Source organism: Agelaius phoeniceus, chromosome 15, assembly GCF_051311805.1.
Source record: "Agelaius phoeniceus isolate bAgePho1 chromosome 15, bAgePho1.hap1, whole genome shotgun sequence".
In the NCBI taxonomy this organism is placed as follows: Eukaryota; Metazoa; Chordata; class Aves; order Passeriformes; family Icteridae; genus Agelaius; species Agelaius phoeniceus.
Genome location: NC_135279.1, coordinates 11,032,742 through 11,172,736, shown reverse-complemented (window position 1 = coordinate 11,172,736; position 139,995 = coordinate 11,032,742). Strand labels below are relative to the sequence as shown.

Genomic DNA, 139,995 nt, shown 5'->3' with positions numbered 1-139,995 from the left:
TAGAGCACTAGTTACATCCCCATACCAACACATGGTATGAAGTTTGGTATTTAGAGCATTAGTTACATCCCCATACCAACACATGGCAGCTTTTTCCCCACCTCAACTCATGCAGTAGAAGGCAAGATGGCCAGAAACGCAGAGCATCTTCATTTTACAGCACTGTGACCCCACACTGCTCCACACAGTTTTTTTCTGACCCTTTACCATCAGAAGACAAAATCAAGACTTGAACTCTCAATAGCAGTAACTGGAGGTTTTGGGGGAAGATCTACAGGGATTATGGAAATAAAACCCTGTGCAGTGCTTGTATGTAATTACTGCTCATCCATTACTCACTGTGACCTCTGCAGCAAGGGCACTGAGTTACCTCTGACCGGAGCCCTGGAAAGTCTCAGCTGCAAGAGACTTCTGCACCTTGGCAACGCCTCCGTGCCGGGAGACTTCTTATGTAAACGACGGCAGGTTGTGTGAGTGGGGGGAATGCAAAGAATGAAGAAGTTCCCTGGTACCTGACCCTCCAGGAGAGCAGGCAGGAAATCCCCGCCACCGCCCAGCCTTGGGAGTCTCCCGCTGCTGCCTGCCAGCCTGATCCTTTCCCAGGTAACGCATAATGTGAGCCCAGCTCCATGGAGAATTGTAATCGGAGCCCTGCGGGGAGCTGTCTCCATGAATTAATGACAGCTGCAGCCAGGAGAGTGCAGAACAGCGGGGCTGAGGAGAAGGAAGAGCTGAAAGAGGCAAAACGCAAGCGCCCGGATCTCCCCGGGGTGTGCGGCGTGGGAGGCTGTGGGATTCCAGGAGCGATCTCTGCATCTCGCTTGGCCACCCACACACGAGTGCCGTGGGGGAGACTCTGCAACAGCTCCTGTCGTGCTGGGCAGAGCAGGTGGGCCGGATTTTGGGCTAAGAAGATGGCTGGTACTGCCCGAGGCACAGCATGAGCCAGTGGGGCCGCTGCAGCTGACAGCAGCAGTGCAACCTGCCCAGGTGACAGCAGCAGCAGTGCAACCTGCCCAGGTGACAGCAGCAGCAGTGCATCCTGCCCGGCTGGGAGCAGCAGCAGCAGTGCATCCTGCCCGGCTGACAGCAGCAGCACTGCATCCTGCCCGGCTGACAGCAGCAGCAGTGCATCCTGCCCAGGTGACAGCAGCAGCAGTGCAACCTGCCCAGGTGACAGCAGCAGCAGTGCACCCTGCCCGGCTGACAGCAGCAGCAGTGCATCCTGCCCATCTGGGAGCAGCAGCAGTGCATCCTGCCCGGCTGACAGCAGCAGCACTGCATCCTGCCCAGCTGACAGCAGCAGCACCAGTGCATCCTGCCCAGCTGACAGCAGCAGTGCATCCTGCCCGGCTGACAGCAGCAGCAGTGCATCCTGCCCGGCTGACAGCAGCAGCACTGCATCCTGCCCGGGTGACAGCAGCAGCAGTGCATCCTGCCCAGCTGACAGCAGCAGTGCATCCTGCCCGGCTGACAGCAGCAGTGCATCCTGCCCAGGTGACAGCAGCAGCAGTGCATCCTGCCCGGCTGGGAGCAGCAGCAGTGCATCCTGCCCAGGTGACAGCAGCAGTGCATCCTGCCCAGCTGACAGCAGCAGCAGTGCACCCTGCCCAGCTGACAGCAGCAGCAGTGCATCCTGCCCGGCTGGGAGCAGTGACTGAGACATGTTAGACACAGTCGCTCCTTTAGAACTGCATTTAACATCCACTGCAATGTGTGGGAGTCACTGCTGGACCAGAAGCTGCTGTTTCAGCCTTTTGGGCACTAAATGGAAGGATTTTCATTATATTGTTCTAAATCCCAGCCTCATTTTCTTCACTGGAGCATTTTGCATATAGAACTAATTAAAGAACAGAGAACTGCAGGAGTTCTCTGTTAGATAGATGTACTCTGCAAAAAGATCTGGTTTGTGCTTGTGAGAGCTGTATTTAATAAGTAGAAGGATGTTCTCTCTGCTTTGAGAATTCATGGCAACCATCTGAATAAATTTTTTAAAATAAACTCAGAGCAGCATTGCAAAGCTAATGTTCTGTGCCTGGAGGGAGCCCACATAGACATTAAAGAATAATCAGCCTGTAGGAATCATGCAACCTCTGGGGTTCACAAAAGGCTCTCAAGAAGCAGCACTTGAATTTCACTGCTAAATGAGAGAGGCATTAAAGGTTATCAGAGACTCTAAAATACCACATGAGCCTCAAAGCTGAGTCATCTCATAGATAAATCCACAGAGAGACAATGTGGGCTGCACTGATAGTCTTTATTTAGAGAATAAGAGACATTTCTAAAAATGTGAATAAAGACCCAGAGGTCTTTCTAATGGGCTCAGCCCATGGTGGAAGAGTAAGAACATCCCAAACTACCTCAAAAGGGAACCACTTGTGAAACAATCTCTCCAGAGACCCCTGCCCTGTGACAGCTCCTGATGGCATGGCTGGACCCCCATTGGGGTTTCAGCTGCTCCCTGCTGAGCCCAGGGTCAGTGTCACCTGATGTCACAGTGGCTGTTGGAGAGGTCTGGTCTGGAGCTGATCCCAGCCTGGAGTGAAGCTGCAGCTCTTTGTTGCAAAGGGGAAAGTTACCATGGGAGAGTGGTGGAAGAAAAAAACAACACAAAAATCATGGTGAGAAAGCCTGTCTGTACCACTGCAGTTTGTTATTGTCACCATATTGGTGAATCTTAGTGGTGTGAATATCTGCCTCATGCAGGAGCCTGTGGGTGAGGACACCAGGGAAGGCCTGGCACCCCAATACCTCCCACCAAAGGCTTTTGTGTTTGGGTATCAGGTTCTGCTCAGTGGAAATGAACATTATTTGGTTTGTGTCAGCTGTGACTCCACAATGCTTGCTGTGCTTCTCAGCTGGAGTCTCTCTCCTTGTCTGGAGGGTCTCAAGGGATGGGGATGGATGATTTTCCTCTTGGGAAATGGTGGTTTGTGTTTGGCTAAGAACTCGTGCTTTCAGGTGAACAAAAGTAATGCCCTACCTGGGACAAACACAGAGCAGAAGTTCTACCAAGAAAGTGAAAGCTGAACTCTGCCAGCATAATTTTTATTGTGCACATCTCTATTTTCTCTTCACAGAAAAGGAAGAAGATGTACTAAAGCTGTGCTAATATTAACAATATGGATCTATTTTGCGTGGTTCCAAGTTACACACACAGTATAAAGGCTCAATGTGCTTAATGACTTGCTTTGTCTTATAAATTACTGAAATAAACCTTGAAGCTGGAATAGAAATATTCTTCATTAGGATACAGAGTTTTTGATCTGTCTGTCCTGCTCTGCCCCTGCTGTCCCCCTTCAGCAAACAAACACCACACTGTTTGTGCCCGTGCTACATGCTGGCCAAGTCCTGTTAACAACCTCTTAATTTGGGGAGTCCCACAATAGTACAAACAACTGGAAAGGGCAAAAACTGCCATGCTGCTATTTTATTCAGATTAATATGCAAATCAGGAGGCAAGTACATCCAAGGAAAGTAGGTCATGGTGGAAACATGAAGAGAGGGAGCAAGAGATGAGCAATGGGCAATCAGGGGACTGTCTAGAAATGCTTCCTCTAACTCCAGCTGGTGGCTGCAGCTCCCATTGGTCTTTTGGAATTACTGTGACTCTTCCACTGGACCGTGGGTTTGTGATGAAGCTGAAATCTCATTAAGACTCCTCTGCAGTGCAGGAACGGGGTCTCCTGGGTTTTTATAGTCCACGTTTCTGTGCAGCACTCACAAGAGAATGGAGACAGCCAAAAATCTCTGTGAGCCTGACCACAACCACACTGTCTCACACTGCTCAAACAGCCACAGCCAGGAGGACAAAGTCTGTCCCTTTGTGCAGAATTGTGGTTTGGGGTTTGTTTGCAGAGCTCTTCAGAGCAGGTTTTGAGCTGATACTCCTCAGAACAAAATGTGCCAAGGAACAGACAAACCAAGTTATCCTGAGCAGGCAGACTGAGCCAGGGTCAGGCACACAGTAGCTTTCCTGATCCCTAGTGCTGCTGAACTAAAATCAGAGCTAGTTTTCATTTGTGTAGGCGCTCCACTGTATGCACATTCGCAGGGTGGTGGAATGACATTGCTCATGCTGCCCACAGGCCTAAAAACATTATCTTGATTTCAATTTACATATCAGTACTGACTGTGTACTTTAAAGAAGTGACCAAGGTGATTATCTACATTTTACAGCAGGAAAACTGAGGCATGCTGAGAGGGCAGGCTAATAACCAAGCCAAAATACCACCAAGCTGCTGAGCCCTGCCCCTGTGCCTGATCTGTGCCTTCTACCTCCAGCCTTCCCCACCACTCAGCCCTCTCCAGGGGCAGGAGCAGAGCCAGGGGGTGCTCAAGTTTTTTGTTTTTTATCTTTCCTGCTTTTAGCTTTGATGGTGCCTTGGGCAGCTCAGGGCTGGACTGGGGATTCAAAGGCTGCATGCCCAGCCTGTGGCACAGCCCCCGTCCCAGTGTGCTGAGGGAACCCAGTTCTCCTCTCAGCTGTTCCTGTGAAAACATCCTGCATAAACTTCACAGCTCTCATTTGTTCAGGTGAAAATCCCTCTGCCTTCAGCCAGACAGATTTGGGCTTGAAAATGAGAATTAGGGAGAATCAGTCAAGATTCATAGAACAGTCCTGCCTTTTGCAGGAAAACACTCTCATGATCACTCATCACCCTACAGTGTCCCTTCCCACAGTTTAAAGGGTGACATTGGAACCCAAAACACAGCCAGGCTGATGCACTGTTTTTACTTCAAACTGAAGGCACTACACATACGTGTGAGATGACACAGTGTGTTCTCAATACCTCTCAGTACTCATCTGCACCTGAAGCTGTACTGCACTTCATGTACTCATCCCAGCCTCCCTAAATACCATCTTTGCCTTCATCAGCTCAACAAGGAGGAGGAATGAGCTGAGTCACTGCACAAACTTGCTGGCAGAGGCTGGCCCAGCCTACCCCACCCACAGCACCTGGCCTTGTGAGCAGCTCTGTGACATCAGCCTCCTGCCAAGCCTCCAGCACTCCCTGGGGTGGGGAATGCTGTTAGAGGGCTCTTGCTGCTGGCCATTTTCTATCACAACAGCTCATGGCTTCCATGCCTCTGAGGAAGGAGTAATGCAGAATTTTCTTGGTGATATGTATTGTGTTGCAATAAAGTCTTATCTCAAGTGTGACTTTGATAAAACAATAGAGAAGCAATGAAACCTTCTCCCTACTTTCCCAGGGGTGAAATCACAACCATGCTCTCCAGATTAGTCAGGTGGGGTTTTTAAACACAAAACACTCCATCCTTGAACCCTGCCTCTGGCTCATGCAGGCTTGACTCCGAATGAGCACTAAAGTTCAGCAGTGTTGTCTGAACAGGTATCAAGCCTATACTCATAACTATTGAACAAACTTCTCAATAATGCCAAGCCAAACTGGAGTGTTTGCAATTCCCACAGAAACAGAACGTGTTCACCAGGCAGTGTCAGTGCCTCAGAGGTAACTTGAATGTATACACACACTTCTGTGGCTTCAGAGGAGAAAAAGAAAAATGTTCTGTGTCTGTACACTTGGAAAGACTCTTTAGAACAGAGCCCTGTTTTTCCCAGAACTCTGCAAGCTGGCAGAGTGCAGCACAAATCACAGCTTCAAAGGACCACGCTGGTCAATGGTTACCAACAGCTAGAGAGCAAATTGGATTTTATTTTTTTAAACCCTATTCCAGATATAGAAGTCATGAGGTGCTTGATCATTAACCTCTGCTTAACAACTTAATTAGTTCAATCCAGAAGCAGACCGGTGCAGAATAATCCAGTCCCTTCCTTGAACAGGTGCATCAGAGCTGCTGCAACCTCTGATCACACTCCCAACGAATGTCACCAACTCCAGGAACTTCAGGGAGAGTGTTCTGAAGGAAAGAGGGCAGTGCCTCCATCTTCAGTCCTGCAGCATTCCTTGTGAGTGTTTAGGACAAGCCAATTAGAACCAATTACAAGTACTGGGTTTAATGCAAGGCAGAAAAAAACCAAAACATTCCTGAAGTCACTGACCTGGAAGGAAAGGAAAGCATGCAAACTAGTGTTTCAGTGCAGAAACCCAAAGAGAGCCAGTGCAGCACTGCTCTCACCTTCAGCACCTCTCAATGATACAGGTTTCTATCACAGTTTTAGAGAAAACATGCTGGTTTTGCAGACTTGCTCCAGAAGTCAGACAGATTCTGTTCACAGCTCTGCCTCTTTGCGTTAACTTTAACCAAGCAGTAATTAAAATAATAATAATCTTACTGCAAACCTAACATGCACTTAGCATGCTTTTTGAGCTATGTGTAGTTCTATATATAGAACAATTATGTTTATCATTTAAAAGAAGAAGAGTTCATTTTAGGTCAATGATCTGTTGAGATAAACACTGCTTCAAGAGGTCATGCAGAGGTTCTATCATGAAACACCTAACATTACATATAGCCCCATGTTTATAAATATTTATTGTAAATAGGTCAAAATGGGCCAAGTTTTAAACAAAAATAATCAGACATACAAGCCTTTGTTTCCAGCTGGCTACTCAGAAACTCTGACAGATGCAATTCCATTTTTCAGTTCAATTTCAAACTATCAATAAAGCTCTTTATTCAGCTAAAGTCGATTGAACAACAGTGAAGTTTAAATGTTCACAGTATCATCAAGACATGTGGTAAGAACCACCTGGTCTTTCAGGAGAGTCTTTCAAGAAGAGAGAAAATCTTCAACCACTAGCCAAGCTTTCAAACTGAGGTAGACAAGTCATGGTGACATGAGTGCTGAAGGTCAGGGTCTATTTTTTAAGTAATTTATCTAATAAAATGCATCAGGCAACAATTGAGATTGTTATGTTAGTATTTCTGATATGAAATACTGAGTGAGAAGCTCTCAAAGTGAGAAACTTTGTTTTGAAAAAGTATACAATTTTTGTAAATAGAAATATCCTTCTTCTGCTACCAAAATAATCAGAAACATCATAGAAAACTATGCATCTTTCCTCTGATAATTTAATCCCATTAGATAACAAGCCTTGTTAAAGTAGCCAGCTACCAGCTTGCTGTTCACAGTGTAAAATATGCAATCCTTCATCTTGCTTCTGCTCTTCAGCTGAAGAACACAGATCAAGAAGGCTGTACCTCAGGCATTTTGACCTGTCCACACACACATAAACTGTTTCAGTTTTTCAACCATTAAGTATAAAGTTTGTGGTCTCCACCAACAGATCAGCACAATGGTACATACAGCATGGATAGCACTTCCTGGCAGCTCCTTTCCACAGGCACCTGGGCTGGGTTTCATGCTGTGGGCTTTGGATGCAGACCCTATCACTGATTCATTTAAAAATCCAAAAAGACAGACAGAGAGAAAAAATCCAAACTGCTTCTGCAAGAGAAAGCTGAGACAGCAGCCGCGCTATTAAACCATTCTGATCACAGTAAGGCAGAGGCTAGTGGCCAAAGAACAGCTCAGAAACGGGTCTGCGTTTCACAACCACCTCTTCCTCCTCCTCCGCTACCTCAGAGAGGGAGGAATATGAAGGGAAGCCCCCTCTGATCTTTGGCTTCCTCCTTGGGCCCGTAGTGGCAGTCAGAAGCTTGTTTAAAGTTGAGGGCTTCCTTAAACCTTTGGTGAGATCATAGAAAGCCATGTCATCGGATATGACTCCCAGGAAAGTGCTAGTGGAGCTCAAGATTGAAGCCGCAAGCTTTGTAGATTTCTTGATGGGCACGGAGTGTTCCATGTTTTGGGAAAGGCTGGGGTCCCCCAGCAAACGCCTAATTGTAAGGGATGTCCCTTCCTTTAAGTACTGGTGTGGCTTCTTCCCGCTGTAGTCCCTCAGGTCAATCTTGGCATGGTAGCTGTAGACGAGCATGTTGATGATCTTCTCCTGGCCGTGAATCGCAGCCAGGTGCAGCGCCGTGTAGCCACCATGAGACCTGGCATCCACGTTGACACGGGAGCCGCCCTTCTCGGCCGCTCGGATGATGTTGGTCACCATGTCGCAGTTGCCGTTCTTGGCGGCCCAGTGCAGGGCGGTGAAGCCGGAGATGAAGTCCCTGCGAGCCGCCAGGCTGGCGTCGCCCAGCAGCAGCCCGTGGAGCTGCTGCGTCCACTGCCCGTCGGCCGCCAGCACCAGCCACTGGTGCTCCGCCTGCTCCAGGGGCACCACGGTCTCCTCGCTGGCCCGGTGGTTCTTGGGCCCCCTCCGCAGCCCGGGCGAGCGGGACCCGGCCTCCTCGTCCAGCGGCGGCGGGGACAGCGGGCTGGCCGCCGGCTCGGGCGGGCCCGGGGCGGCGGGGGCCGCCACGCAGCGCACGGGCAGCATGCAGGGCTTGGGCGGCGGCTCCCGCCGGGCCCCCGCCGCGCCCCCGGGCAGGGGCACCCCGCCGCCGCCGCCCTGGAACAGGCCCCGCAGCTCGGCCACGGCCCGCGGCCCCGGCGGCTCCTCGGGGGACGTCCCGGCGGGGTCCGGGTCAGGGACGGGAACCGGGTCGGGGCCGGCAACGGGAACAGGGGGGCCGGCATCGCCCCCCGCCGGCGGGGCAGCGCGGAGCTGCCGCTTCAGCACCACGAACTTGACACCGTCGATCTCCTTCACCGTGGCCACGGCGTTCACCGCCGCCTTGAACCGCTCCCGCCGCTCCGCCCGCCCCTCCACCTCCCCGGCCCCGGCCCCGGCGGCCTCCAGCAGCGGCCGGAAGGCGCTCACCAGCTCGGTGTTGCGCACCCGCCCGCCGCGCTCCCTCAGGAAGCCCATCACTGCCTCCGCGCTGATGTCGAGCTCCGCCATCCCGCCGCCACAGGTGGTGGTGGCGGAGCCGCCTCCGCTCCCGCCGCCTCCGCGCGGTTCGGATGCCGGGAGCCCGCGGGGGTGGCCGGACTGGCGGGCCGGCGGCACCTGCTGCGGGCAGCGCGTCCCGCGGCCGCTCCCACGGAGGTGCTCCGGCTCCCGCCCCGCCCCGCACACGGAGCGCAGCGGCCGCGGGCCCGGGCCCGCCCCGCCCGCGGGGCGGCGCTGCCGGGAGGGCCCGGCCGGGCGGGCGGTGGGAGCGGCGGCACCGCGGGGGGGCACGGGCGGGCGGCGGCGGAGGCGACCCCGACCCCAGTCCCGACCCCAGCCCCGGCCCCAACCCGAGAGTGGGTGCGGGCACGAGGGTAACGGAGACTCCTCGGGCGGGACCGAACGCTTCATCATTTACTCGTCTTCTAGCTTCCTAAAACGATTTTTTTGGTTGGTTGGTTGGTTTGGTTTTGGGGTTTTTTTCGGTAGCAAATAGGTGGAGCAGCATTGGTTAGAAATCACTCTGCAGAGTTTGGTCTCCATTCCTAGAAGAGCCTCAGGTGTTCTGTTGGGACCTGTGATCCTGCTGGGCAAGAGGCTGATGCCTCAAAATTTGCCAGAAGATGGGTGGATGGGTCAGTCTTTGGAAATATACTCACCTCTATGTGGTACTATATATTATCATATATACATACATAATCATGTATTATTATCTGTGTCTTTTACCTATATTGCATCTACAATGTGGATGGATGTATGTGTCTTTTTAAACAATGAAATATTTACAGCATTTACTGCATCTGTTTATGTCCACCAGGAGAAGAGAGAGCTTCTCTTTTTATAGAGAAGCTGCCTCTGCTGTCTTATCAATTACTTGTGCCTAAGCATTTAACATTACTGTTCTCTGCTCTACAGGAGAAAATAAATCCCAGAAAATGCTTTTCTCCAGGCAAAGTAGGAGGACTGAGGACCTCTTGGAGAGATGTTCAGCCTGCAAACTTGTTTTCTCCTCTGAATGCTGCAGTTAAGATCACTAAATCAATGCCTGAACAGTTTGTTTGAGAGAAGAGCAGGAGAAACTGAGAACAGAATGAACAGTCAGTGTGGTTTGAAGTAAAAGTAACTGTATGAGGATGGGTAAGAAAATGCAAATAGATCTGGAGTTGTTTTTAGTCTGAGAACTTAAGAAAATTACTTAATAAAATGACCAAATGTAAATGTCCTTTTATGACCAAGTGACTGCCTAGTAGGGAAGTCTCTGCATCTAGTCTCCCTGGACTTCAGCAAAGCCTTCAATACTGCCTCCCACAGCATTCTCCTGGAGATGCTGGCAGCCTATGGCTTGGAGCCCATTCTTCTCTAAAGGGTTAAAAACGGCCAGGATGGCTGAGCCCAGAGAGTGGTGGTGAGTGGTGCCACATTAAGTTGGTGACTGGTCACTAGTGGGGCTCCCCAGGGCTCAGTATTGAGCTCAGTCCTGTTTAATATCTTTATTAATCATCTGGACGAGGGGCTGGAGAGCACCCTCAGAAAACTCACAGGTGACGCCAAGCTGGGTGGGGGTGTTGATGTGCTGGAGGGCACAAAGGCTCTGCAGAGGGATCTGGACAGGCTGGATCAGTGGGCTGAGGCAGTGTGAGGGTCAGCAAGGTGAAATGCCAGATCCTACACTTCAGCCCTGCAGAGCTACAGGCTGGGGCAGAGTGGCTGGAAAGCCTCCCAGTGGAAGAGAACCTGGAGGTGCTGGCTGACAGTGGCTGAGCATGACACCAGATGGGCAGGAGGGCCAATGGTGTCCTGTCTGTGTCAGCAATAGTGTGGCCAGCAGGACCAGGGCAGGTCTGGTACCCTGGCACCAGGGCAGGTGCCCAGCACTGGTGAGGCCACACCTCGAGTGCTGTTCTGGGCCCCTCGATTCAGGAAGGACATTGAGCTGCTGGAGGTTTTTATCCTGGGGAGACCTTATCACTCTACAAGTACCTGAAATGAGGCTGTACAAAGGTGGGGTTTGGCCTTTTCCCCCAGGCAAGCAGTGACAGGACAAGAGGAAATGGCCTCAAGCTGCAGCAGGGGAGGGTCAGGTTGGGCATCAGAAGGAATTTCTTTACAGTAAAGATTTCAAACTCTGGAATGGTCTGCCCAGGGAGGTGGTGGGGTGTCCATCCCTGAAGTGTTCAAGGAATGACTGGACATAGCACTTAGTGCTATGCTTTAGTAGACAAGGTGGTGTTTAGTCAAAGACTGGACTTGATGGTCTTGGAGGTCTTTTCCAACTTTAATGATTCTCTGATCAGTTTGTGTCAAAGTCTCCATTTTGAAGGCAATGTGAGGTGTGTCCTTCTTGCTGATGCTGACTTCCCTTCTGGCTCTTTCTTACCTTTACTGAGGGTAAAGAGCCTTTTCCCACAGATTGCATTTGGCATTCTTTCCCCTTCCCTCTCCATCATCTTTGTGCAAATGTCTGTAAAACTATTTCATGTTTTGCTAACGACCTGGCACTGAACCAGTTCCTCAAAATAATTTTGCTGCTCTAATGCTCTTTCACATAATAATAGTGTGCAATCTTGTATTAGTTCTGTATTTCTATGTGAATTGCACACCTCCTATTACTGCCTTTCACATGGCCTGAACAGCAGCCTTGCCCTTGCTGAGGCAGCCACTTGAGCAGTGCTCTGCAATGCTCTATAGCTCATGGCATTGCCGGCCCTATGTAGAGAGCTAAAAATGACCCTGCATCCAAATACTAATTGCTGTGCCTTGTTTTCACTGTTTAGATCCTTACCAGAATCCCTTGCAGGCGTAAGAAAATCTCAGCAGTCTGTGATTTTTGCATTGCAAACTTTCAGCTGTACCCTGGGATTATAGTTCATATCTGCAAATGAGAGCGAGGAGGAGGGAAAATGATTCAGAAGAACAGGCTCTTATAAAAAACATTTTATGTTACAAATGTTAAAGGGAGAAGTTGCTCCAGTTGCTGAATTGGTTCAAGCACGGGGGTGGGGGAGAGAGGAGAATCTCAAGCTCACTGCAGTCTGTCTCTGTGTGCACAGCATCACACCCCTGCCCCCCTGTATCCTTTGAGACCCACGAGGCTGCTGTGACATCCCACCTGTGTTATCCCCAGCCCAGCACCATTCCTGCAGAGGGATCTCCCTGCACCAGGCTCCCAGGACACCTCACTGCTCCACACCCACACAGCCAAGCCTCTCTGAGCACTTGCAATGGGTCAAGGTCCAAAAAAAGGGGAGTTACTGAGGCTGTTCCCCTCTGCAGATCCGGGCATTCCCCATTGCTGCAGAGCAGAAGAACACATAGCCAGGAGGTCACAGAAGAGGAGACAGGATGTTTACACATGCACCTCGTGCCAAGCAAGTCTGAACTGGTTGCTCTGGTTTAACACAACGACCTCTTTGCCCAGGTAATGCCTCCAGCCACCTGTTCCACACACGGTCTCTTCATGGGCAACCCATGGAATGTGGTTGTGCTCCTTTTCACAATCTCTCCGTGGGTTTTAGTAACCTAGCACATTAACACATTTTTAGTAACCTAACACATTCATGTGGTTGTGCTCCTTTTCACCATTTGTCAGTGGGTTTTAGTAACCTAACACATTAACCTCCTATATTATTTGTAATAAAGAAGAAAATAACACTTCTGGCTAATCACCCATACCAGTTCAGACCACACACATCCTGTTTGCCAGTCTTTCCCTTTATCTGTTGATGCCTTTTGGTTGCCCACCATTCAGGATGAGTGCTAAAGACCAGGGCACCAGCTCCCAGTGAGCCCCCTTTAATCTGCTGAGTGCTGGTCACACTGATCAGATTGTGGAGCAGAAATTAAACCCTTTGAATGAATTTTATAATTATAGATAATAAAATCCTGGAATATTATGGGTGTTATATTCATCAGTAATCCAAAATTTCCAGCCTTAAAAAAACATGAGAAGTTTTGCCTCTTTCTGTGTCACCAAAAACCTACAAAGCAAGTATTTCTTGTTGGGCTATTTACAGAATACTGTGGGCTGCTTCGTAGGAGATCTCAAGCCAACTGTCTTGATATTTTTCATTTATTGGCTGAGACAAAAACAATATACATAAGCCCATGATTAGATTAATTTACTACTACTTTTTTAAATACAAATATTGCAGTTTGTTATTCCTGCATCATAGCTTCTAGAGAGCTGGCCTCTCTAACCACTGTACTGATGAGAGTTAGTTACCTTTCCTGGAAGAAGTCTCCTAAACTCTATTATTATTATTATTATTATTATTATTATTATTATTATTATTATTATTATTATTATTATTACAGTGAAGTAAACTGCACAGTGAACCTGGGAGCTTTTCCCACTTCTTCAGAGGAGGAAGGTGAAGGTTGTATGACTGCAATTATCCACACCACATAAACCAGGAAATAAAGTGGGAGATCAAGCACAGTATCTAGTCAAAGCAAAGAAGTTTCTACTGCCCAAAACTGAAGGAAATGGTACCCTAGGTCTTGCTCTTTGATATTCTCAGAGCCACAGGGAAAATGAGATGCCAGGCTGGGAGGAAAAGGTGAAGAAAAGGGAATGTGAAGGATAGTCCCAGTCAGACAGGATGCTGCTGCTTTGTAGAAAGGCAAAGCTTAGCTGCTAATGACTACAGATGGGACTTTTACCTCAAGGAAAACTTCTTTTCCTCCAAAATGAAATCAGGGTTCCCAGAATAAATAGGATGACAAAGCCAACGATTTCCTACTTTTCTTGTTAATATATTCATGTGAAACAAAGAGGGCACATTGTGAGGGAAAATAGCTCTTTCTTTGTTCCATGGAGAAATGCAGTAACCTTCCACAGATAAACAATTGAGCAAAAGTCTGTGAAGGGGGGGGGGAAGATGGAAGGGGGGGAAGGGGAGAGGAGATTATTTACAGATAAAAGGGATTTTCTCATAAATGAGAAGGATTCAGCTCTAACTCAAGGACCTCAGGAACCAGTTCAGAAGATGTTTCTTAACAGCAGCCATTCAAACAGAGTTTTCTGTTTATCTCAGACTCTGTATTTATTAAACACTGCTTGTTCACACAGATGGGGCAAGGATTCATCCCAAGCATCCTCTGGTTTTCAGATGATGCCTGTGAACTTGATGGGATTTTAGCAGGATAATGCAAACCTGGTGTGAGGTTCAGTGTGGTGAAAGAATCATCAGCTCACAGAATGCTTTGGGTTGGAAGGGACCTTAAGGCTCCCAGCCTCCCTGTCATGGGCAGGGACACCTTCCACTATCCCAGGTTGTTCCAAGGCCCATCCAACCTGGCCTTGAACACTTCCAGGGACGGGGCAGCCACAGTTTCTGTGGACAGCCTGTGCCAGGGCCTCTCCACCCTAATGGGGAGGAGTTTTCTTCTAACAGCTAATCTAAATCTGCCCTCTGCTGCACTTTAGCACTAGGCAGCAGGGAAATTTGGGGTCTCTTTCTGTACAGAAATGGACCTACAGCTCCTATTGATGTCCAGCTTAGAAAGACAGCACTTCTGTAGAAATGCCTTATAAGCTCCATATATTGTCAGTATAACCAATGAAAGTTCAATAAAGTGCTTGGTGGTGTTGAGGCTAAAAGAGCAGCTATAAAACATTTGATTTCTAGTAATCCCCAGGACACATAGTGAAAAATGTACAGTTATCCAAAAGCTGCTTTGTCTGGCCTGTGTTGAAAACCCTGAAGGAGATCTGTTTATCTGCACCACCTGGATTTAAAAATCAAGGATTTTATTTGGCCCTGAAAAGTTGGAGCCACCCTCAAAAGGCCTTGGTCTTGTTTCTATACTCATGTGGCAGGTGGGATGATCTCTTGCTCTCTGTGTCTGCCTAGGAAGTCAAAGGGGCTGTGTGATAGCATTTATTTCCACTTTTATTGCCTCTACCTGTGCTCACAATGTGAAGAAGTAAAGCACCTCCTGCTGATCTCCCCAGCCATCAGAACTGTGCTGCTGCAATGCTCACCCATGCAGAGAGGGGCTTTTCCCCTGCTCTCCCCAGGACAAAGAGATTCCAGGGACACATTTGTGCCTCTCCAGTCCTTCGTGCTCTCTGCCCCAGGTCTTCACCTGTAAAAAACCCACAGCTCATCTTAAATTCGCTGTGGTTTTAGCAGGTACTAATATTCCATGAAATTTAAAGTCCTTGCAGGAGCATCTAGCAGTATAATATAAATTTAATTACGGAGCTATAAGGAATAATTTGCATAATAATTAGCAATTAAAGTAGTCACCAAATCTAAGTCACTTCTCTTGAAGCAGTTTTTATGCAACTGAACCTTTTGAAAACAGCAGGGTTTCTCTTGATGTGCCATTAGAAACAGTGTGCTTTTTGAAATAACAAGGTGATTAAAAATAACTGTAAGCTTTTGTACAGTGCTCTGCTGTCACAGAGACCTGCCCCATGCAGGTGGCAGCGCTGCTGGACAGAGGGACAGAGGACTCCAGCTCCAGGAGGTCTGAGCAGCACAGCTCAGAGCCAGGAGGCAGCAGCACTGCTCTTGATCTGTTCCAATGTCTCACGATTTCCTTTGTGCTGCGAATCTTTGCAGCTGACCTGCAGCTCACAGAAACCAGCAGCTGTTTGGGAATGAAAGGAACGAGAAGGGGGTGTCTTAACAAACAAACTGTGGGCCTGATGGGACATAAGGCCAGATACAGAGAGGTAAAAGAAGCGATGGGAGAACCATAAATTCCGTAGGAATTCCACTAATTGGCACAGACTGTTACTCACTCAAGACTGTGCTACATCTCTGGATTTAGAGAAAAAGAACAGAGATACGAGGAAAAAGAAAAATGGGGGATATACATTAGAAGGGGGTATCAGGCATTTTGGGAAGTTTGTACCTCTCAGTACAAACTGTACCTCAGCCAATGGGGAAAGAGAGAGGGAAATGTAGCCGGGAAATTAGGATAAAAAGGAGGCTGTGTCCTCTAAAAATTTTGAGAGATCCCAGGGGAAATGCCCCATGGCCTCTCCTTTTTTCAAATAAAGTTACAGGACTCTGTCTCCTTTTTGACATAAACTTTTGGTGTTTGTAGATTAATTTTCCTGACAGGAATCAGCTTTTGTTACCCTTGTCTTGTTACACTGTGCACTTTATTGTAACAGAATAGAGCTCTTAATGAATCAAAACCAAGTGCTTATCCAAAAGTACCTGGCATTGTGGCATTCAGGTGTGTGTTAAGCAAGAGTTTTACATTGTCTTAAATAAGGACTCACAAAGCTGATTGTAAAGTAAAACAAACAAACAAACAAACAAACAAAGTTTGTGCCTTCAAGACTGGCTCTGAAGAGTGAAAGGTTTGTTTTGGTTTTGCTATCAGCCGCTCCCCCACGGCTGGCGGGACACAGAGACGGGGCAGTACATGGTGCTGCTTTTGCTTTTTGCTGGGCTTTTCATTTTGCTCTTGCTCTTGCTTCTGCTTTGCTCTTGCTTTTTGCTTCTGCTCATTAGTTAGTAGCTAAGCAGTCCAAATTTTTCCTGGACTGTTTCTCCTTTCCCTTTTTTTGCACCTACTTGAACCTGCTCCGGAATGGGACCTGGGAAACACCGAGAGTTTGCACCTTGTGGCTGCAGCAGCTGCCCCAGCACCGGAGGGACTGATAACAGAGTGACCACCCCCAAGAGAGACTTTATGAATTTTTCATCTTTTTCAGAGCGGTGACAGAGTGGTGTCACCCAGTATTGTTCATTTTGTGTGCTGGGGGTGCTGTGCCTGTTAAATAAACAGGTTCTTTCCACTTCTCTCCGAGGAATCCTTCCCGACCCTGTTGTGGGGAGGGGCCGTGTGGGTTTGCTTTCTGGAGGGGCCTCCTTTCGGAAGTTTTCTCCCAGATTTGCCCTAAACCAGAACAACTGTTTGACTTGCATCTGTACACCAGAAATACCAAAATTTAGCTTCCACTTTTTTGCTGAGAGAGCCAGGGAGCTGCCCGGGCACAGCCCCCAGCCCAGCCCGCAGCCCGAGCCCACCCGTACCGAACCGCGACCCCACCGGCCTCTGCCGTAGCACCGGCCCGCAGGGACCGACCTGTCACCGCCCCCGCGCCCCTGCCCCGCGAACCTGCAGGCGTTCGGGAGTGTGCCCGTGGCCCCGGCAGCCCATTCCCCGCCCATGGAGGGACACGCAGCCTGCCGCTGCTCGGGAGTGTGCCCGTGGCCAGGGCAGCCCGTTCCCCGCCCATGGAGGGACACGCAGCCTGCCGCTGCTCGGGAGTGTGCCCGTGGCCAGGGCAGCCCGTTCCCCGCCCATGGAGGGACACGCAGCCTGCCGCTGCTCGGGAGTGTGCCCGTGGCCCCGAGAGCCCGTTCCCCGCCCATGGAGGGACACGCAGCCTGCCGCTGCTCGGGAGTGTGCCCGTGGCCAGGGCAGCCCGTTCCCCGCCCATGGAGGGACACGCAGCCTGCCGCTGCTCGGGAGTGTGCCCGTGGCCAGGGCAGCCCGTTCCCCGCCTGCTGCTGGGGAATCGCGCCCAGCCCGCCGCGGGAGCCACGCACACGCCCCGCGGCTGCAGGACGCACCTTCCACCTGCCGGGTTGATGCTGACAGACGACCGGGGTTCTTGTGGTAACGTTGTCCCTGTCTTCTGTTTCCTTCTCCTCTCTTTTTCCCCTCTCTGCTCCTTTTCCTGTCCCCCTTTAGTAAAAACACCCTTTTAAATCAATAAACGGTTCTCAGATATAATATTGTTGGGTTTGCGCTATCAAAAGATAGATTTTATCTCTCCCCGAGTCCTCCTTTATAGTGGAACGGGACAAGTGGTAGAAGGAATTATTTTCTTGGGGGGTTAAAAATGATCCTCGTGAGTCCCTTCGTCGCAAAAAGCATTGTAGGCAGAAGTATTTGGTCTCTTTGACCGAATTCAGCTCTCCAAATGTTCAGAGTGGATTGCTTCAAGAGAGAGGGTGAGGAGGAAAGGTGAGGACATAAGCAGTGACAGAGGGGAAAGCCTCAGACGAAACCAGGGCAACAGAGAGATGAGCGGGGCAGGTCTGGTCTAGTGACCCAGCAGCACCGGGAGCGCACATGGCTCTGGTGAGCTGCTCCTGGGAAGCTGCACTGCAGCAGAGGGCACCAGAAAGCAACAGAACCCGCTCTGTGCTAGCAGCTCCTGAAATACCAATGTCTGCGTTATAGAGACTGGCGGTGGCCTTGGCTCTGTGCCCTTAGGTGGGAAGGAACGACGAAGAAAGACTCCACAGCTCTCTGTTGCATACTTTAAATCAGCATAAATGCGGGCAGCGTTAATGGCCGTGCGCGCTGCGTGTCCCGGCTCAAACCCACGCCGTGGCTGCCACTTCGGTGTGGCTGCCGCGTCTTACAGAGGCACCGCTGCCCTGCGGGATGCCATGTCCCGGTCTGTGCGACCCCTGCGGGATGCCATGTCCAGGGTCTGTGAGACCCCTGCGGGATGCCATGTCCCGGTCTGTGAGACCCCTGCGGGATGCCATGTCCAGGGTCTGTGAGACCCCTGCGGGATGCCATGTCCCGGTCTGTGAGACCCCTGCGGGATGCCATGTCCAGGGTCTGTGAGACCCCTGCGGGATGCCATGTCCCGGGTCTGTGCGACCCCTGCGGAGGATGCTCCCGGCCCTTCCGCAGCCACACTGTCGCTTCTCCTGCCAGGGCCACCCGTACCATGTGCTCGCCCCCAGACCGGCACCTGGCCCCCGGCAGGGAGCCCTCCGGGGCAACCCGACCGCTCCTCCTCGGTTCCACTCCCCTCCGCGCTGGGAGCGGCGGGCCCGCCCCGCCGGCCGAGGGGAGGCTGTCCCGGTCCTGCCCCGGCCCGGCGGGGCCCGTCCCCTCGGTTCCCCGGTCCGGCGGGCGGGCGGTGCCTGCGGCGGGCGGAGGGCGGTTCCAGGAAGTGGCCATATTGGATCCATTCAGCCGCAGCCACTCGCGGCGGGCAGCGGCAGCAGCGCTCCCGCCGCCGGAGCCGCGCCAGCCCCGGCCATGGCCGCCACCGACCTGGAGCGCTTCTCGGTGAGCACCGCCCCGCTCTCGGCCGCGCCACTTGCGGTCTCTTTGCCGCTCGGGTGCCGGGGAATAACCCAGCGGGTGGCGGGTCCGGGGCACGGCGGGGGATGCGCGGCCGCTGCCCCGCCGGCGGCGCGGGGGAGCTGGGGCGGGAGCGGGCGATGCCGGTGCCGGCGCTCAGCCGCGGCGGGCGCGGGGAAAGTCCTTGCGGGAAGGATCCTGCCCGCGCCGTGGGCGGAGGGAGCAGCCCGTGAAGGGTTCCGGGGCCTCGCAGCCGCCTCTGGTGCTGGCACCGGCCCCGGCACGCTCGGGGAGTCCTGCCGGGATGGCCGGGATGCTCCTACAGGGTACCCGACCCTGTGTCTGCGGGCACGCATCACCCCGCAAAGACAGGCGGCAGGAAATGGGGTCAGACCTTCCCAAACAGCGATTGTTTACATACCGCTGCTATCCAAACACTCCGCAGTAGTAACTTAGCGGTGTGTATATAACACAGGGAGAGGCACGCTGGTTGAAACACGGGTAAAGCAAACCCTTGAGGCTGGCTGCTCTCTGAGCCAATGTATGAGGAATGCTGTACAGCAAATATGGAGCGTGACCCGTGCACTGCCGCCTCTCTGCAGCTCACATGTTGTATAACTGCTATCGGAAGTCAATCTGGCTAAAATCTGTCGGCCCAAAACTATTCTTTGTCTACAGATTGAATTTTTTGTTGCTGTTGGAAGGGCTCCTCTCGTTAAATAGCTCGGTGTTGTGTCTTGCACTGTCTTAGAGCTAAAAAACATTTTTACCGCATTAAATAGCATAGCTCTCCAAAGTCAAAATAGTCTGGTGTGATATTACTAAATAAATGGGACCAGCAGAGGTGGCTGTCTGAATTATAGGCATGCCCTTTGAGCACAAACAAGTCCCTGCTACTGTTTTCTCTGTAAGCTACTTTTTGCCAAGGATCTCAAACCCTGCTTCATTTCCTTGAGTCCTGGCCCAAAAGTTTCCAGCTCAGGAATGACTTTTCAAGACTGTAACTTACTTAAAACTTGCATAAAGGAAAATTGAACTGGGGCTCTTATTTAAGAAAGCTAATGTTTCTAGGCTCTGGGAGGAGTAGATTAAGGTAATGACAGTGACAGAGAATGAAAACACCAAGACTCTTTCATTGCATTTCTTTCCGCATTTGTATCATATAAAATACTTCGAATGTTAATTTGGTGTGCCTGCTGTTGCCTGTGCAGGTTTTCATAGGCATTACAGGAATCTAAAATATTGCCTAGTTCTGGAGAAAAATTAATTAATTTGCTTTTTTGTGTACTTACATCAATACTCTGTCACTTTGATTTTAAAAGAAGAAAGGGTAAAAAAAATCCTCCTGACGGTGTTTGGCTCTCATTTGGGCACCAAAGGGAAGTGGCTGGGCTCCAGCATGGCTTGAGTGCCCAATTCCATTAGCAAGAAACCTGCTTGTTTTGTGCAGTGAGCAGGGATGGGTTTATAGGGATTTTGAGGGTGGGAGAGCACCCTCTTCATTTCTATTTGATGTGGGGCAGACATCTGTCCCAGCTGCTGTTTCCTTTACCCCTAGCTTCCATCTCAGCTGTTGTTCCTCCAGCATCATGGAAACCTCGTGATTCAGGTGTTCTGAGTTGTTCTTTCTGCAGGGCTTACAGGTTTCTTGTTGCCATTTTATATTACCATACCTCAGCTCCCTGAGCATGAAGTCCATGTGGGAGTAGCTTGTCACTGCCAAGCAAAGGTGCTGATAAATTCACTTATTTTTACCAGCTGTTTGTATTTGCAGTAGGAAGTAATGCTGAAAAAGCCTCTGAAGTGGGGTTTTGATACACAATGGGTCATGATTGGTGAAGCTATTTATAGGTGTCCAGCTGACAATGATATCCTGGAATGTAGTGACCCTAAGGTTTGGATAATGTGTTTTGAAAACTCCCCAGATGCACACTTCCCTTGTGCAGTCCTCCAGATTGCCTCTGTCTCCAGCACAATAAAGTTCCCTTCAAGTGCTGCTGTTGGAAATGACCAACAAAAACAAACGAAAGGAAGCTCACCCATGGAAAGCTGCCTCTGAGGCAGCAGGATCAGATCAGTGGTGCTCAACATGACCTTTGTTTTTGTGGCTGTATTGTTGTGAGAGAAATTTGCTTCAACCCCTGGAGACTGAAGTTTTCTGCTCATCTGCTCTGGTAGCCACAGCTGTGTTCAGGGCTTGGGCTGCAGGCATCACTTCTGGAGCTGCTCACCACCAGGGTGGAAGGAGAACAGATAAAGTTTGGTTCATTTATGAAATACTTTTATTTTGTCATTAAAGCTTCTCCATTGCCTGGGCTGGCCAGTGCTGAGTTAGCACATGTGGTGACTGCACTGGAGCAGACACTAGCAGTATTAGCAAGGATGTTGGGATGTTGAGTGGGAAACAGCCCAACCACCTCGTGCAAGTGGAAGCCAGAAGGTGCTTGAAATGCAGGAGCTCTGAAGGAGCTTGGAAAAGCTGGAATAAGAAAAAGTGACAGCGAAATGACTGGAGATGCATTGGAGAATAAATGGGATGAGATGTGAGACTGAGACTGTAAGACTTCTGCTTTCCCAAATCTGTTGCTTTCTCTTTTTTAAAATAAAGCACACTGAGCTCACAAAACTGTCTGCACTAACTCATAGCCTGACATGGTGGTGCAGAGGCAGTGGGCTCCAAACTGAGCAGTTCTGGGAGAAGCAGCAGGTGTCCTCAGTCTCAGGGTTGGGCTCAGATAAGAGTGCAGCATGAAAAGCTAACTTTGGCTGATTGCTCTGTGTGGACACTGTGACTGCCTTCGTGGACAGGGATGTGTGAGCATTGATGCCCAGGGCAGAGAGCACTGGACACTTCACATGTACCTGGCAGTGAGTGAGCTGTGGCTGGGGACAGCTGTCCATGTGCAATCCTGAGATTTCCCTTCATGTAAGTGATTGACAGCTGGGCTGGTACTGGCAGCTTTACAATGAATTAATGTCCCTTAGAAGATCTTGGAGAGAAAACACCACTTTATACAGAGGAAAGCTGAAGAGCAATTTGTTTGCTGGAAGTAGATGATGGGATTTGCTTTGTCTCAGAGAGTTGCTGAGCTTGGGGAGGATCTGGCAAGTTTGTCAGCTGTGTGTGAGTGTTACCTGTTTACACACCACTGCCTTCTTGTCACCTGCTCCCAGCTCTGAACGGGCACCTTTGGATGGTGCCTGTTCCTGCCACAACTGCCATTGTGATAAACTTCATGTGCTGCTGCTGCTTTCTGTAAGCTCAGGTTCACTTAATGACTGCACAGCCTAAACCCACTCTTCCTGTAAGGGGCCAGTGTGATGCCTTAGTCTATGAGAGATGGGCTTGGGGAGTGAGCTGAGAACCGCTCTGTGTTTCATGACCAGAAGTCTTATCTCACTGCAGGTCCTAAGCACAGGCTTACATTTTCTTCGAAACAAACTCTAAAGGAAACCTTTCCATGGCTCAATTCCAGTGGAAAATGGGGTTGATTTGAATTCAGACATTCCCTCTGCTCTCTTTTTCACCCAGGCAGTTGGCACCGTTTGGGAGTTCCAGTATTAAATATCTTTGTCTGTTTCTGCTATTCAGTTATTTTACCTTTTGCCTGGATAAACTCAAGTGGTCCCCCATGCAGCGTGGAGCACAAGTGACAGATTTTTCTCCAAGCTGGTAGCAGGCACCAGAAAGCCAACCCAGCAGGAGCAGCCCTTCTCCTCCTGTGCTGGCCAACTCTTCTGCCTGTAGTGTATGCTTTTTTGGGAGGGAACGATGCAGAAAATGGCCTTCCACTGGAGGGGACAAATTGCTGGTTGCATCTCCAAGCCTGTGATCCCTCCCCTGGAATTTCGCCTGTCCTCACGCAGGAAGCCAGCTCTGACTGCCTCAACCACAGAATCAATTACCTCAACCACAGCCCATGGCAGTTCAACACTTACTTTCAATGTATGCACTGGGTACAAACATTGCCCAGAATAAGATGTTTTTTTGGGTTTTTTTTCCCTCTTCCCCGCTGTGGTGCTGTCAGTGCTGGTGAATCCGGGGTGTCTCTTCCTCCTGCAGCATGTTGTTGTGCGTGGGAGCTGCCGAGCTCTCCGGAGCTCTCCTGCCTGCAGTGGGTGCAGGCCGTGGGTGGAGGGACGTGAGCTGGCGGAGCCTGAGGCCGCGTGTGCCCTCAGCACCGGCAAAACAAACGCGGGCCTGAAGAATGGCTCCCTTTCAGGAGCCGGCACGGTGTCAGGCCTTGTCAAGAATGGCTCCCTTTCAGGAGCCGGCACGGTGTCAGGCCTTGTCGTCTGTGCTGGGGTGGCAGCTGTCAGCCAGTCCCCAGCGTTGCTGGAGGGCCAGAAGCTCCCTAAATATTATCTTGTGTGGCAGAACAGCAGGGCTGTCTCCAGCTGTGGGGAGAGGCACAGCCCTGGCTCTGAGTGCCCCGCTGTGCCCAGTCCTGTCGTCTCAAGGCACCACTGTGCAAACCAGGGCCCATCACTGGGCTGTTTTTCTGTCTGCAGGAGCAGTAGTCACGCTCAGCTCCTCTCCTTCCCTTTGGCTCCGAGCTTGGGAGGGGGAGAAGTTGGCATGATGCTGAATTGGCTTTTCCTGGGTTGTGCAATGAAGAGGAGGAATTTGGGAGGTGATGGGACTGAGGGAGACGGGCGGGGTGTGGGCAGGCTGCACGCTTCACCCCACCTGTGTAGGGTAAGGGCACGTTTGTGGGATTAGTTTTGATTATTCAGAATGTTTTGAACACACTTCAGGCTGTGTTGGGAGCAGCTGCCCTGTTTGTTTCAGATGCCCTGTTTGTGCAGCCTTTAGAAGTAGCATTGTCCTGTCCCATACTTGTTTTGTTGAGATGGGCCTTGTGTTTATGCCGAATCTGCTCGTTTCTCTTCTTCCCCACATCTGCATAGCTGCAGCAAGCTCTGGGTTTATACCTGAAGCTTTGCATTTATATTCACTTATCATGAAAGTGTCAGACAGCTAAGAGAGCCAACCTCTTCTCCTAGAGCAGCCCAAGTGAGGAAAAAAAAATCCTGAAAGTGCTCTTTGTCCTCAGTCCCAGCCACGTGCTTTCCTTCCAGAGCCTCTCCTCTGGCATAAGCAGCCATGCTCATCCAGTTTGTGACATTGGGATGCAAAAGGTAAACCCAGACAGGGAATCAGCATCCTCCAAATGGGGTGATGGGAGACTTTCAGAGAGGAGTGGTGTCAGTGAGAACCACAGGATTCTTGGACACAGCCCTAATCACCGCTCTCGGCTTGCGGCTGACCAGGTCAGCGCTCTGAAGGCACCACTTTTAGATGTTCAGATTCCTTTGTGAAACCAGAAAGTGTCTGTCTCCCACAGGCATGAAATTCCAGGGATGTCAGACAGCTGGAGCAAGGTTCCCATCGAGCTCTGTCTCGGGGCTCTTGCCCTTGCTGGCTGCATGGCCTCAGCCCCAGACTGTCACAGGGAGCTGTGGAGCCAGAGAGCCTGGGCTGGGTTTCCATCCAAGGCTTGGGGTTCTCCCATCCTCATCACCATTGCATGAGATGCTGTGATGAGTTTGCATTTTGTGTGCAAGGAGACATGTGGGGAATGCATCGAGTCCCCCACAGGCAGCCCTCAGCTGGCTCTGGCTGTGACAGAGAAGGGCTCAGCCCCCAGCTCTGCTCTGCTGAGTTCATGTCTGCCTGCACAGGGCTGTACAGGCATGCCTTCAGCTGTGGTTGTGTGCAGCATGTTCCCTGAGCTTGTGGTGATGCTGGAAAATGGAACCTTCCTGTGTCTGCCAGGACCTCCCTGCAGCCCTCAGGTCTGCCTCTGGGAGAGGAGACCATCCCTGCTGTGTTGCAGTGTGTGCATTGCTGGGTGCCCGGGCTCTGGGGGCACAAGGGCATTGCCAAGTCTCTGCTCCACACCCTGCTCACAGCAGCCTTCCCTCCTGAGCCACACTGATCCTGGCTTTCAGCTCTGCCACAGGGAAATGCTGCCTGGGGAAGGTGGCAGCTGGCCTCCCAGCAACATCCCCCTTCCCTTTTTCTGCAGCAAAGGTGCTTCCAGCTCATATTCCTAAATATAGATTTATTCTGTGTTTTCATACAGAACAAATAGTGCTTTCAGCTTATCTTTTTGCTGTGAGGATTTTTCAAATAGAGGTTTCCTTTTCCTTTTTTCTGTTGCCTTGATTCTTCAGATTAAAGGCATTCTGTGCTAATACACTTGGAGGCTTTCAGGAGGCATGTGTTAATAGGATATATAGTAGTCAGCTTATTAGTATGATGACTCTGGTGTAGCCCTCAGAGGAGCTGAGTTGCTGTGGTATATTCTGGGATATTCTCTTTCTAATGTCTTCCAGTTATTATTACAAGAAAATGTGGTCAGTAGCTGGAAGATCTGTTGGTGGAGATGCTGTGGGATGGTTGCACAAGGCAAACTGGAAGAAGCATACAGTGGTGACCAAAAGCTCTTGGGTTCCCATTATATCTCTGTTCCCTTCTCTAAAAATAGACTGGATAATAGTATTTATTGTAATTGGGCAATAAATTCTGGAAACGTATGTGGGAATTAGCCATGTTTATTTTAAGTGGTAACTAAAGCAAATAAGCTTGGTGACTGCTATCCAGCATGGCTTGTTTGGAGTGATGGGGATCCAGATCCTTTTTCCCCTCTGCCGCTTTTCTTTTAAACTGCTCCAAACCTTTTTCATTCCAGTCCTTAAGAGTAGGCACTCGGTTTATCTCCTGGCTTTGTCCCACAGCCACTTGTGTTTACCAAGTGTCTCCTCATGGAAGGATGCTGGGAAGCCAAAGAGATTGCTCAGCTTAGAGCAGCTGAGTAAACTGGGAATGCATCGCTGCCTTGGGTGAACTTGGAGAAAGTCTGCACTAGATAAGGTGCTAAGATTAGGCTCTTGACAGGGTTAATTGGGAAGTCCATTAACTGAAAAGACTCAGCAGCTTCTGAATAAATAATTTTAAAAAGAAACTAACTAGGGCAGTGTTGGGTGGCTTTGTTTGTATTTCAGGATCTTTTTTTCAGTCTGTTTAAAAAGTTTCATTTGTGTTTTGGACTTTGCTTGGTTTTGAATAGCTTATGGGGGATGGAATTCTCAGGCTGCAGAGAAGCTGAACTTTCTCATCCTTTAAGGTCATTTTGGAGGAAATGTCTTTCATTTTTGGTTCCATAGCTTTCTTTATTTTTAACCAACTTTCCTTATTCTCAAAGACAGCCTTCATGTTTGCAAAACACTGTATGCAAAATGCCTGGTAAATCCTGCTTTGCTCATTGTAAACTCTCGTCCAGGACTTGTGATAGAGGCAAAATGCCCATTTAATCCTCTCTTGATTAAGAAAAACCTCACAGTTAATTAATTAGGCCTTATAAATGTTATAGGGAAATCACTAAATAACAGCTTAAGAAAAGAAGCATGTGGGAATTTTGCTTGTGGTGGAAAAACAGAGAGGAATTTAAGCCAGAAACAGTCAGTTTGTTTGCAGAAAATTAAAACTGATGTTGCATTCACAGGTTGTGAATGGATCAACTTGGATGTGTGTGGTGTAAGAAGATGAGGAGCTTTACTCTCCCTTGAGACTTGGCTTTGAGCATCAGCAAAAACTGTTGTTTTAAGCCTGTGCCATTTGATGCTGCAGATGCGTGTAGGATTTTTATTTTGTGTTCTGTGGTTTGTGTTTTTCTGAAGGAGGAAAGGCTGCTGGGGCTGAAGAGAAACTGAAGGCAGTGTTCAGCTCAGCTGTGTGCTCACAAGTGCTGAAGGAGCAGGCTGGAGCAGAAGGGGAGCAGTGGAGGTGCAGATCCGTGCTGGGAGTGCCCAGCATCCGGCTGGTGCTGGGACACAGCCCAAGGTGTGCCCAGCAATGGACACAGCCCAAGGTGTGCCCAGCAATCCAGAGTGCTTTGGCACCAGCCTCGGATACAGGAAAGCAATTAAGGAGCTTGCCTAAGGAGTTCCTCCCTTAAAGGAGCTTGGCTTCTCGCTGAAATCCCTGTCCACCTCCTTAGGGAGGAGGTGCAGTGTGTGCTCAGCACTGGGTTTCGCTGCTGTGCAGCAGAGCCTTTGCTTCCCCGAGACTGCCCTGGGGCACGTGGGGCATTGTGAAACCTTGGCTCTAGCCCAGGGATATTTTGAAATATTTGTTTTCCATAGGTGCTGAGCATTGCACTTCACAATGCATTCGCTGGTCACTTGCTGGTCTTAAAGTTTGTGAATAGATCTTAAAAATGGGTCCAAAAGTTAAAGGCAAGAACCTCAGCTCTTGACTCTTCTTGCTTCTGTAATATAAAGTGGTAAAGTGGCTCTGATTTTTACTTGGCATGTCTTGGTGGTGACTCCATATGTGGTTTCTTATGTTTTTGCCTGCCTGCAGTGCAGCTGGGAGCCAGGAGGGATATGAATAAAGGCTTGAGTGTCTGGGAAAATTCTTGGCATTCTTAGAAGAGCGGTTTAACGGGGAGGGGGGCTGGGAATTGTGTTGGTTTAGTGGGAGGCTTTTTGGGGGGGACTCCAGTGTAGGCTGGAAGCTTATTGTGAGCATGCAGCAACTGGAGATGGCTGGCTGGCACAGCATCCCACGCACAGAGAGCTGGCTTGGATGTGGCTGTGCTGCCTGTTGGAAAACAGAAGGAAGGAAAGGCACTTGCCATTGCTGGAGGGAAGAGCAATGCTAGGCATCACCATGTTACCTTTTACAGCTCTTTAGGGTTGCTACAACAGGGAAAAACTACAGTTGCCCTCCCTGCATAGGTGTGGAAGGCTCATGATCTCAGGTGCAGCCTGGCTGACTGACCATGTACCACCACCAGAGCGGGCAGGAGCAGGAGGCAGCAGAGAAGATGGAGCTCTTCATCTTCTATTGTTGATATTGTGGTAAATCAGCAGAAACTCCACATCTGTGGGCTTGTTTTTTCTTCCTTTCTTCTTTCCCCAGCCTGTTATTAAATGCTCCACGATGGGGATCTGAAATTTTAAGCCCATGCTTAAGATTAACTGAAAACCTTCAGAATTGGCTGTGTGCTTGCATTTTGCAAATCTCCTTGAGATTAGGTGCCATTTAGACGTGACAATTTTAGCCTAAGAGGTGCTGAGAGCTCCACTGGCCAGCCCCAGTGAGCTGAGTGTGCTTCATTTTGTCTCCAGTGCCAAAGGCACCCGCAAGGTCACGCCTACTCCACCTCTGTTGAGCCCTCTGCTAAGACTGACTATGCTCAGAATCCTCTCACTGGTCTCAGAATCCTCTCACTGTCAAATCTGGTCTCATTACCTCTCTTGGACCATCTCCTTCTGCTTAATAGGCTGCGAAGTGCAATCTCATTCACTGGTGCTGTTGTACATCTAATACTCATTAGCCTGTTGAGTACAAGACAGGTGATGTTTTCATGTGTGCTAGTGAGTGTTTTGAATGTTGCTCACACCACAGAGGTATTTTCCTTACATGGGGTGTGGTGTTGCTGTTAAGTGCCCCTCAGCTCTGAGCTGGGCAAAAGAGGGATTTTCTTCATGGAAACATGACTCCCTACTCACTGCTGTCGCTTTGCAAATGTCAAGTGGCATTTATTGAGCCAGCATTCAGAGATGGAGAGATTCTCCAGAGAGAGGTAATTTGTCAAATTTCTCTGCATTGATCCAGAAGCTGGGCCAAGCCCAGGGAGTGCCTGCTTGGACAAAGAAGCTGAATTTGGCATCTGGCACTGTTTGCCCAAAAGTCTCTAGGCAAGTACTCAACTGCTCCATGACTCAGTGCACTTGTGAAATGATGATAACTACAAGTGCCCTTGTAAGGAATCCTGCAGCAGGGGCATTTGGGGGAGCTTGTGGGGCTGGTTTGGGGGCCTGCATGTGCTGGACCCTGAAGCTGCCCCTCTCTTTGTTGTGGTTTGTGGAGCTGCTGCCCCAAGTGCCCATGCTGAGAGGGGCCAGGCAGTGCCTGTGGCTGGCACACATGAGCCTGGGACCAGCTTGCCCTGCTTGGGCTGGATAAACAGCCAGATATCACTCAGTCCTTTCTCTGCTCAGTTGCAAAATGAGCCTCCCTGCACCAGGATGGAAATATTTCCTGATTCCATGTCTTTCCATGCAGGACACAAGGGAATAGCATCCTACAAACACCACTGGTGCATGTATTAATCTTTGTGTTGCACACACTGCTGTGGATTGTGGATGGGGCATGGAGAGGGTGAAGTCATTGTTTTGTGCCCAGCAGCAGTGCCCAGCTGTGCCAGGCCAGCCCCTGAGCTCTGCAGTGGCACCATGGCTGTGCAGGGTTTGGGGAGCCCCCCTGCTCTTCCTCCTGCTGCTCTGAGTCACTCTGCTCAGGAACCTGCAATCTGCTAGCTCTGGATTTTCCTTCTGCTTTGATTTGACTGTAAATCAGAAGGGAGAGGATCTGAGTGTGCCTGGCCTTTGCACTGTTCCCTGCAGGGCAAAGCAGTGCTCCCCTGGGAACAGCCAGTGCCACAGACCTGCTGCAGGGCATCCGTGTGACACTGATGATGCCTGGACCCAGCAAAGCACTGGAGGATTTGTCATGGTGTAAGGTCAAGGTGGCATCCAGGACTGAGGAATTTAGAAACAAAAGCGTGCCTCAGTAGTGGGAATTGAAGCGCTGTGGAAAAGCACCATGCAGATGTTGTATTGTTGCCTCTTTGTGTTTTCTAAATGTGTGTGTAAAATGTAAATGAGAAGACTCTGGGAAGAGAAGGACCTGAAATACAGCTGCCTGGTGAGCTCTTGGAAGACACAAGCTTCTTCCAGTGTGGGGCTGGCTGTGGTGAGCTGCAGCCTGGCCACAGATCCCAGGCTGGTGGTGCAGAGGTGCTGGAGGCAGTGCTTGGGAGCAGCAGACACCTTTGGGTTGAAGGTCACTGCTCCAGTGTAAGCCCTATTCATGTAGCAGAAAGGAGAGAAAACTCAATTTCCTTCCTTCTTGCCCTGTAGGTCTTTGCTGTTTGGTCTTGGAAAATGTCAGCTGTTCATCTTTTTCACTTATGTTCTGTTGAGCTGTAGAAATGGGAAAGGGCAGCTCAGATACAGAAAAGTTCTGTGCTATCCCTCAGGGTATACATCTAGAAGTCATCACTGTTTATCAGCTAAACCATGTGATGTTTTGTTTTCCCTCTCAATTTTATTCACCAGTTGCTTGCACGCTGATGAAGCAGGGCCCAGAGTTTACATTACAAGTCCCAGCATGCCAGCTTCACCATTTAACAAAAATAAGTATCACCATTTATGATTGTGGCATTCAATTACACTTCTGTTTACCCATATGCTTTCACCTGCATCATTCAGGAAAAAAAGCCTGAGGGTTGTCTCAAGCAGGAAACACAAGCATATGTCACTAAGGAGAAATTTGTGGTGGGATTATTGAAAGATGATACTTCTAGAGATATTTTTTTTAACCAACTGATATCAGAATGATCTTCTCTATACAAGGCCCACTCTGTTTATACTGCTCCTGGTGGAAGCAAAGGAAGCAGGGGCAGCACATCTCGAAGCAGTGTCAGAGCTGCTCTGCTCTGCACCAGGGCCCCAGCTAGGAGCACTGCAGCTGAGGGGCAGCTGAGCATGGAGCTGGTGCCACTGCTGACATTCCCCTGGGTTGTGCAGGCAGTGGTAAAACCACTTTTCCTGGAACAAGCTGCTGAAAAATGTAATGACGCAGAGTGAAACTGATGCTAATTTGGAGGTGAAGCATGAAGAGAAACTGTGATCAGGTTTTTATTTTTTGAAGAATCATAGGCACACAGTTTGAAGCTGTAGCCTGTGCACTTCTCACAGGTTTCTTCTATCACTGTCTTTGAAGAAGAGCCGAATTAGTATGTGGTGCTGTGTTGACCCTCTTGTGGGGATCTGGATTTGGTCTTTCTGATTGTGTTTCTCTGCTGCCTTTTCTTGTTTGACTTGCAGTAAGGACCAAATAAGATCTCATCTGCAGTGGCTGTAGTACTTGCAGTAAAGGGCCAAATAATACATCCTCTGCAGTGGCTGTAGTACTTGCAGTAAAGGGCCAAATAATACATCCTCTGCAGTGGCTGTAGTACTTGCAGTAAAGGGCCAAATAATACATCCTCTGCAGTGGCTGTGGTCTGTGGCCAGCTGCCTGCTCCATCTGCCTGCCAGCCCTGCCGCAGGGCACAGCCGTGGTGACCCTGCTGGGGATGGGCTCGGAAGCTGATGTGGGTTTGAAGAGCAGATTTTGGTTCCCTGGGCAGCTCTGAGCTGGTGTGGCCACAGGAATGGGCTGGTGTGCCATTGTGCTTCCTAAATGCACCCTCAGTTTCCAGCAGGGTGTGTCCAGGAGCTGGGGTGCCTGGGGCATTTGAAGCACTGTGGTTGGAGATTTCATTTCAGTTCTTGTGGTCTCAGCTAAATGCATCCATCTGTGCTACCAAGGACATGTCTGTCTTTCTGCTGCATGCTAAGAAAATGTTTCCATGATGTTGCTGTCAAATCAGAGCTAAAGATACATAAGATATCTGATACATCCCTCTGGGATGGCTGTTGTTCCTGTGGCCATGCCCCAGGTGCCATTTCTGTGCCCGTTGCCTGGACAGAACATTTGTGAAAATGTAAGGACTTAGGATTTGAAAATACTTAAGTTCTGCTCTGACTTTATGATGAATCTTTCATTTCCCACAAAATTCGAGATTCAAAATATGATTTATCCCCTTGGCTCTCTGCTTCAAGCCAGAAGATCAGTTCAAGGCACAGAAATCTTTGAAGAGCATGTTCAAAGACTGCAAGTAAAGCCCTGGCAACTGCCCCATCATAGGATGTTGTTAATGACCCAAGAAGGGATGGTCAGGGCTGCAGTTGCTCTTTGAGGTTAAAGTTCCCACCTGGAGCCATTGCAGACTCTTAATTATCATGTTGTGCAATGGTGAAATGGGCTTCAAGAAAGGTTGGCTGCCTCGTGGTTATTTGCAGCCCCAGGAGGGGCTTCCTGCCTGGTAAGAAGCAGCAGAGTTGTCTCTGCAGGCTGTGAGATGGAGGTGCCTGGCTCACTGAGTGCTGAGGAGGATAGCAGTGTGCAGGGAGCAGTGCAACTGGGAAGGGCAGGGCTGTGATCCTGCCTGGCTCTGCCCTGGCTGATCCCAGCTGGCTCTGCCATATGACCTGCCCAGCTCCTGTCCTGCAAGGCACTCCCATTGCTGCCAAAAGGATGGAGAAAGCTCTACTGAAATCCTTAGCTTTTGTTTAAAACAAACAAAAACAAACCCCCCTACACTGCTGCATTAGTGCTGCCCTCATTTATTGCAGCGTTCGTGTTCTGGATTGATTATTTCTGCTGAGTGTGGCAGGCTGGCTTCTGCTGGAAGGGGTTCTATTTGGAGTGTGACCTTGCCTTCACTAGCAGGTGAACTTTCAAGCTGTCCTTGGGCCACCCTGGCATGTGGGAGCTGGCCAAAAGGGCTGGTCATTTGGGGTGCTGATTCAGGGTGTGGGCATGTTCCTCTCCAGCACAGGTCCTCACACCAAACTCCACAAGTGAGCAGTGGTTGTATTCACAAGGCTGTCAGGTTTCCAAGCTCAATGGATTGGAGAGAAAGAATAAAACAGTGAAAACTTTCCCCCCCCCCTTTCTTTATTTTCCTAGTCTTCCTTCTTCCCAGCAGCTGTTGCTATTGTTTGTCCTAACACAGCAAAATCCCTTTGGAGCTGAATGACAGCTGAACACAGTGCAAGCACAGCAAATGGTTTTCTGCTTTGGTATCAGCAGCGCCTTGAACTTGAACCAGGTTATTTCTGCTGCTTACAGAAATAAAGGAAACTGCATTTCAAGGTCACTGGCAAAATTTATTCCACTGAAGTTTGGCTCATTGATTTAACAGCTTTGAGAGATGGCGAGCAGCTCTGAGTAGGTGTATTCCTGTCCTGTAGTGAAGAGCTACTGAGTGCCAAAAAAAGAAGAGAAAAAGCCCTGTGTAGATGCATTTGGGTTTCCTGCAGCCAAGGCATGACTGAGTTCTCAATGCAGCCTTGCCTGGCTGGAGCCTATTTAAATGCAGCCTTGCTGAGCTGGAGCCTATTTTAAAATCTCGAGCAGTGGTGCTGCCTGTTGCCTGGAAACCTCCTCCCAGCCTCAGGCACTTTCAGCCCCATCATAGCCATCGGCAGCCTTTATTTATTTCCCATCCAAAATGTCATTCCAGGCTTCTGGTTTGTGTTTTTGTTTGCTTGTTTTTGTTTATTACGTAAAATGAAAAGACACAAAGTGTAACCATCAAACCCGGTGCCTTTCTGTGGGAACAGCCTGCCCGGCTGTCACCGCATTGCAGAGCTGGGAGCTGGCAGCTGGAGCTCTGGGAGGTGCTGGGGAAGATGAGGAGAGTGGGCTGAGAGCCTGAGGAAGCCCCCTGAGCTCAGCTGGTGCCTGCAGTGGGTTCCTGTGCCTTGTGCCAGCCTCTTCCTCCAGGGCAAAGCCAGACCTCATCAGCTCTGGGTCTCTGCCCAGCTCACACGTGTCCCAGGTTCCCCTTCCCTGTTGAGATTGTGCCACCCCATGTGGGATCCACAGCTCAGCATTTGCCTGACTGGAGCAACACAGATTCGCCTTTAAAACACCCTGTGTATCCTGGGGTCTGAGTTGTAGCACCTTTAATACACCCTGTGTATCCTGGGGTCTGAGTTGTAGCACCTTTAATACACCCTGTGTATCCTGGGGTCTGAGTTGTAGCACCTTTAAAACACCCTGTGTATCCTGGGGTCTGAGTTGTAGCACCTTTAATACACCCTGTGTATCCTGGGGTCTGAGTTGCAGCATCTCCCTGTGCTGACAGGTGAATGGAAGAGAGTCCAACTTGGAGATCTCCCTGTCTTAGGGGCCGGTTTTATTTTTAATTCACCTAAACTTTGGCCATCTCAAAACTGTAATTGCTGACATCAGTTACACATGGAAATTTTAAATGATTTCTCTTTCTGCTAAGTTAGTGAGTGTGATTGATCCTGAATGGACAGAATAGGATGGATCACAGGAGCCCAGCTATGATTCAATTGTGTTTTTGTCCAGGGAGTCACTTGGGAGAGCACTGGGCTAAGATAATCTGAAAGTGGGTAAAAAATGCTAAATGGAACAGCCAGAAGGTTTGTGTGTGAGGCATGGAAGTTGTTTCAGCTGTTCACAGGTTGTTCTTGTGATTTAAATGGTTTATTTTACAAGACTGAGAATATTTGTTCTACCAAAGGCAGAGCTAAAGGGGGCTTTGACTCAAGATGCAGTTGAACAAAGGTTTGTGTTTTGTTTAGCAACCTTACTGCAGGCACAGAGGCAAGGTTTATCACATCATTTATTTTCCTCTTGACTTCATTTAAGTTTGACAGGCAGCTTAGGCTCTTCTCAGGGGTGCTCTTGTCTCTCAAGAGCATCCCTCTCTTAGTGCTGGGACATTAAATTCCAATTGTCAGAAACAGACAGAAGAACCAGTGCCAAACCAAGGGCAGACTTTTTTTCCATTCCCATTTTCTGTGGGCTGGTGGTTAAGAAAAACAATCAATTGCCAAAGAAATTGTGAGGGTGAATTAATCACAATTCATTCTCTGAAATCCTGTCTCCTTGCTTTTCCATGGGTGGGTAAGAGCCTGAGGGGCTCCAGGGATGGTGGTCTGGTCTCTGGGTTCAGACATCATTTCTTAGTTGTGCAGAGGGGTGTGCATCTGTTGAAATTCTAAACATTCCTGGTTTTATCCACTAGAAAGAGAAATGACCCTTCTGTCAGCTCCTCTTTGCTGGACTTTATGTCTGCTCTCCTCTTCCTTTCTGTCTAGCACAGGTCACAGAGCCGCCGTCTCCTCGGATTTTGTTGTCTTAGTTCCTAAGCAAAGCCTCTACAGGTGATCAGCTTCTGTGGGGGAGGGAGGGAACAGAAGGGAGAGCAAAGTGCACACGGGGGAGGCAGGAACAGGAACAGCAGAGGAACAGAGCAAAGCTGTGTGCTCACAGATGGCAAAGCAAGAGGGTTCCTTGCCCTGTCTGTGCCAGCGGCACCCCCAGCGCCGAGCGAGCAAACCTCGCTGCTTGTGGCCATGGCAAGGGGGAATGACAAGTACTCAGGGAACATGTACAGTCTGTCTGCTGAATTCACTGCTGGAGGGTTTGAGAAAATAAAATAAAAAAAAGTCCAAGAGAAATGAGTGCTAAAACACACCGTGGTAGGTTTTCCTTTGCTAATCTCTCCCAGCTGCATGTAGTGAAAGCTCACACTGGTGTTTTCTTTACTTTGGAGCCTGGTAGCTTGGTTCTCCCAGCTCCCCACGAAGATCAGTATTTCACACCCTCTCCTGCTGTTGGTGGCTGTTGTGGGGGTTTGTACTGGGGTGTGCCAAACACAGGCCCTTAGGGGCACTGCTGGGCTTTGCAGTGCCCAGGAGGGTGGGTGATCTTGGTCTCATCAGCCTGCTTTGCCATCTCAGTGCAGTTTGCTAATCTGGCTTCTTTTCCCTGGCAGAATGAAGAGAAGAGGAACCTGTCCCTGGGGGGCCATGTGGGCTTCGACAGCCTCCCGGATCAGCTGGTCAGCAAGTCTGTCACACAAGGCTTCAGCTTCAACATCCTCTGTGTGGGTGAGCACTGTCCTTGCAAACAGCCATGGGGGGAGGCTGGGACCAGCATTTATTGAGTGTCCTGCTGTGCCACCAGCCTTGGCAGTGACTTCAGCAAGTCAGAAATGCCAAACTCTTAAAAAACACACTGAGTCAAGGCAGAAGGATTTCTGTAATCAGTGGGTTATTGCTCATCATCTCTGCTGCAATAGCTTTGCAATAGGAGGGAGCAAAGGAAGGCTGTATATAGCAAGTTAAGTGTTTCCATATGCTAGCTGGGGTGGCTGCATGAGCAGCTTTTGCTGGGTATGATGTCTAGGTAGATACAGTCAGATGCACCATGGGTTATGTGAGAGCTGCTGTTGGTAACTTGGTTATTTCTGAGTGTGAGCCTGCACCCCAAATCTGGGCACAAGAGGTTTGTGTCTGAGCTGTGCCTAGTCAGTGCTTTCCAGGTGCCAGCATGGTCATCTCTGTGCTTAGAAAAGGAGGGGGACTGTTCCTTACTGACTTTAAAATAACCTTATTATATCCTTGGCTTTTAATTTTGGTATTGATGTGATCTAGCAAGCAATGCTGACTGGAGTACTAGAGACCAGTTCCTTTCAGTGATGAGATGAGCATCATTTCTTTTTTGGCTGGTTCTTGTATGGTGTATGAGGTCTGAAGTATTGTAACCTGCTAGACCAGCAGAAATACAGCAGCTCCTACAGCTTTCTATAGACTGTGCAGTGAAGGTTATTTCCTCAGATTTTGCCTCTCTTCACCCCCATGACCAGTAGGGCTATGTATAGTGAATAAGGACTTTTTAAATGAAGCTCCTTCTAGGCCAAACCGGAAAATATCAGTCTTGTTTCATTACCAGGAACAGCAGTTCAAAGCCTTTCTGCTCACAAACAGCTTGTCAGCCAAATATTCTGGGACAGAGGTTTTTGTGATGCATCCCAGGTGTCCCTTAATGGCTGCTAAAATTGTCCTCTGCACAGCTTCTCTAGTGCAGAATCCCAGGCAAAGTCAGGGGTCATGGAAAGGAAAACAGTGTGCTTTGCTGTGCTGCTGTGTTTTGTGTGATACTGGGAGGCAGGCCCCAAGTGCTCTGTGCTGTTTGCATTAAACGTGGGAGACCTTCAGGAAGGCAGAGACCTGTGTGTGACACCCGTGTGACAATTACATGTCTGTGCACGAGCCACTCAGGGTGACCTTCCACAGTGTCATTCAGTTCTCTAATTAACGTGCTTTGAAGTGACAAATTCACACTGCAGTGAGCTGCTGGTTTGTCCCCCCCAGGTGAGACTGGCATTGGGAAGTCCACGCTGATGAACACCCTGTTCAACACCACCTTTGAGACGGAGGAAGCCAGCCACTACGAGAGCGCCGTGCGCCTGCGCCCGCGCACCTACGACCTGCAGGAGAGCAACGTGCACCTGAAGCTGACCATCGTGGATGCAGTTGGATTTGGGGATCAGATCAATAAGGACGAAAGGCAGGTCTTGTGCCATCTGCTCGGTGTTTCTGCCTCGTGCTTAGACATCAACTGCCTGCAGTTCCCCTCGCAGCGCTGCAGAAGTGTCTGTGTCTCTGGTAAAGGAGTCGCTGCCTGTAGTGGTTCTGGGGACAAAGGGTAGAGGGTGAACAGCCAGAAAGAGAGGTCACAGGAGGTCTTTCCAGCAGAGATTGCTGTCCTCCAGGAGCGTGAGCTGTTAACCAGCTGTCCTCAGAGCAGGGTCAGGAATTATCTGTTCTGAACTTGTCTCACTTAACTACACAGACATCTTGTTCAAGCCCCAGGTAAAGGCTTTCTGGGATTCCAAGGTGTCTCCTTGTCATGTTGGGTTGCTACAGACAGATGGCTGAACCCTGAAATCTGGGCAGAGTTTGAGATGGGGAAGTAGTCATCTTTCTGTGCTCCACTGTCCTTAGACTTTGCAGTGCAGCCTCAAGAATCTCCAGCAACCTTTGGATTATAAGGTCTGTGTGTAAACCCCACACTTTCCCATTGAAGAACTAAATTGTTTGAGTCTTATAACTTATTTTTAGTGATATCATGGAACATCTAGGAGAATTCCTTCAGCCTTTAGGCAGTCTAGATTTGTGCTGCAGTGGCTGGTTTGCTAATGGGATGGTTTTAGTTACAGGCCAATCGTAGAGTACATTGATACGCAGTTTGAAAACTATTTGCAAGAGGAGCTGAAAATCCGCCGATCTCTGTTCAACTACCATGACACAAGGATCCACGTCTGCCTCTACTTCATCACCCCCACCGGGCACTCACTCAAGTCCTTGGACCTGGTGACAATGAAGAAGCTGGATAGCAAGGTGGGGCCTTGGAGACTACAATCCCTCTTTCTGGAATGCTTTTGTTGGTGCTGATTGTCCTGTGGAAGGTTTTGTTCCTTCTGTGCAGTGCTGGACTCCTTCTTGCATGGCAGCTGATAAAGCTTTGGCCTAGGGTTGCTGAGGTCCTGTGCTTGTTTTCTCACTGATTTTCCTGAAGAATGTCAGGGAAAGCCTGTTTTCCTGTTGGTTGTGTAAATTCCAGAGTGTCCCTCTACTGTAAGAATCTCACCCAGATTAGCTGATATTTATCAGAGCCATCAGCTGCAGCTCCCTTGGGTGTGCTGGTGAGGATGCCTTCCATCTTCAGCAGTTAAATTGTGGAGTCCCCTTTGCTGTCCTGACCTGTCAGCAGGAACAGAGGGGCTGAGAGCCCCCAAAACTGCAGTTGTCCTAAGCTGGTGGTCAGTGCTGAGGAGACAAGGGCTGAGAGAAGCATTGGCTCTGTGTGCTGGTGCACAGGGAGTGTGTGAGCTGTCACTGCTGGCAGTGCCAAGTGATCTGGATAGGAGATCACAGTATCTTCTTAACGTGTAGATGTGGTGAGGAATTCCCAATGTCATAGGAATCCTAAAAGTGGGTGATGAGAGGGTTTACTGGGGTTATTTCTTGGTGCATAAGCTGTTCTGCTTTAGGGGGCAGGGTGTTACCTAACCAAGGGCTTGCTTATGTTCCTGCCGCTGGGAGCAAGTTTCTGACATAGTTTTGGGTGTTCCAGCTGGCTTCCAGGGAGCTGCAGGAGGCTTCAAAGGTCACTAGTGGCAGCAGAATCTCTTCTTTTCTTCTCAATGGTTTCCTGTCTTTCAGAGTATTGTTTTAGCAGCAGGGTGGTTCCTTTGAGGTGGCAGGTGCTGTTCAGCCTGCAGAGGGACAGGCATGGGACCCTGCAGGACCTGGGGATCCCCTGGATTACTGAGGGAGCACTCTCTCCTCTGGCTGTTGTTCACGTGCTGCCCTGTTGGACTTTGCTGCTGGGTTGAGTTCCCCTGTGCAGTCCCTGCTGCCTGCCCTTGCTACCTAGGGCTCATGGCCTGCTTTCCCTTGGCCCCAGTCCAGAGCAGGCACTGGCTTCCTGTTGCAGTGGGCTGTTTGTAGCTTTGGCTGTTACACTGACTTCATCAGGAATCCAAAAACTTTCCCTTAATAAACTTTTGTCTCTTGGTACGGTGCCAGCATTACATATTCCCAGAAAAATTTCTGGAGGAAAGCTTTTGCACTATTCCCCTTGGTGCTGGTCCCACAAAGCATTTCTCTCCTTTCCTTCTCATTCCCTACTTTTCACATCTCCCTGTGGTTGCCTTTAATGTCGTCCTTTGGTAGTACCAAAATAAATCCTTTGTGCTTGTGCACAGATGAAAACTTTGTGCGCAGGCAAACTTTTTATATTTCCAAACTTCCACTTTAATAGCCCTCTCTGGAGCCATTTTACGCCTTTGTTCTCATCTCCCTTCTTGCCACAGCATGAGAACATCCTGGATTTCATGCTGTGGTGGCCTCACACAAGTGGGCACATGGAAATGAATAAGCAAGTGGAGCCCATTGATATTTTCTGGGCATCAGGGATTTATGTTGCATTTCTGCAGTGGTGTCATCCCAGGACATGGGAGCGCTTCCCAGGCACTCCCTGAGGGGTTGTGCAGCGCTGTGCCCCTTTCCCAGATGAACCATTTGTGCTGGGGGCTGCTGTGTGGGCAGGGTGAAGGGGATGTCAGCAGAGCCCAGGCAGTTCTGCCCTGTCAGTGGGAGCAGTGGGTGGTCACTGAGCAGAGGGGATGTGCACTGGCTCATGTCTGCTGCTGTGTGAGCACACTGGTGTGGTTAATTGTTGTGCTGTTGTGTGTCCCAGGATGAGGTGAGAGATGAGAGTTTGACTCCAAGTTCTCAGAAGGCTAATTTATTATTTTATGATATTGTATTAAAAGAAAATTATGTACTAAAACTACACTAAAGAAAGAGAAAGGAGACATCAGAAGGCTAGACAAGAATGAATAATAAAAACTCGTGACAGACTCAGAGAGTCCAACACCTCTGACTGGGATTGGTCATTAAGTTAAAACAATTCACATGGAACCAATCAAAGATGCACCTGTTGGTAAGCAGCCAACCACATTCCAAGCAATCAGATAATTCTTGTTTACATTTCTTTTCTGAGGCTTCTCAGGAGAAAAATCCTGGCCAAGGGATTTTTCATAAAATATCACAGTGACACACCTGAACCTGCTGTTCTTGGGAGCTTTGTGTGGCCCTTGTTTTACAGTTCAAGGATGGAGCTGTGGAGATGGAAGGTACATCAGAGGCAATGCTGTGCTCTGTGCTCTGATCTCAGCCTCTGCAACTGGTTTAGCAGGGAGTTTGTGGGACTGTGGCTCAGTTCCACCTTTGCTTTAGCCCACAAGTGACATGATGTGTGGTCCTGGGCAGGCTTTTGGCTCTCTGTGACAATTTCAATAACCAATCTTGCTTTTAGTGTAAAGTCTACAAAATCCTTTCTGGGTAAAGCTTTGTAAACAAAATCTTCCATTGTACTGTAAGACAATATCTGTTTGGCTGAGCTCATGGCCAGCTGTTATCTGGGGTTTTTAGTTACAGCTAGAGAGCAGAAGCATCTTCACAAGTGGTTGTAGATAAGTGGAATTTGGCTGGCTGGCTGCTAGTGGGAAGCACACAGGGCCTGACAGGTGTAGACTTTCCACTGGGTTTAACCTGGGACAAGAAGGAGATAAATCATTGTGCATTTATATCAGATGAGAAGGTGATTTATTGATTTAAAACCCAGCCCTGTCAGGGGAAATGGTGGTGCAGTGTGTGCAGCCATAAGGGTCCTGGAGCTCACTGCTTGTCCTGGATGGTTTTCAGTCACCATGTGCTGCTTGAGCTGTGGCTGAGTGCCTGCCCTCTGAGAGATGACACATCCTGGGCAGGTGGGGATGCTTCAGGCAGCCTGTGCCTCAGCTCTTTGGCTTCCAAAGTAGGATTTGCCTGTTGGCTTCACTGCAGCTTCCATTCAGGAACAGTTTGGAGATGGGAAAAAATTCAGCTGTGTTTCACATGGCAGAAGTGCCTACAGTCTTATTGCATCAGCAAAATTATTTTCTACCAAATGACAAGTTCCTGTAAGTTTTATTTTTGGAGGTGAGAAGCAACTCTGGTCAGAAAGACTTGAGAAGGAGGTGCATTTTTGTCTGTGTGCATGGGAGCTCCCTGTCCTGTCTGAAGCACAGACTTCCTCTGGTTATAATTCCAGCTCCAGCAAATCCCTCCAGCACATGGCCTGACAGGCAAGGGGACACTGCACCCCTGTCACTCACACTCAGTGGGGACACATGCCAGCAGTCAACTGCATGATCTTATTACTAGATCTTCAAATAGAGAATATTGCTCTTCCACCATAGATATGAGAATGTTGCTCTAGGATTTTGCCTTCAACCCAAGATCAACATTATTTGTGTAAAAAGACTGGACAGAGAACTGTCTTGTAGTTCTGGCATTCCTTCCTTTTATTTGGGTTATAAAACCTGTCCAGGAGAAGAGGTGGCTTTTCTTCTCTAGCCAGATATGTATCAGTTTGTCACTAATCTCTGTGCCACAGGCTTGGCCCTGGTGTGGAGGTGGGGGTGTGGAAGGTGCTGTGGGGAGGGAGGGTCAGACATGCAGTTCAGTTACATCTCATGTCTCACTAGTTTCTTGTTTCCAAACTCTTCCATCCTTTCCCTAAGCTGTGAAGGAATGAACCCATTCTAGACCTAGGACACACTCAAGTGCCATGTTCATGCCTCCCCAGTATTGATGTGGCTGTGGATTATTGAAAACACAACTTGGACAACCCCTTTGTGTTGTGAACTCCGTGTCAGGAGGTGTTCGCTGAGTTGACTTTTCAAAATACAAGAGATCTGGTTGAGGGCACTCCAACCAGCCTTGGTTTGTGATTTGAGTGGTGCTGAGACCACAGTGGTGACCACAGAGCAGAGCCTGTCTCCCCTGCTGCTAGAAAGCTGCTCCAGGCTCTGCACTCCTGCATTGCTGTGAGCAGGGCTGAACTGGGGTCCCTTGCAAAAAGAAGGGGAAGTTGCTTGGTCTGACTGAAAGTGAGCCCTGAGCTGACCCTTTTTCTGTGGGAGGTGGTGAATCCAAGCTTCCTCAGGTCTTAGCAGGTCAGGGACACACCCAGCTGTGGTCATGGCCCTTTTGCCTTTGTAATGAGGACATGGACCTGCTGAGCAGGGGAGTGAGCAGCTGCAGCCTTTTCTGTGGGGGCTCTGCTCCTTGGTGAAAGAGTCCAGGTCAGTGGCTGAGAAAAAGAGGAATTTATTCTCTCAGATACATTTGCAATGAGTAAATGTAGACTATTTTCATTCAAAGTAAATGCTTTTGTGTTTAGTGAGTGCTAAACTACTAAACAGAGACAGAGAGGGGGAGTGGGGAGAACCCAAGATGTGTGGAAAAAACACTGACTTACAAAGAACTTGTGCTGGGAAAGCAAAGCCATTTATTTTAATTGGGCACCCACTGGAGACCAACTGGTTGCTGTGAATTTCAGCTCTGTAGGACAAAAAGCATTGGCTGTAGGGAAATGTTAGATGGCAAATCAGACTTTCCCCTTATTTGTCTAAATTCTTGTGTTTCACTGCTGTGAATTTGGCTGCTGTTCAGACAGATGAGTTCTGCTGTTTGTTTAAGCAGTGGTTTCAGTATCACACGTGGCTTTTCTGGGCACAGCAGCAGTGTCTAGCACAGGTTCCTGTGACAGATCCAGCCTCACTGTAGCTCTCTTAAGCATGAGGCTGTAATGAAGCCCATCACTCCTGATGGATGTGGCTCTGGTTTACTTTTGATCTTGGAGGGTGCTGGGCACAGGGAGGCCTCCTCACTGTGCAGCTGTTGGGTGGCTTTGAAGCCCAGGTGAATGAAGTTGTGTGGGGTATAGTGACTGCTGGCTGATGTGAAACCAAAGCTGAGCAAGAACAGCATGAAAGTAAATAAATGTGGTGTACGGCACCCTGCCCTTTCTCCATATAACCCATGTGGTGCAGCCAAGGTGTGATCCTCACCAAGAGGCTGATGGAGTCCTTGGGGAGGGTCATCAGCTGCTGTCAGAGCATCTGAGGAGTGTCTGCTCTTCCCACTTGAGCATGGGAAGGCTTCACATCAGCTCAATGTGCATTTCACCCTGGTGCTTGTCTTGTAAAACATCCTGTCAGCACAGCCAGCACGGAGGGGTGACAGCTCGGATGTGACAGCTACACTGTGTCTGCCTCAAAACACAGCCAGAGCAGGGCTTTGATTTGCTCCTTGTGTGGTTTATTTGGAGTCCTGTAGCCAAGTGAGTCCTGGAGAACTCTTCCCTCTAGTGTTCAGCAGGGCTGGGCTGCTGCAGCTCCTGTGCAAGCAGACTCCAGGGTGATTTTGGGAGCTGGAGCCAGTGGGGCAGGATCTGGGTCACCCCCGGGTGCTCACTGGGTGTTTGTCCTTCCTTCCTTCCTTCCTTCCTTCCTTCCTTCCTTCCTTCCTTCCTTCCTTCCTTCCTTCCTTCCTTCCTTCCTTCCTTCCTTCCTTCCTTCCTTCCTTCCTTCCTTCCTGCCCTGTGCTCTAGGTGAACATCATCCCCATCATTGCCAAAGCAGACACCATCTCCAAGAGCGAGCTGCACAAGTTCAAGATCAAGATCATGAGCGAGCTGGTCAGCAATGGGGTGCAGATCTACCAGTTCCCCACGGACGACGAGGCCGTGGCTGAGATCAACTCTGTGATGAATGTGGGTAACTCTGCCTCTCCCATCCCTGCACAAAGCCCTGACCAGTTAAATTGCTGCACAAAAACACATCTGAGGGCAAGTTTCATTGGGAATGCCCAGACACTGAATCTGTTGGAAAGCTGAGCTGTGGGTCTCGCAGCTGTTGCATACAGAATTAATTAAAATGTGGCTTGTGTTTAATCTGGGGGCTCTCTGGAGAAACTTAGTTCTAGAATTTATTTTATTGAATTTTTAAAAAATGCTTTCCTCAAAATTAATTCTGTCTGTTCTTGGGCTATATTGTGTTTGAGGAAGAAGGAACTGTGAATAAAATGTGACAGTTAAGATTTACATTAGTCTTGTGACTTAAGGAGGCTGACCAGAAAAAACCCAATTTAAAGTAAAGAAGAAAAATCTTTAATCTCTATTTTGTCTTTTTTGAAATTCAGAGATCAAATTCAGACCTGACTGAAGCACATGCAAAAACACTTTTAAGCTTCTTCTCTCCCAAATCAGAGTGCAGCTATGGCAGTAGAAAAAACTGAAATGTTTCCATGATCATTTTATAAATCAAAAGTAGCTTTTTCATCAAAATGGCCATTTTCCTGCATAGCTGTTTCTGATTAAATGCTTTGTCTTTTCTTTTACCCTTCTCCCTGCCATTTTTTTTAATTCAATCACCAGTTGGTTTCTGGGTGGACTAGGTGCATGTTTTCACTCTAATAGTTCTTTTTTGCTGAAATCATGAAAACCTTGGAGGATTCACTCTTACTTAAATAATTGCAAGCTGTGTGTATTGGGGAGAAAAACAGGAGTCATGCTTGCTTGGCTTTTTTTTTCTTCCCCTTCCTTCCTCCAATGAAAATATATTTGGCCACATATGAATTCCATATGAATTCCACACTTCTGGATCCATTTCTTTTAAAAAGTGAAGGATTTTGTCAGCCTCACCCTACTGAAGCACCCCGTGTCCTGGTTCCTCCCTGTGCCTGCTGCTGTGCAGGCTTGGCGAGCAGTGGGGACATGTTGTACACGTCTGCACATGTCCCTGCCGTGCCCACACACTCTCTGCTGTGCCAGGGCCTGTGTGGGGATGTCCCTGCCTTTCAGCAGGGCAGGGAGTGCCCCACTGCTGAGTGTACAGCCTGGCAGAGGATGGAGTGCAGCACTAATGACCATGCTGTTCCTACAATGTTCCCCAGCTGGTGCAGCCCAGACAGCACTGCTGGTAAGATCTGCTGTGGCCCCTCTCCACCCTCTATAGAATATCCCAGTTTATAACAGAGATTGCTCTGAAATTGGCAGGTTCAGAGAAGGGACTCAGGGAAGCAGCTGCTCTGCCTGGTGTGGGGGAGCTAAGGGTCAGGCTGATCTCTGGGGGTTACCCCATGCACTGAGTCCCTGCCCCTGGCTCTGTTTCAGGCTCATCTGCCCTTTGCTGTGGTCGGCAGCACGGAGGAGGTGAAGGTTGGGAACAAGTTGGTGCGAGCTCGGCAGTACCCCTGGGGAGTGGTGCAAGGTGAGGGGCCAAGCCCACCCCAAACCCTCCCAGCTCTGCATGAAGGTGCCCTGTGACAAGCAGTGCAGGCACATCCCCTGCAGCCCTTGTGGGTTGGCCAGTCCTTCCTTTGAGTTGCCATCCTACAGCAGGTGGGAAGGGGTCAGCAGGAATCCCTGCCTCCAGGGGTTGTGTTGTGCCCTGAGCAGGACAGCAGGTTCCTCAGGATGAGAGTATCTGGAGCCAATCATGTGTGCCTTGTGTTCCCCCATCACACCTGCAGTTTGCTGACCTGTCCCTTCCCTTTGTCAGTGGAGAATGAGAGTCACTGTGACTTTGTGAAGCTGAGGGAGATGCTGATCCGGGTGAACATGGAGGACCTGCGGGAGCAGACCCACACCCGCCACTACGAGCTCTACCGCAGGTGCAAGCTGGAGGAGATGGGCTTCAAGGACACAGATCCAGACAGCCAGCCCTTCAGGTGAGTGGCCTTCACATCTAGCAGCAGTTTAGAGTGAGGGTTTGGTACTGACAGCCCAAAGAAATGGGAAGTTTGTAGGTAAATCTACAGTACCAGGCTGGGAAATGCCAGCGCTGGGTTTGAGCTTTGCAGCTGATTTGGATGTTCCCTTCCCTGCCTGTTTTTCCAACAGCACAGACAGGCATGCATTTCCCCATCACTAACTCATCAGCATCCAGAGAGTCTGGATTTCATTTGCTTTCTTCCCCAGCCTCCAAGAAACATACGAGACCAAAAGGAAAGAGTTCTTGGGTGAGCTCCAGAGGAAAGAGGAAGAAATGAGACAAATGTTTGTTAACAAAGTCAAGGAGACAGAGGCAGAGCTGAAGGAGAAGGAGAGAGAGGTGGGTGTGCCAGAAATTTGCAAGGAACCCAAACTGCAGCCAGCAGGGAATCTGGGTCTGGGCAATGCATGAATCCTGGAAAGCACATTCCAGCAAAGCTCACCAGCCAAAGCACAAACACATCACTGGTGTAGGTGCCTCAGAAACTTGTCCTGTGCCACGTGGAAATGCAGCTGCTGCCTGGGGAGTGAAAGCCAGTGGCAGGACGTTTAGGTGAGCATCCCTGTCACAGAGACTTGCCTCTTGTGGCTCACTGGACAGCAGAGTAAAGAGGGCAGCTGGGCTGGGGTCCCCAGTCAGAGTGAGTCCAGTGGAGTCCCCAGTGTGAGGCCTCAGGAAGCAGCTGTGACTGGGGAGGAATTAAATGGGCCATCCTCAGAACTAGTGAGGAACAAAAGATCCTGCAATGTCCCCAGCCCCTGTGCAGAGCCAAAATCCCCTGTGCTCATCTCCAGGGCCCATGCTGCCTCTGGTTTGCTGTGTGGTGTCAGGCAGAGCTGAATTTATTGTGTCTTCCCTGCTTTTGGTGGCCCTGGGGGCTGTGTTCTGCCAGCAGATTAGTCCCTGTGGTGGGGTTTGTGTGGGAGGTGTGGCAGGGCTCCCGGGGCAGGGAACACAGCCAAAACCAGCTGAATGCCATGCTCAGAGGCTCTGTCTCCTGCCAGCTGCATGAGAAGTTTGAGCACTTAAAAAGGATACACCAGGAAGAGAAAAGGAAGGTGGAGGAGAAGAGGAAGGAGCTGGAGGAAGAGATGAACGCCTTCAACAGGCGGAAAGTGGCAGTGGAAACCTTGCAGTCCCAATCCTTGCAGGCTACCTCACAGCAGCCACTGAAGAAGGACAAAGACAAGAAAAAGTAAGTGTCTGAACTGGAGTCTTCCTCCTCTGCCACTGGAAAGCTGGGAGTCTGCTCACATGCTTTAATGTTTGGTCAGTTGTTTAAACATCATACAGAGAAAAGGGGATTTTGGAATCCTAACTCCCATCCTTCTGATTCTTTGCTTAAAGCAGAGGAAAGATGAGCCCCTCCTGTGCCCAAGCACTGCCCAGAAAAGCCTGGGCAGCTGGAGGTGGGAGGGATTTGCAATTTGAGGCCATTCTTTGATAGATTATGGGCTCATGGGGTTCGTTCTTCCCTCTGTGACAGCCAGCTCAGGTTGTGAAATGGGGCTCCAGGGCACAGTACTGATCACAAGAAAATTCTTTTCCCCTAAAGGCAGAGTTCTTATCTTAGCTTGCTGCACATTAATTGACATTACTAAAGCCAGCAGGAACAGGGGTATGTAAATACTGCTGTTCCAGCCACCTGATTGTGTAGTGATAGGCCAGGAATGGGACAAACAGGTTTAAAGAGAAAAGATATTGGGGGGTTATCCTGCTTCCAATTCAAGCCAGTCTCTAAGGAACACTGGCTAGGAGCCAAAATGGAGCACTGTCATGCAAACTGGTCATTCTGCTATTGCAGCATTTTTTGTTACTTCCCCTTGCATGAAGGAGCTCAAGAGTCAGAACTGCATTCTGTCAAACCCAGAGCAGGCTGGTAGCAAAGCTCTCTGAGCCTCTTAATGATGGCAAGAAAACAAGACCATGAAGAGTAGCAACACCCGAGTTCGTGCTTGACAGCACAGCATTCAGCTTCTCACTGCTGATGAGATCTTGTGGTCTGTCATTGCCCTGCTGTGAGCTGCAGCACCAGAGGAGCTCATTCTGTGCACTGACATCCCAGCAATTTGTTTCTTCCTGTGGAAGATAACGGGGTAGATTACTTGAGTGTTTGGTTGGAATGTAAATGTGAAAAGTGCTCTCTTCTGCAGACTGCTCAACATGCTCTGGGCGTGGCCCACCTCACACACAGAGTCTAAATGGTTTGTAAATTTCTTTGCTGAAAATAGGGTTTAATCTGAATTAGGAGCTGAATCCTAGGGCTTTCTTGGACCCAGGACTGCTTTGGGAAGGTGAGCACAGTGGTAACTTGGGCAAGTGATGCCAGGGGCAGGCAAGGACTGTGAATATGGGCCAAGAAATGTTGCAGCTTCCCTCTGCTCCTTCTGGCTGCAGCAGAAAAGGTTTTCCTGCACTTTGCTGGGTGTAGCCCACCTCCAGCTGTGAGTCTGGACTGTTCCTCTTCGGGATAGCAACAGGAACAAGCCGTGGTCAGGAGCAGGGCTGGGAGGCAGCTCAGTGGTGTGCAGAGGTCCAGGGACACCCACAGCCTGGGCTCTGCTCACTGGGGGACCTCACATGGTGCTGGGGCAGGGGCTCTAGCTCTGGAGCACAGCTGGAGGAGGTGCTGCACCATCACCAGGATGGTTCTGGATTGGGGTTTTTTTTGTTTGTTTTTGTTTCTTTTTAAACCTGTGGGCTACCTCAAATTATGGGGTTTTGGGTATTTCTGCTCAAGTGAAATATTGAGGAGAGCTTGTTGAACTCTTCATCATCTCGTGGTTCAAGGCAGCGTCCTTAGTAGCTTTAATAAGTAAAAAATTGTGATGGAAAAACTGCAGAAGTTGGGGGAAAGAGAAGTGTTTGTGGTGCTGAGCAGGTTGTGCCAGGCTGCTCTCACCTGAAGCCTTCAGCTGCCCCAGCAGTGTTTGTCCTCCTCCTCCTTTTTTTTGTTTTAACATACTTGGCTACACCTCACTTTTGTTTGATTTTCATAACTTTAATTCATGCTTTTTTTTTATGTTTTGTTTCTTTCAGTTAATCACACACAGACTTTCAGGCCAAGAGTGGACTTGGTGCTTTCATGTGTTAAGTTGCTTGAGTTTCCCACCCTGAGTGACCCTTCTCATAACATTGTGTGAGTGGACCAAAGTGACAGAGACAATGAGCATCTCCGGTGGTTGCAGTGTTCCAGCCTGCTGTTTTCTTTTCAGAATTATCAGGAGGTTTGCAGGAAGTAACCTTACATGTACATTTTGTTAAACAAAGCCAACTAATCCCTCAAGTAAGATGTTTTGTTCTAAACCCAGTGATGGAGCAGCTGTGTATGAAGTGACCGTGACTGAACTCGTCTTACCACCAGCTAAATAATTCAATAATTGCTTTCTGCATTTTTTTTTTAATTGGCCAAGGTGACTGCTGGAGGCTCATTGACCTCTCCTGTACATGCACAGTGAGAGGAGTGGTCTGAAGAATGCTGAAATGTTTGTTTTTCTAACAAAATTCTCAAGTAGCTTTTAGAATGGGTGGAAAAACACAACATTCAGGCTTTCTGCAGCAATCTTAGTCAGAGTAACCCTCATTCCAGTAATTCTATATTAATTCCTGAATTACTCTAAACACTATCTACATCATTTATAATAATAATATATATATATATATATATAAGGAGAGAGAGAGGTTAATAAAATTAATGGGACAATGTTTTGAATTTTCTTTACTGCTAAAGTAGAACATTTATAGAGAGGTTTTTCGTAAGAGTTTGTTGTACAAAGTGGAACTACAAGATTTATGTAACATTTCAGTTGTCACTTACCAATGTATTTACTGTTGTGGGAACTGTTTAAGCCAAGATCTTTTTGCTCCTTAACCTTAAACCTAATATGTGCCTAATAAGGAGAATCCCCTGCTCTTGAGCTGTGCACTGTGTTTATGCTGACAGGCTCTGTCCCTCATAGAAGGTGCTTCTTTTGACAGCTCCTCATGCCTAGAAATCACAGCCTTGTTTTCCTGGGCAGCTGAGCTTAGAGGAATAATTAGGATCAATATTAATTTTCTCCACTCAAACCATTTTGTGAATAGGCAGGACAGTAACTGAACAGAGAGTTCCTAGCTGTGTTGTCATGGAAAAATAGTTGGACCCAATTCCATCCATCCATCCATCAGATCCTAGGCTAGATGAAAGGAAATATATTAACCCTCACATAGTGTCTTTAGAGTTTATAAAAACACTGGCTGGCTAAGTGTTAGTTGTGAGTGTGTGTGTTTTTATTTAGTTATTAATGTTACAGGATTTTTCTGATATGTTTTTTGTTAAAGACTTGTCTTTAAGCTGTCAGCAAATTCCTGATGTGCTGTGCAGAAGGAGATGCAGGGCCTGGGTCTGAGCTGTCACAGGGCAGCATTCTGCTGGATTCTGAGGTTCTTTAACTGTCATATTCCATTATAGGAGCTTTTTTCCCCCCCTTTCTAAATACATGCTCAGGAATTAAACTGTTTTCCAATGGACATTGGCCTTTTCTGTGGATATACTGACAGTGCTGCTGCTTGCTTGTAGAAAAGAACCTCACAAAGATCTCACTGGTACCTTTTAGAGCAGGCTTTTGTTCAAAGAATAAAAATTCTGCACTTGTTGGGAGTCTGCTGAAAGCTGGACATTTAATTTTTAAGGCTGTGCCTCCAGGTTAGATGTATTTTAAAGAGTAACTATCAAATGTTAGGAGGGTTAGTGTGGTTTTCTCAAACACAAGGAACCCAAGCTTCTGTTATATGCAAGAAGACAATTCCACCTCACCTCTGCCTACAGACCAATCATGTAGCAGATTATTTTTTATTAATCTTTTGCTAATGGGAGAAACTGTGGTGCACTAATGGCCTGAGCAAGCCATGCTCTTTGGTTCATTGTTCTGCCTCCCAGGGCAGTGCTGGGATGAAACAGTGACTGGTGGTACTGGTGTGCACCCAGCTGCCTCGCCAGTGTTCCCAGTCAGCAGTTCTCTCCTGATCTCATGCTGCAGCCAGCAACATCTATGCAAACCATTTCTCTCTGCCCTGGCTCGTCAGAGACCAATTATTTTTTCCTGGAATAACCGGTAGTTAAAAAATATTATTATAACAAAGAGTAAAAATCTTCAAATCCATGGGCATTGTGGAGAAATTTACAGCATTTTCTGAAGAAGACATTCAGAATGTATGTAACAATATTTTCATGATTATTATTATTATATTACTTTGATTTTATGTTGTGACAGATATCCCTTGTCCTAGTAGTTGCTTGTTCAACATCATAATCTCCCCAGGGGGACTCAGTCATATTTTTTTCCCTTAAGTATTTGGTTTTTTCTTTTGGCTGAGACAAGATTTAAGTATTGTGGTAGGGTAGTTGTGTGTCTTGGTTTTATTTAACAAATTACAAATATGTTGTGATGCTGATCTCACCCAGTCTGAAAACTTAAAATCTTGTAGGCTAGAAAAAGTGAACGAAATATCCCTCAGAAATGATTGAAACCATCCAGCTACACGTCCTTCAGTTGTTTTATATATTTATCTGTAAAAGATTGGTATTAATGGCAAAAAACTATCCATTTTTTAAAATAATTTAAATGTTTACCATCCTGTATGTTGTCTGCTTTCTAAATTAAACTGTATTTTGTGTGTCTCTGGGGGGGGCATGCCTGGCTGAGGTGTTTGCCCCAGGGGTGTGGAGGGGGATTTTTGGAGCCATGGAGGCACCTTGGGGACAGAGGGGGGGACAGAGCCCTCTGGGACCTGCTGCATCCCTTTGCTTTGGCATTCCCAGCGTGTTGGGGTTCATGGTTTGGTTTGGTTTTTTTCTTTCTTTTCTTTCCACTCACTTTGTACTTTTTTTTCTTTTATTAAATCTCACATGTATTTTGAGTTTTTGTGGTGTCATTTATTTAGTGGTGCATTTTCTGTGCAATCTAGTTATTTTCTGTATTATCTGTCACAACAATAGTGTGTTATGATTGCAAGCTCACCAGTCACAGGCTGTCTTACGACTGTTTGGAACATTCAAGAATATAATTAGCTAATTAATTAACAACTAGCTAATCATAGAGTATGTGGAAATGTACTTCCTATGTAATCTGGGGAGAAATTCCTAGGTATTAATCCAAAAGCTGTCAGTATTTGGGCAGAAGGAGCTTTGAGGCTTGTTGGTACATCTCCTTTGTGAGGTCTGGTGACTGAGCAGGGATGTACCAGCAGCTTTGCTGATTTCATGGTGCCCAAAGAGGTGATTTAAAGGTAGGGTGAGAAGGGAGCAGAGGTGGAGAGGTTTCCTGGGGTGCATCCAAAGCTGTGTTCCTTGTCTGGAGAGGGACATGATACACTTAGGTCAAGGCCAACGAAAGAGCACAGCTTCAGTTTGGTGCTCTGCTTTCAGGAAGATGCTGAAGCTTTACCCAAAGGTTTGTTCTCAGTGTCTGTTCTGGGCCATTGCTCGGTACCAAGTTACATTCACTCAGCTTTGGGCCCTTCTGGGGTTGATTTGGTATTGGACTGAGATCAGTGCTGCCCTTCAGACACTGCCAGTGTGGGGTTTGGCTGATGCACAGTGTTTGCTGTAGCAGTGCTGCTGGTGGGAGGTTTTTCTGCAGCCCCAGCTTGAAGAACAAAACCAGGCTGGTGATCCTGGCTGCCTCTCCAAGCTTTTTAGGAATATGCAGCTGGAAACCTTTTAAGCAAAAGCTTTAGTAAGGAATTACCAGTTGATACCAAGTGGTTTGTATGAAATGTTCACATCCTTTTCCATCCCAATACATTTAAAGCCGAATGTGGGAGACCAGAGGGGAGCACATGCATTCAGAATTCAGGGAACCAAAGGTGGTGGAGCAGCTGGTGCTTTTAAAGGTGGGCCATGTGGTGATTCAGATGATGTGCATTGGCAAGTGTCTTTCCAGAGGAGCAGTGTTAAGAGCATTCATTAACACTTGTGCAGAGCTCCTAGATCTGCTTTGAGGAGGAGGAGAAATGCATAGGTTTGTTATAGAAGCAGTGAGGTAGGTGCTGCCCCTGCTTTGCAGTTCCAGAGCCCAGGCCCAGTGGCCAAGGCCCTGGGACATGGCATGATGGCATTTTCCTTCAGGAGACAGCCCCACAAACCCAGCCTTGTCCTTGGCTGTTCCCTCTGGAGAACTCTGCAGCTGTGAGGGATGGAATGGGGCATGGACCCTGCAAAGCCACTGCTCCATCTGTGGGTGGTTGGCTGCTCTTGGGGGTCTCCATCCCCTGGGATTTCTCCTGTTCCACCAGCAGTCCTTTCATTAAAATTTTAAATCAATCCTTTATTACCAGTTCCAAACAAGATGTTGACAGCTGTGAGAGCTTCTCCAAGTTGCAATGGGTTAAACTCAAATGTCTGTACAATAGATTGGTGCTTTGACCTTTAATGCTGTCTTTACTTAATGTAAATAACTGAAACTTAAACACTGATTTTCTTTTGTTCTTTCTATAGCTTCTTTAGTCTTCCCAGTGCCTACTCCATAACAACAGGAAGATATGTTAATTAGAAGATTTATTAAGGCCAAAACATCTCATGCAGAAGAAATTAATTGGTGCTTACACCTTTAAGCTTGCAATATATTGCACAGAAGAGAATATGTAGCAAGGACTAAAATTCACCGTGTCTTTTGATGGGGAAAAGTTTGCTTAATCAGGTTTCTTGGTAAAGTTCAAATCCGAGATACTTGCAAAAGGTAAACTGCTAATTCACACTGCTGCACGGCTGGCACTAAATCCAGAATGCTTCTTTTGGGGCTCAGCCCAAGGGAGTTAACACTGACTGACTCCAGAGAGGTGAGGGACAAAGCTGGGGTAGTGTGAGGAGCTTTCAGCTTTGCTGCTCGAGCTGCTGCAGTACCAGGGTCCTGCAGGTCCTCCCCTCAGTCTGGTTTTGGGGTGTAACTGGGGAACCTGATGTCCCTAACCTGACATCCCTAATCTTTCAGCTGGATTCTCACCTTTCATAACAATAACTCTTCTGTGCAGCTTGCTTCTGTATACTTACAGGTTTTATAACCAAAATGCCCCAGCCTTCATCTCTTTAGTTTTCTGAGGGCTGCACATGGTGCCTCACACTGTAACCCCTTCCCCAGAGCTCCCTGCCCACCTCCCCTCTGCTGCTTTGGGCCAGGTAACCCTGCCTGGCCACTCTGGGCTCTGCTCCTCCTGCTGGGATGTGATGGGTGCAAAGGGAGCCACGTTAAAGCACAACTAAATGTTATTTATTAATGGAGGAGAAATGGTTTAATGCTGGAGACTCAGTGTTCCTGGTGTAAGTTCTGTGTCTGTTACAGACTGACTTCCCCTTACACAAACACTTTTCTTTAAGAAAAGGAAAGGGGAAAAACAATGTGTGATGTCTGTGCCCCAGTAACTTCACACAGGAACAGGGAGAGGCCCCAGTTTATCTTTGTTTTAAACAACCTTGTAAATGAATCTCAGGAATGACCTGTACCAAAGCTGGGTTTAATAAAAACAAAACTGACTTGTTTAACAAACATCTGTTAAAACCATGGTTTGTACACCAGGTATACCCAGAACCATGTCCTGTGTCCCTCTGTGACCCCAGTTTCCCCTCATTAACCCCGTTGCCCTCTGATTAAAGTGTGATGTCCCCTGAGCACCCCTGTCTTGGCAGCTGCTGTCCCCAGTCTCCCTCCCTTTTCCCCACTGCCCCGAGGCTGGCAGGGGAGGAGTGGCCAAAAGCCAGTTTTCTTCCTGTGGAAGATAACGGGCTAGATTACTTGAGTGTTTGATTGGAATGTAAATGTGAAAAGTCTTTGGCAGGAGCTTTGAAGTCTCACCCTCACCCTGTTCCCCTGCCTCATGCTGGTGGTGTGACCACAGTGGGACAAAGGCTGAGAATGAGAGTGTGGGTGTGTGTGACAGGAGCCCCAAGGCTCCCATAGAGGACTTTGTGTCCCTGTAACCCCTCAAGAGACAGAGAGGCTGTTGTAGAGGTGCTGAGGGTGTGTGACAGTCAAAACCCTCTGGATGCCCTTAGCCTAAGTCAGAGCTGGGAAATAGATTGCAGCTGTAACAGGCATGTGGCCTGAAGAGGACTGAACTGGACACAAGGAGAAGCTGTGCAGACTGCTGTCACTTGCAGGCAGTAGGGATGAAACCCCTTGACAAACACCTTCACCCCTGCCTGTCCCTGCTGCCACAGTGGGCAGGGATGAGGCGCCACTTGTGCCAGGGGAAGTGGGACCAGGTGGGAAATCTGCTTAGGAGAGCTCTGTCTGTCTTCATGTCTGTGGTGCCTGCACGAAATGTGGGCAAGCTGAAGCTGTGTTTGACCATCAGCCATGGTACAGCTTTGCTGCTGCTTTGAGGACTGATTTAAACTTGCTTGTGTTCTCTTTTGAGGCAGCCACTCTAATTCCTTTGGCAAAGCTTTCATCCAGCTTGGAGCTTTTGTCAAGTTCGATTCCCAGCAGGATAGGTGAATTGGGAATCAAAGCTTTTTGTTCTTTTTCCAAATTGCTCAGAAGATTTGATTAAGTTCTGTTTGTCATGGCCACAGTTAGGTCACCAGGGGGATTCCAGTTGCATGTCTTGCTGAGGAGGAATGGGAGGGGGCTCTGAGACCTGCCAGAAGTTAATGCATCTCTCCATCTCAGTGCACTTCTCTGCCTTCCTAAAGAATTGAACTGTAAGTACTGCTCAAATTCAATTTAACACAGCAAAGTCAATTAGCAGGAGAAAAAAAATAACAACTGTATTGCTGCAATGCCACAAATGAGGTATAACTATTGCATTACTCTTCCCTTTGCAGTTTTCTTGTCTCTTGGTCAGTTCTCTGACTGCAGGAGTTTATTTATTTGTGCAGCTCTTCTCCTAGGTCATCACACACCCTCCACAATTAGTGCCACTGAGTCAGGTTTATTGTCAGGTTTATTGTCAGAAACACCCCAGTGAGTGCTGTCTTGAAATGGGGCAGCTCCCTCCTCACTGGCAGTGGTCCCTGGGTGACTCCATGAGCTATGACATGATTCCTTTAGCTGGGGTTATGAATGGGGGACATTGTGGTGGGTGGGAGAATCTGAAATGCTTTGCTGTTTCTGTAGGTGGTTTAAAACAGCCACAGAAAACAGTTCTGTGGATGTTTACCATTGGGGATTTCAGGTGCAATTGCAGCTTTGTTTACAAGGTGGTGGTAGCTTCAGGCATCTGGAAATCTGGTCTAAATTTAGGCAACAACAAGAGGAGTCTGGGTTTGAGAGCCTCACCTGGGCCAAGATCCCCCAAGGGAAGGGACCTTACCAGGTCAGAGCTCTGAAAATACTCTATAAGCATTCTCTGTAGTTCTTCTGAGAGTGAATAATCCCCAAAACAACAATCCTCACAGAGCTGGCCATAACCACATCAGTCCTGTGCCAGCACTCACTGAATCTCCCCCATTTTCACCAGTAACTGGTGTGTAGTAAATGGGATCTGCAGTGGTGAGTTGAGCTGCAGTTGGAATAAACTCATGTTGTACACACAGTCCAAACAGGTAGGCGCAGGGGTGAGATGTCATCCTCTCTGAAACTCACTGGGCAAAATAATTGTTCCTGACACTGCTGTCTGTGGGGAGTGTTCATCTTGCCACTCATTACTTGTCCAGGCAGGAAGGGGAAAGGTATTAAAGCTTCTGACCCTGTACTGCTAGAAAAAAAGAGAATTGGTGCTATTCTCACTATCCAAAAAGCTCCTTGTGTAACAGGAATGGTCCTGTGCAAGAGCAGCTCCTTCCTGTACCTGGCAGCTCATTCTTTGGGGTAGGAAGCTCCATTCTGAGCAATGGCAGAATGAAGAGGTAAGTGATGTTTTTAGCCTGTGGAAGCCAAGAGAGCAGTGTTTGTTCCTTTCTGGTAACTGCAGTGCTGCAGTAGGTGTGTGGGAGGGAGCTGTGCTGCCAGAGAAGCAGCAGTGTGTCCTGGGAGCACAGGCAGCCTCCAGGTGAACTGTTCCCATCCCAGTGTGGCATCTTGCACCCTGACTGGGAACACAGAGCCCTAAAGGGCCTTCCAGCACTGCCTTCATCTTTTGAATTAACCCCTGTTAATATGTGCTTTTGCATGTTGATCATAGAGATCTGCAGAGATTTTGAAAAGCAAGTTTGTTCGTGGGTTTTAACACCTCATCCAGCTGCAGGCAAGAACTGTGTCTGTATGCTCACAGCTGTGGGGGAAACACGAGGTTGGGATTGCTGTGGTGTAGAGTTACAGCATGTTAATCACTGTGTGCAGAGCTTTGCTGCTGGCATTTCCATGGGTACACACAGCTGGGGACAGCGCTTGAGATAGGGCAAAGGGATGGGAGGGAAGCAGAGCCCATCACACAGCCCAGTTTCCTACAGGGATTGGTGTGGGCATCACCTTTCAGCTGGGCTATTCCCGGGCCACAGAGAACAGGCCAAGCTGATGTTTTATTTAGTGGAAACTATAAAAGACAACTCCCCTCCTCCCAAGAGCCAGGCAGTCAACTCACAGCTTGTGAGAGCAAAGGAAGGCACTGCCCAGGAGGAGGGAAGAGCCCTACCATTAAATGAGAACCTTCCCTGTGGTAGCATAAATAAATACCATGTTCCAAGCATGCTGCTGCCTGACCCCTGAGTATATGGGGACCTCACAAACCTCATGTGGTCTAAACCAGCCCCAAGTCCTGCTCCTGCAGCATCCCAGGCCTGGGCAGGGCCCCCCTCAGCACAGCATCCACAGCCTGAGGTAGCTTTGACCTGGCTCAAGGGAATTCTGTGGCTTTCACTGCTGTTCAGGTCATGTCTGTTCACACAGGTTATTTGCACTAAGTCTCCATTACTGGATGTTACTGGAACACTTGGGGGCTTCCTTTGGGGTTTCAAGAGCTGCATGGCTTTCTCCCTGCACACACAGAGCTCCCTCTGGCAGATTTAACACTTGAGAAAGTGTGAACAGCTGCTCAGCACATCAGTCCTGCAGGGTTGGTGCAGGAATTCCTCTCCTACAGGATAAGACAATGAAGAAGGGGAGAAGGCCAGAAATGTTTTTGTTGCCCTGATAAGTTCTGCAGTTACACAGCATTGTCTCCTTGCTCCTGTCCCACCTCTGTCTCCAAGTTATTTATCCCATGTCATTACATGAGACACCTGCTCAGTATTTGGCCTGTGCCAGTCCATATGAACCCCCCTCCTGTTCTGTGACAGGATGGCAGGTATGGTGCTGTTACCCATCCCACACTGGCTGGAATATACCCTCAAACTAGGGTAACAATCACCTAAAAATGCCTATTGTTTAAAACAAAACCTCCACTAATTTTAAAAGGATTTGTGAAGCTAGTTTTTAAAAGTGCAAGAGTGGTTTAATCTGACCTTTGTAAAACCACTTTGCTATGAAGATGAAGCAATTTGTAAGAAATAATGTGGTTGTAGTGGTGGAGGGAAATTACTAAAGGCATTTTATTTTGTCTAGTCTAATAAGACAGAATAAATTTTAAAAACTCTGACCAGCACATGCTGGTTGGTGAGAGCTCAAGGCAATGGTGATTGTAGACAAGAAATGATTTCCCACATTTCATAGGAACTGTGATAGAGTCTGTAATGGCCTAACCAGGAAAAAGCACAGATCCCAGACCTCTGGATTACAAGGTAAGGCCTTAAGGAAAACTGGAGGTTTGATTCAAGCTTCTCACTGCTGAATGAAAGCCTTGGTTCTATCTGAGATCTCTTGCAGAGGCAGCAGTGGGGGCTGCCCATTCCTCGACAGCAGCAGCTCCTGTTCAGCTCCCATGGGCCGAGCCAGATCAGCTCTAATGAGAGAACAATGGCATGAGCTGGATGAAAGGCTCAATCTGTCAAACTTCATCATGGCTATTTTAGAAATAAACTCTGAGGCATTTGGTTCTCCATGAAGTTTTTAGCTGCCTGCCAACTGGATCCCTGGGCTGTAGGACTGTGACCAAGTCCCTCCTCTCCCCAGCTTTCTGTCTTTGCATAGTCTTAAACGTGAGGGGCAGCACATACTGCTTAGGAAGGACATAAAAAATAGACTGATAATACCAAGTGGTTTTGTCCTCTGAGAAGCACAGTGACACTTTTGCCCTGTTATTTTGGCTGTTCTGTTTGCTGGTTCTGCAGGTGCTGCTTCCAAGGCAATAATTCCCCCCTAGTCCTTTTTGAGTGGCTGTAAGGGAGGACAGGAGCGGCTCAGTTGAGGGCTTGAACCTCCTATGTTCATCCTCCCAGCAGTCACCTCCCCATCCTCACTGTGCAGGAGTCTGAATCCATCTCAGCATTCTTCTGTCTCAGGGGTTTGATCAGGAATTTGGGCTGTAGTAGGTGTGAAAGGGGCTGAAACAGGCTGGCTTTCAGCAGCCCTCAGCCTCCTCGTTGGGAACTCTGCCATTCAGAAGGGGGCTGGCAGGGTAGCCTTGCCTTGGGATGGCCCTTCACAGCTTGGCTGATGGGATAGAAAATATTGACAGCATTGGGTGCCTGCAAGCACATTAGCTCTAGATCCACAAGCTCTTTGCAGTGCAAGAATTCAGTGCTGTTCACCTGTAAAGAAAGATGCAGATTTATTTTAAGTTCTGGATATGTGACTCTCTTGTCTGGCCACTGCTCCTGTCACTTTGTAATTAGGGGGAGGGCAGGGACAGGCTGCATGCCTCAGGAGATGCATAGCAGCAATATGCTGTTGATCCTGAGGGAAAACACTTATCCAGGAGCTCCTGATAACTATTCCTACAACTATGATTACCCCTTCCTCTACACAGAACGTGGGCAAGTGCTTCCTCTCTGCAGGAAACAGCAGGCAGGAGGGACAGCAGGAGGCCAGGTTATTTCAGACAAATTCAAAACCTTAAAATGGGTGGATGGCAAGCTGACGGCATGGGTCTTTACCCTTCTAAGTGTGCTTTCTTAAAAGGCATGTGTTTTATGAAACTGGGGAAAAGCTTTAAAAAAAAAGAAAAAAAGAAAAAGAAATAGAGCTTGTCTTGAATCATCAGAAGTCAAACTGGTTATATTTTTAGAGCTATGTGACTGTACTTAAAAGTTTTCTCAGTGTTCAGAAGGAGGCTGAGGAAACTGGGCAGGTTTCTAGGTGGTCTCAGACTCTCCAATCATGAGAGAATTTCTCCAGGCCCAGGATGCAGGCAGCTATCTGTGGCCAAGAATTTGGAACCCTCCCTGCCCTGCCAAAGGGATGTCCCTCTCCCCAGTCCCACCCCTGAACTGCCCTTTTGTTAGCACCAGAAGGTCTGCAGCAAAGGCAGAGCAAGGACACAAGTCTCAGGGGCTGCTGAAGAGCAATACTGGCTGTAAATACACATGGCTTTATTCTTTATCATGTCCTGCCTTCAGGATTTGTGACCAAAGGCCATTGTGCTTCCTACCTGTGCTTTTTTTAGCAGATCAGTAATAACAACAAACCAACCAGGAGTCTGCCTCTCCAGCTCCAAGGTGATGATCACCAAAACCAACGTGGAGCCCTTAAACTGCACAAGTTGGTGGCAGGCCATTCAGTGCTGCAGCTGCTTGGTCAAGAGTGCAACGTGGAGGGAAGGATTCCTCTGAGGCAGTCTGGGTGGGAGATGGGGCCAGCTGGACATCACCATGGCATGGAACTGCAGAGAAGACAAACTGTACATATATATATATATATACACACACATATATATATATGAAAAGAAAAGCAGAGGTTAGTGAAGTTACATGTTTTCATGTCATCACCCTGAAGTACAGATGAATTTCATCTCATATCAGGAAACCTGAAGGCTTCCCCCACCTTTTATTTTTGTGTTTTGTGTTCGTACTTGCCAATCATTGAACTGTTTTTCTGAGGTGATAATGAATGTATGAGGTCTATGTTTCCTAACAATTTCTGAGGTTTCTACATTATCCAGATTGCTGTCCAGGAGATTCAGTTCAGGACAGCAGCTCCAAATCCAGTAAAATCAATAATACTGAACTCTGAATTCACCAAGGAAACAAGCACCTACGAAAGGCAGTTTTCACAATCAGCAGCCTAAAATGGCTTAATATTTGCACATAATTTTAAAATAGGGATCCAGGATATGTTCATATCACATGAATTTTGCCTTACTAGTACATGATCGTTTCTTGAAGACAATTCATTGTTTCTATTAAATGTTTAGTAACTGCAATGTGAACTAAGTGCCAGACCAAGGTAGTCTCATTGCATAAATGAATAATTAGTGGGATGAAAAGGAAAATGGTTTAAGCAAAAACCTATGTGGGAAATGTAGCAAAACTCTGACAGCTTTGTATGTACAGTATTAAGAGAAGGGAAATAGTTAAAAATATTTTTGCAGCTTGTATTAAAAAAAAATAAAGAAGGCATATAGTTGTGCATTATGAGAATCTTTTTAATGTCCTTTCAGTTCTCCTATAAAGACAAGAGTAAATTTTTTTTGAGCAAAATAGAAGGTTTTAAATAGTAGAAAATTTTAAAAAATTTTAAAAATATAATTACTGTAATATTCTTTAAAAGGCTTGAAGATAGGTAGGAATAGGTAGTTTGCCAAGAATCTTGGGAAGGATGTGTGGGTGGGTGTGTGTGTGTGTGTGCATCTGTGTTTTTTAGTCTTATTTGATAAGGTGTTGTTTCTTTAAAGAAAAAACATTGCAAAATGTAGTGCTTACAATGTTTAAGAAATCCATTGGTGTTTCTGTGTAAAGATCCCACTGAAGCTTATCCAGTATAATTCTTTCCATTCTCAAGATCTCGGCTGGAGAGTGTTTACATCTGCTCTGCACTGCTAGCGTCTGCACTGATGGTATTATCTGTAAAAAAATTTTTAAAAATTACAAAAAAAATAAAGAAACCAACATCCTATACAGTGCTGTGTGTGCTTCTCTGTATTGTGAAGGGATCTGACAAGTTTACACAAGTTTATGTTAAGCAGAATGCTCATTCAGGAGCTCTCATCCTAGGTACTTCCCATCCTAAATGAAGGGTGGTCCCTGCTCAGCCCAGGGCAGCTGCTGCTGACCCAGCCCACAGCAAGAATGAAGCCATGAGCTCCCCAGTGTGGCATCAGTGATGCACCTTCCCTGCTACCACAGCTTTTACTCAGAGGAGGCTTCCTGCCAACCTGTTTTACAAGGCCTGCTGTGGTTGTCTTGGTTCCTGTGGTCATTGACACAGCTTAGTCTTTGTAGCTGAGAGGAAAGGAACAATAACCTCAGTGTAACACCACCTAAGAAAGGCTGTGAAGAACATTTCACTACCACAGTGGCTGTTTGAAGAGATGTGTATGTTTGACTCCAGCTCCTGGCTTTCCTCTTCTTTTGCAAAGCAGAAGGAAGAAAAGAGGAATCCAATCTGAAATGCTTTTAGCTAGTGCTTGTAAATGCCTGCAGAAGTCTATTCCCTGCATTTTTGCCGTGAGAGCTATCCTGTGTAATTTCTCCCTGGCTGCTGACTTTATTTTCTCATCTTGAGCTGCAGACATGAGTCAGTTCTTCACTGGATTCAGAAACCAGTTTTGGCTCCAAGCAAACTCATCTATTTAAAGCTTCCTCTGAAGAGCCTCTGCTCTGTCACACCTGCTGTGCCCTGCCAGGAGGAATGGGAATTACTGCCCTCGCATGGGCATCTTGAGTGTGCCCTCAGACTAAGCTCTACTGTGAGCCAAGGATTCTGAAAAGAGGAGAGAGGTTTGGGGACAGGACAGAAACACATCCATGACATAAACAAAAACAAGTCATCCATAAAGGTCACAATTCTTTGGAGCAACAATGAAACAGGACTGAAAATGCTGCTCTCACCTCTTTAGGACTACTTAGGGTAAACAAATTAACACTCCTTCATTATGTCCAAGTTGATGAAAGATCTGGAAACATGAACAACTTTTAGTGTGTTTAAAATGAAACATACAGACCTCATCTTCATTGGTTTCTGCTGCAAGGACAAGGCAGGAAATTGCAATGCACTGCAGATATTTTAATTAAGCCTGAAGGGAGAAGAAGAAAACACTGAGTAAAGAAGATAAGAGTCTTGGGGGAAATAATTGTCATTCTGTGATACACAAGTTTGAAACTTTCGTTTAAGTTACAGTTGCTTCTGGATTAGTTTAGCAACAGAAGTTGGAAATAGAAGAAGGAAACTCAAAGTAAAGCAGAATAAATCCTGTTATAGGTACCATTTTTATTCATGTCTCTCACAACTTTTAGATTCTGCAAATACTCTGTCACAGTATTTACACTGCAATGTTGCTCCTCACTTTCAGATATTGGTTCAGGTTGGACTTCTTAAGGAAGTATTTCTTCATGGAAAGGGTTATTAAATATTGGAACAGGCTGTCCAGGGAGGTGGGAGAGTCAGCATCCCTGGGGGTGTTCAAGAAACTAGATGTGGCACTTAGTACTATGGTTTAGTTGATAGGGTGGTGATCACTCAAATGTTGGACTTGATCTTAGAGGCCTTTTCCAACCTAAATGATTCTGTGATTCTATATGCCAGTATCAACCTAAATAGAATGGGGAGCTGCAAGGCTCAGCTCAATTCCTACCTTTGCTGTAGCTTCAGTGGCAGAAAAGCTCAGCCCCACAGTTTAATTAAAAATAGTAGTCTAAAAACCAGAATATTCAAAGTGATAATGCAAATCATTTCTGTTTAGCAGAGAAAACCAGATGAGTTCTTTGTACTTTCCACAACAGCTGGACTGAGTTCACACAAACAATTCTAATGAGGTCAGTGGAACCTCATCAAACACTCAAGTTCATACATGTGTGTATATATATATTTGCTTAATGGCCTTCCCCAGCAACGACCCTGACTGCTCCCTAAATCTGCTGCCAAACATCATCCTTGCTTTGTGTATAAACTGATTACATGCTCCTTACATTCCCAGTCAGTAATCTAGCCAGGGAAAAGCTGACAGAGATCTTTACCTTTACTGATGCCAACAGCCTGTTGAAGATGCTGGTGGCTAAGGCAAACATTTATGGGTAAAACTGGAACTGGGAGCTGATTTCTGGAATCCAGAGAACTGCTTTTTTGTAACCTGACAGAGAGAGATCTGTGCCCTGAGGGGAAGGAAAAGTTAGAAGAAAAATACAGTTAGTGCTTTGATGATTTTGTTAACATATCTCCAAAGGAAGACTCAAATCCTTTTAAGTGCTCTAATTAGCATTTTAGATGCCTGGAGGCTTGAAATTAAGGAAGTTGTCAGCTGTGTCCACAGAGGGAGGGCAAGGGCACGTTTTGGAGCAGTCTAAAGCACATGTTCCACTCAGCCAGCCTCAACAGAGAAACCAGAGTCAGGAGCAGGTTTTGATTTACTCTGTGAGAGTTTTAACAGCCCTTGGATTTGCTGAGTGTTGGGACCAGAGCCAGGTTTGTGACTCCCCAAAGGTACATGGCAAAATGTACTGAGTTTTTTCTATCTTATATCTTATTTGAAGCTGCATTCAGGTGAAAGAGAGGACTGTGGCTGCTGTGAGAACAGCACCCATGGAACACACCTGAGCATTGTTGTAGGAGAAGTAAAAAGGCCAAGCAGCTACACAAACCAGACAAAATTAAGCACCAACTTGTTTAATATTACTCATCCCATTATCTGTTTCACTATTTTGCTTAATTTGATAGTAAAGGTACTGGGTAAAGAGTAGCATTTCTAGACTATTGCAAAGAGACAAGGCTGCTGAGGCACTTCTGTGCATTCTTCCATGGTTCTGATGCACTTACAGAAGCAGCCAAGCAAAACTGTTTTGCATTGTTCACAGAGGCCATGGAGTCTTGTAGCTTCCTAAGGCAGCTTAGAATGGGGCTGGGTTTCTGTTAGGCCTCAGTGAATTCCATCTTCTCCCACCTTAACAGATGGAATTCACAGACAGTGCTGAACACAATTAATATGTCAAATTTATGGTTTTACCATCAATTGGCTCCTCTTACCTGCTCTACCACATTATCCCAAACTATTTCACATTTCCCAAAACTACTTTTCTGACTGAGCCAGAGAAAAATGCAAAGCCCTTGGTTTATACAAGGCGTCAATAAAATATAAAATGGGATAAATACAGACGCTCCTGCCCCTCCATTCCTTAAGCCTAGCCCATGAGGGATGACTTTTGCATTCAGGTGAATCAGATGGCATGATCAGCACTGCATCTTTGCAGGGTTCTTTAGGGAATTCCAAAGAGGACAGGGAGGATACCTTCACAGTGGGATTCTGGAAAACTGGCACTTTTCAAATGCTGGCCTCTCTGGCTAAGGCATTTTCCAGAAAAAAAAGGCAAGTTGTGAGCTCTCTATATGTCCAGGACACTTCATGGCAGCTGTTTGAACCAGTTTCCTGATGGGAGCCACTGACAAAAACAAACAAAATTGTGAAACAACATCCCAGCTCCTCGTGTTAAGGATGATTTCCTCTTTTGATGCTTTTCCAGTGCTGAGAACTGAGAAGCAGCCACAGGACTTGTTTGTTTGCAGACAGAGCAATTCTGATATGCATTTCCCCTGGAAGTTCCTGATGAAAGAAAACGTCAGATGGCTGAACAACAACACAGCCCAGCTTCTTCACTGCTGGGCTGTGTAATGGCTAGAGAATAGAGAAACCTTGGGTCAAGCAGTCCAGGTTACTCCATTTATCCTCTTTCACACATTTGGCTCTCCGTTTGCCGAGCTATTACTCTGCAACCTATTATCACCTGATTTCAAGTTTCTGGCAAATAGAGGCTTATGGCTTTCACAAAAAGGCTCAAAGTTGACTGTTCTTAGGAAATTTATGAATTCCCAATTAAAAGTTTTCCTCAGAGCAGTTTAATCTTTGGAGATACCACTTTGGAAATCCCACTCTCCAGACTAAGGGAAGTATTTACAGGAAATAAACATCTCTGAATCATATCAGTACCAAGTGAATGAGAACATCCAGCCTGAAACTATTTCAAGGCTTACATTTTGGTGTCTCTTTAACAACAGAAACGAGATGTTACTAGATATAAAACTCTTGCTTTTCTTTCCAAGGAGTGGTGAATGTGGGCATCCTCACAGTTTTTTTCTGGAAGCTCACACCATTATCTCTGCAGTTCCATTAAAAAACCCAAAGTGGCATGAATCTTCTGGAAACTGTTCTACATTTCTAAAGCTGGAGCTCTGTGAGGTTTCCCTCAAAGCAGGAACCACGTATGACTAACTTCGGCTGCCACTGGATGTCAGTCAGAGCATCCAAAGCCGGACCGTTTCACAGAGGGAGAGCTGGCAATGATTTATCTGACGGCTTTGATGCACGGAGAAGTTTACCCTTGTGTAGCTGGGGGGAAATAATAATAATTAAAATCTCGCCCTCTGGCTAGTTTCGACTGTCCTTGAGAACCGAGCAGCTCCCGCACCGCCAGCGCTCAGACAGCCCCTCCAGCCCTGCAGAGCGCGCGGGGGGCGATGGGGACCCCCGTCCGATCCTGTCCCGTCCCGACCGTGTCCTGACCTGTCCGGCCGGGGTACCGGGTACCGGGCACGGGAACAGCTACCTGCTACCTGCCGGGAGCAGCCCCACGCTGCTGGGCGCCTCCCCCGGAGCTTCGGAGGCCGATCCCTGGGGCTCGGCTCGGCTGGAACACCCAGCGCATCCCTCGGGGCCCGCGGGGCGCCGCCCAGGTGAGCGCTGCCTCGGCCCGTGCGGGTCTGTCCTACCTGCCCAGAGATCACTGTGCCAGGCAAAGCGCTCCCGGGATCCGGGTGAAATCCTGCCACGGGGATAAACTCTGTAACCTTCAGCACAGCCCCCAGATCCGCTTGCTCCCTTCTCTGGCACCGGTTATTGCCTTGACAGATGCACTGTCCCTTCTCTTCGACTTGGCCTGCTCCAAAACACACATTTGCTGGATCCATGCAATCCCAGCACCTGCCAGGACCTATTTTCCTTCCAGTCACGGGAAGTGTCTTTTCTCTGTGTTTTTCATGGAGCGTATGCACTCTTGTCCCCTGCCAGGGCTGGACCTCTCTGCCAGCATCCGTGTTTTCACCCCACATTTTCTTCCACCCAGGATCTCTCCATGTCTCAAAGCCACTCTCAGCTTTCCCCTCGGATCCTGGACCCCTTTGTTTTCCTCCTGCAGCATTTTCTGCGGGAAGCTGGTTCCAACATTTTATGTTAAACCTTTTCTCGTTCCGCAGCTTTGCCTGCCTACACATGAGTCTGCTCTCTCACCAGCCCCTTGGGCTATACATTTTCTGGTGCTAAATTATTAGTCCACAAACCTGTGCGTGCAGCCCAGCTCTGAGTAACACTACAGCAGCGTGTGAAGAGCAAAGAGGCTTTGCTGAATAGTTGGTCTTCAGTTTCCTGACTCACCTGATTACACACACCTGGGGCTGAGGGAATGGCCCTGCGCTGTCATTACCGGTGTGTGCGTGTGCCCGGCCCTGTGACACACCGGTCAGTTTGGTGGGGGAGATCTGTCAGGTACAGAGCAGCTCTGTCCACATTCCTGCTGCTGCTTACATCCCTCTGGCAAAAATATAGCACAGCCCAGGTACAGCCCTTGGTTTGTGTCTGTGCCTGGTGCTGGGGATTCCTGGCTTTGCCCGGGGATCCCAGTGGTCCGCAGCAAAGGCAATGAGGGGAGGAGTGGGGCTGGAGCAATGCTCTGTGACCTGCCAACAGGATTTGGGTGTGCAGGAATACTGGGGGGACGAGACAAAGGTGATTCAGGGCATCAGGTACCGGGGAGACTATTCATGGACCTCTCCTGTTGAGTAAAATTGTCTTTGACTCTTAAGGACATAGATTATGAAAGGACAAAGTCAGATTGTTGGAATAATTTAATCTAATTCCTTTAAGTAGCTGACACGTGGGCAGTGTGATGTAAAATGCTGAGTATGAGAGGAGCAGGTGAAGCTGTGGAGGATCCCAGCAGTGTGCTGTGAAACTTTACACTAAATTACAAATAACTTGGGAATGTGCTTCATTAGTGTGGGACTAACTGATTTATGTGTCACTTGGACTGTATTGCTTGTTTATATTTTACGCTGCAGTCCCTCTATTTCATCAGCAATTCAAAACGTTACAGTCAGGAAAAGGAGATGGATTTTGTTCCTTGTGTGGAGAACAGGCTGGGGCTTGCAGCCCTGTCAGAGACCCAGAGCCCCTTCAGAACCCCTGGAGCCCTTCCAGAGCAGTGGAGCCTTGTCAGAGCCTCTGGAGCCCTATCAAACCCGCTGGAGATCCCTCAGAGCCCCGTCAGCACCTCAGAGCCCATCGGGCCCGCGGCCGGCCCCGCTGTGAGCCCTGTCACCCATCAGAGCCCCGTCACCCCTCAGAGCCCCCCGCTGTCCCCGCTCTGAGCGCTGTCACCCCTCACAGTCCCCGCTGTGAGCCTTGTCACCCCGCACAGCCCCCGCTGTGAGCCCTGTCGCCCCTCACAGCCCCCCGCTGTCCCCGCTGTGAGCCCTATCAGCCCTCAGAGCCCCCCGCTGTGATCCCTGTCACCCCTCACAGCCCCCGCTGCCCCCAGGCCGTGTCCAGCTCGCCCCGCCCGCCCGCCGTTCCCATGCCGACGGGACGCCCCGCCCCCCGCCGCCGCTCCGCCGCCGCCATTGGTTGAGCTCCTCCCAGCCCCGCCTCCCCCCGCCCGCCATTGGCCGCGCGGCCGCCGCAGCGCGCGGGGGCCGGCCGCGGGGCGGGGCGCGCAGGCGCGGTGCTGTTATTGTTCCGCGGTGCCGCCGCCTGGCCCGGGCTGCCGCGGCCGCCATCGCCATCGCCATGCCGGTGAGATGCGGGGGGAACGCGGGGTGTGGCCCCCGGGGCTGTCCGGGCACTGCGCACCGCTGCCCGCCGCGCCCGGGGTTCGCAGAGCCCGTCGGCTCCGTGCCCATGTGCGCACGGGAGGCGCAGGGCGGGCGGTGCCTGTCAGGCCGAGCGGGCCGGGGGTGATGAGGGGCGGTGGCGGCACCTTGACAGCGGGGAGCGGCGGTCCGGCCGCCCCGGAGGGTCCCGTCCCATATCCCGGGGGCTCGTGGTGACACCCGCATCCCGCTCCCGGTTTTGGCTGGCGCCTCGTGTGCCGTCCCTCCCCCGCCCAAGTGGGGCTGAGCCGCTCTCTGCGTTCAGCAGGACGCAAAAGCCGCTGCTGAGGCCTGAGAGGAATCGGAGCAGGTGGCAGCTGCAGGGAGAGGCGCTTGGAAAGGGTTTGTTTCGGCTTGACAGCCAGTGTAGCTGCTCTAGGAGCGGTTAAACGCTCAGCTGCAGCACCTCTAGCCCACGGGAGTGTCTCTTAACTAGATTCATCAGTCGTGCTTCAAAATTTGTTTTGGTAACTACATGAAAGAAAATGAATGTGAGGTTTTATAATACAACATTCAGATATTCTAAAGGATTAAACTGAAGCATGTATACTGAAGGTTGTAATTAAAATGAATTCCCTTCAGCCAGCACTCCCTGGTATCTGGTTCTGTGCGGTTTGAGAGTGTATAGTAGGTGTTACTGAAAAAGAATTCATGACCGAATTCCAGCAAACTTCTTGCAGATTGCAAGGTGAAATTGATTCTTGAAAAAAATTCTTAGATGATGCTGAATGTGAAATGCTCAAGGTTTACTCATTCAGTTTCCATGTTGGCCAACCAAAAAAGATCCCATTGCCTGAATAAGTGTGTTATTCTCTCAGCTTTAATTATAAACCAGTCCTGGTTTTAAGTCCCCAAGTTCATGATCCTCTGGAGATGTAGCTGCCCAAGCTGATTCAAGCGTATTTGTGCTTAAACACACAGCAGTTTTATAGTGGGAAATGGCAGGGCCTATTGGCTATTAGAAAGAAATTCTTCCTTGTGAGGGTGGTGAGACCGTGGCACAGGTTGTCCAGAGCAGCTGTGCTTGTCTCATCCCTGGAAGTGTTCAAGGCCAGGCTGGAGCAACCTGCTCCAGTGGAAGCTGTTTCTGCCCATGGCAGGGGGTGGAACTGGGTTTCTTGCACCCCAGACCTTTCTGTGATTCTGTGTTAGCACTAGTGTTCCAGGCTGTGTATTTTTGTTTAAATGATTACAGATTAACAAGCCTGAGAAGCCGGACAGGCCGGAGAGCTGTGACAATGTCAAGGTGGTTGTGCGCTGCCGGCCTCTCAATGACCGGGAGAAGGCCACGGGCTACAAAATGGCAGTGAACGTGGATGAGATGAGGGGAACCATCACTGTCCATAAAACAGACTCATCCAATGAGCCTCCCAAGACATTCACATTTGACACAGTGTTTGGACCAGAGAGTAAACAGCTGGATGTCTATAATTTAACAGCGAGACCTATTATAGATTCTGTCCTAGAGGGATACAATGGTAAGTCCCTTGTTGTAAGGAAAGGATCCCATCCTGTCTCTTATTCTTTGCCTTGTTAAAATTCTTGCTGATCTTGTGTAAGGGAGTTTCACCTTCTGGGGGCTGTAGCCTGAGATCATTTCTGTTGTGGCCTCTAACTTAAAATAGCCTGAAGGCACTTGCTGTTCTGCGTGCTCTGTGGTTGTACCCACTGCTGTCATTAAGAGTGGTAGATGGGTGATGAAGGAGACTCCTCTGAGGTCAGTTAGCTGCATGTTGTCGTCCTTTATCTTCTCTTTGCAAAAGATATGCACTTATGTCATTATCAGAATGCTCAGTGGCTTCTCACTGTACAATTCAGTCCCCAGTGGAACTGAAGTGTACTAGCATTCCATGCTTTAGTCACTCTGCACTTCTAAAACAAGCTGACTTTTTATTAGACATCTTGCAGGCTGGATTAAGCAACAGATAGGTGCTGTTTGCCCAGCATTTCTGTTACTCCAGTCTTGTATTCCAACACCCACTGGAGTGGGTGGAAAATTTTAACTCCATGAAAAATAGAGGTGTCTTGTGCTGTTAGGCTAGGAAGGAATGAAGTAAAACTGCAGTTAGAGTTTAGAGAAGACTCAACTTCTTAAAGTTTGTTCTTTTATCTTATTCTCCAGGTACTATTTTTGCATATGGGCAGACTGGAACGGGCAAAACCTTCACCATGGAAGGGGTCCGAGCAGTCCCTGAGCTCAGAGGCATCATTCCCAATTCCTTTGCCCATATATTTGGTCACATTGCCAAGGCAGAGGGGGATACAAGGTAAATGCCTTCCCTTGACTGCTTCTGTTTTTGTTTTTGTTTTTTAACGTGAGTCCATGTGTAGCAGGAGCCTGACCTCGACAATGACAACAGAAATGGTGCTTCTCCCAAGATGAAAGGCTCCCATGTGGGCAGTTCTTGAGGGGCAGCAGGACTGTGTTGGTATTTCAGTGTTTTCTCTGCACTCTGTGACTGTGTTTGTGGGACTTCAGCAAGTGTTTTGCTAAGTGAACTACCCAGCTGTTCATCTGCAGGTTTTTAGTTCGTGTCTCTTACCTGGAAATTTACAATGAGGAAGTGCGGGACCTGCTGGGAAAGGACCAGACACAGAGGTTAGAGGTGAGCCTCCTCTTCTGAATGTGCTGTTTGTTTTGAATCAGAGCAATATTCTGTTTTAAAGTTCAGAGAAGCACTTGCAGGGAAGTGGGAGGTTGGGCTCCTCAGCAGTCCTCTTTACTTTGCTGTGCAATAGCTGGATGTCACTGCTGGCTTCTTTAAATCTCTTCCACTTGGTCAGTTGCACAAATTGGCTGTTCCACCTGAGGCACTTTCATACCTGCAGTTCTACCCCAAATGCCCCTCAGCAGTCCTAAGAATTGGAGACTGGGATTTAAAATCATGTCTTTACAGAGGAAAACTGTAGCATATTGTCATGCATGAGTCTTCATTCCTTATCTGCTCTGAGTGTTTTATGTGCAAGCCAGAAAATGGAGGAGTAAACCACTCTACTGTTACAGTATCACTAGAATTGCTGTGGGGGATCTCCTAGGGATGCTCAGTCTGAACTGTTTCTCTCTTAGGTGAAAGAGAGACCTGATGTGGGAGTTTATATCAAAGACCTTTCAGCTTATGTTGTAAACAATGCAGATGATATGGACAGAATCATGACTCTGGGCCACAAGAACCGTACGTAGCCTTGCTGTGGGCAGGTTTATAGCTCAGACAGAGTAAAGGTCTGGTTGCCAGACCACAGTAGGAGGTCCTAGTCCTGTTTCTGGGAATAGTGTTTGGCTGAACAGAACAAAAAGGGTATCTCCTCCCAAGCCCCTTTAGTGCAGGGCCAGGAAAAGAAGGCTGTGCTTCCCACAGTGGCCAATGCCAGTGGGGATCAGCAAAGGGAGGATGCAATGAGGGCAGTCAGTGTTGTCAGAACTGCTTGTGTGTCTCTTGGTCCTTTTTCCACTTCAGTTCTGATCAGGATGAACATCAGCCCTGTGCTGTGAGTGGGAGGTGATTTATGTTCTGGAAGACTTCTTAGTTAAGCTCAGATTATTTAATGACTTAAAGTTCTGATTCCAGTTCCCTTTGGCATGGATTGCTGTGTTCTTATTTCCCAAAATACACCTGTTTTCAGGGATCTGCTATGAACCCCTTAAGCTATTCATCTTTAATCAGATGAGGACAGTTGCTGGTTTTGGGAGTCTGTGGTTGGCTTAGAGCTGTAGCAGGCTGCAGGACCTTCTACTAGTCCAGGCTGGAAGCGTACTGCAACTTCAGTGCCCAAGAACAGACTTTGCTGCTGAGTCTGAGCATCCCTCTGCCATCTTCTGAAGTACAGGGGTGGGTAAAGAGGTGGGATTGAGTCTCCTCAGAGAGCAGGAAGAGTTAGAAGATGTGAATAACTCTGAAGACATCACTGCTTTTTTCTCTGTTGAAAGGTTCTGTTGGTGCCACAAACATGAACGAGCACAGCTCTCGCTCGCACGCCATCTTCACGATCACCATCGAGTGCAGTGAGAAGGGCGTGGATGGCAACATGCACGTGCGCATGGGCAAGCTGCACCTTGTTGATCTTGCTGTGAGTAGGACCTGCCAGCTCTTTGGCAAGACACTTGGTTTGGGTTACTGAGGTTTTTCCAGAGGGTTGTGACCATGTTGTTCATCACTTGCAGGTTTCTTCTCTCAGTGTCACACTTTGAACCAGTGTAATTGTGCTGGTAAAACATGGCTTTAGCCCAAGATTTACACTGAGGTACCTTTCCTTAGGGAAGATGCAGAAAAAGTGAGACTAAAGGCATTCAACTTATTTAAATGCATTTTAACTTATTTACATGATGTGTTATATAGGATGCTCTATGAAACTCTTTAAAATAATTGCAGTGTTGCTGTTTGCTCTTTCTCTGCTGATAGGAAGGGCTGTAGTTGGCAGTTGGTAGCTCCAGCTGGCGTGCCTTTTAACTGCTGACTGACTTCTCTAACATTTTTGTTCATGAGGAGGAGAATCTCCATTTTCCCAGCTGCATTGCTTTAAGCAATCCAGAATTTGCTGGCACTGAAAGCTTCTATTAAAGACTTGTTTGCCTTGTCTCTTTAACAATGTCTGTGATACTTAGCCAGGTTCTCTAATAATGGATGAAATGGTTAGTGACATGACTGCTACCAAGATTTCACGTGTACCTGATCCTGTTTGGAGGGAGATGTATTAGAGGATCTGTTTTAACTCCTGCTTCATGATCCTTTTGCAGGGTTCTGAAAGACAGACAAAAACTGGAGCCACAGGGCAGAGACTGAAGGAAGCCACTAAGATCAACCTCTCTCTCTCCACACTGGGCAATGTTATCTCTGCCCTGGTGGATGGCAAGAGCACCCACGTGCCCTACCGTAACTCCAAACTCACCCGGCTGCTGCAGGACTCCCTGGGGGGCAACTCCAAAACCATGATGGTGAGCAGAGATGCCCTTTCCAGTTCCAGCTATTGGGCTGCATTTTTGCAGGGATAGCATAGTGACTTGAACAGCCTGGCATTTACCTCACTAATCCTAAGCTGTTTGCAGCTTAGAGAACCTTCTGTGTGCATCTCTTTCTATCTTTTCTCTTTGCCTCTGTATGGATGAGGTTCTAAACACAGCACATGGGTACATACATGCACGAGATCAAACAGAACCCGTGCTTGGGTAGTCAAAAGTGGCATCAGTGTAGAAGCAGCAGGAAAGCTTGGGTGAATGTAGCAGTGTGAGACCGTCAGAGCTGGGGTTGGGTTCCTGCATGCCTTGTGCTGGGCTCTGACACTGTCATCCATATGTTGCAGTGTGCAAACATTGGACCAGCAGACTACAACTATGATGAGACCATCAGCACACTCAGGTATGCAAACAGAGCCAAGAACATAAAGAACAAGGCCAGGATTAATGAGGATCCCAAGGATGCTATGCTCCGCCAGTTCCAAAAAGAAATTGAAGAGCTTAAGAAAAAACTGGAAGAAGGTGAGACTCTCCTTCCCCCTTGTGTTCCTCTCTGCACTATGCTTGTTCTGTTTGAATGGGAGCATTCTTTGCTACTTTGCTACTTGAATATGTATCACATGAGGTTGGCTGCTGGTGCATGTCAGTGTTCTGGTTTTGTTTGCCCTGCTGGATGCCAGGAGAGGTGTCTAAGGCTGCTTGTGGGGGTCCAGCTTTCCCACTAGGTGGCACTTGGCACTAGGGTGAATGGTGGCCTCCAGGCTGGGAGCAGTGTGCCCAGGTTTTCCTGGGTTTCCCTAGCAAGCACAACTGACATGGTACAGGGAATTAAACTGGACTGTAACAGTAGATCACTCTTCTCTGACTGGGGAGGAGGGATGCATTTATCAGCAGGAAAATTAAACTAAATTTTTGGGGCTGGAGCTGGTTTTCTAGACACTGTAGAGAAACAAGAAGCCTCTAAGCCATGTAACTTCATAGCCTCATGTCTCTTATTAGTCCATCAAAATGGAGTGACCCTGCTAGAGGGATGCTTGCCAAACAGTGACCACATGTCACAACATCTCTCTCCAGAGGTGGAGGTCTCACAGAACAGCTGTAGCAGTAACTCCAGCATGATTTGCTGTTTGTTGTCTGCCCCATTCAGGAGAAGCAGGAAGTGGTCAGTAATGCTTCTTTCTTTTTCTTTCCTCTGAGATGGAAGTGTAAGGTGGAAGAGAAAGTATGGTAGAATCCTGCTAGGAAAACTTCATAGCTTCAGCTGTGCAAAGATGCTCTATTTTCCATAAAAAGTAGCCTCTTGAGCTTTAATACATACACACTGACATCACAGCATTCAGTTGCTTGTCTTGATTTCCTGAGTTTCCTGAGCCATAGCAAGCTGTCTGCTTGTGCAACAGTTAAGGACTTGGGCAAGTACTCGTAAGCTGATGTCAGACACTACTGTGTTTGGATAAATGCTGCTGTCAGAATAACAAGCTGATCCGAGGTAAAGGAAAGCTTTTGATAAAAGCACACTCTTTTCTTCTAGGGGAAGAGATCTCCGGTTCTGAAACCAGTGATTCTGAAGAGGAGGATGAAGATGGGGAGATTGGAGAGGAGAAGCGCAAGAAACGGCGGGGTAAGGCAGCAGAGAGTCCTGTCAGTGCCACCAGTGTCCTCTTGCCCACACGCTGCTGTAGGAAGTGTAGCCAGAGCCAGGCAGGGACAAGAGCAGTTGTGAGATGCCCTATGCCGCTGCAATTATCATGCCCCTCCTAGAAACGAAGGCCTTTGGTGCCCTGTGTGCAGAGGGACAGCTCCAGAGCTGTGTAGTCCCTGCTTCCACTCGGGTCAGCTGTTGTGTAGTCCCTGCTTCCACTCGGGTTAGCTGTGCTTGTTGTGACATCATCCCTGTGGTGGCTCCCTGGGTGCCGCGAGGTGGCTGCGTATGGCTTGTGGTGGTGTGGAACTTCCCCTGCTGACGGAGGTGGGAGGAAGAAGACACCAAAGATCATTTGTAGGCAGGTGTGGTTTTTATAGCCATGGGTATGATTGGAGGGGAATTCTGGCTGTGGTTTAGGCAAAGGATTCATCTGTCTTACAGATCTTCAGTAATTGACTCTACTGGTGTCCTATTTTATGTTGATAGAGGGAAAACTTGACCTTTGGGTGTCTTTGTGCTGACTGAAAAGCTTAATGGGAGCTGCACATGCTTTTTTTGGGAGCAGTCTGAAAATCCCATGGTGGAGTTTCCTTTGTCCCACATCAGTGTTAAACTGCTGTGTATAATCTAAACTCCAGGGAATGTTGCTGAACCTGGAACTGCAGGTCACTGTACCATGGGATGCTGTGGCTTCTTGGGAGCTTGCTCTTCTCCTAGAACCCTGCTGGTAATTCCTCAAGCCCACTGCTACATCCCAACTTCCAGCTTCTCTACTAAACTTATTTTGATATTCAAACTGCCTTCCTGTCCTGAAGCACCCACATCTGTTGAAAAAAAAATCCAATTAAAGCATTCCTACTTTTAGGTGTACTCTTTTCATTTTGGTGTCTGTCCAAGTAGTCATAAATCACTTTTGCCATGCCTTTGGTGATAGCTGTAACAAGTTCATTTTTCACCTTTTGGTTATTTCTAGAAGTGGAAAGCTTGACCACTGTCTCCAAATGTCCTGCCCAAATCTCCTCCCAAGAGGAGACCACCTTCAAAGTGCTGCTTGGAAGGAGCAGAGGGTGAATAACTCACTTATTCAACTCCCAGACAAGTTACTCTAGTTAAGTTCCCTAAGGGAGCTGCTTCACAGGAGTACACACTGACTGTCCCTGTGTAAGCTGATTCTGCCTTCCAGAGTGAGAAGTGCACATTGCCATGTGTGTAAGACTGGAAAGGATTCATGGTCACTGAATCCTCTGCTATGGCAGATATCCACAGCCTTCTCCACTATGATCTGGTGTTCTCTGCTGTTGTTGCTTGAAAAGGAAGCTGCCTTGGCATGTTGTTTTAAGCTGTAGTCTGATTAAGATGGGTTTTAACTGAAATGTCTTTCTGAGCATGCAGTTTTGTGCTGGGAAATGGTGGCTTTGCAAGCTGAGTCTGGGAGGGGTCCTAGCAAGTGCTTCCTAATGGGAACCTGTGCTTTTTTGAACTAGGTTGCTGGCTCTTCTGGGTTTCTTTCCTTTAGAACTAACTTCCCATCTGCATGTTTCTTCCTCTCTGGGTTTTTCTGTGGGACGCATTTCTGTTTTCCAGGCAGTAGCAGCAGCAGTAGTTCAGACTCCACATGCTCTGTCATAGAGAAACCTCTGGATAAGTCCTTCACTAGTGAGTGGGAGCTCTTCAGTCCTTTAAGCTTTGGCCTTTCCATAATCTGCACACTCCATTTTGCAATGTTGCACTCTTCCCTGCTTTGTCTGTTGGAAAGATAAACCTCAAGCTGTAACTCTGCTAAAGCATGCCTTTCCTTTGCTGCTTCCATGCTTGAAACAGTTACTCAATGTGCACATTGTTAGTCAGATATGAGAGACAATAAGAAACAATGTAGTAGGCTGCTTGAGCAAGATTTAAAGGTAACTGAGAAATAATAGGTTAAAAAATTCCAGTTTGCAGTTTGTGTTAAATGCACCTTTTAAAATACAGGGGAAAAAAATCTGAGCTAATTTTTTTAATGGGAATTGCTACAATATGAATTCATAAAAAGGACTGCTAGATATGTATTCTATGTTATATTGGAATCTGCCTTCTCAAAATTAGTATTGGAGAACAGTCAATCAGCATGAGACTTATACTAGCAAAGAAAATGTGGCAATGCTTGGTTGATTGGCTTTATTTTTGCAGATACTTTAAAAAAATATCCTTGGTGGTTGGGGTTTAAGGGCCCCATAGTACTAAGCTCTTGATCTCTGTGGGACTTACTTAGTTCAGAGGAACAGGAGATCCAGATTTTGGTCTAGTAGTAAGAAAAGTCTGGGCTGCTCCTGGGCAGAGAGGTCACTGTGCTTGTAAAAATTACAGTCAGTGAGGATTGAGGAAACAAATCACATCTTGGGACTTGGCTTGTGGGGACTTCACCTGGTGTTGTTTTTATTCTGGACAGAAGCACTCCACTCTTCTCCCTGTGTGGAGAGACCCTGGAAAGTATTGCTGTGTAGTTCACTCACTTCTACACTGTTAGTGGAAAGCCTCAGCTCAGAGAAGGGTGGTAGCAGGGTTAGAGGGAACACAGCCCAGGGGATCCCTTGGTGGATCCTATGACTGTAGCCTGGCAATTCCAATTGCTTCAATCCTGCTCCTTTAAAGCTTGCTTGGAACCTGTTTTATTTGGATGAGGACAGTTAATAGCAAACTGCTGATGTGTCAGCAGGTGGCTGAGTCCATCTCCTGCAGCTTTGGAGACAGCTCTGCAGGAAAAGTTGTGCTGGGCTTTTGGCATTTGGGATAAGTGTAGCTTTTTGTGGTTTGGGATATTAACTGTCCTCTAGTGTGACCCTTCTGCATGTGGTGTCTTTCATTACCCCTTTCCTATCCTGCCTTTTTTGTTGCACTTGCTTGAATAACCAAAAGTGGCTCTATACCTCTATGGAAGCACCAGTTACTGCAAATTAACCCACTAATCCCCTGTGTAATTAAATGGAGAAATCTTGTGTTGAGACTCCCTGTGTGCAACTGTCTTGTATCTTGCAAAGAATTGGCTTGGAAATCTTGGTTAAAACTTAGAACATGTATTCTGGATGCTAATATTTTACAGGTATATAACAGAATTGGCTCTCTTGAGTGTGGGGAGCACTGAGTTTGTTAATTGAAGGAGAAATCCACCCCCTTTAACTGTTTCTTAGGTCATGATCCTTGCAGCTGGCTCCTAATGTTGTGGTTAGATCCAGCATTGCATTGAATGGGCAGAAGAATGCAAGAGTGAGCTGAAGAATATCCTGGATTTGCAAAGCACTCTGAAGCACAGACACATTCTCTGCTTTAGCATAACATGATGCATTAGTGTTTGCTCTAATAGAGGGGTTTTTAATTATGATTCTCATATTTTCTACCTTAGAGACATGAATATAAAATTTGTTGTTTGTTCTGGTGCTGATGATCTTTGTCCAAAATGATCAAAGCAATAACATTTTCTCTCCTCCTCTTTTTATGTGTTTGCTGCCTCTCTGCGATTTGCTTTCTACTTCCTCTTAATGCAAGATCAAGCAGGTTGGTGTAATTGATTTTCACCTCCTTACATTTGCAAAGCTTGTAAAATGATCTTACAACTTGCTTCATTTCACCTTTTTCCCCTAAACTGAGAATATATAGGTCTATGTCCTAATAATAAGAAGCCTTTATCTGGCTTATCTCATATGATGAGCCCTGTATAGCACTTCCAGAAAGCTTCTTACTCAAAGACTAATTAGTGAGAGATTTTTGCACCACAGGCCCAGAAAGAAGTGCTTATTATCTGATTCTGAAGTGTAGCAGATGGCAGTGATGATGTTTGCTGTAGTGGTGAAGTCCTTGCCTTGCAACAAAATTAATTAAAGCTCTTGTGCACCTGAAGTACTATATATGCAGATGTGAAAATATGTTCATGCATGTTTACATATGCAGGACATTTTGCTGGAGTGTTTATGTGTATAATGTATATATGATTATAAACAAAATACATGGATATAAATGAAGCTGAGTATTGTGAAGACTGGAGGAGGAGAAGCCTTTTACTGAACAGATTCCTTGACTGTGTGCTTTATGTCACTGTGAAAACACTCAGGTGGCAGTCAGTGGCTCCTCTTAGTTTCAAGTACAGCTGGATTCTACAGAGTAGGGTTTTTTCATGTCTAGAAAAGCAAAACAAGAAAATTATGAATTCACATGTGAATAAATGGATATTTAGGTGTTGTGGATTTGAGGAAATGCATTCTTATTCCACATAACCCCCCAGGATCTCTATGTTCACCTGCCTTAGGCACTCCTGGGATTGCAATGAAAGTTGGCTCAAGACTAGCAGAGTGGCTTTCTAGAGCAGCAGCCTGACACTTTGTTTCAAATTTGGGGTGTTTGGGACCAAATCTTGAGGTCAGTAGGTTCAGTGAGTTGCTCTGGCCTCTCCCTTTGTAGCCCTACAAGACATGGATCTGGTGTGCTGCTGTGGCAGTTCTGTTGTAAAGACACAGATCATTAAGCCAGATCCAACTTGGTATTTTCAAATCTGTGGGTAGTCACTGTTACATAGACCAAATATCATCAAGAAGTTTCTTTAGTTGATTGATTTTCATAGGGCTGTTCTGAATTTCTCTATCTCCATAACAGTGGTTTCTTAAAAATAGTTACATGCTCACTTTGGAATGGGTAAGCCTGTAAGGAGGGGAATGGTAGAGATGCTAATCTGAAATTTGAGTATGTAACTCTTGGCAGCTGAGCTCTTGTAGCTGTGGGTCCTGTGGCCTGATCTGCATTGTTAGAACATCAGGGTTTCCAGATTGGGCTTCTCTTCAGGCAGTGTTCCTTCTCCAGGTGTTCTTTGTATGTTTTATATTTTGGGGACATTAGGTTCCAGTGATAGTTACACAGCATTGCTGCTCAGTAGGAGCTGGTGACAACTGGCCAATGTTAAAATGAGGTTTGAAGGATTGAGCTTTGCCCATTTTGAAGGTGATACCTAATGAAATTTTTGTTAATTGTAAATATCGAATCTGAACTTGGAAAAAATGCTGTGATACAGAGGTTTTTACTTTTCAGTGAACTAACTTGTTTTCCCCATATCTTTCAAAGGCAAAAAGAAAGTTTCCCCTGATAAGATGGTAGAGATGCAAGCAAAGATTGAAGAGGAGAGAAAAGCTCTTGAAACTAAGCTTGATATGGAAGAAGAAGAAAGAAATAAAGCCAGAGCTGAACTGGAGAAGAGAGAAAAAGACTTGCTCAAAGCTCAGTGAGTACCATGCTCTGAGCAGTTTGTGTGGTTGTGTGGGTTGTTCCTTCCTTAATCATACAAATATCTGGAGATGCATGGTAGGGTGCCTGTCAAACTTTGCAGAAAGTGAACACCTTGCTATTGTCAAGGTGAAGAGCTTATTCTGCTTTGAGAGCATAGAGTATATGGGAAAGACAGACATTTATCCTTTTGCCACTTCTTTTCTTAGTTGTGCAAGATAGCCTAGAAACATAAATTAATCTCCCAAGAGCTTAAGGAGCTTGAGGAGCAGCAGTACTGGTCTGTAACAGGCCAGGTTTCCTGCAGCACAGTCACAAGTGTCATTTGGGGTTAGGGGTGCTCTGTTCTGAAGCCAGAAAGCTGCTAAGGTCACACTGCCCCATGCAAATAGACTGCTCCAGCAGCAGCCAGCATTCCTGCTTTGCACTTCAGCAGCTGCCTTGATCTCTGTTCACTCCCCTCTATTTCAGCAGCTGCCTCTGGGCATTGCTGTGCTAGCAGGGCCCTTTTGGGCAGAGGGTGCCTTGAGTAGCCTGGGGATGTCACTGGGTGCTTGCAGCCCCTCATAGAGGTCACTTGCTGTGGGAGGCACTTCTCTGCTGTCTTGGTTTTGCTTGAGAGAAAGTGGTGGGAGCTGGAGCTTGAGGAATTTGCTTTCACTTGCACTGCCTCAGCCCCAGTTAAACCCTCAGCAGCAGGACAAGTTTTTCCAGCCCTGTCAGTGCTGTCTGGGCTATAAAACCAAGCTGGACCTGATGCTTGCTGAGCACGGTAGGACAGGAAGACTCACACCTACCTGTCTGTCTAGGCAAGAGCACCAGTCCCTGTTGGAGAAACTCTCTGCATTAGAGAAAAAGGTGATTGTGGGAGGAGTGGACTTGCTGGCAAAAGCAGAGGAGCAAGAGAAGCTTTTAGAAGAATCAAACATGGAACTGGAGGAGCGAAGGAAGAGAGCGGAGCAGCTTCGCAAGGAGCTCGAGGAGAAGGAGGTGGGGTTATCTGCTGTGGCTGTGACAGCAGCAGTGGCAGGGCACACCAGGATAAGGTACCCAGGTGGGCTCTGCTCTGGAAGCACTGCAGGAGCCACCCCTCCACAGGCCACTTATTGGCTGTGCAGCTCCTGCAGGTCTGAGCCAGCCTGCCTCAGCCAGGGCTCTGTGCTCTTGGCAAATGCTTTGTTTGTTCAGGTAGAGTTTTTCCTCTTGTTCTCACTGTTGCAGAGAGTTTCTGTGATTGTTAATGTGTCTGTGTCTATGCTAAATGTTGTCCACAGCAAGAACGTTTGGATATTGAGGAGAAGTACACCAACCTCCAGGAGGAAGCACAGGGGAAAACCAAAAAACTGAAGAAAGTTTGGACCATGCTTATGGCTGCAAAGTCAGAGGTTAGTATCTAAAGTCCTCAGCCAGTGATCCTGGAGGCACTAGAGCTGGGAAGGGTAAGCCATCAGCTTTGTAATGCTGGAAAATGTGCTGTATGTTTAGAAATGCTTTTCTGTACTGTGCATTTCGCTCACATAATTCAAAAATACTAAGTCTGGAGTTGGAGTTTCAGAACAGCATGCTGTAGAGCTTTTCCCCAGGCCAGGCTGAGAAGGGTTATGTGTGACACCTTAAGATATCAAGAGCTTCAAGGAAAACCACTGATTATTTCTGAAACAAAATGCAAGTTGCTTTTTGGCAGCCCCACGTCCTGCTTTGGTGCAGCCCAAAGGTTTCTCTGCTCTGAGCTGCCTGTCCTTTAGGACTGATGCCCTTGTTACCTCATCCTCAGTCACTGGATCAGTGCATCTTTGGCTGGTAGCTGGAGCTCCTGTTTCATAAAAAATGCATTTGGTTTTTGGGATCAGAGATTTTCCTTGAAACCTTGCCAGTGATGCAACTTGTCTCATGCTCTTCATCTAGTCTTAGCTGAATCAGCTTGGCAGAAGACCAGTTTTGGGTTTATGAAACTGAGAACTTAATGTTGTTTTCAGCCATCTCTGAGCTGAAATGTTTCAGACGATTTATTGTTCAGAGATATTCTGGTACTAATAACCAGAAATAGCTTTTGTTTTCCAAAAACCTCATACAGACAAAAGATGCTGTTACCATGTCTAAAGATAAGTCTGATGCCTCTCAAATGCCTGGTTTATTTTCAGATGGCAGATCTACAGCAAGAGCATCAGAGAGAGATTGAAGGGTTACTGGAAAACATTCGGCAGCTGAGCAGGGAGCTTCGGCTTCAGATTCTCATCATCGACAACTTCATTCCTCAGGACTACCAGGTGAGGGCAAAGCACCTGAGCCTGGGGCAGGAGTTGTGCTGTGCTAATTTCAGTTCTCTTGCAGCATATTTTCCTAAAGGCTTATAAAAATAAGAAAACCACATTGACCACATAGTTAACTGGTATATTCATTCTGTGCCCATGCAGTGGGTCTGTTCAAAGTCTTTTGTTTTTCCACTAGCTTGAAGTTGTGCTTACTGATGTCTGATATTAACAGAAAGACTGGATTTTTAAATCTTTGACATTCTTTGTGACTCCAGTATACAGAAAATTCACAATGAGCTTAAATATAATGCACACTATTTAATGGAAAAAGGAAAATTCTTTTTATAGTTTTCATTTATTCTGTATTACAGTGTTTGCTTACTGCTGTCTTGATGGTGTTGGCATAATGGAAATCCCATGCTTTAGGGGGCTCTCCAGTACATACAATTTGGGAGTGGTATTTTTCTCTTCTGTAGACTTCAGGGTATAAATGGGGGGGGGTTTGCTCAGGATGTAGCTGTCCTGATAGGAACAACTTTTAAGGAATCAAGACTGTTCTCAAGCAGCTTGCCCAGGCCTTAGGATGTATGTTCTGGAAAGTGTACCTGGAGGGTAGATTGTGCAAGTCTAACACTTACTGTCCTGACTGCTTTGTAGGAAATGATTGAGAACTACGTTCACTGGAACGAGGACATAGGAGAGTGGCAGCTGGTAAGAGTGGTTGCCTGGCTTGTGTACAAGCTAATGTTAGTATGAGCTGCTGAGGGGTTTCACTGAGCCCAGGAAGAAGCTGGTGAAGCTGTAGTCAGTTTCACTATGCACAGTGGACTTTACTAACAAACCTTTTTTTCTGCTTACAGAAATGTGTCGCATACACAGGAAACAATATGAGGAAACAGACGCCTGTCCTGGATAAAAAAGAGAAAGATGTGAGTGACTGTTGAATTAATTGAACTGTACAGGCCCAGGTCCTGCCTGAGATTGCTGCTCTGTATTTAGAGCCAAACTGTCCAATCTCAATTTTCTTTTCTTTTGAAGATAGGAGTCTTTGAGTATCATGAGAGCACCATTGATAGTGTATAAAATTATTCTGATGACTTTGTCTTATGAGATTTTTCTGGTGTTTTTCTAGCCCTTTGAAGTGGACCTTTCCCATGTTTACTTAGCCTACACTGAGGAAAGCTTGAGGCAATCTCTGATGAAGCTGGAGAGGCCGAGGACTTCAAAAGGAAGATCCAGACCCAAGACAGGGAGAAGGTGAAGAACTCTGGGGTATTTATATGGAATGAGGGATTTACCCAAGGGAAGGCTGAAGTTTGTATATGCAAACTTACCACAAGTCTTCGAACATTTGCTTAATGAGAAGGCAAAGGACAAAATTTTTGCATGGTATAGTTCAGTGTTGCCACGTGTGACAGAACCAAGTCTCTTTACCACACTAAATCTTGTCCAGAAAGACTTGTCTAGGGATTTACTGGTGTTCTTTTGCTGCATTCTCCTCTTCCAGCTCCTTGCTTTATTTTGCTGCATTTGGTGGTCCAGTTTAACCCAATCTGGCACAGTGCAAGTGCAAACACTGGTACCAATGGAGAGGAGAGGGCTGTTGGGGGAGATTTCAGCATAAGCTTTCTTGTGCTTTTTGTGTGGTTGGTTTTGCTTATGGAGAAGTCATGTCATGTCATGTAGTTCTGACTTTAAATGTGGCTGGTCCCTGTCTTTCTTAGACAGCATAATGATGTGTGTGTGGTGTTGTTTTTCCCTTTCCTTTCTGCTCTCCAAACAGAAAACGCTCGGCCAAGCCAGGAGCTGTCATTGACTCCCTGCTGCAGTAGTGTCACCTGGTCAGAATTCCTGTAAAAATCAGTGAGTGTATAAGGTTTGGCCAGAGTATGGAATTCAAGAGATGGCACAGTTTGACATGGCTATAATTTTTTTATTTAAAAAAGTGTATTTTTCCTTAGTTGCCTGTATATTGTATGTTATATTAACATAATATTAAACTGGTATGTATGGTTGATGGTTGTGAAATTCCATGTATTAAATGTGTTGTGCAGGGAAACTTGTTGGTAATCCTTGTTGAAATGTATAGAAAATAGGGTTCTAGATGTGTGTTTAAGTGCTAGATGTGTTAGTTCAAAACAGTTAATGAAATTCTGAAATTAAGGCTGGTAAATCTGACTTATGCCCTGCTTTGCACATAACTGGCAGCTTTCACTGTTGTCCTCTGTTGCACTGATCTGTGTTTGAATGTAGTTGCTGCAAACCTTTAAGAGCATCAAATCTTTTTATTTAATATTCCTCACTGTGGCTGTTAATACACTGTGTTATGTGTTGAATACACAGTCCTTTTCCCTTCTTGCTGTCTTGCTGTACAGAGAAAGTAGCTGGGTAGGAAGAACATGAACCACAAAAGTCTTAAGTCTTGAGATTTCTGAAAAGGGACCATGGGTGTCTAATAGTTCCTTTAATTTTATCAGTTTGTTTGTTTGTGATCTGCTGGCACTGTGGAGAATGAGACCTTGGATATTAAGGCAGAAGAGAGCTTTTTTCCTTTTTTTAAGGGGGTGTTACTTTGGCAGCTTTCTATGCTTCAGGGCTGGTATTTTTGTGAGTAGTTTTGTAATCTGAGCAGCTGAGATGCTTTAAGGAGGATGCTGTAATAACACCAGGACTTGGTGTCAGCCATGGGGCTGTGGCTCTATTTCCTCATCCCTGGCTACAAGGCACTGGGCCACTGCCCTACAGTGAGGATAAATTTGACTCTCCTTTAGTAAACCAGAAAGAATTGTCCAATTTTCCCAGAACAATATCCCCTGACCTAGCTGGTGCTGTGTTCCTGTGTATACTGTGTGCCTCTCTGGCTGTGCTCTGAGAGGAAAAAAATTTGGTCTCTGATAATAACCATTTATTTGTGATGGCTGCTCTTTTTATTTGATATTTATGCTGCTAATAGATACATATCACTTTAATATGTTGCTTTTGTGTCACAGAGAAAATGCTTCTCCTTCAGACTGCATGTGTTTTATAACTCCTCTCATCAGCTGTGGGTGTCTCAGCAGCTCCTGTGCAGGGTGGAGAGATGAGCTGTGACCTCATCTTAGTTCCTGGAGGATTAAAAGCTGTGATTGCTCACAGGGGAAGTGGAGTCCTTCAGTGTTACAGAAAACAAGGCAGCTCCTCAGGTGTTTTGAGTCCTTGCTAACAGCCACATCTGCTTTTACCAGAATGTTCCTGTGAAGTACTTAAAGACATCAAATTCCCTTTCTTTTTGTCATTATGGTTATCTGGAGGTACCTTGGGGTCTGTGACAGGATCTGTAATAGTTAAAATTGGTCTTGTAAGGACATTTTGCTCTGAAGGATATATTCAGTGCTATTCTAAACAAGTTGTGAGCTTTTTTCCTGGTGTTTTAATGGGTTTTTTTTTCAGGATCATGACCTGGAAGAACATGCTGCCCTCTCTGTTGGGGAGAGTGTCACCTGAATTCATACAACATACAGATACAAACACTAGCATTTGTTTTTTCTAGCCTAGGGGTAAATACTCAGAAACTTTCTTGATTGAAGTTGTAGTTGGTTTTGCTTGTGAAGAGCTGACCTTATCTTAAATGTGCTTGACTAGAGTTGGATTACCTCTTATTACATACATACATACTTGCATCAAAATATCCAGACTGAAAATGGCTTAAATGCTGCTTAAAGTCTTCCAGTTTGAGTCCAAGCAGATAGATGCATAGCTGTGGCCTGTACTAGTTCTCAGAACCAGGGATAACTTCTGTTTCCTTTTTGTGTTCTATCTTGTGCAAGCATTTATTGGATTATCTGGTTTTGCAGGAGTTAACCAGAACTGTGCTTTCAGAAATACCATTAAAAATCCTTTTACCTGACAGGTATCTGTCCCTCCAAGATACTGCTGTGAGCCATGGCACTCCATTTAAAATATTGAAATATTTAAAATAATTCAGATGTAAAGGCATGTGATTTACAATTAACATAACAGTCCTGCTGCTGAAAACCTTGGTACTCTGCATGTTTAAGTGAGCCTTGGAGCAGGGGTAAACAATAAGTAATTTCTTGCACACCTTTAATTGGCAGATTGGAGAAACTGGTTATCTCCTGTTGCAGAGGCTTGGAGGACAAATGATTTGCTCTGTAAGAGGATTTTAAATAAAGTGGAACTCTCTCATGGTCATGTGCCCTGTCAGTTGGGCTCACCTGTTAAGTTCTGGGAAGTTTCTTGTAAAACCAGGGAGTTTGGCTTGTGGATTTACCACATGGGGCCTCTCTATAGGCCTGCCCATCTGTGAATGTCTCATGGGCCTATAGTGTGTTTTAATAAGGAAAGGATTTGATTTATATGGACTTTAAAGAGCTTAATACAGCCTTTCTTATTGCGGGTCAGTATGTGCTCTATGGCATTTATCAAAACTCATCTTGCATAACATACACTGTGTGTGCTCATCTTTGCATTTGCTAACAGAAGAGTCTCCTCATTCCAGAACATTGACCTTAACAATGAGATTTTTGCTTAATGTTGTGTAAATGAATTATTTAATATTTAACTTGTTCCTAATCCTTTAAGAGGAGGGGAAATGGTCCTTAGTGCCTTTTACTGACTACACTGTCTGCACATGTCCAGCTTTCACCTTTCTCCACAGTTCTGCTTAGCCAGGCCTGCATAGAGGGAAAAACTGCTACTTTGTATAATTTGTCTTTCTGTTTATTGTTTTTTTAACTCTGTTTATTTCTGACTATTTCTTGTTTTATTAAAGCTAATTCATTATACTGTATATATCAATATTGTGTCCCTGGAGCATGTTCATACCATGCAATAAAATTCTTGATTCCTAATTCCACCCTGTGTGCATGTTTTCCAAATAACATCATGCATAGCATATCTCTTTAACTCAGTTGTGTGAGGAAGGGTGGGTGAGGTGCCTCTGTAGCTCTGAGCTGTCCAGCATGCTGTGGAAGTGTTTGGGGTGTGTTGGAGCCTTGTTGCCAAGCCTCAGTGAGGTGAGGAGAGACCACCAGCCCTGGCTGCTCCCTTTGCAGCTCCAGCATGTCCTTTGGGGTTCCCAGCTTTCAGGAGCATGCCCCATTTGTGGCCTGGCTTCTCCCCTCTTGGGCTTTTCTTTCTGTTTAGACCTGTGTTCCTCATGTTAGCATGAGCTTAATGCCAGAGCAGGACAAATTGTTTGGCAATTCCTAGTCACACTATGTCAAAGACACATTTCATGAAAAATCCTTTCCTTAGGATTTTTTCTCCTGAGAAGCTGAGAGGCCTCAGAAACAAAATGTAACCAATGGTTATCTGCTGCTGTGGAATGCAACAGGTGGGTCTGGGATTGGTCTCATGGGGTTCTTTCTAACTAATGGCCAATCACAGCCCAGCTGGCTTGGACTCTCTGGTCAGCCACAAGATTTCATTATCATTCCATTCTTTTCTTTTCCTTGCAAGCCTTCTGATGAAATCCTTTCTTCTATTCTTTTAGAATAGTTTTAATATAATATATATATCATAAAATAATAAATCAAGCCTTCTGGAACATGGAGTCAGATCCTCATCTCTTCCCTCATCCTGGGCCCCCTGTGAACACCACCACAACACTACCCTTGCTCCATAAACTTGGAACTCTCTTAACTGTTGCCTTGTGTAATGTCCTATACAATGCCAGCACATTTAATCCAAAAATACATTTATTTAAAGAATTATTATACATAATCTTTGAAAAATAGGGTCATAGTTTAAAAAGCCAAAGTTTTTTCACTTCTGACTCTTAAACTCTTCTTGGAGGACGTGGTGTAATTCCTTGAGGAAATTCTTCAGTGAGGTGGTGCTGCCTGGTGCCACAGGACATGGCTTCTGGAATGGGAAAAGGGCTGTTAAAAAGCTTGCTGGGGTGGGGTTGGGTTCTGCAGCTTGGCTTGGGCTCCTAAGGGTGGTGGGAGAGTAAAACAAAAACAGTGACCAAGGGAGAAGCCTGAGGACAGTGGCACTGTGGCACTGCTGTGGGCAGTGCAAGGAGAACTGTGCCTCACCTTGTGCTTTGCTCTGCTCTCTGGGCCCAGGCTCAGCAAGTTGTAGTAAATGCCCCCGAGGTTCCTGTGGCATCTCTTGGTCTCCTGAGCAATTGTGGCAGCTTTGCAGAAAATCTCTGTATTGTTACCTCTCTGGGAAAAGACACATGGCTTTTTAAAAACTTTTGTATAGTCATTGCTCTTATTAGCAGCAGATTAAAACACTACAAATAATAAATTTCTATCCTAAAGGATAGGTGAAGATTGTGGTTTGAGGTGCCAAAGCCTCCCTGAAGCTTCCCAGTTCCATCTGTGCACAGCTGGCCCTGGTCCCATCCCTTTCCTGGCGAGGAGGAGTCGAGCCCTGGCAGAAGCTGTGGCACAGAGGGAGCAGCCTGTGCTGGGGCATCGTGCTCCTGCTGCAGTGTGCATGTGGGACCCTGTGGAGCTGGTTTGAGCAGGCAGGGAGGCTGCAGGAATAACAAAAGCACCTGAGAAGAGTTTGCCTTCCTCAGAGGCTTTGAGAAGCCCTATAGCAGAAGCACGTGGAAGATGAGCAGTGCTGGTGGCAATAAAAACTGATTTGACTTTCTTCCCTGGGGGATGTTCCCAGTGCTGCCTGCTCTATCTCAGCTTTCACAGTGTCTTCAAACAAGTGACCAGCCTGTCCCTGTGAGTGTGGGGCTGTGCAGCATCTCAGGCATCTCCTCTCATGAGGTGAGGGCATGGGCTTTCTGTGAAAACAGGAACTCAGGGGCTGGGGAGCGCAGCTTAGGCAGCAGTTTTCAGAGCAGAAAGAGGCCTTATTATCTGCCATTAAATCTTGTGCTAACTGCAGAGGCTTCCCCAGATAAGGGGCTAAAGAGGGATACCCAGCTCTCAGGATGCTGTGCAATAGGTGTGTGTGGGTGTCTGAGCTGGTGACAGCTCTCCAAGGCAAAGGGAGGTGTTCCTCTCTCTGAAAAGCTGAAACCTCTGTCTGCTGCCCAAGCACAGGTGCCCATCCCTGCCCTTCCTCCGGGCTCTCCCTGTCCCCAGGGTGGCCAGAAGCCACCAATGCTGCATTGGTGGAGGTGGAGGTGGGTGTGGGAAGATGAGGGGCACCTGTGCAGGGCACTGGGCGTGGTGAGAACCAGCTGGGCAGCCCAGCATTTGTGCTCCTGCTCCTGCTCCTCGGCAGCACCACACCAGGACAGGCAGGATCCCAGGCTCCCCACCTGCCTCCCACCTCCCTGTGCTCTCCTCTGGCCCCCAGCACCCTCCCAGCACCCATCAGGGCTACATGATTGGGGTTTTGTCTTACCTTATCATCTGCAAAAATATTTATCACATTCATCTTGTCACAGGAAACCTTGATGAAGACACAAAGGAGAGGAGCAGTCAGGCTCCAGACAGCACAGATCCATCCTGACGTGCACACACAGACACACATCCATCCCCCCCAGGCCCAGGAGCGTTGTGACCCCTGTGCTCATCACCTTCCTCTGGCTCAGCATCATTCCCTCCAAGCCTGGTGAAACAATCTGTTCCTCCCATCAGTGGGTAAAGCACTAACCAGCCCTACCTCCTGCTTCTGCTGGACCTTCTCCAGCAGCTTCATGGTCTCCTTCAGTATCCTGGTCCGTAGTGTGTGTGACTGTGGAGCAACCACGTCACCCAGGCAGGCTGACAGCACCAGGAGGGTGAGCAGCACCTGCACCAGGATACTCATGGCCTGCTTGGGCTGGACCCCTTCAGCTCTTAGTCTCTGGATTCTTTGGTGACCTGTAACTGTGTGCGCTTTTCTGGAGGAAGCACCTCAATTTATTACTGTAAAATTGCTGAACCAGAAGGAAAAACTTATTTTTCCCTTATAGGCACTTTCCAAAGTTGCTCCCAATTAGGAGAGCAACAGGTCTTTTTTTGTGCAAGTCAAAATTTTCTTTTGATCTTGCATTATGAAATTTCCACTGTAAGATGAGAGTGGCAGGAGTCAGGTCACATACAAGCCTGGTTTGGGGATTCTCCGTTTCTCCATATCTCAAGGCTTCCTCTACAGGGTGAATTGGAAGTGGTTAAACTGGGTAGCGCGCTGCTCTGACACTCTCCAATAGCAACACTTTTCTTTTTATTTTCCTTTCAGTATCCTGCAAGTTCTTCTATGGTGTTTCATTTGAATATCTCCAGATCACGTAAAGCATCCTTCAGCTGCACTCTGATTTCTGCCCCTGGGTTTCTCAGCCTGGGGAGGAACAGAAAGAACGGCAGAGCTGTGTGGGGACAAATCTGGGCAGAGCAGGGCATCAGCCTGGGGGGTTTGTGGAGAGCTGGGGACCCCCTGACCAAAGAGGGTCCCCAAAGCAGTGTGGCATCCTGCAGGGCTGTGTGCGGGGAGGTGCTGTGGGAATCAGGGTCCTGCTGGGAAACCGAGGGTTTGTGGCCCTTTTCCAGAGTTTCAGGGAGCTGGAGGCTGCCCTGTCCATCCATCCTGCCCTGTCCATCCTGCCCTGCCTGGGGAGCAGCAGCCTGAGCTTTCAGACCATGGGCTCTGCCAGCCCCACCAGCCGCTGCTGCCACAGGAAATTGCACTGAGAAACGCTGAGCTGGGAAACTTTGGAGTTTTGTAATAACTAATAGGGATTTTTCTAACTCAAACAGCAACTTGCCACCAGATAACAACTTGTGAGCACTTCATGAATCTGGGAGTAGCCAGACTGAGAGTAATTTTGTTTGTCTGGTGCTCATCCGAGATGCCCTGGATGAAATTAGGTGAAGTCACTGACACAGAGAGACCTTAGTGAGGGATTTGCCAGTGGAGAGCTGTGCTGTGCTATGGAGAGCAGACAAGGGAGCATGCTCTGGCTGTGTGACTGCACCCATGGCCTCCAGGGATGGTGGCACAGAGCTGTCCCACTGGGCTGGGATGGGGGATCGTGGTGGTGGTGGTGGTGGTGGTAGGATCCCTGCCTAAAAGTGATGCTGGAGAAGGTGATGGAGGCAGTAGCCCCATCCTGCAGACACAGGGATGCCCCAGTGATCATGGTGGAAAGCTCTAAATCAGTGAAGAGAAAATGCTCAAATCACAGAAAAAGTTAACCTTTGCTCTACTCAGGCTGAATCATGGTGGAAAACTGCATTGCAGTGTGATAAGAAAGTCACCAGTTGTGTTGGGTTTGCATGGCAAGGTTTTGATAGTGAGGAGCTACAGGGCTGGGTTCTGTGGGAAGCTGCTGGGAGGTTTCCCAATGCCTGATGGAGCCAGCTCCAAGAGGGACCTGCTGCTGGACAGGGCCCAGCCCATTGGCAACAATGGCAGTGCCCTGGGGAAAATCCCTGCACAGCTGCAGCTGGAAGAGAAAGGAGAGAAAATCAGGAGTGAAGTTAAGCCTGGGAGGAGGGGGGAGGTGGGGCTAAGGTGTTTTAAGATTTAATTTTTATGTCTTATTATCCTATTCTGATTTATTCACAATAAATTGAATAATTAAATCGTTAAACTAATTTTCCCCTAAGTTGAATCTATTGTGCCTGTGACAGTAATTGCTGATTGTGTTTTCTTTGTCCTTACTCTGACTCACAAGCCTTTTGTTATGTTTTTTCCCCACTGCCCAGCTGAGGGTGACAGGGATGCTGTGGTGGGACCCTGACATCCCTCCAGGGTCAATAATCCAACACAACAGCAAATGCCAAATTCCCATGTCCTTTCCCAAGGGTGGGATGGAGCTGAGGGCAGTGATGGCCCCATTGCTCTCTGAAGGGGCAGCTGCAGCCCCCATGGGGTCCCCACAGCTTCTGGAGCCCTGGCTGTGCCTTCATCCCAGCCACCCTCCAGGGATGAACCTGCCCCGTGTCCCCAGCAAAGAAAGGTGCTTGATTCAGAAATGTGTCCTCAGTTTTTCCCCTCTTGGAGCTCCCTGTGCTCTGTGGAGCCTTTCCCATCCCACAGGGATCCTGCCCAGGCTCTCCAGCACCAATTTGCCTGTGGCTGCTGAGCCTGGGCTCTGCCAGAGGTCACAGCCACCAGCTCAGGTCTCCCTTCTTTGTCCCAGCCAGAAATATTCCAGAACAGCCACCGAGACAGAGCCTTGAGGGTCTGCCCAGCTGTCACCTCCCGCCTGTGGGGACTGGCAGCTGGTGGCAGCAGGGATCCCAGAATCCCAGAACAGGCTGGAAGGGACCCACAGGGGTCATTGAGCCCAGCTCCTGGCCCTGTACAGCACCATCCCAAGGGTTACACCTTGTGCCTGAGGGAATTGTCCATGTTCTGATCTCATGCATTTCTGCAGCTGCTGGCAGTGCTGGGGTTTATCCAGGGCAAATCCCAAGGCTGCAGCTGAGTCCCTGGTGCAGGCACTTGGAGCATGAATAACAATTTCCAGCAGTTTTGTGGATTTGTTTCCTCCATGTGTGCAGTGGCACCAAGCAGGTTCTGGTCTGTAGGGCAGCCCCATCCCTTCCCTCTCCCATCAGACAAAGCTTCCCCTGCCTGCAGCTCCCCCTGGGCTCCCCCTCAGCCCCCAGACCTCAGCCTGCACCCCAAAACCCCCCTGCACCCTGGTCCCATGCACAAGGCCCTCTTCCCAAACAAAGGCTCCCATCCTTCCTGCTCCAGCCCTTCCTTTCACCAATTTCCTAAGCCACAAGCCAGGTGGGTTCTTCGGTGCCTTTTCCTTTCTCAAGGCTTTGCTCCCAGTGGCAGAGTGGGTAAATTACTGTGCACTGCCCCAAAAATGCCAGCATTCCTGACCAAGGAGACACCCCCAGTGCTCCTCACTAACTGCTGAAGGCAAGAGGGAAATGACAGCACAAACTATGGACACCAAGAGCTCTTAACTCAGTTGTTTATTGCTTAAGCCCAGGGACACTTCAATAAAATCAGTGCATAGTTGTTATTAACAAAATAATAAAATGAAGACATTCAAATACATGGGAACTTGAATATATTAACTCTCATAATACCAATATTTTAAATAGAAGAACAATAAATTATAAATCAGCACATGTTCATTCGTTGTTGTGCAAAGGCAATCAGACTGTAAGAGTTCCCTAAAATGAGGTAGCAGTATTTTAAATATGATTGTATTCTACAGAACTACCATGTAATTTCAAAATAAACCTTGAATACTGACTTTTCCTTTTTATTTTAGGTCCCCAGCAAAGAAAAGCTTTCAATAGCCAGGACTTTTTGTAGGTTGCACACTATAAAAATAAGTTATTTAAATAACATATAAAATAAATAAACAAATTTCAAAGTAAGATGCCAGTGAGCAGCCACTAGATTCAAAGTCATCCTACAGACCCTCCTGTCTTCAGTATTAATAACTTAAAAGCCGCCTACAATAGAAGAGACACACTCAAACTGCAGTAAAAGGTCCAGCTCCTCTGACCCGTTTCCCCCCCAGCTTTTGCTCTCGGCTTCTGCACTTCCCCAGCTCTGCTCCCAGAAATCGGCCTCCCCCCAGCTGCACCCAGCCACACATCAGAGTAAAATTCACCATTTCAGACGAGATTTTGATCTCTTTAGGAAGAGAAGATGATTGTGAAGAAACGTCCCGTCGCTAAGCGGAACAGGAAGCAGATAACCGGGTTTTGGTTTTGGCAGGTGCTGCGGGAGCAGATGGATGAGTCAAGAGCTCCGCAGCTGCCCCGGGATGCTCAGCCCTGCCCTGCCCGCGGATCCCATCCCGGAGCGGGGCTCAGGGCAGCCTCGTGCAGGTGACAGCTGGCCCCAAGGCTGAGTGAATGGCGCACACGGCACTGCACGGGGAATTTGGGAGATGCCGGGTGCCTGGCACGGGGGACGTTCCAGCCAGGAGGAGCCGGGTGCCCTCCGAGGCTCATCCTGCCCGGGAGAGCCGGCTGGGACCGGGAGGGATGGAGCAGGGCTGGGGGAATGCACGAAACCAGGAGCAAACAGAAACACAAAACAAAACAAAACAAAACAAAACCTCTGGGCAGAACCCGTGCGAGGGCTGGCAGCACTGGGGTCCCGGGCTCGGGCTGGCAGCGGTGCCGGCCATCATCATCATCATCATCATCAGTGCGCAGCCCAGCCCCAGCGCCGGAACATCGCCTGCGTGAAGTTCCCCAGCGCGGGCAAGAAGTGGCGCAGGTAGATCTCATTGTCATCGCTCAGGACGCAGCTCTGGGGAAGGAAAAGCTCAATGCATCAGGGCTGCAGCAGGGTTTGGCAGCTGGCTCGGTGGATAGTGGGCTCCCAGCACACACAGATGCTTTGTTTGCCTCCGGTGCCTCATAAATAACTCGGCAAATAACGCAGAGTTGGTGCTGGCCCGGGAGGTCAGGAATTGTCCTTTGCTCAGGACAAACATCTGTCCCCTGTGGCCAGCATGTGACTCACATGGCCCCTGCTCCGGGCTGGCTGGGGACGGCGGGAGCTGTCGTCCCCCCACAGGGGCAGATGAACCCAAGCACTGGCAGGTTTGCCATGCCCAGCTCTGGCCCCCATTTGCAAGAGAGCAAATTCTGATCAGCCCCATGGCACCCCCAGAGTAGGGCACAGGCAGCGTGGGGCAGAGCTGTGGAGCACAGCACAAGGAGGAGAGGAGCAGCACCCCCTGCTTACCTTCTTGCCATGCAGGAGCTTCAGGTTGCTGATGAGAGGCTTGTAGGTGTCCTTGCACCTGGTGACTTTGGTGAGTGCCACCTCTGCCTGGCACAGCAGCTCCTGCTCTGGCAGCTGGGGACATGGAGGGGGATCATTAGAGCCATGTAGCTGAATTAAGCTGCAGTTGCTTACTCAGGTGTCCAGGGCTGGCAGGAGGCTCCACAGGGAGTTCCTAACGTGGTCCATGTCAGAGCAGTGGCCCAGGGCTGGGGGCAGAGCCGGGGGCTGGAGGCACAGCCAGCATGGAGCTGCACTCTCCCCCCAGGGACTGGCACTGAGCAGCCCCTCAGGGACTGATGGAGCCACCTCAGCTACAGGAGCTGTGCCCCACGGGGAGGAGGGCCCTGGCTATGCCTGCATTTATGATAAAAGCATTTTCCACCTATCTCTGCATGGGTATTTACCTTTGGATCCGTGAAGGGAACCTGTGCCACTCGGGTGTCATTGCAGGGCATCTGCAGAGGCAACACAAGGGAGAGCCATGGTTATGAGACTGCCATTGCAGGACCATCACTGTGAGACCATCCCCAGGGAGCCACCTGCTGTGCCCGTCCCTCTCCAGCAGGCCATGGCATGGATGCACCCTTGCTGCTGCCAGCACTGAGATCCATCTCTCAGCAAATTGCTTCCAAACAGGCTCCTGGACACAGGACCTGGGTCTGCAGAGCACTTGTTTGAGAAAGCACAGGAGAATCCCTGTGTGCCCAGTGGGAGTAGAGGAGAGACCCCCTAGCAGCTCACACTGCCCAGACCACCATGTCCATGTCCCTGAGCTGCCTCTGTCTCCCTGACACAGAAGGTTTTCTTGAACCTCAGCGCTTTTTTTCTGCAAAGTAGATAATGTCAGGTGGAAAACTTCATCTGACCCCCAGGAGCTGCTTGTACCACCAAGTGCTGATCACACAAAGTCTAGGCTGAAATGGGCCAGGGTGCCCAAATGATCGGTGGGACAGGGTGGGTTGAGCCAGCAGGAAGGGCTCCTGCCACCCCGGTGGGCACCAGTCCCTGTGGTGGCAGTCCAGTAGCTGGCCTTGGACACTGAAGAACATCATCCTCATCATTCCCATCATCATCAATAACGAGGTCAGAAAGCAAAGCAAAGTGAGAGGTGCAGCAGCATTTACCTGTGGTCCTGAGTTGAGCCGGATCCAGCGGGTGACCTCCTTCAGTGGTTGCTGAAGGTGAGATGGAGCTGCAGAGATGAGCTGGAGCAGGGAGAGCAGGGAGAGCAGGGTGAAAGCTGCCTTCAGTGGGGGGAGCATCCTGCCACCGCTCTCTGAGCACGGCCTGGGCTGGCTGGGTTGGATGGCTGGGGTCTCTCTGCCTCTCTGCTTCAGACAGCACCATTTTTATAGCGTGAAGATGGAGCTGTGTCTCCATTACAACTGCCAAATTAGGTGTCTTCCTGTGCACAGAGGATGCAGTGGGAAGCGAGACACCCCTAAGGCATTACGTAATGGTGGCAAAGATTTCTCCATGCCTTGAATAACCTTATCTATTATTGTATGTATACATGCAGATTTTAATCACCTAGCTGATAGGCAAGGAGATACTGGGATGAGAAGATGAGAATTTCTTTTCAGTGTTCAAGGATCTGTTTACTATCGAGCGTGTTGGTAATGGGCTGGACTGAACCAAGCACCTTGCAAGCCTTGAGTGAAGTCAAGGCGTGATCAGAGAAACATCCATTGGTGCTTTCCTGGTCTCCACAATGGGAAGGACAAACAGTTATGCAGGAGGATCAGCTCCAGAGAGTGCAGGGTTGGGTGCCTGCCAGACTCCTGCCTCGGGTGTTGGTGCCTCATGGGGGATGATGTGGAACCAGTGGGTGCCTGGACCTCTCCTCCTGCAAAGCTCCTTGTGCCAGAGGTCCCTGGGCCATGCTGGGACCTCATGCAGTGCCCTACAGCTCAGCCTCCAGCAGCAGAAAGGGGAATCATGAGCATTAGCAGCCTTCAGGGAAGGGCCTGTCACAGGGATGCTGTTGGAGAGGAAGAGCTGAACTGTGTGCCAGAAAATATTCATGTCCTTTGGCCATAGTAGCAGTAGCCCCAGCAAGCTCAAGTCATCAAAGATTTGAAGGAAAAGAAAACCTCAAAACTTTTATCAAGATGTTGAACATCTGCAAAACCAAAAAAAGTGCTCTTGTTTGTAAAGGAAGAAGCATCTGAGGGTGTTTTCTGGCATGTGGGTATTTGGTTTCAAGCAGGACTTACTCAGCTCTGTAGCACAAATCCCGTTGTGGGAGGATGGCTCTGGTAGAGCCCAGCTTGGCCTCCCACACCATCCCATGGTGTCCCATGCTGTTCCATGCCATGCCATGCATTGCCACACTGTCCCTCTCATGGCATCCAAGGGGACATCAGAAAACCAGCAGTAGTTCAGGGATTCAAACCACCACATTCCCGAGCAAGAGAACAGACAAAAACCCAGAGTTGTTTCTCACCATGGCTGGTCTTGCCAGCAGAAATTTTGTGGGGAAAAAAAAGTTGACTTGACAAAATGGCTCATTTCTTCTCCAAATTCTTAAATTACTTTTGCTGCTTCCTCCTGCAGGCACAGGTGAAGCAGCACTTGTGGCTCTGCTGTCACCAGCTCCCCATGGCCCTGCAGTGCTGCTGCCCCAGCTGGGGCAAGCCCTGTCCAGGGAGCCCAGCTTCAGCTGGTACCTGCTTAGAGGCTTACAAATAGTGCAAACTCTTAAATGAAGTTAGAAATTATAGAAATATTTAAGTTCAAACCTTTTTTTTTTCCCCACAAATTTTCAGTGAAGCCAAGGTGTCACAGGGCCTGAGGGGGCCTGAGGAAGCCTGAACTCCATATTTGAAACAACCCCCTTCCCACTGCACTGGACTCCTTCTCCATGGGATGACCATGGACCAAGGATGCAGTGGCAGGACTGGACTGCAGCACTCACCATTTGTTCCTGTGTTAGCCTGACAAACTTTGTTTTCCTGAAAAAAAGATGGTGACAGTTCCCAGTCATTGAATTTCCTGTGAATTTGAGAGGCTGGGTCAGAGCCAGGGGGGAGCCTGGAGTGCTCCCATGGCTGCAGGTGGAGGGGCTGGTGTACATCCAGGGCTGCACAGTGCACAGTGTGCTCTGTCCCCTGTCCCTGGCTCCCCTGAGCCGAGCTGCTGGAGCAGGATGCACCATGACCCAGGAAAGATCCTGTGCTCCCAGCACTGTGCCCTGGTGCAGTGTCCCAGCGGGGTCACAGGGCTATGGGGGCATGAGGAGAGTGCTCCCATGGGTTTGGATCACCCCACTCTGCAAGCCATGCATTGGAGAGTACAGGCCACCTCCCCCAAAGGCAGATAGAATCATTCCCCAAACTATTGATAATGCAACATGAACCTGCTGATGGGAAAAGCTGACATGTGCCAGTTTGGGTTGTGGGGGCAGAAAATGATACCTGGAAAGGGAAACCCAGTTCTGAGAAACAGCATTGAGGGGGGGCTCGTGTGAGAGAGGATCAGAGCTGCTTGGAGCATGGGAGCTGCAGGGAACTGAAACTGCTCCTTCCAAGAGTCTTGGTCCTTCCCAAAGAGACTGGGGTGCTGGGACCCCACCACCATGAGCCCCGTGCTGCTGATCAGAGTGGACACAGAACCCCAGGTATGGGAGCCTAGCCTGAACTGGGACTACTTGTCATAGAAGAAATGGTTTTGCTTTTGCTGGTTTTTGCCATGTATGTCCAGCTGCAGCTACAGGCAGAGTACAGAGGAGTCCCAGAGGTCTGTGCCCACCCTGCCCTGCCCCTCCATGCTCTTCATGCTTGATTTAAGCCACCCCAAGTAGGTCCCAAGCAATTCAGAGAAATGATCCAAGTGGTTATTTTAGGTACATCACGGTCCTCCTGCCACAGGGATGAACTTGGCTGCTAAAGGGAAGGTGGGAAGGTGACTCAGGTGCCTCCCCTTGCTCAAACTGCCAGGGAGAGGGAGCTGAGCATGAGGAGACTGCAGGGAAAGGAAAGGGAAGGCACCTGGGAGAAGCAGGTGCCTTCCTTGCCAGCTGTGCTGGGGCCTCTTCCCATGCTGAGCCAGGGATGGCCAAGGCAGCTGAGGGGGATCATTTCCACCCCTCCTGCTGGCCAACAGCCCCGGGGATGGCCCAGTACCAAGGTGAAATTACCGCCTGTTGGACTGGGGAGCACAAACTGAGCCCAGCTAAAATGATGGACTGGCAACTGAGTCACCTTCCCACCTTCCCTTTAGCAGCCAAATTCATCCTTGTGGCAGGTGGAGGATTTGTGGAGGGACAGGATGGGATCATGGCATTAAGAAACAATGTCAGAACTCAGGAGGTCCAGAGAATGCTTCCATTGAGGTGATATAAATAACTTCAGTTTGTCCTTGGTGGCCTGATTTTGGGTGACCCTACAAACCATTTTCTCATTTCCAACACTGTTCCAGCCTTGCCTTCTATGAAATTCTCATGGAGAAGCCACCACACATCTTCCAGGCCATTCTCTCGTGTGTGCTGCTCCTTACTGAGCAGAGCAATTCAATAAAACATTTTATAAGCCGAAAAAACCCAAATGTGGGTCACAGCATAATGTATAGCATCAGCACATGTAGTATCTCTTGAATCAGTGGTTGGGTTTATTGGCTTTACAAAGTTGTCCCTTGTGCAGGGCTGGCAGTGCTGGAACCTTCCTGCTTCCTTCAGCCGCTGCAGCTGGAGGGAAGGCTGCACTACAGCTCCAGAAATTCACTTTTCCTGCACAGATCAAATTACACAAGTAGGATGGAGCCAGATGAAGGAGAATTTGCAAACTGCATGGTATTCCCCAACGGTGCCATCTTGCAGTAGGCAGAGAGTAAATGCTGGCTCCTGGTAGATTGCCCAGGGGGGCAGCAAACCCTGTCATACTGAAATAGATGAGATGATACTTGATGTGACATTTAATGCAAAGTTGCAGGGAGACAGCAAATGATTAAGCTTTTGAAAGCATCATCTATATTTATTGCTTTGGTTTGTGGTGTTTGTTTGTAGATAAGCTCATCTGCTTGTGTTTTTTAATGTAATTTCTAGGGCACGTAAAAGCTCTTTGCCTAAAATGTGGCACGTAGGAGAAAGCTGCGCCCAGGAGTAGTGAGTTAAGTCAGCTTTTTACTTCAGGCAGGTCATAAAGCAGTTTTTGTTAAAAAAATAATTAAAAAACTTATCTTTGAAGTTTGCAAACCCAAAGTACTTCAGGGCAGGCTGTAAACAGGCAGCAGAGTTGTACTGCAGAAGTAATACTGAAGGAAGCATCAGAAAATTCAAGTATTGGTTTCCTATTCCTAACGTAGTAATGTAATTCCTAATGTATTCCTAATGTTCCTAATGTGTTCCTAATTCCACTTATAAACGGAATGTTTAGACAGGAGTGTCTTGGAGACCTCTGGGTTTTTCTTCCTAGTGAAAGCAGTTCTTGCTGACTAAGTGCAGAAAAAGCAAAAATAATCACGGTACTGAAGAAATGGATGCTGTGGCTCAGAGGTGGAAGGACAGTTTCCCACCTGAGCAGTGCATGCCAACACCCTCCATCTCCTGCAGATCCCTGGCTTCAAAAGCATTTGCCAGGGCTGAGGCTGCAGCCAGACTAAATTACCTGGAATGGATTTGCACCCAACCAACCCTTCCAGGCCAACAAGCACAATGGGTGTGTGGTGCTCTCAGACAAGTGGCTTTGCCATTACCATCCAGACAAGTGTCTGAATCTCAGCTCAATCCCCTGCTGCAATTCCACTGACTTGATATTTTTGTTGGTTTGCAGCTGTAATTTTTGGCTCTTAACCACAAGGTATCTGAGTGTGTGCATGGATTGCTGTCTGGAGGCTGGGTGCTGTGGTCTTCCTGCTGGAAAACCACCCCCACTCCCACCAAAATGGGAACTGGACAGAAACTTTCTTCACCTCTTTGCCACCTGCCCAGTGAGTTACAGCAATAATTCTGTGCCTTGTTTGCCATAAAATGCCTCTGCTTGGTCCTGCACTTGGTGTATTATCATTCAGGGGCAAGAATCCCTCTGCTGGGATGTCCTGCTCTTGTGCCACCCTCCCCTCCCAACAGCAGAATATTATGGAAGTGCTTGAAGTTTCTCTTACATTTGATTCACATAAACACATTTTTTATTTTCCAGTCCACATGGAAACCATAGGGCTGGCACAGTCTCTTTTCCATGCTGTTGGCTGTCAAGGATTATTCAAATTATTCAGTGAATTTTTTGAAATCATTTTAATTGATTTGATATAGGAGAAGTTGGTTTCCCAATACATTTCCTGTGTTTTCCCTATCTTTTGGAAAAAATGTTTGATGTCAAAGTGAGGATAAACTTGGGAAAGGCCAATTAGGCAAAAATACACCCAAAGAGCTTCACGAAAGAACTGTGAGCCATGGCTTTAAGCTGGAAAAAAGAGCAGGACAGAATTTACCAAGTCTGGGGAGTCACTTCTGGTGACGGTGCAGAGCTGGGGTGTGCATGTCATGCTAAAATAAACAGGTTGTACAGTAAAATTTGAAAAGACAAAGCACTTTTTTTTTCTGTTGACCGTATCTTTCAGAAAATTTCCCTTCCGGAAGTAGTACTAGAGTCAGTGAAGCTTCTTATTTAAAAACTGCAAACATAATGCAGGTTAATGGCATTTTCCTATCCCTGCCCTCCCCCCTCCCACCCTAGTTGTGTGTTCGTTGCTTTTTTGGGGAATTGGTGAAATCGTAATTGCTAGGAAGCCCCATTCGTTTTCTTATCTTTGAGTGGTTTCCCAATGACTGGGGTCATCCTGACACTGGTTTCAGAAAATTCAGGTAGAAAAAAATCCTTAGCTGAAGGTCTTGGTTTCTGCCACTACTCTTTGAGACACCTACTGCCACTCACCCTGGCCAAGGCTGAGCCTGAGAGCCTTTGCCATGGAGAAGAACCAGAGCTGGGGTATATTGGGCTCTGTCCCTTTCTGTGCAGATATCCACACTCCTCAGGAGGTGTGTGATCTGTGAGGGGCTCAGCTGCACCATCCTCAGGGCCAAAAGCCCTGGCCCATCATGCTCAGGCAGCCTCAGGCCCTGCCTACACCAGCCAGGTCTGCTTGCACCCCTCCCCTGTCAACTTCTCCTTATCCCTGCAAAATAAAGGGATTCCTGCACCCTGGAAGAGAAGGAAGACCACATGCAATGTTCCTAGGCTCATTTACGCATCTGTCAAAGAGAATGTCCTGATGTTACAGAAATTAAATTTAATGGCTGTTTAAAGATTTTTCCTCTGAAATTGTGCTTTGGTCATACACTGATTGCTGAGGAGGGTCAGCCCATTGCTGCTGATTGAAAGGATTTAAAGAACTGCACGTCCAGCTTCTGCCTGTGGACTCCTACCAAGAATTTAAGGTAGCCCCTGACTTGCTTACAAAGAAATAGGGATCCAGAAATTCCTTCCCTCAGGGCTTGTATGGCTTTGGAAGCAGCAAGGCACAGTTTGTGCAGCCTCAGGACTCTGATGATCAAGCTCTTTGCATTTTGCAGAGGGCCACCCCCATGGCTTTCCACTGTCACTCCCCTTGAGAAGCAGGTTCCCTGGGGCTGCCAAGCTGCAGGGCTGTTGCCACCCCAAGGAAAAGAGCTTCAGGAAGAGCTCAGAGCAGGGCAGGTGAAGCTCAGCATCCACACTAAATCTCTGAGACTCTTATGCTCCATTTTCCCATTTGCAAACACTGCCATGAAGAATCAGAACATAACTCCCTGAGCAGAATTCACCCATTCATCTGGTTAGAGATGGGCCTTTGCTTTATTCTGAAGCAAGGGTAAATTCTGTCTTTGAACAGCCAGAGTTAGGTTACCTTGTAGGGGAAGTAGTAAAAGTTCTCTTTGAAGCTTGTCAATTTTGGGTAGATTAGGAGATAGCGATGAACACACCTTGAACCAGAGTGACACCCATCACTGCTGACCTTGCCAGAGATGGAGAGCAAGCTGTATTCCCCTGGCAGAGCCACAGCTATTCCAGAGAATCTGCAACTTGTGCAACTTGTCCCACACAACATGCAAAATAACATCACAACTTTATTTTCACTTTTAAAGCATAAAATACATCAAAATTTAACTGTGTGGCATTCATTTAAATTCTTTCAAATTACGGTGATTCTTAGCCCAGGCACAGAAAGATGTAGAAATGTACGTTGAGAAGTCTCACAGTTTTAGACTCTGGCTAAAATTGTAACAAAGTTTCAGTAGAATACGGAACTACATTTTCAGACACCTACACTGGGCTCTATCAAGGCAGGCAGTGTACAATGTGTCAGGTAAGGCTGTCTGTAGTATGCAATTACTCGGCATTCTAATGAACATAGGAGCCTAAGGAACTGACACTGCATTTCATGATCTCAGAGCACTGGTCAATGTTCTTCTTTATCCTGTAGAAAGTCTCCACATACTCAGAACGGCCCAGAAGTTCCACAAAATCTTCATCGTGAGTAATCACCAGCAGCTGAAAGTTGCGTTGGTGTAAGCGGCTCTTTATTATCCTACAAAGAGAAATTACCCAGTGTGCATTTCCCTACAGCCCATGCCAGCATCAGAGAACTTGCCAATACACAGCACTAAAATATTTCAATATTGATAATGAATGATATGAACCACTGAGTAATCTAATGCTGATTACCCACTCTTTTTAACATAAAAACCCCCAGAAATTATATAAGAAATACCTTTTTCTTTTTCAGATAGAGATGGAATCTAAAACTACTCACAACAAAGACATTCCAGCTTAAAATATAATGCCAAATGGGTATTGAAAAATCCCCATTGTAAAGCACCACAAGAAAAGCTCACTTACTCTACCAGGGCATGTGCCAGGGACTCAATGTTTTCTCGGTCAAGGTTGGTTGTAGGCTCGTCCAGGGCCAGAATGCCACAGTTGATACAGAATGTTTCTGCTAGGGCAAGGCGAATGATGAGAGAAGCAAGCACCTGAGGGAAAGGAAAAACCACAGAAATCTCAGGCTTCAAACTGTTTGAAGAGGATCTAGACAAAACAACTTGTTTTTAATGCCATTACAAACCGTGACTGAAGTTTACAGAACAATGCGCTGACACTTGACAAAATGACAGTAACTAACTTCTTACTGAAAAACTACATTGAAACTTCTAGTTTGAATTCAAAGATTGACTCTACAAAGAAGCACTCAAAATTCAGAAGACAGTGGAAGTAAGGATTCTGATGTGAGGTAAAGCTGCTACGACACTGCCATTTGCATTACCCCAACACTCTGCTCAAGCCCACTCCACTGCAGCAGGTGGAAATTTGTCTTCATATTACTCAGCTGCTGAACTCCTGACTTACTATAATGGAAGACAGTAGGATTTGCCACCTTCTATGTTAGCTTTGCATCAAATGATGCGTAATCATCTTTACAAGATCTCCTGAACCACTAAAAGCTACAGAACACTCAATGGAAACTGCGCTGCCAAAAATATTTTCCAATTATCATGCGTGCTGGCATCACATTTCATCATCAAAGAATTCTCAGAACTTCAGCTAAGACACTTGTTCAAGTTTCACTCTCACTTACATAGGACTGTAACGCAACATCCTAAAGCACTCCAGGAGGGGACCCATTTAATAGAACAGACAGGTGGAAAGAACCCTCAGCATGTGTGGTGTGGTTAACTTGATGAACTCTGACCACAGGTACTGTCACAGCTGGTGTGTCACCAGGCAGCTTGGCCAGTGTGTGTTACTGACAAGGAATGGACAGCCCACAGAGCTGCAAGCTGAGAGCACAGGAGAAGAAGCAATGCCTGGAAGTATGGCTAGGTGTGATATTGGTGACATGAACTGAAAGGCTGCTGTCAGCAGCAGGTGAAAGCAGCATAATTTGGAGGAAGAGAGATCCTATCAACTTAGAAGTAGATGCAGGTGCAAAAAGACCCACAGCACACAAAGAAAAAAAAAAAGAGGAAGCAAGTTGATAGACCTGAAGCTGAGGTAACCTCAGTGGTAACCAGAAAGAGACAAAATGGGAGGACTTGAACCTGAGGACAGAGGAAATCAAACCCTTCACTCCTGCAGGGCATCAGCCCAGTGCCCATCTGAAACAATGGATTTTGGCAGCCCAAAGCAGGGGTCAGATGCTGAGTCACATATGGTATGTGAGACACCCAGAGAGAGTGAAGGGAAGTTGTACACAACAATAAATTAGAGCTGGAGCTGCCTGTGGTTTGGTCACTTGACTCCTGTGCGTTGATGTGAGTCAGGTTTCAGCATCCCTGTGGTTGTGTACTGAAGACACAGCCATTACCTTTTGCCCAGCACTGCACCTTCCTCTCATATCCAGGGCTGTATCTCCCTTCACCATCACCACCCTGTAATTGTAATTTCTTCTTTTGTCAGTGGCTGAGACATTCTCATCTGCATCAGAGCGGATTTCTATATATTCAATATCTGAAAATGGGAAGGAGACACTCATACATTATCAAAAATTTATCAAAAATCTTGAAAAATATCATAGGATTAGTGGGAGATGAGAGGTATAATATGTAGTAACAATAAAAATTCCATTCAGAACTCCCACTGACAGTGGAGTTCTAGTTCTAGTTCCTAGAACTCCATCTAGGAAATTAACTTTTCCAAAGTGGAAGGAATGAACTCATGCACTGTCCTGTGACAAAGAAACCTAACCTCTGGAAAACAAAGAGAAGTGAAAATTAACTCTATCTTGCACGTTACTACATAATGTGCAATAATAAGATTATAGTGGTGAAGAACAGATACAGCCTTTAGAATGGAACCAGCTTTTCTCATCTTGCCAACAAACACTCTTCCTTATGCAGTGCCCAATATCAAATGGATACATTTGGGTAAAACTTAAAAAATATTATTACATACCTTGTCCTCTGTAAATGCTTCGCCACAGGTCCCGAATTATTTTGTTAATTTCTTCCATTTTCATGCTGTGAAATGTCATTATTGCTCTAAAAAACAGCAAAAAATGTAAACTATTAGAGATGCAACCATGGACTGCTATGGACTGCTAGGGACTTTAAGGGAGGTGGCAGCTCCCTTTCCATTCCCTTAATACTTTTACTAAAAATACAGAAAATACCAGTTTATTTTGGACAGAGAAGTAACTAAAGAGTAACAACATGCCATTGTGTAAATAACTCTATGCTCACAAACAGCTCAGTTCTAAGTAGGAAAGTAATGACAACAAATATATTTGCAGTCACTCAATGGAGAATGACTTTACCTGACTTTTTAAGAGATTTATGATTTATGTGTGAGGTTTATTTTCAGCCTGACACCAAGAAGATGAATTTGATGTTAAGCTTTCCAGAACAGGAGTGTTATTCTGGCACAGTCTGCCAACAGGGCAAACAACAGCAGGAAAGGAGAACCTGAAGTCACCTCAGAGCAGAAAATTCCTACTGAAAATATAATTTGTAATTACCCAAACAGGCACTATGACAAGAAATACTTTTCAGCAGCAAGAGTAACACAAGATATCATTAATAACTTTTAATTTAATCTCTATGGTTAACACAGTAGCATGACTTTATTAACAGATGAAATCTTATAAAACACTCAGAAAAGGACAGGACACTGCATTTCTAACTTGTCTTTTTACAGAAAAGCTACTCTGTAATGAAAGAAATGCTCACTTGCTTTATGGCAATGTCTTCTTTCCAAAAATATGGTGGAAATAAAATATCCTTCTGAAATGGACTTTTACCCATGCTTTTTCTACCTTTGCTCTTCCACCTGTTCTGGGGAATACTGAGGTATCAACTCTGATAGGTTTTGTTGAGTAAAAATGAAGCATTTTCAACTATTTGCTTAGGCCCAAGAATGCATTCCTCATCAATATTTATCATAAATCTCTAAATGGAGTCAATAAATATCATCTGATAGCATGGAACACCCCAAATGCTGGTTTTCCCAGCCCCAGATACAGCTCTGGCCATTAGAGTTAGCATTTTGCCTTGCTGATTTTTCAGACGATTACCGCTAAGTGATGCTTATCTATTTTTCTTGAAATTACAAGACTGTTTTCCTGTTTAGCCTTAAATAGAAACAATAGATGATTTGATACCATACCAAAAAATTCTAAAAAGGAAATTCTTGGAGTGCATTTCCATTACAACTGAAAGGGAAGACTTATAACGCTCTGAATAACTTAGATCTTCACAAAGATTTGGATTAGCTTACATTTTAATATCATGTTTACTTGATTTAATGTTATTATCAAACCAGCTTAGAACAGTGTTCCTCTAGAATGTCCTTTCAACTTGGAAAGTTCTCATTTATTTTGTTTCTCTTCTTGACCATTATGCTGTATCCTCAACCATGTAATTACTCTTTTGTGCTCCTTTTCCAGCACTAGCAAACCCTTTTAAAGAGAAGGCCAAAATTCCATACTTTATTCAAGACATGGGTGTATTGAGAATTCCTACAGTGGCCAAAATGTTTATCTTTCTTTCTCTTCTTTCATTCCTAATATTTATCCTCCTGCCACTGAGCACCAGTTTTCTGTTTCCTGGAATGTATCCACTGATTCCAAAATCCTCTCCCACTGTCCATCAAGTTGTTCACTCCTATTCCATCATTATAACCAAACAAACAGGGTTTTTAGGGAGCTACATGTTTTATTTTGTATATGGTTACCAATTTCGAGATGCTCTTTTTGCCCAGTCAGTCCAAGACTAGCAAACAAGCTTCCAGAGGAAACAGAAACAAGAACAAACTTGCTACACTTTCCATCAAATGACAGATATGTTTCTTATGACCTTACTTTCTTTAATATAAGCACAAAACCACCCACACTGGAAAAGGGCAAAAAAACCCTCTACATTGTAATATTCTTTAAAACACAATTATTTACCTGAGAAAATGCCAGAGGAAACAAGAAATTTACCTGGCATATCTTACTCATGGTTAAGATATGACCAGAAGATGCTAAAATCTGTTGCTATAGAAATGAAAGTAGAAGGGCTCAGGTTAAAAATGAAGGACTTAGACATCAATCTCACCTTGCCTTATCTCTCTCCTACTGCAGTACTGCAAATACAAGTCCTAACATGTACAATCAAAACTCCAAATAAATCTTTCAGAGAATTGGGAATACAAATATCAGACTCATCTATGACTGTATTAAATTCCAATTATTACCATCAAAGCATTTAATATATGTATATTATAGACATTAACTTACAAATTTCCTACATCATATCAATCCTGTGCAGTTTCCAGTATAGTTTCATTAATTTACTTAGGAAGTTATACCTTATGTTTTCTTAATATTTAAATGTCAGAATATATGAAGAGAAATTATGTATCTCAGGGAATCATCAATTTCCTTTAAGTCACCCCAGAAGCCTGAAATTGAAAGCTGCTTTGATGTGAAACCCAGGGCACTGGGAATGTTTCTCTGTCTGCTCTGGGGTGCCCTGACCCCCAGGGCAGCACTGACTCTGACCCTCATTCATGGAGAAAGTTTCCCAGACTTCAAGATAGACTGGAATCCTAAAAGTGTGAAATAGATTATAGAGAGTAGTGTAGGTGTATCACTTGGTGAGAAATTGAGGTTTTGGGATTTTTAGTAGGTTGTGGATGGAAGGAAGATGGAGGGCACAGGGTGTTGTCCTGGGTTTCTTCTTCATGCTTCTTCTTCCTTCTTCTCCATGGGTTTGGGTGGCATTTTGTAATTGGGCAGAAAAGTCCACATTGCAGGTTCTGTGGGATCAGTTATTGGGTTAAAAGGGAAAATAATCCAAGTGTCAGCTCTTAACTGGATAGTTTAATCTTAAAAGACCTTGTCACAAGAGATTGTTGGCCATTTTGTGCCTTCTAATGAAAAGCTGCCAAACTCACAGCAGTGAGACTGTTTTACTGATAAGAAATAATAAACACCTGAGTCTGAACATGAGCTACCATCTCAAGTGCCTTCAATCCAGACCCAGAGAAACCCACAACTGGGACCCCCACATTTTTGCATCAAGGTGATCAATACCAATAAGGATGAAAACAATTAAGAATCACCCTCATTTGACAACACTTACTTATCAAGAGCCTTGTAATAAAGGTCCAGATCTTTGTTGACCAGCTCTGTTGTTCTCATGACAATCATCATGTCCCTGTATTTCTCCTCTGCATCTCTGAACTGTGGCTCTCGGAGCTCCTTCCTGAAGCGAACAATCTCCTCCTCAAAGCCGCGCTGCCGGCCAAGGGCCACGTGATGGTTCCTCTTCAGAGATTCTATTTTCTCCTCCAAATGCTTCCTCTCACTGGCAAACCAGAATTGATACACTTGGATTTTGTACTTAGCGTTTCAATTTTTTAATCAGGGTTCTAATTCTGAGTTCATGTTGGACAACAGATCATTGTGTCATATCTATAAAGTCTGTAACAGTTAGAATTATAGTACTAACCCCACTGAAATGAAGATATTATTGAAATAAAAATAGCTTTAAATTTGTTGAGAATATATTCTAATCACTATTCTGAGGGGGAGAAGCAAGTTGTCAAGTTCAAATGCTAAAGTGCTACATGTATAAACAAAAAAAATTAATTTTATAGATGGGTACTGAGCAAAATAAGATGAATTACAGGGTAAGCTCTAGCATGCTAAATAAATATTCCACATGCAAAAATCAGCAAAGGGGTAATTACTTTTCAAAAGTGTTTATTATCTAAGCAATTATTACTAAACTACTGAAATAAACACAAAATTTGCTGCTGGGAACTAAGTGAGCAGACTGAAAATAAAAACTAAATACTCTCATCCAGAAGCATGAATTATTTAAATGTGGATTTCTCAGTAAGCATCATTAAAAGGACTGGACTGGAACAGGTATGAGCAGATATCTCTTTTTCTAGCCAGAAGCACTGTATAATTTCACAGAATCATTCACACTGCTGTCACAGGGATATGAACCAAACACAGGTGTGAAGGAGAAAGTGGCCTGCATGAATGGGGTGAGAAGAGGATCAGACACCCTAAAACACAGTGACTACAACATCCAGATGTTCCATGAATTCTTGGGCAAAGCACACCATTCTGATTTGAAGGTGCTTACTTTTTCATCTGGGGAACTTTCATTTCTCCCATCTCCTTCATAAGTTTTTTTATATCGTCTTCAACTTCTTTTAGCTCTTCATTCCTCTTCCTCAAAGTGAGATTATCCTCCAGCCACCTTTCCTGTATCTAGCTCCAAAGAAACAAGAAATTGTATCATGTTTCAGTATGTTGGTTATCAATTACAATGTATCAGTTCTGCACAGCTCTGAAACATGCTGCAAGCATAAAATAATTGAAAACAACAAAAATTATCACAGGGAGAGCTTACCTTGTCCCAGAAACAGAGTAAAATGGAAATCAGCAGTATTATTTCATCTTCCAAACTGGAATAACACTTAGCAGTGTTTACTGTCACAAGTGAACACAAGACTGATTCTTTTTAAGAATATTAATCCATGTTTCAACCATGGATTTCTGGAGTAGTAGTTTTCACCAAGGATGGATTTAACCAAGTCCCCTATTGGAGTTCTACAACAGTAGACAGTAACTGAAAGGGCAGAATGGGGAAGGACATATTTCCTATAAGGAATGTAAACAGTATCTGAAACATACACACAAGAATTCCAAGTACGTGATAAATCTGGAATAGCAGGCAACTCTTGGTACCTGCAGTTTGTACTTGACTTATAAAGGCATGTATCCTCCACACAAAGATACTCCTGAAAATGCTGACTACTATCCCACCAGACTTAACTCTTAGAAATACCATCAGATGATAGTTAGAGATAAATGGTTTTTAAATTTCCACATACAAATCTCAAGGCTATTTTCAGCCTAATGCATGTATAGCAACTATCCTGACTAACAACTGATTAAATAAACCAAAAGGAAGCTAATTTCACACCACTATAGACAAACCAGAACTAGGAATTATTTCAACTATGCCAAGTATACTTTAAACAATATATCCACCTTTTGAGTGTCAATATCTTGTCGGGTCATTTCCATCTCTTTACTTATCTTTTCCTTCTGTTTCTCACAGGCAGCCAAACGAGAATTTACTTCTTCAAGTTCAGACTCCTTTTGCTAAAGAAATATGAAGAAAATGGCATATGATTGAAAAACAAAAGTAATTTTGATGCTAACTTTTTACTGACTTAAAAAAAGATTTAGATTTTAGATTACCTTTTTATAGTCTTCTTTTCCTTGTTGAATATAGTTTTCAATTTCTTTCACATACTTGTTTATATCTTTAACTTTCTCATTTATGCTATTCATCTGCAGAGAAAAGATATCAAATGAAATATGGACTTCTGTCCAAGAAGAGATATGCTCTGTATCAAAGATACTGGATAACACTACCACAATTCCTTATGGTAACTCCCTTTAGTTTTCTAATAAAATCTTCAGCATCTACAATCCCAGTACTTCTGTGAGCATGAAAATGTTTCCCAAAACAAATGAGGGTCACTTAACCTGGGAAGAACCAGTGTGTCTCTTGGCAAGGATGGGTGTTCCTTGCTGTTCCTCTTGGGTCTACTTAGGAAGGGTTTTTGAATGCCATCAGCCAATAAATACTGCCAAATATCCCAAGAAGTCTTTTTTCAAGACTGCCAAAGGTGAATTACAATTGAGTTCATGTCCTGACTGACATGTTCCTCTTCTTCCCTAAAAGCTCTACCAATCTAAAGCACCTCCTGGTGTTGATGTTTCCTAAAAGCAAACTCTGTACCACAGCTTCCATCCAGTGAAAAATAATATCTAATCCTATCTCACAGCTATGCCAAGAGCAAACAAACCTTCTCTTGTGTTTCTTTATTACTTGCAGTCCTTTTATTCACTAGTTCCTCCTTCTCCTGCTGCAATCTGTCTAACTTTGCTTCCAAAGGAAGTACCTGTTCTTCTGCTTCCTGAAAAGTAATTGGAAAAAGTAGTTTTTATTTTTGCATTCTGGTGAAGATCAATCATTTTTCAAGCAGTAAAAAAAGTAATATGGTTACTTATTTCTTTTTTGTGTGTATTAAAAAAAGGAAATATGAAAATACGTATTTAAAAAATTCTGTAAATTCCCAAATATACACAATAGCAACGCAGTACAAACATTTAAAAATCCATCCATCCCATTGTCTAGGACTAGAGACAATATTAAGTATGATGAAATTATTATTTTTTATTTCAAGGGCAGCAAAGCTAAGGGTTAGACAGCTGAGAGTATTTCTCACCTTGATCTCTCTGCACAAGGACTGAACCTCAGTGGTTAACTCCACAGTCTGCTCCTCCAGCTGCCGCCGCCGCTGCATGCTGCTGACAATCTGCAGCTTCTCTGCCTTCAGCTCATTCACTGCACTCTTCAGCTGCTGAATCTGGCTTTGCTGGTCCTGCTTGTGTTTTTGATTTAACTCAATTTTACTGGTAACTGCAGAGGAAAACAGAGTTAACCTGTTATCAAAACCATTGTTGTAATCCTTATGAAAATTCATCTCTAAATGAAGCTGGTATGACTCCAAAAACCAGTAACAACAAACTAGGAGAACAGAGTTATTTAAGAACATAAAATAAGTAAACTAAAATTTTAAGGGCAAGAATTTTGGAACATTACTTTTAGTAAAAAGTGAAATAACAGGTTTGTAGGACCTACCTGTATCCCACAGTTGTTTTTTCTCTTGTTTTTCTCTGCTTACTTGAAGTACAGTCCTACTTAAATTGACACCTAGCAGCTTAGCCTCTTGCTGAGCAATTTTTCGTTCAACATCCCTGATATCAGTCTGAAAGTATGAGGAAAAGTACCATCACTACTGAATTAGTCTTTAACAATGTACTTTTTCACCTTTGGCACATAAGAACAAGCTCAGGGCTTGAGGCACTCAAGAGCTTCCAATTTCCTTCCCTTGCAGAGCAATGTCACATCATTAGCAGTAGGGTTATGTCAGCTGCTAGGAACTGGAATTCCTAATTGTGGATGGAATCAGCCAATAAGGATGCACAGGCCTTTAACATCCCCAGCCCAGTTCAGGACAGTTCCATGTGCAATTCTGTCCCTGCAACACTGGAATTGTTGGAGCCTCAGGAGCTGCTGACATCTCCACCTTGTGAAATACTCTCAGTCCTTTGCCTGGCCCCAGGTTTCCTAAGTGCTCCTCTGAAGGTTCTCAGTCAAGCAAAGATTTCATGCTGGCAATAGAGCCATGAAGATTGCTAAATATGGTCTCCTATGCCAGGATAATAAAAAGTGCAGGATTTATCTTTCCCTTTACTATATACTCAGATGGCACAGAACCAGGAAACACATGTGAGATGCTGGGAATACAGAGACCTATAATGACTATGAGGACTAAAAACTCTTAGGTGTACTCATGGTTGTGCTCAGTTCTGGATTACATCTCTTTTTTTAAGTTCATATAGCACAGAATTGAATCAGAACTCAAGGGACACTGTGGTGCTCAAAAAAACCTTTTGTAAATCAAAGTTTTATTAGTACAAGATCATCTAGCTTATACTGTCTTTGGAAGTATTTCAAAATAAGGACCTCAAAGTTACGTCACATTACTGAATAACTACATATTTAAATGCAAAGGAGTATCATTTTATGTATTAAAAAAAAGTTACCAAAGCATACCTGATACCTTTCCATCAGAGTTATATCCTGTAAACGTGCTTTGGCACCTTCTTCCTCAGACAAAGCTGTCTGGAGAAGTGATTCCTGTTCTTCTATCTCACCCTTCAGGCCTGTTAAATCTCTGTTTGCATTCTGGATCTTGTTCCTCAGGTCTGGAATTTCCTTATCTTGGAGTTCAACTACAGTTCGCCTAAAATAAAATATAAATCCCTAAAATTTCCTTGGTCAGAAACAACAGCCTAAATTGAAGACATTCAAGATCACAAAATCTGTGATATGATTTAGTAGTGAAAGACTAAATTTAGCTAAAATAGTACCCCCTTAACCTTGCCCACATTTAAGGTTATATTCCATGCCCAGCCAAGGTAATACATCCCTCATTTTAGGTGGGATTACACAAACAAGCAAACAAAATCTCTTTTGGTTTTTAACTTCATTACAGCAAGTGCTCAGAAGCACTGAACAAGAGTGCCCTCTTGTGAAGGACAGCTCTACCCTCATCCATCCTCAAATTCTCTCAAAGTACTTCACCCAACAATGACATTTTGAAATTCATTAACCAGCTCTAGAATAAAGCCTCCTTGATGTCTGCATAGTTTTTTATAATCAAACCCCACACATTGAAGAGAAAACAGCCTGTAACAATCTGGTTCCCCAAGCACTTTACCGCAGGGGTTTAAGACTCATCATCTCATCCCGTTTTTTCTCTTTTCTTTTAAGCTCAGACTCTGTGGACTTCAGTTTGTCTGGGGCCAGGCGCAGTTTAGACTGCAGATCACTGATGACATCCTGCAGCTCAGCCTCTGTCTGAAAAACTCTTTGGCAAACTGGACAACAAGACTGGTTTTCCTCTGTCAGTTGGGTAATGAACTGTGAATAAACTGCAGTGGCTCCAGCAAGCACAGCTGGGTGAAAAACAAACAGAACACTTAGGTTGGATCAACAGTGAATAATCAGCTAAATCAGTGTTTCAGAGAAAAAAGTCAAGCTATACACAAATTTACCTCGCTGTTTGGAACTTTTTTCAATTTCATCTTGAAGTTTGTTCAGGTCACTATCAAAATCTTGACTTCCACAAACATCAAAAAGTTTTGCTTCATGACTGGACAACTGGGCTTCTTTTTTCTTTAGCTCATTACTGGCATAAGTTTTATCATACTCTACTGATGCCAGTCGCTTGCTGAAATATCAAGGCAGAAACACTTTTATTACCTAAACACAAAGATTTAGACTGTTTAAATGCAAAAACCCTGGAAAGGTAATCTGAAATTGGACTTCCAGAACTATTCACCAGTTCTTCTTTATCGATTTTTCATGCAATCTATAGCATGACCTTTTTATTCATCCAAGTACAGCATAAGTGTTTAATTTTAAATCCCTTTTGTTTCCTAGTGATTACTGGTGAGAAACTTCCTACTCTAACTAATTGTTTTATCTAATCAAATGAAACCAAGAACAGGTAATCACACATGAATTTGTGATACAGTCACTAACCACTCTGTGACTTATCAGAAAATTAGAAGACCAGCAATTTCCAGCCCCAGGCACATTCATTCAGCTAGAATTAGTACAAACAACTAAGGATGTTCCAGATCACTATTTTGCTATCTGCTTTTAGTGCTGTCTTTGACACACTACAAATATTGTGATTTTATTAACTAGCACAAACTCTATCAGCTCTGTATCACAGGAACACAGTTTTCTCTGATTTTGTAGATACCTAAATAAACACTAATGAATTAAAATAAAAAGTATTTTGAACATATGAAACTTTACAACATTTAAATTCCTAATTACTAAAAACTTGTGAAGAAATAATTTATTAAATTAATACCTACTTCAGATTAGCAAGAGTATCCCTTGTCTGATTAATCTTTTTATTTTTACCATGAAGCCAGTCTTCAAGTTGTTTTTTATTGGGAAAGTATCCCAGCAGTGATGTTAGCTCCTCAGAATGTCTTGACTTTACTTTTCTGATCTGATCTTCCTTCTCTGCCTGAGGAAATGAAGCATTTAAAATGAAATTTTCCTATCTTCATGTTTATAGCCATCAATGCATTTATTAAGCTAATAACTTCTATCAAGTCAGACAGAAGCTCTACATTTGATTGTTGATAAATACACAAATACACTAAAAAACATACAAATGTTGGAGGAACTGTATCAATTTCATGTCCTCTCATGAGATATTGATAAAAACATTACTTTGTCTTTCTTCAGCATCTCCAATTGGGTAATGGTTGTGGTGTGTAGATTCAGCTGCTCCATCTCTTGATCCAACCTCCTAAGAGCTTTGTCCAGATTTATTTTCTCATTTTGTAGAGTCTGTACTTCCTGTTCCAGTGTTTCTATATTGCTGTTCCTCTCAGCCTTCTCCAGCTCATGTTCCTATACAAAAAATAAAAGCCCAGAAGACACAATAATTAGAAAAATCAATAAAGTTCTAGCTAAAGGAAACAGAAGAAACCTCTTCAGCTGCCTGGCAGCAGCATCAGTAGCTGTTACAGGAATGACACAAGATTTGTAAAGAATAAATGCAAAAGGACAAAGGCTGTCACTGGTGTGGGGCAAGAAAAGCCACAGGAAGATACTGGATGCAGTCCTGGAATGCAGCACTGCCCCAACTTGCTCATGCTTTTACCAGAAGCTCACTCATCCTTAGTTTGATTTGTCTGTATTGTAGTATCTACTGTATATTAAATTTGGAATTACCCTAGTGAGGAGGTTAGAAAAAACACTGTCAAGCAGAATTCATATACTGCTAACAAACATAAAATATTTGGCTCCAAAGGCATAACCAGCTGTTCAGCTGGAACATAAAATGCTTGTAATCTTACTTCATCAGATAAAACACTTATAAACAACTAGTCCATCTCACAGGCAAGTTATCTCCAAAAATGTAGGTAGAATGGAACTTTCAATTCAAAGTTTCTGGCCCAATAATTTGAGAGTAACCAATCTCTGAATTGCCAGCTGTGCTATTACCCAGTTTACACCTCACCAAGCAGAAGCAGCCATTCTATGTGGGGACTGGACAAAAACAAGGCAGTGAACAGACCCTGCCCCAAAGGGTGAACTATCTGAACAGAGCATAAAGGGTATTAAAAGGGCAGAAACACATCTGAAAGAGTAAGCATCAAGGGGGGGAGGGTTATGGGTTTTGGTATATTTTTTTAATGATAAAGCCACAAGCTTTTACTTCAAGCTTCTATAATTTCTTCAATTACACACTAACTTACCATCTTGCCAATCTCCTCATCCAACTCACTAATCCTGTCAGAAAACCCCTCCAACTGCTGCAATTCACATTTGACATTCTTCAGCTCTGCTTGTTTCTTATTTTGAATGTCTGATTTCAGGTCAATGGTTCTTTCTAATCCAGTTTTCTTGTCTCTTATTTCATCTATCTGTTTTTGTTTCATTGTTTCTTTCTGTGTAAATTCTCTCTGAAAGAAGATCAGCAATAATATATTCATTATTTTTTCACAGGAAAATATTTTAAAATACTTGTTCACACTAGTGTGCCAATATTCACCACAGTAAAACATTGAAATACTGAGAAAATTACAACTTGGCCAAAATTATGCTGAAATGTTTCTGATAACAAAATGCAGATGCATCATACCAGTGGCATTCTGTGACAGCAACTCCATTTTGAATATGACTTCAACAAAAAGTTGGTTATTTTTAAACCAGGTGCCCACTGTAATTCTTCCTCAGGTTTTTGAGCTTATCAGTGATGCAGCTGCATGAAGACTGCTAGAAGAACCTCTCTGATGAACTGCCTGTTCAATAGCCTTGGTGACCACTCCTGATTCCAAAATTTCCATGGAAAGATGCAGATGGCACATTACCAAGAATTCTAAAAAGGCCAGCTTCAGCTCCCCTGCACCAACACTTTCTGCCAGCACCATAAAGACCAAGGGGCACCAATGGCCCATACAAATGACACTACCCAAACAACAAAATTCTCACCAGCATACGATTTGCAGCTTCTGTGTCTCTGTCCTGCCTGTCCTTCACCAGCCTGTGAAAACTGGCAATGTGCCTGTCAGTGAAAGGGGCTCTCTCAAAGCCATCCAACTCCAGCTGGGCTGCCAGAGACTGAATTAAGGAATCCCTGGTCACAATGTGCTCCTGGTGACGATCTGCCTGCAGTTGAAGACGACCTCCACAAAAAGAAAAAGTGACATAAATGTTAAAAACTGAGGCAGAAGACATGCTGAGGATTCAAAGCCAGTTGAAAGCCTTTGTAACCTTGAAGTATTTTTCAACAACACAAAAAGAATAAAAAGCTATAGATAGAGATTGATATTTCAGGTAACTAAATTTTTATGAATTAAATAAATCAATAATTCAAAAGCCCCTAAAATCAATATATAATTCTGATAAAAAAACAAAGCCCAAATGTATTTTATGAAAGCATGTATTCTGTGACTCAATAATACAGCTTTGCTGAAATTCCCATAAGCAATCAAAAAAGGATACACAATTGAAAGAACATTAAATTCAAGCCCTCTGACTTGTCCCCAGTCCCCACATGAGACATGAACAATGCCAGGCATTTAGCTTTATGTTTAGCTTCATGTTTCTTCTGTTATATGACAAAATGTACTACATGTTGTAATTATAGCTCAGAAAAAATGCCCATTAGAAACTCCATGAGAAAAACACCTAAACTTGTCCACCAGCAGGACTCTCTCACCCCACTGTGCAGGTGAACCTGAACTAACACACATTTTAGGAGTTCAGATCACTTCAATTATCATTAGTTCCATTTCAGATTTAATTACATTATAAAACACACAGGACTATAAATGAAGCCTGAATTACCTCGTTCAATAAGCAGCTCTGATTTCTCACTGTTAAATCTCTGGCACTCTTTAGTGGCTCTGTCTAAATCACGCTTACAGTCCAACAATCTCTTCTCCTTCTCCTTCACTATTCTCTGGTGGTTCTCGTATCTATCCCTTAGTTGTTCATCTGTTCCTTGAAAAACCTGTACACCACAAACAAATTCATAAGTCAATTATTGATGTTTTAAAAATGTATAGTTTTTACCACAATAGAATTAAAGGAATAAGAGTTTAACACCTCACACGCAGATTTTCTATAATAAGACATACAGGGGGAAAACCATCAGCAAGCAAAACTGGAAAACTGTTTTTCTTAGACTGATAAAGTAAAATAATCTAAGTTTTTTGTCATAAAGGCAACCTTTTCCATCTTCTGTTGCAAATCTTGGTTATCTTTTTCCATCTGCCGCTTCCTGCTCTCCAGGGCCTTCACATCATTGTCCAACCTCATTACTTTTGTGAGATTCTGCTCAACCACTGCCAGAGAGCTCTGCAAAACAATGTAGTAAGTAAAATATCTCATCAGCTCATGAACCTCATAATCAATTATTTTAAGTGCAAAACCTCCAGTTTCCTTAAATATGTTTTTAAAATAGGGAACATCAAGTTTTGGTTTGGTTTTTATTTTAATTATAGCTTAAAATGGTTTTAGATACCAGCTAAATTTGAGAGAGATTTAAAATTGACAAAAACCCAATGCTGCTATAAGAATTTGTTCTTAACCCTTCAATGACTGTTTACAGATTAGAGCAGCATCTGCCAAGTGAGTTGAGGTATGCTTGAGTCTGCTGCAGGGCAGCAGAGGATTAGATTTAAAAGTGCAAGATTTTAACCAAGAAATTCATCCACCTTTCACTTCTTTTATTGCTTCATATTAAAGTATTAACATAATCCTCATGGAAATTACCTTTAGAGGCTCAAGCTGGTTCTCAATTGATATTACATTCTCCTTAGAAGCAGCCAGTTGAGCTTCTCTGTTGCTGAGATGATCCTGGATTTCCTGAGCTTTCTCTTTATTCTGTTTCAGATATTTCAGTTCTGTCTGACACTCTTTCACTTTCAAGCTTTGTTTCAGCCGTACCTGACGCAGAGCTTCGAGTGCTTTGATATACCTTTAAAAAAAGCAAAATTTCAGCTGCTTGGGCAATACAGCAATACTGATGAATGAAACAGTGTCTTAGACATTTTTATTAACATTTATGTTACGAGAAGACTTTTTTTACTTAGTTTTTATTTAATTACAATAAAGGGAAAAACCTTGTTGCTGAAAAGATCTCATCAAATTTTTGTTTCAGGGCCTTCCCTTCACTTAAGGGCCAGTTGGATTCTTCTTGGTGGCAGAAAATGACATTGTTAAGCACAGCTTTGGAAACACCAAGGGCATTGATCATCTCCCGATCTATTTCAGCACACTTGGAACTCAGACTGACCTTCTCACCATGCCTGTGGAGACAAAGAAAATCCCCAAAGAAGTTACTGGCAAGTTCTTCAAAAAGTGAACTGCATTTTAACGGTATAACCTCATTTTAACATACCCATTCAAAAAATCTAACAAGTAATAGTTTTTAAGCACAAAATTACCATGCTCAACAAAGGCATTTAACACTGCCAATTTTTGAAGTCTGTTTCACATATTAGAACTCTGAGGAACCACCAGAGGGGGCAGGACAACTCTTGAATTAAAGGAATATACTTAAATAGTGGAGATAGGAGTTTAACACGATGTGAAACTGAAAATGGTACTAAAGGAAGTAAAGCCTACATACTCCACACAATGATACTTTCAAATTGTGCTCTAAAATCACAGAATCATGAAATTATTTGGGTTGGAAATGTCCATGCCACCCACCTCATTCCCTCTGCCATGAGCAGGGATGCTACTCACAGGACCAGGTTGCTCCAAGCCCCATCCACCCTGGCCCTGAACACTTGCAGAAATGGGGCAGCCACAGCTTCTGTGGGGAACCTCTGCCAGTGCCTCACCACCCTTATTACCAATAAAGTTTTCAAATAAATACAAGTCAACAGATATAAGTATTTCTTAACACCACAGCTATCAGATGTGGGATTTTTCAATCACTTAACAGATAAAGTAATGAAACTACACAGCTTTATAACCTAAAAGCGCTAGTAGCTATGTCAAGGACTACATTATGTAATTTTCTCTTATCCGATGCATAAAAATATACCAAATCCAAACCTATCTTCATGCCAAAGTAAGAAGAAACACTCGACAACTTACTTTGTTTTAGTAATGACAGATTCCAGTGTTTTAAACTCAGGTTCCTTGCTTTTCTGGGTACAGACCATGGAGCGCTGCACAGCCATGACCTCCCCGTTGACATCTCGGAACTGTAAGCGAATCTGAGCTCGGACGTCGGTTTCATTGGCAATCTTTGGCAGAAGCAAAAATAAAAACAGATTGAGGGGAATTCTTCTCAAGGGCCAAAGGAATGTGTGCCTCTCCAGCTGTGGGGCATGTTCTAATCACCCCCAGCTCTCTGCTTTTCTTCATTTCAGCTCAAGGCTGGCTACGACTTGAGCATCCCTGCTTTATTCACCACCTGCATGCAGTGGAGTATTTTACTGAGGAGTAAACACACATTGCATCTAGTCACTATGACTTACCTTTGGATCATGAACAAATGTTTTTCCTTTGGTGCCAGGAGGAAAATCACCAGTGGATATATATTTAAGACATTCAATGATAGTCTAAAAAAACAAAAGTAAGTATATAGTTATAAAGACAAATTTAGAGTAACTAAGATAGACTACAGGCAAATCCACAGTAACAGCCCAAACACAAATGAGTTAGATATGTAAAGAGAGAGAAATAACATTTTAATTTTTGACTACCATGAAAATATGATACTTTGCAAAAGCAGTTTTAATCAGGATCTGAATCAATTTCCTATGAAAAAATATCAACCAGTGTTCTGCAAATTCCAAGCATGAAAGCAGATTTCTAACAACGCTAAACAAAACACAATATTTATAGCAAACAGCATGACTTTTGCAATAACATTAAATATCTTTCTGTAGAAATTATTATTCACATGTTATGGCCTTCCAGAGCTATTTACAGCTCAAATCCAAACATAAAGTGAGGCTTACCGTTTTTCCTGCACCATTTGGTCCCACCAAAATAGTTAATGGATTAAAGAAAGTGATAATTTGTTTGTCTTTATCTTCTATCCCGAAACTCCTCACTCCGAGGATACTCATTTTTTCAATCCTCGACATTTCTGCTGAACTTCTGTTCCAAAGTCAAAGGTGAAAATACTGTAAATCCTGTAAAACAGAGCTTCGTGAAAAATCCAGTAGGGAGAAATCACGATAGATTACTGAAAGATGACTAAACACCTATACAAGCAAGTAAAGCCTACATACTCCATGCATTGATACTTTCAAACTGTACCCTACAGTCATGGAATCGTGGAATGATTGGATCATGGATCATATATGACAAATATATTTAAAAACATAGCTAAGGTTCTTCAGTTACTGTTCAAGGTACAAAATATACAAAGGGAAAACCTTATTTCTTTCAAACTAAGAAATTAATCAACTCCAAGCTAAGTGCCATACTATGTATCATGAAATCAAACACAATGGCCCGAATAACCCTTTATTCCACTTCACAAACACTATGCACGTGCCTTCAGAATGCCCCAAACACAAGAAAAGCCCCAATATTTTTTCCCTTTGAAAACCCACTGTTGTACTGCAACACCCAAGCTTTGCCAATGCCTGTTTCTCACAGGCACATGCAGCACCATATCCAGAACCATATCCATCCCCTTATCCCAGTTCCCACTGTTGTACTGCAACACCCAACACTGTGTAAGCTTTGCCAATGCCTGTTTCTCACAGGCACATGCAGCACCATATCCAGCACCATATCCATCACCTTGTCCCAGTTCCCACTGTTGTACTGCAACACCCAACACCGTGCAAGCTGTGCCAGTGCCTGTTTCTCACAGGCATATCCAGCACCATATCCAGCACCTTGTCCCCATTCGTGCTGTATAGAGAAGGCTGGAGCCTCCCCAGGCCACGGGGCGGGCACAGACATTGGGCTGTGCTCGGGTGGGAGATGCCCCGGGCACGGGAAGGCTCTGGGGCAGGCACCTCGGCCTCCAAGGCCGGTCCCCCGTCCGTGTGGCGAGTGTGTGGCTACGGGGGTGCTCCGGGGGTGTTCACCATGACCCGGGCTCGGCCGTCCCGCGGCTCCTCCGGGGGTGCCCGGCGGGGCTCGGCCCGGGCCAGGGCATTTCCTGCCGAGGCAGAGGTGGCAGCGGGGTTTTCCCGCCCGGAGCTCCGCGCCGCGCCGGGGGCGGACATTTTCCAGGGAGCCATCCCTTCCCCACCCGCAGCCGAGCCGAGCCCGCCGCGGTACCGCGCCCCCAGCCCGGCCGCCCCGTTCCCCCATCCCGCCGTCACCTCCGCCCGCCGCCGCTACCAGCCTGCGCCCCGGCAGCCCCCGCGCCCGCCCCGCCCCGGCCCCGCCATGGCGGCCCGCCCGCCGCTCGCACCGCCCCCCGCCGCCTGGGCCCGCGCTGCGCCCTGAGGGCGCTTGCCCGGCTGTGGTGGCATCTGAGGGCTCGCAATGGAGCGATGGAATTTTGAGGCGGTATCGTGGTTTGAACCTAGCTGGAAATCACAGAATCACAGAATAAGCTGAGTTGGAGGGACCCACAAGGGTCCCCGAGTCCAGCTGCTGGCCCTGCGCAGCACCGTCCCTAAGAGTCACAGCATCGCCTTGAGCCCTGTCCGAACGCCTCTTCAGCGCTGTCAGCCTCCATGCTGTGACCGCTTCCCTGGGGAGACTGTGCAGTGCCAACCACCCTCTGGGTGAAGAGCCTTTTCCTGATTCCCAGCCTAAACCTCCTCTGACACAGTTTCAGGCCATCCCTCAAGTCCTATCAGTGCTCACCACAGAGAACAGATCGGTATCTGCCGCTGTACCCTGCTGCAAGATGTAGCCTCAGTGTCATCCAGGCTGAACACACCGAGTACCCACAGCTGCTCCTCACATGGCTTCTTCTCCAGACCCTTCCCCATCCTCATTGTCTTCCCTTGGACACTCCCTAACAGCTTTAATGTCTGTCTTATATTGTGATGATGGGGCACCACGAAGCCTCCGGCTCTTCCCCCTCAGCTGCAGTGGAATGGGGAGAAGAATCAACTCTAAAACTTGTGGGTTGAGATAAGAGTAGTTTAATAACAGAAAACAAAGCAAAATACAATAATAATGGTAAATAATAATAATGAAAATAAATAGGGAAAAAACCACAATTAACTGATGCCAAATAAAATTGCTCACTGCCTGCTGACCAATGACAGCCCCTTTCCAGGTAATCCCCCAGTTTATCTTCTGCAGGGCATAATGTTCCCTGGTGTGGAATATTCCTTTGGCCAGTTTGGGTCACCTCTCTCCTGGCTGTGCTCCTTCATTGTTTCTTTTCTGTACCTCTTCACTGGCAGACCACAAGACACCAAAAAAAAAAAAAAAAAAAAAAAAAAAAAAAAAAAATCCTTGACTTAGAATACAACAATTTAGAAAAAACACAGAAATTAGCTGCAGCTCAGCTGAAACCAAGACAGGCAGTTTTAGGGACTGCAGGAAAGTTTGAGATGATCAGGGGAAGGAAAGGGGATCACTCCCTTTGGCTTGTCATGTTCATTTCTCTCAAGGGCCAACAGAGCTCCTTGCCCCCTTGTACCAGTCTTCTTCCACAACTTCTTCCTCTTTGATCCCTACCCTCTATTCATCATCCAGCTGGCAAAAAGTCCGAGCTAGAGGACTGTCCCTTCCTCCTGCTTCTCTGGAGCTTTGTTATCCTACTCCTGAGGACCTGGAGTCCCTCCAGAGCTACACACAGGGTCAGGCTGCACGTGCCATGCACACCCTTGCCTTGACCCAGCAGCCCCTGGCCAGCTGGGAGTCATCTCAGGTTCACTGTATGAGCTGACAGCTCAGATTGGGAACCTAATTCATCTACACTTTCAGCCAACTCTAAAACTGATTAATAACCTGCCAGCATATTTTAGTATTATATTCTATTACAGTATTTTTTACTGGATTTTCGCCGTGAAGGGAAACAACATAAGTAGTTCTTGTGTCAGATCAAGTTCATGGTTAGGTAACAGAGGCAAACTTTGGAAAACAGCCCTTTGTGCTGAATCTCAGCATCAGCTGTAATTAAAATGAGTAACAGAGATGATAAGTGAAGTAAGTCTGGACCTTATCAGAAGTTGGTAGCCAGCAGGTGGTTTTGTGGCCAGCAATTCAGGCTTTCACTACAGTTGTACTCTGGTGATAATTGTACCTTTTATGAGTGCAAAAATGGTTCACAAAACATAAGCTATGGCCACTTCACATTTTGAGACAAGAAGAAATTAGTGTCCATATTGGCTGAACAGCCTGTAAAAATATTGCCAGAGTTCACACCCATCTTTGAGAAGCCAGTACAGCTCCTCTGGAGAGGAGACACCAGATTATACTCCATTTGCATGTCACCTCCTGCCCTGCAGCTGCCTCAGTATGACTCAGTTGTTCAGCAGCACAATACTTTCTCTATGGCAATATTTTTCCACATTGCCTTTAGATGATGCATGCATCATACCCTGATTCTGTAGCCAGTCTCACCTCCAGAATATTCTGTGAAAGTTCATGATTAGGAGACAATTTTTGGCACTGTTTCTGGTAGAGTTTTCTGTTTCACACACACTATTTTTCCCACCAATATGAAATCTATTCTCTAAATAGTGTGTGTGTATATGCTGCTGTGGGATGGTTTAGTGGGAATTATTTCTTGGCTTGTGATTGTTCTCCTTTGACCAGCGCAGTTATCAGCTTTTCACAGTATATAAATCTATGAATTTGAGTGTGAACATGAAAGGCTGAGGACTAGAAGAAACAACCTCTTTCCTGCAACATTTATTATCATGCCATCCCTTCTAGAAATCTGTCAATCTGTTTGGAACTTAGGTAGAAGAACAAAAGCAATTAGACACTTTTATCTTTCCAGTCTAAACTACTATAAGAGCATCCAAATGCTGATTTCTGTGGAGGAATGGAAGTATATCTTGTATTATTGCTACATGCTCTTGTAAGAGCCCAACATTTTCATCTGGGGACCTCTTGTATTTCTTTGGCTGAGGCATGACAACAGAATGTTTCATAAGTTTAGTGTTAAAAGCTTTATCAGGAGCTTTTTCAGTTAAGATCAAAAGATCCTTTCAAGATGGCTTTTTTAACTCATAGTTACGCTTTTCTTCCAGAATTTTAGGACAAAAATTTTAAAAGAGTATTTAAAAACGCAGTTAAGCAGTATTTTCAACAAAACTTAAACAGATCTGCTCATGAAATGATGTGTTGAGAAACTGATAATTCAATGTGCACAAGGTCTTTTCTCTTTCTGGGCCTCTCAAGCAGGTAGCTATGGAAAACCAGATGACTCTTCTCACATCATTGAATGATTTGTCCAATTTTGCTGGAAAATTGTAACCTTTTAATGAGTGAGTGTTACCTTCTCATAAGCCCTTGCCAGTCATCTGAAAGTAGTTTCAGCCATCTTTAAGCACTTTGGTTTTTTTCAGTAGATAGAGTTTTTCCACTTACGTTAAGGGACAAGGTATTCACCTGATGCCAGGACAGCTAATTCCAGCCATTAATACCTGCCATGCTTTCACTGATGGGCTGCCAATTAAATCCATGCCTTTTCCAGCCATGTGTTCTATGCTGAATTTCCCCAAACAGTGAGGGTGAGGGAGGAAGGGTAAAGAATCCAAACTGGTTAAGTAGCATTAGTGTCTGTGTATGTCTAAGAAGTCACTGGTATTTTTTGCTCAGCTTTGAACTGCTGTTCATCTTAGAAAATCCCACTGAACAAAGGATGGCATATTACTGAGTGAGATGTAAAAACTACATAGCTTTTCAGATCTCCATCTCTCTGATTATGTGATACAAAAATAAGAACCACATAAAGATCTATATTACAGAAGGAATGCTCCTATTTCCTGTGATGAATTTCTGATATCATGTAAGTAAATGGCATCACTTATCCACAAAGGTATTTTCCCCTTACTTGATGTCAGAAGGAAGGAAACCCCCAACCAGTCCCCAGTGAGGCATCCCACAATGCTTATGATAACTCACCCCATGGTCTTGTGCCTTTTCCTATATGAGAAAACTTTCCCTTTCATCTAATATTCAAGGCGTATATATAGGCAGTGTATGGTGCATAAATCAAACACAGCTTTCCTTGAACCCAAAATGCTGTTGCTCTATATTTTCTTGGTGAGTTGCTGCTTACCTGGCTCAATGGAAGATGCAGTAGAAGAATTTCAAGCAAACCTCAAGGATCTAGTGGATCTAGCAAACGAGGAGGTGGGTCGTTATCTCTTTTTCTTCATTTCCTACAGTTCTTTTGATGGAAGTATAAAATGAAGTCTGGGTTAGTTTCAGCTCTAGTTTGTATGTCCTGTATTTTGTTTGTTAATGTTGAGATGCTCAAGGCACTGCGTGTCAAGCTTTCCTCAGAAGCTGGTAATTGTTTCCCCAAAGGAAGTTCAGAAATAGAAAACCTGATGAAGATGATATGTAGTTCTAGATGTTTAACAATGTAGCAGTCACTTAGATGAGAAATACCTTCTAACAGTATATTCTTTTTTAAAATTTTAGGTCTTTCTTCCAGTATCCAAGGGGAAATTTCAGGTAAGACTTTCAAACTTCTTTTTTCTGCTGTTGTTAATTATTTGAAAAATGATGATGCTTTGTAGCAGATCTTGAAGGAAAGAGAATTAGACTACAAAAAAAGACCAAATCCTACTAAAAGGGAATACATATGCTAATTTTTCATGACCAGTTCTGTCAAATTCAGTGAAGCTATGGAAATAAAGAACCAGTTCTGTGACCATGGTCTCTGAGACTTGGTTGTACTCCTGCTGAAGGCAATCTCAGGAGTTCTTGCAGAGAGTTTACTTCTGAGGCTGTTCTCAACATTGCTGTCTGAGCTGCAGACCCTGAACATCACCTGCTGTCATTTAGAACCAAAGGTGGGTGAATAGGGTTAGTACTTGAAGCACTAAAATGTTCTTACCTCTTGGCAAACAAACAAGTTGAGTGTTATAAAGGACCATAAAGTTTGTGTCTGAAGAAAGCAATTTGTTGGCATGAGAAGTTATTGCCCACAATAATAAACCTGTTGATCAGTGGTTTCAGTTTGTGGTCTGCAGATTTCTCAAGTTCTGTGAACTGAAAAAAGGTTCATGAAAAATAATTAAGAACAGCCAGCCTGTTGTTTTGAAGGAAAAAATGTTTAGAGCTTGCAGCTTTAAAGAAGGCTAAGATACAGACAGATGGGTACAGTGCTTCTGTCCTGTGTGGGAAGTACAGCTGGGAGAGGGAGTTGGCAGATCTACCATTCTCAGGCTACTCAGTGTGGTTTTGATAAAACTGCAACCCCAGTGGATTTTAGTCTGCCTTTACAATACTTTTGTCTATTTTCCTTAATAACAATTTTTAAAATGTGTTTACTTACTCTCCTGCTGTAGATTTTTTATCAAGCCGCAGCAAACACAGGAAAGTACCTTCTTCTGTATTTATACAGAATTTCTGTTTCTGCTATGCATGCAAATAGTTATTGAATTTACTGAAAGATAAAAGTTAACTCTTTTGTGAGAACATAATTTTACTGTTATTTGATTTTTTTTTTTAGTGCAGTCAAGTTCCCTGTCAACTTAAAAGAACCATAGAAAGACTGAAAGTTTCCTTTGAGAATGATCCAGCAAGAACCCATATTTCTGTGATGGAGAAAAACATGAATCACATAACATCAACTTTAAAGAAAACACATAAAGTAAGTTTCTCATGAATTATTTATACACATAGAACCATGGAACTGTTTGGGTTGGAAGGGACCTTAAAGCTCATCTAGTCCCAACTCCCCTGGCTGGACTAGGGACACCTTAGGTAAAAATATGAAATTAAGTGAATGTACCACTCACTTGTTTTCAAAACATGAAATTAATCATCTCAGTATCCTGGCTGACTAAAGTCAACAGCAAAATTTTGATGGCATCTCTGCAAAACCGCTACAACATCCTTAGTTTCACAGTGTTGAGCATTACAGCTGCTGCTCAGCAGTGGTTTTACAGGAACTACCTGAATTCATGGAGTCTGAATCAGAGTTTCCTAAAAGATGCATCACCTGTAGACAAATCCTGGGACTTGTCATTAGCCAGGACACCAGTAAGAACAGGCCCTAAGGCACATCTCAGTAAGCAAAGTCAGCCAGGAAGGAGTATTCCCAAGACTCAAATGTCTTCTCTCTGTTCATTCATGCAGATCTGTCTTTCCTTCTGATTAAACATTCCCTTGAACAACCACCATCACCTTCTCAGGAATATGTTCTTCTTGTTTCCTCCATTATTTTGACTGTTACATTTTGCTATTTTTTTGCTTTTATCATTATTTTAGCAACCCCAGAACATCATACCCTGTCCTACGAGAAACGTGACCCTACGGGAAGCCCTGGCTCACTTCAAGAAATACTTTGAGAAGGTGAACGAGGACTGCTGGGAGTCCTGGTGACAGGTGTTGGCACCCCAAATACTTGGAGACAACTCTTACCCAACACTAGAGCTGGTTCTGATGGAAGACAGAGCACCACAAAGAGACACCACAATGTTAATATGAATGTTTCATATATGAATTATCAGATATTTATGTCTTATTGCAATTGTTAGTGTATTTATTTAATTTATCGAGTGCTTCTATATTTTTACATTTATGTTCAAAGTGATCATGAATAAAATGACTTAAAATATAATATATAAAATAATAAAATATTATTATAATAATATGTAATATTTTATTGTGGAGGTTGTGCACTATAATAACTATAGTATAAGTCAAGGCTATAGGAATGAAATCAAAAAATATACAGATTTAGAGTCAGATCCACTGATGTGCATTTCTGCAGGCACATAATTGTCAAATATTTACCATCTGAAGGCAGGAATAAAAAGGAGAGGAGGTGTCTTTTAAATATATTCATAATTAAATTTGAGAACAATGCATTTCCCTCTAATTCTACAACTTAATTTTGTTGCATTAGATGTGCATGATACACATTTTTAAACTAAAATATTTTGTGTGCGAGCAGATCATATTCATTTTAATATTATTCCAAATATATTTTCAACTGTGGTATCTTCAAATTTTGTAGTAGAGTCAGGAATTAGTGTTGTTGGCTCAATGACAAGCCAAAACCAAACCCTGAGGGGGTCTCTGGGTTATTGCCATGGAAATATAGTGATAATTATCAAACAGACACAGTGGTGGTAGCAAAGCTTGTCTAATTTAGGCTGGATTGGTTTGTTTGGTTTTTCTTCTCAGGACTGCCTAAAGCTGTATTTTCTATGAAGTGAAGACTGTGATTACAAGTCACTTTTCTTAAATAAAAATATGGCATTTTTCTAGAACCTGAAGTGTCAGAGGAAAACAACACTCTTGCTAGTGATGGAAGCACTCCCTGAATTCCAAATGAATTGAGTTGATTCATGGAGCTGGCTTTTGGGTCATGAAGCAGCTTGAAGACCTGCCCAGCTAGACATTGTGTAACTTCTAAGTGAAAAATACTTGGCCTAGATGTATTTTTGGGAAGTTGTAGCCCATCTCTACTGAAATAAACAATAGGATTAAGTAATCAAGCATAGTTATGTCCAAGGCACCATCCGGTTTGTGATGATTGTAGCAGAGAGACAGGATTTTACAAGAAACGAAAGGGTGCACATCAAAGAGATTCCCATCTTGGTGACTGAGAAAAGCTATGATAAACCCAGACATTGGTATTAGCAGTGTGACAGTGGCTAATCCAGTCACTAATTGAAACTAATAAATCTTCTCCAGAACAAAGAGTGGTAATCAGGAGACCTGGAGAACACTGTCCCACAAAACCAAGCCCACATCATTAGTCACTGCTGGAGGTTTAGCAAGAGCAGACAAGAGCAAAACAATGAACTTTGAATGAACAAACATGAGAAGGCATCTCTCTAAACAGGGCCCTTCTGACACAGCTCTCAATGAATCAAAAATGCCTCCAGAGAAACACAGGAAGCAGGAAAACCTGTCTCACACAGAGGAGATGTTCAAGTACTTCAACATCAGCTCTCACAAGTAACTGTAAATGATGTACAGCTGCTAAAATTGAGGCAAGACTGGGAAATATCACTTTTTTCTAGTGTTGTATGTTTCACTCCAGCTTTCTGCATAAAACTGAAAAGTAGGAGCAAAGGCAGGATTTTACCACAAAGTTTACAGAACCTCTATAATCTTAGTCAAAACAAACCCCTTTCAACCAAACATTGCTGAATGATTGTAATGTTAACACAGGTTAAGAACGCATCTTTCCTTCTAAAACCTGCTAAAAGTGTGAGCTATAATGATGTGCTGTACCTGCATTGGAGACAATGCTGCTCACCCACACCAAGCTAAACCTCACAAGACAAGCACAGAGAAACGCTACTAAGTGCTTAAATGACCAGACTGGACTTTAATTAGCTAATTAGGCAGAAGATATCTCTAATTACAATTATGCAACTTTGCATAAGCTCGGCTCATACTTTAAAGTGTATTCATTCACGGTTCCATCTCTTTACTTTGTGGTGGGTCCATCCAAGCAGCAAAATCTCTTTTCTTTCCATTTTGTTCTTCTGGAAATGCTTTCCTGCTTTAGCACAGGTTAACAGGGCATCGCTGCTACCATAAAAATCAGAAAACAAAGAAACAAAACGTTTAAGGACAAATATACAGAGTGGTTTAGGGTGAAAAACTCATAATCACAGGTTTGTGAGCTCCTACAGTTTTCATTTTCTGGTGAGGGAAGCCAAAGGATTTAGGAAACAGAAGAGATGCTAAAGCTGCCAGAAGGAAATCCTGAGATCTGAAGCAATAAGGATCCCAACACTGTTCTTCTGCCTTGGCACTTCAGGGAGATACATGACAATGGATTCAGGGTTTTTTTAAATATTTCACTATTCTGGCTACTATTCCACTGGAATTTTCCATGGTGCTTAAAAGCTTTCTGATACAATTGGGGCCAGCCAGCAGTTGTGCTTTTGCTCCAGCCCAGAGCAGAGAGCAAGCAGGAGATGACATCCACATTTTGTCTGAATCTCGAGCAACAGTTCCCTTCGTTGTCTTTTCTGCCTTTATTTTTCACTACAGGAAGCATCCCATTTTGTGCAACAGCTCAGTCAAGCTGGTCTCAGAATAGTATCTGACAGGTCCCCACTGATGGCAGTATCCAGTGCTAGAAGGGAGATGTGCAAAAACTGGCCAGGTATTGCACACACTGTTTCCAGAAAACAGTCACTCCCACAGACTGTCACAGAAGCATAAATAAAACAGCCTGTTTCCCAGGAAAAGTTGTCATTTAATGTAATTTAGGTCAAAACCAGTCTTCCCCAAATTTCACAATCTCCCTAGTTTGTAAGTGGCCCTTATAGAATCACCAGGACAGTTTTGGGACAGAGATGCTCCAGGAGCAGCACTACTTTGGGATGCAAGAACTAAGTCCAGGCATTATCTTTGCTGCCTGTTGTAGGAAGCAAGAATTCTGCTCACTGCTAGAGCATCCAGATATGCACATGCACCTTGCTGTATCAGCCACCCTCACAAGGGACATGTACTGCTGAAAGGCAGCAAAAAGCTAAAAAATCATTCATTAAATATGGTGAATATGACTCCCTTCTAGTGACCTGCTTTTTGCACTCACCTGGTTCTCTCCATTACTGTCTGTTACAAAGGAGAGTATCACTAAGCTTGAAGCAGGTTCTACAACCCCAGGAGATTAGATGAGTTTGAGGATCAGAAAATTTGTCAGGATAAGAGAAAACTCCATTTCGAATGATAGGCTTTAAACTAAGTTCCCTGCACAACCATGTGAGAAAGCATTCCAGAGCATCTCTGCAGGAGTTGTTCCCTGGTTTCCAGAACTTTCCATTTTCTTGAGCCTGGCAGGCCAGGGAGGCACAAGACTACTGCACCACAGCAGTGCTGCATTTTATATTCACAGCAGTAAAGAAACCTTATCTAAATATTGTAACTTCACATGCATCTACATGGAAGAGCAAAACCAGCTCCTACAAAGAGTTGCAGCTCAGTTCATACAAGGCATTCTCTGAGTCCATCACCCTCATGCAGGCACATGCCTGCAGGAATCATCTGCATTTCTTGACCCAAGAAGCCCTTGCCTGAGATGATCCCAGCTGGCATCAGCAGCATCTTATACAGCCATTAGGATAACTTTATTTTCACACTCAGCGTCATCTGATTATTTTCTTAAATAATATTCCTAAACCAGATCTAATGTGAACACTTATCACACCCTGACTCACACCAAAATGCCTTTTTCATTAGTATCAAAAGTCATGAATTAACTGACTAGATTATTTATTCACTTCACATCCATGCTCCTGATCATTCAAAATTGAAATAGAGACACTTTGGATAAATTCAGCAGTGTGGATTTCCACTTGCTGTCTGTTACTCTAGTCTCCAAAATTTCTTCTGAAATATTTTCTTTGCTTATTCTTATTCCTGTTCCTACCAATTCTATTCATGTTTGTGATGCCTTCACTCTGCTCATACTCCCAGATCAGACCAATCTGAGAATTCTAAGTACCAGGGATTACAGTATTGGGGCCCAGGACCTGTTGCTTACATTGCCCTATTTTTTTCTTCAACTTCTTAACCCTGCATTCACATTAAAAACAAAACCCCAAACCATCAGTACAATAATGAACCTCTCAGGAGATGGGACTATGATTTGTGTAGGGGCACTGAGCCAGCTTAGAGAGAAAAAAAGGCTCTTGAGCAGTTCTATTACCTCAAGTAAAATAAGGAAAAAAGTGAAAGAAAAGGAAAAATCCCTGCATTGAGAAGTAAGTGAGTTTGGAGTATGTCACAAGCAGAGAGAGTAGTAAAACAGCAAGCAGTGAAGGACCAGTCTTGTTCCTTTGGAGCTGGAAAAAGCTGAAAGTAAAAGTAGCTCATGCTAGTGTTGTATTTAACAAAAATACTGTGAATTCTTCAGAACTGGGAATTATCTTCTGCAAACTAAGTTTATCAAGGGGAAAAGAACACTCATGCAGGTCATAAGAATTTCTGGGACAGTGCTGGGATTCCGCAGAAGTGTCTGCAAATACCAAATGCAAGCGAGGGAAGAAAAGAAAAAGGCTGAGACACGATGTCTTGGCAGATGTGCGGGCCAGGAATGGAATTGGACACAGATGTGCTCTCTGTGCTAAGCAGCCCCAGCGTGGGGAGGTCTGAGGGGGGACACAGCAGGGTCCAGCAGCCCCAGGGGCAATCCTTAGCAGTGGGGACAGGGAATGTCATGCTTTAATGGATGGTCATTTCCAACCCTTGGCCAAGGAAAAGGTGAAAAAAGTGGGGTTTTCCGACAAACCTTGAGTTGAAACTGAGTTGCCCACAGAAGTCTCTAATGGTGGGTGGAACACCAGCCTGGCTGGCAGTGCAGCCCAGGTACCAGCCAAAGGGGAGAGGAGGCTTTGCCTGCAAACCAGTGTGAGTCTGAAGGAGACCAAAGGAAGCAAGCTGTGAAACACCAAAAACACAGGGAGCCAAGAGTGGGTTCTTACTCTTTTCAGTTTTATGGCTTACAAATTCAGCCCAAGGGCAGCTGGTAGGGCCAGGCAGGTTCTTTGCCTTTGCATCTCCCAGAGATGCACTTATGTAGAGTCCAGAAAATCAGAGTTGTTTGAATTCGAAGGAACCCTAAAGACCATTCAGTTCCAAACCCCTTGCCATGAGCAGGGGCACCTTCCACTAGACCAGCTTGCTCAGACCCCAACCCACTCAGGGATGAGGCTTTTCCAGACAGTCTGTGCCACTGTTTTACCTCCTCATTGTAAGAAGCTTTTTCCTTATTACTTGCCACATTCCTACAAGGACACGATCCTCAAAGCTGTGTGAAGAGAAAGTTCTATAGATAAGAGTGGAGTGTGGAAAAACCCCTCATCTTGTTAGAGAGGACAAACGGATACAGCAAAGCAGGCAGCAGCCAGCTGCAGGTTAGCTTCAGCTAAGCCACATAACCACTACTGACTTTTGACTTCCCCAATTCAAAGTATTTAGATATTGAGATGCTTACTCTGAAATGCTGTGGCATCAGACCCCACGAGTGGAGCCAGCAGATCTGCAGCCACGGGGCTGCTGCCTTCAATGATGTAAAATAACATCATTCACCTTTTAAAAAGGAGTAAAAAAGGAGCTTTTCCAGCTTTCCCTCCAGGAAAGAGGGAAACACAGGTCATTGGCTGATTTGGCCAAGTAACACACCACAAAGCCTTCAATGAATGAAGATCTCAGACTGGAGCCTCCCAAACCTGGTGGGCTTCCCCTTTCTCAGCTCCTGGCCAGAGAATGGGACAGTCAGGGCAGCACTGTCCTGATAGAAAATCAGCTCTGGGGCACCAACTGTGCCCATGGGGTCTGGCCTGATGTGCTCAAGACACCCTGCATCCCTCCTTCCCCCAAAAAGGGCTACTTTGCTCTGCCCATCCCCAGGGCCACCTTGGTGCTCCAGGGCAGTGCTTCTCCTGCTGTAAATCAATTAACTCTTACAGAATACTTGCATTTTGTCAGAATTTTGTCACCAATATTGGACAAGTGCTGTAATTTTTCCTTTTTAAACAATGGGCCACGTATTTTCCATGGGGTTATGTTGGGGTTTTTTTCTTAGACCAGTCTTTTTCCAGCACATAAATTCTAGCACATAATTCCACTCTGTGAACAAATAAGTTTTGATTTCTAGAGAAGTGCTGTGAAGATAATATTTGCTTGGTCATACTTTGGGTCATCCTATGCTTTACTAATTTTCATGTTGAAAAGTCACTCATATATTTGCTATCTACTTTCCATGGAAAAGCTGACTGGGCAAAGAGGCTGCCCCAAGGTTAAACACCAAATTTACTGGAACCTTTCTCTTCCAGAAAGTCCCAATAAATGTGGTTTTTTTCTTTTTATTTTCTTTTTTTTTTAACCAGTTTAAAATTAAACCTAAACAGTTACTTCCTTGTAGAGACCATAAAATGATAGAGGACTGGTCCACAACCACTTACAGGGTCTCTGATCCCATCAGCAGGATGAAGACCCATCTCTACCTTCTCTTGCTGGCTGCAGGCATCTCTGCTGCTCCCCAGATGAACAGCATGGCTGAATTACTGACACTACTACAGCAAATGTATGAGGTGATGACAAAGGACATTCAGGTAAATTCAATTTCCATTTTTCTAATCTAAAATTTAATATACTGAATTCTCTTGTTTTGGAATATATAACTTTTTTTTGAAAGTGAAACAATCTATCTATTTTATCTATCTATTTTATTTTATTGTATTTTATTATATTTTTATTATATTTTATTATTTTATTATATTTTTATCAGTGTTAATGAAGAAGATATTTAAAAGTCTGAATTAATGTGTTATTTTTCAGAATCTGAGGATTGAAACTCCCAACAATATAGATGTAAGTAAAAGGTTTTTTTAAATAAAAGTAACTTCTTTGGTTAATTTCTTCACTAGAAATTAAGGTAGTTCTGAAATTTTCTCCTAAAATACTCTATTTGTATTAATTATAAGATAGAAAGTGTTATTAGGTATAAAACACTATTAAAACCAATCAAATGATAAGTCCAAAAAGATGCTGCAATATAAAAGGAACTATACTTGTTCTATGTTCTTGTAAATCTGCAGAACACACACAAGGAATGATTTTCTGAATCAGTTTTTTGAATGAGATATGGTTTACAAAGGAAAGAACACATTCAATCACATTTCCTGCTTGTATGTGTGAATAATCATTCTGTTTAGTCTGCTTCATTTAGTCCACTTCTAGACATGGCTTTTTATACCCTTACCATCAGTTAGGGAATTAACAGTTGTATTATCTCATCTTCTCTGAAGGATGATGTTAATGCCCCCTGAACAGTGCACTGTGACTGGGGGCCCATGAGCAGGGTCTGTCTTAAACACCAAACTCCCCTTTATGCATTTCCCATCTTCTTTCACCTCTCCAATAAATTTCTCCTGTTCCCTCTCAGATTTTTTTTTCAGATAACTTTAAATGACTCTCTCATCATGCAGACATTAATGAGACTTTTCTCTTTGCTGTGCATCTACTAGCATCCTGATTTCCACAGACCTCAGTCCAGCACAGAGCTCCTCTGCTAATAGTGTGCCAGATGCTATTTGTGGAAATGTTTCTGACTCATTGATTTATTGAAGGAGCAGAATAATTCCCATTTTTGCCCTAAAATGGTTACAGGGGGTTGTGGTTTCTATCCCATTCCATCCCAATCGATCCCATTCCTTGCAAATTAGCTGTAAAGTTCCCAGCTCTGTCACTGCTTTCTGGACCCTGTCTGGAGGAGCTCTCTTCCTAGACTGAGGCTTTGACCCAGAATCAGCAGAGCCCAATGGTGGCAGCCCAGTTGTCCCTGTTCCTGATGAGGTCCCTGGTGGTGCCAGCACAGCCCCCTGTGCCAGTGCCCAGCTCTCCCTTGAGGGGAAGAGCTGCTTCCCTCTCACCTGTTCTTTGGGTCCAGAGGTGACAGAGGTGTCTCTGCATTTGCTGTTTGTCAGGGGCAGAAGGATGTGGCTTCCCAGGCAAGGCTGTGGCAAAAAATTCTCTTATTCATCACGCAGCATGCAGGAATGACAAGCAGGAGATAGATGTTGGTCAAGAACATCATGGGTGCAATGCTGACCTTCAGCAGTTGCCTGCATTTCCTCCAATCTTCAGTGATTAGGTTTTTCTTCAGTTTTCATCACTTTCTACTCCCATAACATCTCAGTCTGTTCCTGCTGCTGATGGTCGTGTCCTCTCCTCTCTTCCCTAATCCAGGACTGTGAGTTTAGCTGATCTCTTTCAAAACAACCCCACACTGGAGAGTGCAACCATCATCCATCACTCTTTGCTTGGCCTCCATCCCACATCCCTTCTCCCCCCTCTGGTGGCCTTGTCCAGACCACAAGGTCTCGGAGACCAAAGCCAGTGACTGCTTTGTGGCAGAGGACCAGGATGGGACAAGGGCCAGGAAATGAGAGGGTGACCCCTGTCCCCATCTGTCCTGGCTCACAGGTGTCAGATGTCACAGGGGGTTAATGTTTGGAATAACCTCAAGTTAATTTGTTTTCTTTCTCTTGTGTTGAAGAGACAGGAGCAGATGTGAGAAATCCAACCACGGATTTCTCATTTCACGTGGCTTCAGAAGAGGCAGGGCTGTGTCATTTGACAATGACATCTTTCATCTGGACATTATAAGACACACCAGCAGATACTGTCCTTTGCCAGGTTTCTGTCTGCAGAGTAAATAAATGTTTAGAGCAGAGAAGCAACACTTGCCTAAGCTGTTTGCAAAGTGAAGCCCAAAAGTCATTAAGAATGAATTTGCCACCCAGGCAGCTGGGCAAAACTCACAATGCTCTTTAATAAACCCATTGTAGCTTGTGATTATGAATACTTGTATCTCAATTTTTCTATTTCTTCCATCTTAGGATGTGAATTGTATCAGCACAGTCTTCAAAGGAACAGAACAGCTGAAAAATAATCCAGCTATGAAAAAATTCAATGCTTTTTTCCAGAATTTTGAAAGAGTGAAGCAATGGCTCATGCCAAACCTGGCAAAAGAGGTAGGAATTTATTTGCTGTCTGCCAGGGATCATGCAGCAGAGATATAACAGAAAAAGGTCTATAATTCACAAATGTGTCTTTACACCTACAAAAGAGAGAAATTTCTTACTGGCTTATTTTTAGTACATGGGAAAATAAATCCTGGCATTATTTCATGTTCATATCCTTCCCTTGTTCTAATATTCAGCTTGATCCACCTCTAAAATAAGGATCATATATGTGATAAAAAATTGTATCATTTATAAAATTATTTTGGGATTAAAAAGCTCTAAATAATGATTAAATGTTAAGCAATTTCATTTTCTTGATTCATTTTTCAGGGGAAATGTGATAAAGAAAGAAGGAGTGCAACAATATTTATAACAAAGCTGATGACATTCATCCGAAAACTGTTAAAAGCCACAAGACTGGAGAGTTAGAAGTTTCTAAAATTGCTGTAAATTTATAAGAGCAGTAAAGTCTTTCCTTGTTTAAGTGCTCCTCCTTTGCATTAAAATTTGGCAGGGCACACCTTTAGTGTCAGTGGCACTGCACTGGTTCCTGTTTGGCATCTCAAAAGTATTTGGTGGCAAAATAGCAATTTGTATTTTGAGACAAACATTTAAATGTTTGATAAACCAAATCATGCAGGGGATTACAGAAGGACCTGACTTGGAGTAAAATCTCTGTTTCTCATGAACAGTTGATTTCTGGGTGCCAGGGAGGCTGAGCAGGGCAGGGTGTGAGCAGGAGCAGCTGGCTCCCTGCACCCCCCTCATCCCAGCAGCCCTGGCCCCACCGTCCCTGCTGTGCCACCCGCACCCAGTGACAGAGGGTGCAGGATGTGGATATTGTCCCCTCTGCCTTTCCTGGAAACCAAACTGGGCCAGTGCAGGGGAACAGCAATATGGGACAGTCAGAATACACTCCTAACTTTGAAGGTCATGCTTCTACCAGAATGTTTTACTGCTCTCACATAATAACCTCTTTATTCCATAAGCACTGAGAAACACAGCCTGGGATTTTATTCTACCTGAAGCTTTGGTAGACCAGTGTAAATTTGACGACTAAAGATTTGTAAGGATGTGAACATATAACATTTAGAGAATTAATAGGGTTTTTTTTATAATGGAGAGGAATGTTTAGATCACTACAAATGTATTTCTATTGTGTCAATTAAGTTATGTTATATTTTATAGACAAAGAGATTTTTGGAGAAAATATTTATTCTGTATTTTTACTACTTTTAATAAAGTGAATAATTGTTTGTCTCTGCCTTTCTTGCTCCCTTTCCCTCACAGATTTCTTCCAAGCTATTCCCACATTTCAGGAAATCTAGTTATCAGTCAGGGGAGTTAGATCCTTGAGGTGAGCCAGCAAATGTATTGCTGAAAGCTATTTCCAATGATACATGAATTAAAATCAGAGGGTCCATTGAGGTACCCACCTCTGTAACAGAGCTGAGCTCACACGTTCTCTCTGGGTCCCTGGATGGTGTTTGCTTTTTTTTCTATGAATATCCCCAGCATAAATTAATTTCTTAAAAAATAGACAGATAGGAGAAAGAAATGAGAACAAAATTGGGAAGAGATTTTTGGTCAGATAGAGAGGCAGGTTCCACCAGTGTCTTTCTGATCATAGGAGAAGCTTCTTCAAAAATCTACCAATTCTGCCATTGTGAAAAAAGAAGCTGAGCAGATGAGCAAGGCATTTGTCACCGTGTTGCCAAGGGTGTGGTTTAATGTGTCAAACTCCTGTGTCAGACATGTCCTGATACAACGTGTCAGCATCCCTGCTTCTTTTTCAGGGGCATCCTCGGGAACACTGGGGGAAAGACCAGTGACAATCTTGTGATGACAGAACAAACATGCAGAAACAA

General features: G+C 45.8%; 7 protein-coding genes across 11 annotated transcripts; 3 read left to right on the top strand and 4 right to left on the bottom strand.

Moving 5' to 3' along the window:
- Nucleotides 1-5,658: 5,658 nt before the first annotated feature.
- SOWAHA (sosondowah ankyrin repeat domain family member A) lies at nucleotides 5,659-9,203 on the bottom strand. The gene has a single exon (XM_054642888.2). The coding sequence runs from the start codon at nucleotides 9,186-9,188 to the stop codon at nucleotides 7,440-7,442; it is 1,749 nt and encodes a 582-aa protein (XP_054498863.2). The 5' UTR covers nucleotides 9,189-9,203; the 3' UTR covers nucleotides 5,659-7,439.
- Nucleotides 9,204-18,630: 9,427 nt separating this feature from the next.
- SEPTIN8 (septin 8) lies at nucleotides 18,631-53,949 on the top strand. 3 transcript variants are annotated; one of them, XM_054642822.2, is made up of 10 exons: nucleotides 18,631-18,785; nucleotides 35,246-35,360; nucleotides 36,627-36,822; nucleotides 37,469-37,655; nucleotides 43,264-43,425; nucleotides 44,827-44,923; nucleotides 45,215-45,383; nucleotides 45,634-45,766; nucleotides 46,432-46,622; nucleotides 52,905-53,949. In XM_054642822.2, the coding sequence occupies exons 1-10, from the start codon at nucleotides 18,756-18,758 to the stop codon at nucleotides 52,957-52,959; spliced, it is 1,335 nt and encodes a 444-aa protein (XP_054498797.1). In that variant the 5' UTR covers nucleotides 18,631-18,755; the 3' UTR covers nucleotides 52,960-53,949. The 3 variants fall into 3 exon arrangements, with proteins under 3 accessions (XP_054498797.1, XP_054498799.1, XP_054498800.1); XM_054642824.2 differs by lacking the exon at nucleotides 52,905-53,949 and adding an exon at nucleotides 48,467-51,325; XM_054642825.2 differs by lacking the exon at nucleotides 52,905-53,949 and having other exon boundaries at nucleotides 37,475-37,655; nucleotides 46,432-46,628.
- A 4,629-nt stretch (nucleotides 53,950-58,578) lies between these two features.
- On the bottom strand, nucleotides 58,579-61,235 carry CCNI2 (cyclin I family member 2; the record flags this gene model as incomplete). Its single annotated transcript, XM_077186603.1, is given in 4 exon segments — nucleotides 58,579-58,799; nucleotides 58,802-58,970; nucleotides 59,810-60,040; nucleotides 61,080-61,235. Coding segments are annotated over 4 exon segments (777 nt in total), but the record flags the coding sequence as incomplete, so codon positions are not given.
- Nucleotides 61,236-68,031: 6,796 nt separating this feature from the next.
- KIF3A (kinesin family member 3A) lies at nucleotides 68,032-87,170 on the top strand. 3 transcript variants are annotated; one of them, XM_054642735.2, is made up of 19 exons: nucleotides 68,032-68,149; nucleotides 69,422-69,704; nucleotides 70,349-70,493; nucleotides 70,748-70,832; nucleotides 71,294-71,399; nucleotides 72,152-72,291; nucleotides 72,959-73,156; nucleotides 73,522-73,696; nucleotides 74,706-74,795; nucleotides 76,404-76,475; nucleotides 78,342-78,350; nucleotides 79,905-80,061; nucleotides 80,873-81,053; nucleotides 81,338-81,448; nucleotides 82,205-82,330; nucleotides 82,973-83,026; nucleotides 83,176-83,244; nucleotides 83,448-83,572; nucleotides 84,099-87,170. In XM_054642735.2, the coding sequence occupies exons 1-19, from the start codon at nucleotides 68,144-68,146 to the stop codon at nucleotides 84,145-84,147; spliced, it is 2,181 nt and encodes a 726-aa protein (XP_054498710.1). In that variant the 5' UTR covers nucleotides 68,032-68,143; the 3' UTR covers nucleotides 84,148-87,170. The 3 variants fall into 3 exon arrangements, with proteins under 3 accessions (XP_054498710.1, XP_077042496.1, XP_054498709.1); XM_077186381.1 differs by lacking the exons at nucleotides 76,404-76,475; nucleotides 78,342-78,350 and having other exon boundaries at nucleotides 85,306-87,170; XM_054642734.2 differs by lacking the exons at nucleotides 76,404-76,475; nucleotides 78,342-78,350.
- A 911-nt stretch (nucleotides 87,171-88,081) lies between these two features.
- Nucleotides 88,082-90,046, bottom strand: IL4 (interleukin 4). Its single transcript, XM_054643198.2, has 4 exons — nucleotides 89,900-90,046; nucleotides 89,639-89,686; nucleotides 88,357-88,488; nucleotides 88,082-88,180 (listed from the first exon to the last, which is right to left on the bottom strand). Exons 1-4 carry the CDS (start codon nucleotides 90,044-90,046, stop codon nucleotides 88,082-88,084), a joined length of 426 nt encoding a protein of 141 aa, XP_054499173.2.
- A 12,916-nt stretch (nucleotides 90,047-102,962) lies between these two features.
- Nucleotides 102,963-122,901, bottom strand: RAD50 (RAD50 double strand break repair protein). Its single transcript, XM_054642800.2, has 26 exons — nucleotides 122,849-122,901; nucleotides 121,520-121,696; nucleotides 121,034-121,117; nucleotides 120,648-120,799; nucleotides 119,663-119,848; nucleotides 119,313-119,517; nucleotides 118,767-118,895; nucleotides 118,383-118,548; nucleotides 117,525-117,718; nucleotides 116,789-116,995; nucleotides 115,755-115,937; nucleotides 115,388-115,545; nucleotides 114,554-114,729; nucleotides 114,217-114,454; nucleotides 113,550-113,739; nucleotides 112,572-112,698; nucleotides 112,156-112,349; nucleotides 111,733-111,843; nucleotides 111,119-111,211; nucleotides 110,906-111,019; nucleotides 109,992-110,119; nucleotides 108,975-109,199; nucleotides 105,805-105,890; nucleotides 105,218-105,360; nucleotides 103,753-103,886; nucleotides 102,963-103,441 (listed from the first exon to the last, which is right to left on the bottom strand). Exons 2-26 carry the CDS (start codon nucleotides 121,646-121,648, stop codon nucleotides 103,255-103,257), a joined length of 3,939 nt encoding a protein of 1,312 aa, XP_054498775.2. The 5' UTR covers nucleotides 121,649-121,696; nucleotides 122,849-122,901; the 3' UTR covers nucleotides 102,963-103,254.
- A 12,685-nt stretch (nucleotides 122,902-135,586) lies between these two features.
- LOC143695315 (interleukin-5-like) lies at nucleotides 135,587-138,556 on the top strand. The gene is made up of 4 exons (XM_077186602.1): nucleotides 135,587-135,712; nucleotides 135,939-135,971; nucleotides 138,002-138,136; nucleotides 138,458-138,556. The coding sequence occupies exons 1-4, from the start codon at nucleotides 135,587-135,589 to the stop codon at nucleotides 138,554-138,556; spliced, it is 393 nt and encodes a 130-aa protein (XP_077042717.1).
- Nucleotides 138,557-139,995: the final 1,439 nt, after the last annotated feature.

Bases quoted from the DNA above. Each gene is read 5' to 3' on its own strand.
- SOWAHA (XM_054642888.2), bottom strand. From the start codon at position 9,188: ATGATGAAGCGTTCGGTCCCGCCCGAGGAGTCTCCGTTACCCTCGTGC.
- SEPTIN8 (XM_054642822.2), top strand. From the start codon at position 18,756: ATGGCCGCCACCGACCTGGAGCGCTTCTCG. The intron at 45,384-45,633 runs GTGAGTGGCCTT...TTTCTTCCCCAG, and splicing joins CCAGACAGCCAGCCCTTCAG to CCTCCAAGAAACATACGAGA. The intron at 45,767-46,431 runs GTGGGTGTGCCA...GTCTCCTGCCAG, and splicing joins TGAAGGAGAAGGAGAGAGAG to CTGCATGAGAAGTTTGAGCA.
- KIF3A (XM_054642735.2), top strand. The intron at 69,705-70,348 runs GTAAGTCCCTTG...CTTATTCTCCAG, and splicing joins TGTCCTAGAGGGATACAATG to GTACTATTTTTGCATATGGG. The intron at 73,157-73,521 runs GTGAGCAGAGAT...CATATGTTGCAG, and splicing joins GCAACTCCAAAACCATGATG to TGTGCAAACATTGGACCAGC.
- IL4 (XM_054643198.2), bottom strand. From the start codon at position 90,046: ATGAGTATCCTGGTGCAGGTGCTGCTCACCCTCCTGGTGCTGTCAGCC. The intron at 89,687-89,899 runs GTAGGGCTGGTT...GTCTTCATCAAG, and splicing joins AGGTCCAGCAGAAGCAGGAG to GTTTCCTGTGACAAGATGAA. The intron at 88,489-89,638 runs GTAAGACAAAAC...GTCTTTTCCCAG, and splicing joins ATATTTTTGCAGATGATAAG to AGAGGTAACAATACAGAGAT.
- RAD50 (XM_054642800.2), bottom strand. From the start codon at position 121,648: ATGTCGAGGATTGAAAAAATGAGTATCCTCGGAGTGAGGAGTTTCGGG. The intron at 115,938-116,788 runs GTAAGTTAGTGT...TTTTTTGTATAG, and splicing joins ATGAGGAGATTGGCAAGATG to GAACATGAGCTGGAGAAGGC. The intron at 109,200-109,991 runs GTAAGCACCTTC...CTGGTTTGCCAG, and splicing joins AAAGTTCCCCAGATGAAAAA to TGAGAGGAAGCATTTGGAGG.
- LOC143695315 (XM_077186602.1), top strand. From the start codon at position 135,587: ATGAAGACCCATCTCTACCTTCTCTTGCTGGCTGCAGGCATCTCTGCT. The intron at 135,972-138,001 runs GTAAGTAAAAGG...CTTCCATCTTAG, and splicing joins AAACTCCCAACAATATAGAT to GATGTGAATTGTATCAGCAC. The intron at 138,137-138,457 runs GTAGGAATTTAT...TTCATTTTTCAG, and splicing joins TGCCAAACCTGGCAAAAGAG to GGGAAATGTGATAAAGAAAG.